Source organism: Phyllopteryx taeniolatus, chromosome 4 (assembly GCF_024500385.1).
Source record: "Phyllopteryx taeniolatus isolate TA_2022b chromosome 4, UOR_Ptae_1.2, whole genome shotgun sequence".
Lineage (NCBI taxonomy): Eukaryota > Metazoa > Chordata > Actinopteri > Syngnathiformes > Syngnathidae > Phyllopteryx > Phyllopteryx taeniolatus.
The window spans coordinates 11188386-11310281 of record NC_084505.1 but is presented as its reverse complement, the minus strand read 5'-3'; the positions used below and the strand labels follow the sequence as shown (position 1 = coordinate 11310281).

General features: G+C 42.0%; 3 protein-coding genes and 3 long non-coding RNA genes across 7 annotated transcripts in view; 4 read left to right on the top strand and 2 right to left on the bottom strand.

Annotated features, from left to right (window-relative positions):
• Window positions 1-1189: 1189 nt before the first annotated feature.
• mxi1 (max interactor 1, dimerization protein) lies at window positions 1190-49992 on the top strand. Of its 2 annotated transcripts, none has more exons than XM_061769420.1 (6): window positions 1190-1556; window positions 3665-3767; window positions 18189-18218; window positions 40556-40670; window positions 43817-44000; window positions 45314-49992. In XM_061769420.1, exons 1-6 carry the CDS (start codon window positions 1328-1330, stop codon window positions 45475-45477), a joined length of 825 nt encoding a protein of 274 aa, XP_061625404.1. In that variant the 5' UTR covers window positions 1190-1327; the 3' UTR covers window positions 45478-49992. The 2 variants fall into 2 exon arrangements, with proteins under 2 accessions (XP_061625404.1, XP_061625405.1); XM_061769421.1 differs by lacking the exon at window positions 1190-1556 and adding an exon at window positions 3005-3486.
• A 6581-nt stretch (window positions 49993-56573) lies between these two features.
• LOC133476271 (uncharacterized) lies at window positions 56574-67171 on the bottom strand. The gene is made up of 3 exons (XR_009788010.1): window positions 62117-67171; window positions 58744-58816; window positions 56574-58353 (listed from the first exon to the last, which is right to left on the bottom strand). It is a non-coding gene; the product is annotated as an uncharacterized LOC133476271 (long non-coding RNA).
• Window positions 67172-72918: 5747 nt separating this feature from the next.
• LOC133476269 (uncharacterized) lies at window positions 72919-107171 on the top strand. The gene is made up of 3 exons (XR_009788008.1): window positions 72919-73107; window positions 79787-79843; window positions 106817-107171. It is a non-coding gene; the product is annotated as an uncharacterized LOC133476269 (long non-coding RNA).
• Window positions 107172-109035: 1864 nt separating this feature from the next.
• dusp5 (dual specificity phosphatase 5) lies at window positions 109036-114331 on the top strand. The gene is made up of 4 exons (XM_061769419.1): window positions 109036-109523; window positions 110233-110366; window positions 111574-111793; window positions 113596-114331. Exons 1-4 carry the CDS (start codon window positions 109160-109162, stop codon window positions 114000-114002), a joined length of 1125 nt encoding a protein of 374 aa, XP_061625403.1. The 5' UTR covers window positions 109036-109159; the 3' UTR covers window positions 114003-114331.
• LOC133476270 (uncharacterized) lies at window positions 112421-116713 on the bottom strand. Its single transcript, XR_009788009.1, has 2 exons — window positions 116101-116713; window positions 112421-112468 (listed from the first exon to the last, which is right to left on the bottom strand). It is a non-coding gene; the product is annotated as an uncharacterized LOC133476270 (long non-coding RNA).
• smc3 (structural maintenance of chromosomes 3) overlaps window positions 115977-121896 on the top strand; it is a 41099-nt gene continuing 35179 nt past the window's right edge. The window contains exons 1-6 of the mRNA XM_061769418.1: window positions 115977-116190; window positions 116587-116662; window positions 117025-117063; window positions 117150-117217; window positions 117307-117378; window positions 121727-121806. Coding sequence (XP_061625402.1) covers window positions 116176-116190; window positions 116587-116662; window positions 117025-117063; window positions 117150-117217; window positions 117307-117378; window positions 121727-121806 — 350 coding nt within the window. The 5' untranslated portion in view covers window positions 115977-116175. The remainder of the gene's footprint in view (window positions 116191-116586; window positions 116663-117024; window positions 117064-117149; window positions 117218-117306; window positions 117379-121726; window positions 121807-121896) is intronic.

Below are 121896 nucleotides of genomic sequence, written 5' to 3'. Positions count from 1 at the left end.
TGGACTTCCACTTTTCCCCCCTGATGAAGTCCTTTGTTGTATCGGCAGTGTGTTTTGGGTCATTGTCTTGTTGCATGATGAAGCTTCTCCCAATATATATAGTTTGGATGCATTTTTCTTTAAATTGCCAGTGAAAAGTGGAAGGTCTTAGACTGGCCAAGTCAATAACCAGACCTTAACCCAATAGACTATGCATTTTACCTCCTGGAGAGGAGACTGAAGGGAGAAACCCCCAGAAACAAACAAGAACTGAAAGAGGCTGCAGCAAAGGACTGGAAAAGCATTTAAAATGAAAATGGAAGTCTGGTGAAGTCAATGGGTCACATGTTTTGATGCAGTTATTGCAAGTAAGGGTTATGCCACCAAATATTAAATGTTATTGATTTCAATTTCATGTATGTTCCAATACTTTTGGTCACTTTGAAAGTGGGTGGCTTCAAACAAAAAGGGCTCTGTCCTGAGTGGTTTAACACATCGAGAAATACCATGAAATCAAAGCTGGAATTCTGAACTTTTGTTTCATATTCATCTTTTGCCAAACCCAAATGTCTTCAGTGTACAACAAAGACAAAGAAATTGACCTTGCCGTTCCAATAAGTTTGGCGGGGACTGTATATTATTGTGCTTTAAAATTTTATCAACTTATGTAGACCAATAGCAATTATTACCATTCACTTTTTTACAAGAGCATAATAATTCTCAAAATTATCCTTAGTCCCCACCATCCCAATGTCTTTTGTATTTTTTCACTTTCAAATTCATTCTGTGGGCTGTATTGTACCTCCTCGCGGGCCGGTTTTGGCCAGCGGGCCGTATTTTTGACATCCCTGTCCCAGACGAAATGACATTGTAAATATTCAAAAGAAACCCATTGTGAATAGGAAGAAAGTAGTAGTAGTCTGAAATGTTGTTTTGTCAAGACAAAACGGAATTACAGATACCTGCAACACATATCTAGTCGACTGTTCAATGTTAAGAGGGCTTGTGGCTTTTGCCACCAGGAAGTGCGTGTGACATGGTAAAACGTCCTATTGGCCGTTATGAGAGTGTGCAGGTGAACCTACTAAGTTTAAAAAAAAAATAAAAAATGAAGCTTCGGCACAGGGACCGCGCAGAGCTCCTCGACTGGAGGGGGCGGGCTGAAGTTTCCCTATGGACCAGCATCCACTGACATTGGCTGCTGCTCCACATTAGACAGCCCGCACTCATAAAAAAAAAATAGAAAAAAGAAAAAAGACAAGAGGATCCATCTGACACGAACAGCTTCGACTGGCACAAGTCTCACAGTTTCCTCTGAGAAGCCACGCAAACCCGCAGGGGGATAAAAATGGCCAAAAGTGAGAGTCAAAGAAGAAGTTTGAAGAGCGAGGAATTCCTCTTTGATTCCGATGCGTCTGTGTTGGATCAGCAAGACTTGGAGATGTCTAGTTATCCTTTCAACGAAGTCTTCAACTCCAAAGACTCCCACATGGAGCAGATCAACACTTTTCTGAAAAATGTGCAAGTGTTGCTGGAGGCTGCTCGCTTTCTCGAGAGCGCCGAGAGGAAGGACGGAAGTGAGTTGATGTTTTGCTGCGCGGTGCCGTTATGCATTTGACGAACACACTTCATTGTGAGGGGCATAGTCAGACAACAAAGAACTGAGTTGATACAACTAAGTACCGTGTCGACTGTGAGTCTACGCTTGGTCACCAGCGCGCTCTCAAGAGTGATTTTTCACCGCAATTAAAAATAGGTTACGTCGTCGTTATAACGGGGATCTTTTATCTGCATAATATGCACGCGATCCAAAGTGCAGTGGAGTGCGTATGCACGTCTCCGCGCAGGGAGGGATCTGTCATTGATCCGCGTACAGTTCAAAATAGCAAAATGTGACATATTGATTGGATGAGCATGCTGGCTCCCACTCAACATCTGACCACATTGCAGCGCCCTCGCTGCAACTCACTTCTAGGATGATGTCATTGCGCCTCCGCCGACTGTCATAAAAAGCCTTCCAACTCGCAAGAGAAAACGTGTAGGACAATGTGAGCCGGAAAAGGTGCATTTACAAAAAAAACAAAAACATTATGTTGTTGTTATTTCATTGCGTATTATTGACGTTCCCACGAATATCTTTGAGATGTAATTCTATATGCGACCGCTTGTTCTGATGTTTTTGTACAGAAACGGGAAAAACAGGCGCGTGTGAGTTAGAAAAGGCAACGTTGAGTTGAATGACCGGAAAATTCGCTTCAACAGTTCCCGTATTTCTCCACTTGTCTCGAGTGTTTGCTTCCTGATTATTTGTAGGCGTGTCCCGCTCGGTTCCACATGGCGCAAAGTCGCTCTCTTATTGGTGAGAGACGAGCTCAGCCCTCGAGATATGTGCCAATCAGAGACGCCCTCAGTACCTACGTCATGTGTTGCTGGGCCTGGCTTTGACTGTTAACCGCGCCCCTATTTCGTGGTGTCTCAGGGGACTTGTAGGCTTTGTGAGCAGAGCGATATCTGTACTGTTAATGTCACTGTAGATTTATAATATCAACTGTGTTTATTTGTGGCCTATATAGTGGCATTTATAGTTAAATAATCAAACATATTAAATAAATTTATCAGGAAATGTATTTATTGCTGTATATATTCTAACAAAGTTTGCGCTGGTTTGCATTATTGTTATCTGAAATTAAATTGAATATTCTAGTGTCTTTGATTCATTAGACTGTTCTTTTAAAGCATACACGAGCACATTAGCACATCATCACTTTATGGCAGTTTTAACACTACATATAATGATATTTGAAGTAGCTTTACAGTTATATTCACCTGTCTCCCCTGGTTAATATACACTAGTAACTTATCGATCTTTTCGTTAACATGATCTTGTGAAGACGGACGAACACGTATGAAATCGTAAATCTTGCACGTTTGACAGTAGTACGGCCATACTGCAAAAAAGACATCATTTCCCAGAATGCCTCTCGTTGATTCGGGACCCTCCTCTTTAACGTGCCCGCCTCCGAGCTGTGCAATGGAAAACAAACGGGAGAGGAGAGGAAGCGAGCAACAGCAGGCACTTGCTGGCTCACGTCTCCTTCGGGGATATTTAAAAACATATATTTTGTAGCAAATTACAGTCATATGTATGAACATTTTTTCCCTATTTTCATACTCTGGTTTTGACTTTTTTTTTAAATCAACCTGGCAAAGGATTGGTGGTAGCTTGCTAGCTCGTCAACATTGAAAACACCATTTGTCCTCTTACAAAACCCCGAATAAGAAGCTAAACGACGTTTGTTAAAATATACATATATATTTTATTTATTGTACAGGTAACGAAGCACTTCCGCGTGTTTTATATCGTCTAATTGCTGCTGTCAATGTTAAACGCGATAGCTAGCGATAAAGTGAACGACAGCCAGGCTCAGGAGAGAATGACGGCTGTTCAGCTAATGAATATCCAGCGACTATTGGAAGCCGCGGAATATCTGGAAAGGAGAGAAAGAGGTAATTTCACCGTATGACATTGTCAACAGGAACGTATTGAAGTGTTGCCAGGAAAAGAGTGCTGGACAGGATTTACCTGCAGCATGTTTACATTCATATGATCTGAGGGATCGTTGAGGAGAGTTGTTGAAATTCGCTCATGGCTAAATGCTAACCAAATAGTTTCTTCTTCCAACAGAGTGTGAGCACGGATATGCTTCGACGTTTCCTTCAAATCAGGACACAAACTACCAGAGGCAAAGGAAATTCCGAAATAAGAAATTCAGCAGTAACCATAACAGGTAAGAGAACCCCCGTGTTTGTGACAGTCCGGGGAAAACTCTTGTTTTGTGTTTATTTAGAAACGTACTTGACGTCCATCCTCATCATTGTTGTGTGCTTGTGAGGGGAGGAGGGGGATCTCCTCTCTGCTGGCTTTTCACCATCTGACTGCGGGGCTGAGGCTAGGGATCGTGGTAAAAGTTACCACTCTTAAACGAAAACAGTTCGTTATTGTTTTGTGATTAGGAGTCACCTGGAATTGTTTTAATAGTTAACATGGTAGTTTTGGCCTAAAACAGGGCGCTCAATAGGAGGTGGTGGTCGAAGGTATTGCCCTGAGGTGTAAACTATTCTGTCTACATGACTATGTTTGAACTGACCCCAAAATCAACACCTTGAGCCCTTTTAACAATTCCTTAACCACCACATTAGTTACACCTCCCTAAACCAATGAGAACCAATACAAGACATTCATGCAGCAACAATCATTCTGCGCAACCATAATTATAATAATGTATAATTTTGATCGGCATGTGTCAACAGTAAGCAGCACACTGGACAAGTGATTAGCAAGGCTGGCTCGAAGTAGGTGAAGGGTTCAAATCTTGGCCCCGGCCATCCTGTGTGGAGTTTGCATGTTCTCCCCGTGCTTACGGAAGTTTTCTCTGGGTAAACCGACTTCCTCCCACATTCCAAGAACATGCATGTTAGGGCAATTGAACATGCATGTTAGGGCAAACTCAGCTGGGATAGGCTCCAGCTTACCCGTGACCCTAATGAGGTCAAACGGTATGGAACATTTAATGTATCAGCAGTTATTTATTCAACAATCAACTGTGCTGTATCATCCTGAGTGATGTCTCCTATTTTGCCCTTCTTCTGTTGCTAAATTATGTTATCCAAATATTAGTTGTTGTATTGCGTCTCATTTAATTGTGCAGGTGTACCTAATGAAGTGTCTGGTGTGTGCAATTAAAAAAAAAAATACACCCACTCCTAATTTTTAACCATCTTCATTCATGTCAAATATGCAGTTGCGGCATAGTCACCATTTGTTTATTGATTTTCATCCATGACACATGTAGAGGTATGTCACAGTTTTCGCTGTTGATGAAGGAAACTTGCTTTCATATTAATGTGAGAGCGAGGAACAAACAGGAACTGCACATTACTCATCATCAGCACAGAATGCTGCCTACTTCTGCATGGCAACAGTCAGGACCATAATTGGTTTGAGGCTCTCCTCATAACGCTTCTCATGAGCTGGAAATTTGTTTAAGAATGCTCATGATGTTGTACAATGTATTTGAACATATTCTAAAATTAAAGTCACCGATATGGGGATGAGCAATACAAATATATTTTAATATGCAGTTCCCCCGCGTGATGTGTTACACATTAGCGTGATCATGTTTTGACATTATGAGAGTGCCAGCCAGCGTGTTGAACCATTTCCTTGATTTTCATGTAATTTACCTTACGTGTTATACTTTTATGTATTTTGTGTACTCTAGAAATGTCTAATGCCCCCTTTTTTACTCTTATCTTATTTCTACCATCTGCATAATTCTCTCCCTGAGGGGAACTGTATCACTCCATCTACAGTATGTTTGGTATCAATTTTGCTTACCATCACATAAATTAATTTACAACTTGGTAATACTGTTCTAATTTCATCTCATTCATTTTACAGTGTGAAATACTTACATGCATATGTACATACTGTACATACATACAGTGGGAACGGAAAGTTTTCTGACCCCCTTAGATTTGTTATATTGCAGCCATTAGTTAAAATCATTTAAGTTCATTTTGACAGAAAAAAACGTAATTTTTGAAATTTTTGTTGATTTATTAAAAAAAAATATCACACAGCCAGGCGGCATGGTGGACGACTGGTTAGAGCGTCTGCCTCACAGTTCTGAGGACCGGGGTTCAATCCCCGGCCCCGCTTGTGTGAAGTTTGCATGTTCTCTCCGTGCCTGCGTGGGTTTTCTCCGGGCACTCCAGTTTCCTCCCTCATCCCAAAAACATGCATGCTAGGTTTATTGAAGTATCTAAATTGCCTGTAGGTGTGAATGTGAGTGCGGATGGTTGTTTGTTTGTATGTGCCCTGCGATTGGCTCACAACCAGTTCAGGGTGCACCCCGCCTCCTGCCCGATGATAGCTGGGATAGACTCCAGCACACCCGCGACCCTAGTGAGGAGAAGCGGCTCAGAAAATGGATGGATGGATGGATCACACAGCCATAAGTATTAAGACCCTTTGCTCTGACACTCGTATATTGAACTTTGGCGCTGTCCATTTCTTCTGATCATCCTTAAAATGGTTCTAAACAATCATTGGAGTCCAGCTGTGTTTGATTATACTGATTGGACTTGATTAGGAAAGCCACACCCCTGTCTATATGAGACCTACAGTTCACAGTGCATGTCAAAGCAAATGAGAATCATGAGGTCAAAGGAACTGCCTGAAGAGCTCAATGACAGAATTGTGGCAAGGCACAGATCTGGCCAAGGTTAAAATGTAATCCTTAAAATGGAAGACGTTTGGGACGACCAAAACCCTTCCAAGAGCTGGCCGTCCGGCCAAACTGAGCACTCAGGGGAGAAGAGCCTTGGTGAGAGATGTAAAGAAGAACCCAAAGATCACTGTGGCTGAGCTCCAGAGATGCAGTCAGGAGGAGATGGGAGAAAGTTCTAGAAAGTCAACCATCACTGCAGTCGGGGCTTTATGGCAGAGTGGCCCGACGGAAGCCTCTCCTCAGTGCAAGAAACATGAAAGCCCACATGGAGTTTGCTAAAAAACACCTGAAGGACTCCAAGATGGTGAGAAATAAGATTTTCTGTTCTGATGAGACCAAGATAGAACTTGTTGGCCTTAATTCTAAGTGGCATGTGTGGAGAAAACCAGGCACCGCTCATCACCTGTCCAATACAGTCAGAACAGTGAAGCATGGTGGTGGCAGCAGCATGCTGTGGGTTGTTTTTCATCTGTAGGGACAGGGAGACTGGTTGCAATTGAAGAAAAGATGAATGCGGCCAGGCCAAGTACAGGGATATCCTGGACGAAAACCTTCTCCAGAGTGCTCAGAACCTCAAAATGGGCCAAAGATTCACATTCAAAAAAGACAATGACCCTAAGAACACAGCTAAAATAACGAAGGAGTGGCTTCAGAACAACTCCGTGACTGTTTTTGAATGGCCCAGCCAGAGCCCTGACTTAAACCCAATTGAGCATCTCTGGAAAGACCTGAAAATTGCTGCCCACCAACGTTCACCATCCAACCTGATAGAACTGGAGAGGATTTGCAAGGAGGAATGGCAGATAACCCCAAATCCAGGTGTGAAAAACCTGTTGCATCATTCCCAAAAAGACTCATGGCTGTATCAGCTCAAAAGGGTGCTTCTACTAAATACTGATCAAAGGGTCTTAATACTTATGGCTGTGTGATATTTAAGTTTTTCTTTTTTAATAAAGCTGCAAAAATTTAAACAATTCAGTTTTTTATGTCAATATGGGGTGCTGTGTGTACATTAATGTGGAAAAAAATTAACTGAAATTATTATAGCAAATTGCTGCAATCTAAAAAAGAGTGAAAGATTTAAGGGGGTCTGAATACTTTCTGTACTCACTGTACATACTGTACATACATACATACATACATACAGTACATATACATTCATGCATGCATGCATACCTACATATTTTATCATCTCAGGTGTCAAGTCAACGTCACAATGTAAACCTTTTCAAACTATAACATGTGCTACCACATTTAGAATATGATGTAGCAGCGTGTTATCTACTCCATCTAAATGACTAAAATGATAATGAATGACATGTTGACCAGAGCACCATATGTCTACAAGCTAATTTATGCTAAGGTTTTTAGTTGGAGTCTGAGGATTTTCCAAAGTTAAATGCAAGTACATCATCAAAAAAACATAATAGAAAAGACTTTACCCAATTTACCCAAACACCGTTAAGTTTTTGGCCCTAAATTACTGCCTTCTCTGTAATGTGTTAAGGCTTAAAGTGATGGACTTACCAGACTGTCCTCACTTGCCTACCGTTTATAGCAGGGGTGCTTTATCTCATTGACCCACTCGGTCTCTGTCTACATGCACGTGGTCGCACGCACTCACGTGCACATGCGCACACGCACACACACACGTGCGGGCACAAATAATGTCCTCACGCTAACAGAAGTAAGCATACTGCAGTTGTCTATGGCCTGGAGCCAGTTCATTATCTGGTTTGTAGTGTTGTTGAGCTGGAGACACGTTGCCATCTGATTAAGAATGAAAGGGAAAGTAAAGTCTTTGTGATGATAAAGGGCTATAGGACAGCAAGCTGACATAGATTGATCTCCGTGAATGTGCGGCTATATAAAGGATGAAGAGAGTGCCCACCTCAGGGCTCAACTTTGAATAATGGTGTGCCTCTTGGAGTAATACACAGTGTAAGTAACATAAGTGTTGCTCTTATTGTTTTTTTTTTACATTTACATTTGTATTTAACACTTGGTAATTTGTACTGATCCCAATTTAGAGCTTCCATCTTTCGTTCGATTTGTCAAGTGCTTAACAAAATGGACTTTATTGCACATGACATTGAAACAATGGTATGGATATGGTGTTCAGAGCAACAAGCACAATTACTGATTACTGTGAATCTCGTGTTATGCTTCTGAATCCCAGCTACAGAGTTGAACCGCTGCCATTTGGAGGTAACAGCATTAATTCAACAGATTACAGGGTTCCTTAAAATGTTTCAACTGGACCCAAATTAGGAACGTAAGTCTTCCTTAGTACTCAAATGTAAAGAAATATTTTTTTATACAGCTATCCGCTGCCCTTCGCGGGTGATAGGCACTGAGCCTGCCTGTGAATAGCAGATATCAGTGAATAATTGCCTATAATAAAAGTTTAAAGAAGGGCTGCACAATTAAAAAATCATGTCAAAACAATCACGATTATTTTGAACAATATTGTAATCACGATTATTAATCATGATTATTCCTCGTTAGGGAAAACTATTTTTACTGCACTGCTTTTCAACAACCAATATGTAACAGTTTTTAGTGCAAAATTAATCTTTAAATAAGAATAAATGATAGATAATAATAAAAAATAAATGTACCCCCCAAAAATTCTACTTTACCAAGGGCTAACTGAATAAATATGCTTTTATAAAGTGCAATCACGAATTGCAACTTAACGGAAGCCAATACAGTAAATGTATAAAACGCAATAACATTAAGCTGTAAGCACCGACTTTTCATTTGAAAATCTACGTCAATATAGTGAATTGTCACAAACGGGTACGTCTCCGTTGTTCTACTTGACTATGGGTCAGTCGTGCACTGTCACAAACTGAAAAGAACTCGACACTTGTGATTTCCCTCTGTATTTACTCGCAGGGTTTTTTTCATTGCGGTGAGGCCAGCCAAAAAGTTGAAGTCGAGGCAGCCGCTACAACTGCCGCTAGATTGTTAATATGACAGTATGTCTTACCGTGACACGCCGCTTCTCGCCAACGTGCTGAGAGGACCAACTACAAAATAAAAGCTTCATGTATGACTACATTGGTATTTTTGACTTTTATTTTGAAATTGGCCTTCTCAGCATGTTGGCGGAGAAACGGCAGTGCTGGTGCTTAGTGAAGCCTTAACCATACAGTCGCCCTTGGTGGCTGGCTGATGTGAAAAGTGCTTCATATGCAGCAGTGCTCGCATTTTAAATGTAATAAATCGCCGACAATCTGGCTGATTTAATTGTGCCAGCCAAAATCGCGATCACGATGAAGATTTGATAACTTGTGCAGCCCTAGTTTAAACCATAAGTTTGGCACAAACTATGAATACAAAACACTTAGCTCAGACATCTTCAAATATTGCTGTACCCTTAAAAATACAGGACAGTAAAGTGCTTTCAGCTAAGCACACAGATACACAATGTACTGTACCTGTACATACACGTCAACAATTTTGATGATGATGATAATGAAGAATTAATGTAGCATTGCTGTCCGGTGTAAAACACTGAGCATTTGACTACAAAACAAAGCGCAGAAGTTACGTTGATGGTGGCGACACTCCTGGGGCGAGCTTGTGCTGGTACGAAAGTCTGCTGCTTGGTAGACCGCTGGCTCTACAATGGTTAGTGCTTCATTGTTTACTATAGACTTTACACCGATCTGATCGGCCTGATCGGTATCGGCCGATAATTAGCATTTTATGCTGATCGGATTTCGATCAATGTCGTCATTGATCGGCTCCACAAAAGACATTTACTCCACGTCGCCGTCGTGTACAGTATATTCGAATCCAAAAGCTAGTTTAGTTTTAGCCTTGTTTATATTTACAGTACTATGTCTTTTGACATAGTACTGTAAATATCTGACCACCAATAAAGTTATAAAAAAAAAAAAACATGTCAGGACAGACAACACGTCCGGCTGAATCAGACTACAAGACAAATGTAGTCTTTCACGATTGCACTATGTCAGACTACTGCAATAAAATCTTGTATTCCTATACCACCGCATCCTGTCTTTCACGATCACTGGGCTTTATCTTGTCAACTCAAACGTGACCGGATACACTCGTTACCATAATGACAACAACAATAATGGATCGCACCGTGTGTTTATAAGAACAAAATGGGGAAAAACGTATGTTGGTGGTCACCGGTGCTCGGGAGAGGACGTTCGTTTAAGGCTTGCTTGTGGTATCTTTATGTGCTTTTAATACGATACCGCTCGCAAGCAGGCAACAAAACGTTATGTAGCCTAGCAAGCTAGTGCTAGCACTAACGGTTGTAAGCGAAAATGCAGACGTTCTGTCGAATCATGCTCTAAGGTTTTGGTGTGTGTGAAGTAATTTAATTACAATGAAGCAATTTAAGTACAGTAATTTAGCACCCATTATTTCTGTCATGTAATTTTGGTTTGACCTGACTGATTAGAATACATGATCTGACTAGAGCAGTAATTTCCAACCTTTATGGAGCCAAGGCACATAGTTTACGATTTGAAAGATCTCACGGCACAACAACAAACAAAAATGTCACAAAAAGTGGATACGTTAATTACTGTATGTACTTCCTGCCATCTAATAGAAGACCATTCATTTGTTCTGTCTGTCACTATACCTCACTGGCATAAACAGATGAACAAAGATGCATTATTTATTGTAAATATAATTTTTTGAGCAATTAAGTACACCAGTATATACAGTAAATGAACAAGTCATTTAAATAGACACATTGCTCCATCTTGTCTTCGGATCGGTGATTGGTTGTCGTTTTTTTTTTTTTTAACTCTCTGATCGGCCCCAAAAATCCTGATCGTCTAAAGCTTAGTTTACTACCCTAAAAACGTTGCATCCACACAGTGAGAAATACACAAACTGGCAGTCATAGATAGGTCTAGCAATGTTCTGCTGAGCTGTTGTTACCTATTCCACTTGTTTTGATGCTGTGTTTAATCCTAGTTTGGCGAAACTATTGTAAGCCAAAGCAGCGGCAGCAAAAATGGGCGCTGCCGTCGTACTCCCACTGACTGTCAATCACAAATCTAACGTGGCTGCTGTTTGATTTATGATTAGATAAGTGAGTGGGAGGCTGGAAGCGAAGCGAGTAAGTCTGTCTGTAGGTGGAACTTGCCCGCCTTCCACTGCTGAAGTTGCTCAGAGAAATTTTAAAATAAGCGAGTTATTCTGTGGATAACAAGAGGATAAGTTCCCCCCAAAAATCAGCAAATAGGTGAATTTATGAATATGTGGTGTCCGCAGGCTACACGTTGGTCCATGTGACGTAATTATCGTCATCCACCACTGTATGTGCTGGTCCACGCGGACCCCTCTGCGGTCGACTGTGTGCAACCCATTTTTTGTGATTGCACGACTGAACGCGCACCGACCACGCATGCGGAGAGCAACCAACAACATCATCATCAATGGACGCCTTCTTCGCCTCGCGCTTGTGTCAGGAGATATGCTAGCACCTCCATCTTTATAATTCATTAAAGGAATATAAAACGATAGCCAGATGGTTAAAAACTCAAAGGGTGAACTATCCCAAACATTAAAACAAACACAGGAGCTCTGTTTCTTTTCGCTTTCACGTGGACCAATGCTTAAGCGTTGAACACATACCGACGTGAACCTGAACTGTATGAATGGAACCACGTGCCCATCTGTAGTCCTCGCACAAGTCCACAGCGGTCTGCGGACGCACAAAGTGAGAATTATGGAAGAGCCTTAATGCACTGCCAAAACGCCAAGATCTTTATACAGTACATAAACTACAACATGCCTGTGAATATTCTCATTCATCCAGGTCATTTCATTCTCAGGGCATTGAATCGATAACAACTGGAGTGTTGTGGTTGTCTGAGAAGACATTTTGCCTCTCATCCGGGCGGGCTTCATCAGTTCATGCAATAAAGGCTTAGTTAGGTAGCCTAGCCTATGATTTAGGTAAATATGAGTTAGCTGAGGGAAAACAAGTTATAGCTGACTTGCAGATTGTATGTTGATGGACAGTATGTTCATGTCAGTGACTCCTGTAGACCAACTTCCACTTGAGTCTGTTCTAATGTTATAGCAACTAGTCAATCTGGCCATTGGTGGCCTTGTCATCTAACATAATGTCCACTGCCACAGCTGACTGCACAGCCACTCTTGCATACCTAAGTATATGAAGTAATGTACTCCAATGCAGACGTATGGTGTTTTCATTTGTCAATTATTAATCTGTAATAGATAATTTCCTTTAAGGCAGTAGCATCGAACAATGGAATCCAGGTTACATTGATGATAGATGTGGGCTATCTGAGACATTGCAGGCTGTTTACATGCCTCAGGGGCAAGTTACATGTTACCCTCATTCAAAACTAACACTCTTTGAGCTGAGGTGGAGTGCAATTTAAGTGGATGAAAACCCAGCCATTGAAGCACAGGGAGGGTGTTTTGTCTCCTTTCAGTATGTTGCCCCACAAAGGCAGTGTTAGGGACCATCTCATTCACTTTACATTATTAACGGTGGACTGAACCCTGCTTGTTTCCTGCACAGGGCATGCACATGTTCCTCACATTCTCTCAGCTGCCTATACATGTATACACACACCCATCCCAAAAACACACTCGTGTGCAGTGTCAACGTAAGTAAACACAAGTCACTGTTACCTGTACTGCCCCACTGAGTAGTGTTGTGTATTATTTAGGAGGAAATGATGGTCCTCTACTGCCTGTCACATTGATGTTTGATGGTGCAAAGGCTTCAGTGAGCTTAGCTTGAACTTTGTTGGAGAGACTCATCTTAATGTTTCTACAGCAATTGCTATACAGTTATAGTTTATTGTATAGACGGGCAGAGACAACTTTTCTCAACCACAGTTACACCTAATGACAATTCACAATTCCCTCATAACCCAAGACTCGAAACACGCGGATTTGGATTGCAATTTTTGAGTCAAAATTTGCATGTTGCACCTTATAAAAACACATTGAAGAGCAATACTGCCAATCACAGATTTTTACATTTTTCCAATAATTGAACCACAGAAATGTTCCCAAAAATCTTCGCTGGGCTGGACGCATGGGTGTTAGTATGGAACAATCCGCTTACATCACCTACACGAGGGATGTAGAAGGCAGAAGCGAAGCTTTTTGGTTGACAGACTGGGAAGATGGCAGCAATGGACAGAGAAGAAAAATAAAAAAAAATAAAATGGCAAAAGTATAGTAATGATAGTATACCTTCATAACATAACATTCAATTGAATTTTCAGTCGGATACTCGGATACTAAAATATTCAATAGTTACAACCTTACATTCAACTCCCCCGTTATATTGTCATATTTTTAGTGTTTAATAGAACATTTGCTTCAGGTCCCTGTGGGATTAACCTGCAAAAAATTGCTCCTCAAATTTAGGAAGTTGCTCCTCAAATAAAGTCGTTGATTAGCAAAACTGCTCCTCAAAGAGAAAAAAATATTTTGAGCCTTGTAACCTGACTTGCTATGGGAGGGAGTCAGAGAGGATAGTAGAGGGTCCTACTATGAAGTGACAGTGCAGGGTAGTGCTGTACGATATTGATATATATTGTACTGTGATTCTAAAAAAAACTTTTACCGTATGATATAACCCTCTATGTTTACATTGTTATTTGTATTTTTGGGGTATTAGGTTAGCTTGGTTGCTACACTAACGTTGTGTCCGGGACGGTAAAACAATATCACTTGCTTTTGACACCTAACATCTATCAATAATCAAACAGCAATCCAGTCCCTTGTCAGTGCAAATGAATATCAGCTGGTTCAGTCCTAATTGATGGCCTACAAAAAGGTCTCATTACCAAGGTGAGAGTCAAGACACATCGCATGATGAGTAAGAGCAGAGAGCTGTCTCAAGACTATCGCAAACTCATTTTTGCAAAACATTACAATGGCATTGGCTATAGGCGCATATCTAAGCTTCTGAACGTTCCAGTGAGCACGGTTGGGGCCATAATACGTAAGTGGAAAGCAAATCATACCCCCATAAAGTTGCCTCGATGAGGTGCTCCTCGCAAGATTTCTGACAGAGGAGTGCAAAGAATAATCAGAAGAGTTGTCCAAGAGCCAAGGACCACCTGTGAAGAGCTTCAAAAAGACCCAGAATTAGCAGGTACTGTTGTCACAAGGAAACCCATGAGTAATGCAATCCACCGCCACCACGCAAGACCCCATTGCTGGAAAAAAAGCATGTCAAATGTCGTTTAAAGTTAGCTGAACAACATTTGGATAAGCCAGTTAAATACTGGGAGAGTATAGTTTGGTTGGATGAGAGCAAAATTGAACTGTTTGGATGCCATAATGCACACCACGTTTAGAAGAGAAACGGCACTGCACAACACCCTAAAAACACCATATTAACAGTGAAGTTCGGAGGTGGTAACATGATGGTGTGGGGCTGCTTATCAGCAAATGGTACTGGTAAACTTCACATTATTGAAGGAAGGATGAATGGGCAAATGCACCAGTGTTGTTCGTCCCATCGCTACTGCTGCCATCTACGAGGATGATGAAAATGAAACGAGGGTGGACATTTCAGCAGGGTAATGATCCAAAACATACTGTGAAGGAAACTCTCAATTGGGTTCAGAGAAAAAAAGTAAAGCTCCTAGAAATGCCCAGCCAATCACCTGACTTGAATCCAATTGAAAATCTATGGAAAGAACTGAAACTCAAGGTCCATAAAAGAAGCCCACGGAACCTTCAAGATTTGAAGACGATTTGTGTGGAGGAATGGGCCAAAATCACACCAGAGCAAATACATGCCACTAGTTTCTGCATACAGGATGTGTCATGAAGCTGTCATTGAAAACAAAGGTTTTTGTACAAAGTATTAAATAAATAGCAGTTGGCGTTTTCAATACTTTTTCCCTGTGTCATTTCACATTACTACAGCCATCTTCATTTCTCATCTTATTTGTTCTACATTCTTTGTGTGTATGGGTTACTTGGGTTGTTCCCAACATCTGGTGAAATTTTCATGTCAATATCACCTTTGGTAATACAGTGGGTACGGAAAGTATTCAGACCCCCTTAAATTTTTCACTCCTTGTTATATTGCAGCCATTTGTTAAACTCATTTAAGTAAATTTTTCCCTCATTAATGTACACATAGCACCCCACATTGACAGAAAACAAACTTTAATGTTGAGATTTTTTGCTGATTTATTAAAAAAGAAAAACTGAAATGTCACATGGCCATAAGTATTCAGACCCTTTGCTGTGACAGTCTGCACTCTGGTGCTGTCCATTTCTTCTGGTTGTCCTTGGGATGGTTCTACACCTTCATTGGAGTCCAGTTGCGTTTGATTATACTGATTGGATTTGATAAAGAAAGCCACACACCTGTCTATATAAGACCTTACAGCTCACAGTGCATGTCAGAGCAAATGAGAATCATGAGGTCAAAGGAACTGCCTGAAGAGCTCAGAGACAGAATTCTGGAAAGGCACAGATCTGGCCAACATTACAAAAAAAAATTCTGCTACTCTTAAGGTTCCTCAGAGCACAGTGGCATCCATAATCCTTAAATGGAAGACGTTTGGGACGACCAGAACCCTTCCTAGAGCTGGCCGTCCGGCCAAACTGAGCACTCAGGGGAGAAGAGCCTTGGTGAGAGATGTAAAGAGAACCCAAAGATCACTGTGGCTGAGCTCCAGAGATGCAGTCGGGAGGAGATGGGAGAAAGTTCTAGAAAGTCAACCATCACTGCAGTCGGGGCTTTATGGCTGAGTGGCCCGACGGAAGCCTCTCCTCAGTGCAAGACACATGAAAACCCGCATGGAGTTTGCTAAAAAACACCTGAAGGACTCTAAGATGGTGAGAAATAAGATTTTATGGTCTGATGAGACCAAGATAGAACTTTTTGGCCTTAATTTGGTATGTGTGGAGAAAACCAGGCATTGCTCATCACCTGTCCAATACAGTCCCAACAGTGAAGCATGGTGGTGGCAGCATCATGCTGTGGGGGTGTTTTTCAGCTGCATGGACAGGACAACTGGTTGCAATCGAAGGAAAGATGAATGCGCCCAGTACAGGGATATCCTGGATGAAAACGTTCTCCAAGGTGCTCAGGACCTCAGACTGGGGCGAAGGTTCACCTTCCAACAAGGCAGTGACCTTTAGGACACAGCTAAAATAACAAAGGAGTGGCTTCAGAACAACTCTGTGACTGAATGGCTCAGCCAGAGCCCTGACTTGAACCCAATTGAGCATCTCTGGAGAGACCTGAAAATCGTTCTCCACCAACATTCACCATCCAACCTGACACAACTGGAGAGGATCTGCAAGGAGGAATGGCAGAGGATCCCCAAATCCAGGTGTGAAAAACTCATCATTCCCAAAAATACTCATGGCTGTATTAGCTCAAAAGGGTGCTTCTACTAAACACTGAGCGAAGGGTCTGAATACTTATGACTGATATTTCAGTTTTTCTTTTTTAATCTGCAAAAATTTCAACAATTCAGATTTTTTTTCTCTGTCAATATGGGGTGTTTTGGGTACATTGAGGGGGAAAATGAACTTAAATTATTTTAGCAAATGGCTGCAATATAACAAAGAGTGAAAAGTTTAAGGGGTTCTGAATACTTTCCGTACCCACTGTATATTTAATGAGAAAAATGGTGACGTGTTAAATACTTATTTCAGCTACTGTATCGATTTGCGATCCGTCCAACTGGTAAACGAATTAAACAGTTGGATTAGCCATGGGTTGATGAGGACCGGGGTTCAATCCCAGGTCCCGCCTGTGTAGCGTTTGCATGTTCTCCCCGTGCCTGCGTGGGTTTTCTTCTGGCACTGTGATTTCCTCCAACATCCCAAAAACATGCATGGTAGATTAATTGAAGACTCTAAATAAGGTGTGAATGTGTGTGCGAATGGTTGTTTGTTTCTATGTGGCCTGCGATTGGTTGGCAACTAGTTCAGGGTGTACCCTGCCTCCTGCCCGATGATTGCTGGGATAGGCTCTAGCACTCCTGGGACACTTGTGAGGATAAGCAGCTCAGAAAATGGATGGATGGATGATATGTTATGCCTGGAGAGTGGGTGGGGCACAGGGATGATGTGCTAACTAGGTGACTGTTGTGTTACGCTGGTCACATGTAAGCCGAGTTCTATAAACGGAGTCTGAGCAGTGTGCATGCGCTCCCAAGGGAGTAGTTGGTGAGTTTTTCTGTGATAAGAGTGACTTTAGACGCCCTACCCCTCGGATGCTACATTCACTTTGTATGAACAATGAATGGATGTTAATCTAATTGCAGCAACACTACTAACTTGGGCTAGCATGTGACCATCAATACTAATTTATGACACTGCCAGAGGAGCATGGGTGTAAACAACATTGTACATTACAATGAACACAACAAAAGTGTGCATTCCTTGAAAACTGGTTGTACTAAGAGATATTTTGAATGGTATTTTTCCACTGGATAGTTGTGATTGTGTATTTTTATTGATATTTTATTGTTTTCAATATAAAATGTGTTTTATGAATACAAAATAGAAAAAGTAGGATTTTAAGAAATTACCAATAATTTCATGTAATTTTAAGGAAAATAATATACTATATCACAAAATATATTGTTAGCAGGATGTAAAATTACCTGTAACGGGATATAACATTTTGTCCATATTACACAGGACTAGTGCAGGGCATACTCCACATCAGCCACCATGATTAATCATATTTCATTATTTAGTCGTAGTGCCTTGGCTTTCTTTAATACATTACACATCTGACCATTAACCCTACTGGAACAAAGGCCTTTGAAAATACTGCACTCTATCTGCCAAGCATACTGAATATGTTTATGACGTGTATTGATTTTGTCATTAATAATATGTCTAAACGTCTGCTTGTCTTTTCTGGCCTTGCAGGTCCACACACAACGAGTTGGAGAAGAATAGGTGAGTGGAAAATGTTATCCCAACATTTCAAGTCCATGTAAAGTGAAAATAAAAATGTCTTGTAAATTTGACACACCGCAGAGAAGTTATTAACAAGCCTGCTGAATTTGAATGGATTGAAAAAATCATGTATGAACTCAGGCTTCAAAATAGTGAAGAATTGAGACATTCTCTCAGCTTTGAGATGCTGTGGACTTGTCGGCTGAATGTGCTGAAAACACGCTCCGTTCGACTATTACCTTTCACTAAAATACGTTCCTACGTCTAGCACATGCCTACACATCTCTGTGTGTTTCATCCATGAAAATATGTCTGCTTAAAACCTCAAGTGCTTGGAATAGAAAGTATGTATCCCACGGCATGTCGTTGCGGCATGGAAAAACTCTGTGACGAATTGGTGCTAGTGTCTACAGCTCGTGGGCTAACAGGCTTCCGGACCGGTGACAGTGTTGTCCAATACTTCCCCGCCTCGCTTAGTCTGGGTCGACATAACAGAGACACTTAAGAGAAAGTTAACAATGTATTAAACACAGCAGCACAATTTATTCAGCCTCTGGTTCATACTGCAGACTTTTGAGCACATAGACTTCCTGTTAGTTATAAATTCTCAATGCTTGGGAATTTAAATAATGACACAGAACTGTTCTGTAAATTGTGGCATCAAGGACAGATGCATTTTACGGGTTGTAGGCATAGCTCTCTAGCTAACTGCACCCTGTAGTGCTAGACATAGGCCTCATAATAAAAACTAAGTAACTCGCAATTGCACCAGATAGCCACTGATGGAATGAAGGCGCTCAGTACTTATATAGTACCTGAGCTTTGTTTTAGCCCCAACCCAAAAATCTGGACAACTGAGAAGGTGAAAGAGTTGAACTCTCATTCAACATTTCAGCACTACATTGTTCTCAGTATTTGCACGTTTTCAGCCCCTATCTTCAAACATATACAATTTATTTAGAAGCAAATCTCTGAATTCACTTTACAGCGTCTTTAAGTCATAACACTCGCACCTCTCAACCCAAACACTTTCTCTTTGCCTTTTTTAACTGTAAGCATTTCCTCATCATCATGTCCTTATAATCAAAAGTAAAGCTATGCCCCTCTCTTATTTATACTTTAACACAATTACAAAGCACATCAACTTTTCTGCTAATGACTGAGTAAAAACACATGCAACCGTGAAACGGGGTACACACGTAGCTGTAAAACCTCAATGACCTTTTTTTTTTTGGTCTCTTTTGTCAGGTTGTACATTATAGTATCAGCTTTATATATGAATAATGTGTCATATTCTAGCCTGAACATGCCTTTATGCATCCATTCAGGTTCTCATTTAGGATGGTGGACAGTGGGAGTGATGTAGTGGTTTCTTCTGAACATGGCAAACTCTGGTGTCTTGAAAGCCGTTACCTGATTTGAGTTTACCACCCACTAGGGTGCTTGCTGGTGTTTACGATATGATCGCAGACTTCAAGAGTCAATCTATAAAGAGCTATCTATGGCACCATAAATAACAGTGGCTAGACTTGCAGGATTTATAGTAAATAGGAAAGAAGAGCATGCCTTCCATTTCATTATCTCTGAAGATGTGGGTACAATGAAAGGATGTATCTATTCAATGTAATCATGTCACCTCGGCCTGTTGTTCTCACCATCCTCCCTGGCAGACTCCAGTAAAAAGATGGGACCAATGGATTCAGTGCGTTAAATATAGACAAACTTTTATGTGTCATCGTGATGCTCTCATGTGATGCCGCACATGGCAACGCAGTTGGCTGACTAGTAGCTCTGGCAGACTGTAGCTCCCATGGTGGTTTGCATTTAAAAAAAAAACATTTTTTATTAGGAGTATTTCACTACAAGCATGTTTAATTTTTTGTTCACACAACACAGTGTGAGTGCTGTTTTTGTGAGTCCCTCCACATTTTTTTTTTCATTCTTTGAAGTGTTTCCTTCACGTCATCCCTGTCCTGCTTGTCATTTGCTGGTCCAGGCAGTCCTGTAGACACACTAATATGCATTATCTTATTCTTCAAATCATTCTCTTAGCATTTTTTTTCTCTGTCCCAGACACGTTTGTATTTCTGTTACCAAAGAAAGTGAGTAAAATTGAAATGGTAATCCATCTTTTTTGAAAGCGCACTTGTCAGAATAATTTATAATCCCCCGTTTTTGCCAGCAGTTAATCCAATTCCCTTTCAGGACTTGCCCCATTGTAAGCTATATGTATCAGCCAAAGTTGTTCACCCGAGTGTTTCAGGCTTATACGATGATTCTTCTGAGGCAGACTTAGAAGTAGCGAAGAAAGTCCCAGTCAAGCTGAACCACAACGAAACTCAAATTGATAATACTGTATTTGAATCTGCTGGTGCCGAGATCGACACCACTGGTCTCCAGGTGACAGCAGGGACCACAAGTCGGGCAAGAAACAAAAAAGAACATTCCATTTGATATAGCATGGTGACTCTGCTGTTTCGATCATATACCTAAGCCCTTTTGCACTTTAACATGTACGTACTAAATTACATTGGGCCTGCATGTTGCAGTTTTCAACCCTTTTATCTAAGGCAGGGGATGCTCAATGCGTCGATTTTTATCTCTCGGTTTTCTCTTAAACTTAAGAAAGGGTATAAATATGAGTGGGGGAGCTGGACCAAGTAAGGAGACAAAAACTTATCACTTTCATACGGAATGGGACGAGAAGTATTTTTTCACGATGACATTTTCGAAATGCGTATGCCTCATCTGCCAGTCTGCCATCGCATTACCAAAGAATGGAAATGTGGAGCGGCATTTTAGGACTGTGCATGGTAAATACGACACTGACTACGCATCCCTGGCTGATTCACTTCAGTGCAAGTCATCGGAGTAAACTCAGGTAATGACAAAACAATTTACATTGTTAATTTTGTTGTGTTGTGCAAGATTGGCTCATGTGGTGATGCAAGGTACATCAACATACATTGGTGCTGAGCTGTGTCGGCGGCCCAGAATTTAGCTCACTGGTAGCGCTCTGCGCTCTCAAACCGGCGACATGATCGCGGCCCCCACGCCCCAAAAAAAGGTAGGTCGCGAGAGGTTGGCTGCTTGAAAAGTAGATCTTGGTGCAAAAAAGTTTGGGCACCCCTGGTCTAAGGGCTGTCCATCTATAAGTGCTACGTTGTGAGCCGATGGGGAGAATACTTCGAAGACCTCCTCAATTCCACCGACACACCTTCCCATGAGGAAGCAGGCTCTGGGGTTGAGGTCACCAAGGTGGTTAAAAAGCTCCTCGGTGGAAAGGCCCCGGTGGTGGATGATATCGCCCGGAGTTCCTAAAGCCTGTGGATATTGTAGGGCTGTCCTGGTTGACACGCCTCTGCAACACCGCATAGACATCGGGGACAGTGCCTCTGGATTGGCACACTGGGGTGGTGGTCCCCCTTTTTAAGGTGTGTGTTAAGGAGGGTGTGTTCCAACTTCAGGGGATCACACTCCTCAGCCTCCCTGGTAAGGTCTATTCAGGGGTGCTGGAGAGGAGGGTCCGCCGGGAAGTCGAATCTCTGATTCACGAAGGAGCAGTGAATTATTTTTATTGCACTACTTTTTAACAAACAGTATAGAACAGTTTTCAGTTCAAAATGAGTCTTTAAATAAGAATACATAAGAGATAATTAAAAAAATAATAATTTACCCGAAAAATTATACTTTAGCAAGGGCTAACTAAATGTTCTATTACAAAGTGCAATCACGAATTGCAACTTCATGGAAACAAATACAGTTAATGCATAGAAGGAAATAATATTAGGCTACAAGCTTTTCATTTGAAAGTCCCCGTCGTCACTGTCGTAAATTGTCAAGGATGGTACGTCTCTGTTGTTCTGTTTGACCATTGCTCAGTCGTGCACGATCACAAACTGCAAAGAACTCGGAAGTTGTGATTTCTCTCTCTATTTACTCCTGGGGTTTTTCATTGCGGTAAGGCCAGCCTAACAGTTGAAGTCAAGGCAGCCGCTACAACGATTGTTAATAGTGTCATAGCGTGACACGTCGCCTCTCCGCCAACGTGCTGAGAGGGCCAACTTCAAAATAATAGCTTCATATGTTACAACATTGGACATCAAGGCCATTTTATGCTTTTATTTTGAAGTTGCCACCGGAGCGCAGTGACGGCTCTTAATGAAGCCTTAACCATGCGGTCGCCCCCTGGTGGCTGGCTGACTAGGTGGCTTTTAATATGCAGCAGTGCCCTTATTTTAAATGAAACAAATTGCCGACAATCAGGCTCATTTAATTGTGGCAGCCAAAATCGCAATCACGATTAAAATTCAATTAATTGTGCAGCCCTAACGGGAAGTGTACTCTAAAGCACACCCCAAAATCAGTCTTTTACATTCTCACTGGTTGTGTCACCAAAGCATAGACCTTCACTGATAACCTCAATCATTCGTTCGCATTTTGCATCTCATTCTAAAACCAGTGTCACACACGATGGATCGTTTTCCTTTACTACTTCATACAATGAAATACATTCTTGTTACGTAGCTATGCCTTGACACTACAGTAGGTGTCATATTTTCTTATGGTACGTATCCTTGCTGGAGTCTTTGTTAATAGTGGAAACCGAAATAAGCTTTGTTGTGAGAGGCCTCGGGGTTGGATGAGCCGTTAAGCATGAAAAAGCCTGGGCTACATTTTCTGTGGCCGTGCTAAAGCTTTCTGTTCTCTGCGCAGTGAGTGCAGCCTATTCTCAGGTTCTGCTACAAGCCCTGGGACTTGGACCATTTGTCCTGACCAACGTGACGACTTGTAAGCTTTTCTTGGCTCAGGCAAAGCCGCTTAACGGGCTTGATCTTTGGTCTGGTGAGCCCAGCTAGAGCATGTACACGTGTTGGAGCACGTTCATCATCCCTCTAACAAACACACACACTTGCACACACACACACACACACACAGAGGCCACCCGTTGTTATTCTTTAATAGCTTTGCTTGATGCTGGCTTAGCAAACGATCGAGTCAGAGAGCAAGGAACTAATTGACAAGCTGATGGGGATGAGCAGAGGAATAGTCAAACACACCTGACTAAGGGTTACTTAAAGCTGCACGCAAGTCTAATCTATGCTCCCTTGTGTGCCAGTGTGTGCACAGTGAGCGTTTCCACCCAGTAATTAACACAGTGAATGGCTGTGACTTGAGTGCTGATTATATAAAGCTCAAGTGTTGGTGAAAATGTGTTGACAATTTGTGTTTTTATTCTTCCATAGATAATATTTAGATATTTCCTTTGAGCAAAATACAACTTCCAAAGAAAACCCTTTACCATGTGGTAGCGTTCCCCTGGTTTTATGTACAAGGGGAGTACATTATCTGAACACCTTTTTGAAAACAAGCTTTTTGTTGATTGACCATCAGTTGGCCAGTCACATTACCACAGAAGAGACTGCCTTTATCATCACAGAAATGTCAAAATCAATAGCCCTGAAAAGACACAGAGAAGTCCAATCTAGTAGGATCTTTCACTAGTCTTCCAATGGTGTAATGGTAGAGAAGTTCAGTTGGTCAGACATTTGGTATAGTTAGTACCTTATAATTATTCGAGTAAATGTTTTTTATCCCCATTACTTCTTTGACAGAATGATTGCTGAGAAAAGGTTTAAAGTGGCACTAAGTAGGCTAAAAAAATGGCATATAAATTCGACACACCACAGAGAAGCCTGCCAAATTTGAATGAATCAAAAAAAATTGCTAAGTATATAAAATCACGTTTCAAAAATTGAATAATAAGGGCCACCTCTCAGCTCTAAGACGCTTTGGGCGTGTCGAATGGATGCGCCAAAAGGAATCAAACATACTGAGGGGGGTGATAGTTTATACAATGTAAAATCACGTTAGGCGGCTCAAATTCAAAATTTAATGGTTATTGTGGACTATGATCATAAAAATAAGCACACAATCCACTTACCCTCGTTGTTGGTGACATAATGTCACAGCCGAACACGAAACCTGATGACAGTTGGACAGTAGGAGTGAGCCCAGGTAGTTAAACAGTCAGCACTGCCCCATTCACTAGTATCAAGTTACCCACAAAGCGATGTTGTCTCTGGTGAAGGTTTACAAAACTATCCGTCGTAAAATGCACACTACAGGTCGGCTGGTGGTAGCTTTGATGTTCAGCTCGCCATCCGCGTGTCTTCAAAAGGTCAATCCATCGCTTTTTTTATTCACTAGTATCAAATTACCCACAAAGCCATGTTGTCTCTGGTGAATGTTTACAAAACTATCCAACATAAAATGCGCACTGCAGAGTCTCGTTGTTCAGCTTGCTATCTGAATGTGTCTTTAAAAAGTCAATCCATCACTTTTTTTATTTCTTCATTTCTGGGATCTTAACACATGCCATTGACGGCTTTAGAAGTCAGATATTCATGTTAACTGGGAAGGCTGGCAGTGAATGAGTTACAAATACATCACCGAGCTGTTCTGTAAATTGAGGCATCCAGTGAAGATGCATTTTCGGAGTGTAGCCATCGTTAGCTTGCAAACTCCATACTAGTGTTGTAAATGGGGCTTGTTATGGAAGGTAAGCACGACTAACACTCAACTGAGCAGCCAAACGAAATGACATCACTTTGTCCGTATACAGTGGGGGAGGGAACTCGCGCTAGAAAGTATAGGCCCCAGTCTAGTGACGTCACGGGGCTGTGTTTTAGCCCCAGCCATAAAATCTGAAAAATTCATACAGTGGAAAAGATGCATAAGCTATATCTCAACAATTGAACACTATATTGTTATGTGTTTGCATGTTTTCAGCACTTATCTTCAAACATATTCAAACATGTATTTAGAAGCAAAACAGAGATATCTGCTTAGAGCCCCTTTAATTTAAAGGTCCCGTATTTTACTAAAACAACTTTTTCTATTATTTGGGATGTAATATTGGCTCTATGGTGCCTCAGTAAACATTTTAAATATTAATTAAAATCGTCCACACATTCCTGAGAACGAGACGTTTTTCTGCCGAGAGGCCTGAATCAGGTCATCCGAATTTTTCGAGCTTATCGACGTCACTAGCGAAGATCTCTGCCTACCTCTCTGCTCCCAGGCCAGCGCCGTCAACATAACGAACACGTGTGCTCTCACAAGTGGGTCTTCTACACGGAGGGAACCAGAGGAAAGGGGGCGGTCTTAGCCAAATATGGGCAAAGTGGATACAAAACTGGGTCAAACAGGAGTAGCTGTCAGAGGGTCCTTTTCTTGACACTCGTATGACAAAACCAATGTGTTTTTTGAAATGAAATTGACACTTTTATACTGTCTTATCTTAGAAAGTCACTCTATGGAGGTGTAAATAGCCAAAATGTGTGACCCTTACTCTTGTTGTATGAAACTTCTCTGTCTTCCCTGACCTTTTTAGCTTGGCTTCTCATTGTTGTGCCATTATGCCACCTAGAGTATGTGAATTCTGGCAGTATTTAGTAGAACGAGTAGTAGTAATAAAAAAAAAAAAGAACAAGGCAATAAGTGAAATGAAGTCAGTTTAAACCCAGGGGTTCTTGGTAAAACACTTTTGTTCAAATGAATCAACTCAGGAGAATGACTTTATGCCCAGCTGTACGCCAATACAGTCCATGTGCCATGGAAAACATTGTCTGCTTTATTGAAAAATTAATAAAGTTGCTGTTGGACACTGTTCCAGGAAGTAGTAAAGTGTTTCCAATCCCCCTTACTTGAGCAGGTTGTCATGTTTTCTGCTGAACTAACAGTCTGTACCTTAGGAGATGGTTGGGGGTTTGGGGTACAGAAAGTAAGACAAGGCAGAAAGGGAGAGAAATAGGATGCATACAGAAGAAACAAGATTCAATTAGACTGAATCTGACTATGTCTTCTATTTTTAGCTTTACAGCTGAGGCAACAGAGAGAAAACACCACTGCCTTTTGACCAATCACATAGGTTAGTTGTGCACCAATGAGAGCCTAGCGATGAACGAGCAGTGAAAATGGTCATCACTCCTTATTCCTATTAAACTGCCTCCACATTCTTCCACATCACATGACACAGACATGCAATTAACACTACGCTGGAAAAATGTATCATACATTTTCATACCCTAAACGGGCAAAATATTGAGAACCACTGCTTAATATTTTTATAATCCAGCATAGTACATTGGACATTTTGGCCTATTCATCCAAAGTCCCCAATTTTGTGGGAACCTTTTAGGACGCTTTTCTAAACTGAGTCTGACCACATAAAGTGGAAACTAACTCCATATTTACTTCCATTTTCACTTCTCATATGTGTAGTAGCCTGCTGTCCCAGTACATTTGTTTACTGTGTATGTGGCTGAAGTGAGGAGGGCTGCTGGTTTCTACACAGTCTCTGTGACAGATTCAATCTGCCCTGATAAACCTTGGCTCAAAACCTGGTTGATGGCACTACTGCACAAAGTTCTGTTACAAATACTGTCAGGAGTGAGATGATTAGCCATGAGGCTATCCGTGTCATGCCCAGTAGGATTCTTGGGACAGAAGATGGGTTTAAACATGAGGATGACTGGAATGGGGCAACTCTGTGCAATGTGGGCATGCCTCTGGAAGGGAAAGGTATGTGACAGAGTACAGTGTAGAACATTTTCAACACAAAAGACACAGGTTTAAATCTGTGGTTGAGGGTACTGCTCCTCAGAATTCACAACAAATGTGCTGACAAGTGAGATTAGCTGTGAGATCTGAAGGATGCTCTGGACAGGTGACCATTGATTGACTCTGAATATGGGTTTAAGTGCAGGGATGGAATGGAACATGTGAGAGACACATCATCTACATTTTCAACCCAAAATATATTTTCCTTAGAGTTCTGTGACAAGGTTTAAAACATTAATCAAAACAAAAATCCGCAAGACTCAGTATCGACCATCCCAGCCAAAGGGGACAGTGGGAAAAAACATGCCTTAACAAATGGATCTATATTTGCACTTTAGTTCTTACATTTGAATTACATACACACCCCCACCCACTGGTGAACACGATAAAACACATCCACGTGTAATATTCTACCATTCCCCAGAGCCAACATCTGGTCAAATCTCTTTTTTTTTTTTTCATCTGACTCATTTTAGAAGCCCATCCATATTAGTACTCTAATCCGAAACTCCTGCCATATACCCCTCTGGCCAGACTGGGCTAAAGGGGAAAGTCTGCGATCATCTGTGGTATTTGGTGGGCTGCATCAAATCATACTGGAAGACAAAAGGAAATGCTATATTTAATATATTGCTTATTCAAGTCAGATGTTGCATGTTTAAACACACAAATACAAGGTATGGGGATTAAGGGATGAGTGGAGATCCAATAACATGATCTGTATGTGTGCAGATGAAGGAGATTTGGGTGTTATATGCAATTGTTTTCATAATATGCTTGTTTGTTGTAGTTTTTGAGCTGAGAACTTTCTCCACCTCTTTGTCTCTGGCCTTTCCTTGTTTTTCCCCCCAATTTGTTCCACATTGGAGCAGATTAAAAGGCATTGTACACGCGTGAACTAATCCATGAGTTAGTGATGGGTTTCAGCCCCAGAGTCTCTTGGCCCTGTCATGCAGCTAGCAGATTCCCCTGCCGCCCCCTTCAGCAGTGAACTTTGCACAAGTATTTGTGTGTTTAAGCTCGTGTTTTTGCCTGCAAGGGCTGCTTGAGGAGGGCCAATTGCTGTTCTATTGTTATAGTCATAGACATATTTTTTTCTTCCACATTTTCGCTTTTGTTCAATTAGTCTTTGGTCCCTCCTGTGCTCTGTTGCTATGCTTCATGTTGCATGCTCTTTGTGGCTTGCCCTGGCCTCAGCAGGTCAACATGACAACAGCATTTTTCTGTCTAGTGGTCAACTGGGGTTTAAATGTATTTAATGCTTCTGGTCATGGCATTGGTTAGCTAGGGCGGGAAGTCCTTTTAACATTTATTTTCCAGAGTTAGTATTGTGCTGAATATACTGTATATGAATTTTGGAGCTTTAATGCTCACCCCAAATATATCCTTCCACACGGCAAATCTCCCTTTGGGGATTGAGGTCACAACTGCACGCTCACAACTATTAAAGTCCTATTCCCACCCACCCACATGCTTGCATGAATTTCACTCCTCTACAGTTCCTTCATGTTTGCTGCCATGTACTGCTGTACTGTAGGTCAGCACCCGTCACAGTTCCTGTGAAATCCCCTCACTTGTCAATATTAGTTTCCTCTGGTGAGTTTGGAATGGTGGACGACTGGTTAGCACATCTGCCTCATAGTTCTGGGGACCGGGGTTCAAATCCCGGCCCCGCCTGTGGAGTTTGCAGGTTCTCCCCGTGCCTGCGTGGGTTTTCTCCGGGTACTTCGGTTTCCTCCCACATCCCCAAAACATGCATGGTCAGTTAATTGAAAACTCTAGAATTGCCTGTAGGTGTGAATGTGAGTGCGAATGGTTGTTTGTTTCTACGTGCCCTGCGATTGGCTGGCAACCGGTTCAGGGTTTACCCTGCCTCCCGCCCAAAGATCGCTGGGATAGGCTCCAGCAGCCCACGACCCTAGTGAGGATAAGCGGTAAAGAAAATGGATGGCTGGATGGAGTCTGGCATAGCAGAGGGTGAGAGTGAGAAGAACAGACACTTGTTAGTGCTTGTAGGCTGTCAGTTTGGACCTTAGTGTATGGACCACCCATTATCACATAGTTTTCAAACTATTAATCAGTATTTATAATCAAAGTCTGATGAAAAACTTGATAGTAAGAGACTATATAAAGTTTCCTATTAACCTACAGTCCTTACATGTTTAACCATCCAAATCCCTGAATATGTTGAACTAAATTTTTTTTTTAATGGCACTCACCATTACTAAACTGGGACAAGATCTGAGGTGGACCACTTCCCCTGGAGTTGTTGCCATTCTGCTTCGACTGACCGAGCCAGGTCCTGAAGCACAACCACCAAAGGCATCTACCCTGCGGTGCCTTTTCTCTTTAAATGGACTCTTTGCCATCGTAATGAACATTGTACAGCACCAGACTATGTGATAAATGTTGCCTACTCGACATCCATGGCAGCCTGTTCATCCTGGAAGGGGGATCCTCCCCATCTGCGGTCGCTTCTCAGGGTTTCTTTTTTCCCCAAATGGGTTTTTTAGTTTTTCCTTGCCCGATTGGGGGGTTTAGATTAGGGGATGTTGTTAATCATTGCCAACTGTGGGACTATGAAGCCCTTTGAGACTCTTTTTTGATTAAGGGTTTTCCAAATAAACTTGACTTGACTAAACCCAGAATAAATCCCGACTAGCTCCCGTGTTGTGCCCATGGCTAGTTTCTGGGCAGATTACACACACACACACAAACACACACACACACACACACACACATAGCAGCCCTCTCCTCCCACACACTCTACATCTCTCACCCGCTCTATCTCGCTCCAACTCTTCCTGTATCGCTCCCATCTGTCTGGGTTTCATAAAGGAGAAGACGGACGCATCAGTCAGACCAAAGAGAAGAGTCTGCAGTGGCTGTAGGGAAATTATTCCTCTAATCTGGCACGTGCATGGAGACATGATAGACTGTTGTTTACAGAAAGCAAAATAATGTTAAGTACACTAAGATCTCTTTGCCTTAGTAGCAAGTAAGGAGGGGAGATTTTACCCTTTATAATGTCTCAGGGCTGAATTATTGAAGTCTGTGGTGTTGATAAACATCTTCCAATTTTTCCTCTCCTACCCAATGGCCAATTTAAAATAAAGCTACAGTGGAGGAAATAATTATTTGATCCCTCACTGATACTTGGTACTTGGTCGAGAACCCCTTGTTGGCCAGTACAGAGGTCATATGTTTCTTGTAGTTGATCACCAGGTTTGCACAGATCTAGGGAGGAATTTTGGACCACTACTCTTTGCAGATCCTCTCTAAATCCTTAAGGTTTCAAGGCTTGGCCATGGCAACTCAAAGCTTCAGCTCCCTTCACATATTTTTTTATGGGATTTAGTTAGGGCTGTCCCGATCCGATCACGTGATCGAAAATCGGGGTCGATCACGTGATTTTCAGCTGATCGGGTGAGAAAGATGGGTTTTATTCATTTTCTGACATTTTAAATGTCACAAAGTGACAAAATAATCCAAAGGTACAAAGATCTTGCCAAATGGAATACTAATAGCTTCATTTCATATTATACAATTTAACTTGTCAGGGAGGGGGTGGGGGGATGGTTTAGTATGTGAAAGAGACGCAGACTCCGTGTGTGTATGTGTGTGCGTGACACACACAGACATTCTGCCTTGATTCTATTGGCCAGTTGCGCCAGACTGGTTTGGAACAAGGAGACACAACATGGACTGCCCACCATGAGAGCAAGCTGAGGGATACTGTACTTCTAAATAAGTCTGCAAAGCCGCCTTGCTGAACGGCGGCGTCAACAAGTCAAGAGAACGTCAGACAGGTTAGCAATTGTGACGCATTCAAATGAGTTAAAGTCAAATACAAGTTTAACAAGTGTGAATTAATTTGTGACAAGCAAGACTGTTGCCCACTTGGTTGCATGAGCCTACACTTAAGACATTTATGTAAATGTGTTGTTTTCCAATAATACACTCAAACAGAGGAATCCCCATACCGTGATAAAGCTTTTATGGGCAATGTGTGTCCCGGTGAGTGCTGAACAATACAATGAACCAATTTACGCTGCCCAGAACCATTTAGTCACTGTCCATGTTTACCGCACGGACATTTGTTGCAGACGGACGCACTGTTGGGCCAGTAACTATTGCCAAAAACGACAGTGGAGCATCTATAAGTGATTTTTAATACACTATTAGATAGGGACGTCCCGAGTGAACTTTTTCACTTCCGATCCGATACCGATATTGCAGCCTTGGTACGGAAAGTTTTCAGACCCCCTTAAATGTTTCACTCTTGTTATATTGCAGCTATTTGTTAAAATCATTTAAGTTCATTTTTTTCCTCATTAATGTACACACAGCACCCCATATTGACAGGAAAAAAAACGTAATTGTTGAAATTTTTGCTGATTTATTAAAAAAGAAAAACTGAAATATCACACAGCCATAAGTATTCAGACCCTTTGCTGTGACACTCATATATTTAACTCGGGTGCTGTCTATTTCTTCTGATCATCCTTAAAATGGTTCTACACCTTCATTGGAGTCCAGCTGTGTTTGATTATAATTACTGGACTTGATTAGCCACACCCCTGTCTATATAAGACCTTACGGCTCACAGTGCATGTCAGAGCAAATGATAATCATGAGGTCAAAGGAACTGCCTGAAGAGCTCAGAGACAGAATTGTGGCAAGGCACAGATCTGGCCAAGGTTACAAAAAAATTTCTGCTGCACGTAAGGTTCCTAAGAGCACAGTGGCCTCCATAATCCTGAAATGGAAGACGTTTGGGACGATCAGAACTCTTCCTAGAGCTGGCCATCCGGCCAAACTGAGCAATCGGGGGAGAAGACCCTTGGTGAGAGAGGTAAAGAAGAACCCAAAGATCACTGTGGCTGAGCTCCAGAGATGCAGTCAGGAGGAGATGGGAGAAAGTTCTAGAAAGTCAACCATCACTGCAGCCCTCCACCAGTCTGGAGTTTATCGCAGAGTGGCCCGATGGAAGCCTCTCCTCAGTGCAAGACACATGAAACCCCGCATGGAGTTTGCTAAAAAAAAAAAAAAAAAAAAAACACCTGAAGGACTCCAAGATGGTGAGAAATAAGATTCTCTGGTCTGATGAGACCAAGATAAAAATTGTTGGCCTTAATTCTAATCCGCATGTGTGGAGAAAACCAGGCACTGCTCATCACCTGTCCAATACTGTTCCAACAGTGAAGAATGGTGGTGGCAGCATCATGCTGTGGGGGTGTTTTTCAGCTGCAGGGACAGGGAGACTGGTTTCAAACGAAGAAAAGATGAATGCGGCCAAGTACAGGGATATCCTGGATGAAAACCTTCTCCAGAGTGCTCAGAACCTCAGACTGGGCTGAAGGTGCATCTTCAAAAATGACAATGACCCTAAGCACACAGCTAAAATAATAAAGGAAGGGCTACAGAACAACTCCGTGACTGTTTTTGAATGACCCAGCCAGAGCCCTGACTTAAACCCAATTGAGCATCTCTAGAAAGACCTGAAAATGGCTGCCCACCAATGTTCACCATCCAACCTGACAGAATTGGAGAGGATCTGCAAGGAGGAATGGCAGAGGATCCCCAAATCCAGGTGTGATAAACGACAAAAAGACTCATGTCTGTATTAGCTCAAATGGGTGCTTCTACTAAATACTGAGCAAAGGGTCTGAATACTTATGACTGTGTGATATTTCAGTTTTTATTTTTTAATAAATCTGCAAAAATGTCAACAATTCTGTTTTTTTCTGTCAATATGGGGTGCTGTGTGTACACTAATGAGGAATAGCTGCACGAGGTATGGGTCTCATTCTAATGTTGTCCACTACAGTTGGAACCATCACATCTCCCAACACACACATGCACTTTTGAAGCCTTTTTTGAAAACACATCTGGCTTCTAGTGTTATACTTGCAGTTTTTATGTCCCAAAGAGCAATGACATTTCAGTTAAGGTTCTCTTCCTATTTGATGAGCTAGGAGCCTGGTCTCGTTAAAGGAAAATAACTGCCAGACGTGTTACCTTGCCTAAAAGCTTGCTACCAAATCCAGAGGTTTTCTAAATATAGTCGTGTCCCCATCTGTAAGAGCCATGAACTTCACATTTATGGTTCACATAATAAAGCTGTGGGTTTAAGCACATATGGCGGGCGCCAGTTTAGCGCCCAGACTGGTAGTTCTTTAATGACTGTTCCAGCACTAGTGAGTTGTAGGTTCCCCATTAACATGAACAGTCAGTCAGGTTCTACGGGTTGTATGGGGGAACATGTGACTATGTGCGCTCATGTGAGTGAGAAAGGGAGAGAAAGATCCTCCGCTCCATGAAACACAGTCACACAGAAAGACTGTGTGTGGGGGGTGTGAAACAGCAGTCAAACAACAGTCCTCACATCGGAATAAAAATGTCTTGCTTTCTTTGTGCTAATCACTCACCCATGAAGTTGCTGATTCAGCTCAAAGTACATTCTTGTGGGTTTTACTGTTTTAATAATACCAATTCCATTTCAAATCAGTCCCATTACTTAACATCATCATTGTATTTTAGAGGTCCATGTGTTAGTCCAATACATGAGGAGCGGCATGAAGTTGTCTTGGTAGAGCACTGGTCAAGGGGTGTCTTGATTATACATACTGTGGTGTGCCCTTGGCACATGGTTGAAGCTCACTGGGACCAACAGCAGTCAGTCACAGTGACAGCAAAGCATCGTGGGGGATTAATGTATGAGCTGCCACGTGAGCTGAGCCCTTGCCCTCTCCATGTATATGTCACCATCTGCACAATGGATTCATATGCCACGTTTATATGCTTTTTCTTGATGTACGATATGGGAAGAAATGTTCTTATGAAATTTGCCTTTGATGGCCAGTCTGGATTGTTTCAACAAACTTACATTTTGTCCTTACTATTTTTTAAACGATGGAGTAGAATTAGAATATGCTTAGCACAGAAAGTCATACAAACTGCGTGCAACATTGACTGGGTTTGATTTAAATTGCATTCCTCCCTACCATGAGATAATTTGACATTGACTTAATGTTGTGCCCAGTGGACATGGATTACACTACTTTAAATGAGGCCTTGCATTACTAAATACTGTAATGCATTTCTCTAATCTTTGTCATCACTGTGAATAAGGATTTCGGGCTGCTTCAAATTAGCCTTGACTCTAAAGAAGTTGTAAGAGCAACGAGGGAAAGTTAATCTCCCCTGAAAAGTTATTGTTTATTTTTTTTTCTTTTCCAGGAAGATCACCCTTTGTAATGATTATGATTTCCTTTTTAAGACAATTTAGGAGATTTATCTCTGAGTGGGACAGCGCTGATGTGTAATTAGTGTAATAACTCTGTGAAGGGTCAGATTTCCTCTCTCTAGATGTAATACAATTGGGTCAAACTGTGTGTGTGTTAAATGGGCTTGCCATGGAGAAGATTTGTATTGACTGTTATCTGGGCTGGAAATGTGACCCTTCCTTTAAGAGCACGGCCAGTAATAATGTCAGACATCTCGGGCCTAAGAAGTTATCTATTATTTATGGATTCACAGGTTTGGAATCTAGGGCAGCCTTTTTTTCCCCCTCTGTTGCCAGTACTTTAGCTTCAAGTATTGCTTTAAGACTGCTTTGACTAAGCAGAAACAAGATTTGGTTTATCAGTGCAGTTTTCAAAAAAGAATTACAATTTTGTTCATGTCTGGCCTCGGGCTTGTTTTGATTGCAACTAATATATTCAAAGCATATTAACATTTGCAGAAATAGCCTTGCAAGTAATGTAGTCTAATTTGCTTTCACATTACCTTCAATCTATCAGAAATACACAATTGAGCGACATCGATACTGACATTTGGAAAAACAAAACAAGATTACTGATATTGGATGGAATTGTGGTTTGGAAACCACATCGCTGGTGATTTTGTTTTACCAAGAGTACATTTTCAACAGAATATAAAAGCTTCTTGTTTACACTCAATTGAGCCCTCATCGGATTATTCTTAAACCAGGGAGGCATTGACTGCTCTTAGTTGTCTTAATGTTGTGGGTTTGATTATCTTTTTGCTGCCTTAGTGAGTCATGCGTTTGTTAGTGTACAGGACAGTTGCTCGTCATATGTCATGTGTGTTCAGGGACGATACCAGAGCGTGGGAAGAGGCGAGTGGTGAACCGCACTCCTTTGAACTGACTAAAAGAGATGTACATGTGATGTGCGTTGGTTCTGTAACAGTAGGTGGGAAGCTCTCAAACACCAGATGGGGAGAGAATCAAAGCACTTCTTTAAAAGTAAAACCCACACTAAAGTCTGTTTTCTCACATTTCAAAACTCAAGTGAAGCTGCTACTGAGCACACTAGTAATGGATTAAAATAAATGATTACATACATACATACATACATGCATACATACATGGTTCTGCAAATGAGTTAGTCTTGCAATGAAAAAAGGCACTGTGCTCATGTAATCTGCGGGGAATGGAGATGAGGCAGGAGAGGTGGGGTGCAGTGACCCATGGTCGCCTGGCTCCTCGCTCACATGTCAAAGCCAAAAGGCAGAGCTGCCCTCCTGTGTACCCATCTGGGGACCATCAGGAACACAAGCCACGAGAACACACTCACACCCACAAACATGGAGAGACCGGCCTAAACACACGCATTCATAAAGTAGAAGTGCCACATTCTGTGAGAGCACCAATGGTGTTACACCTGCGCAATTTAATGCAAAACAAGAACTATATCAACAAACACATCTTAGTGCTTAATTTTGATGGACACTGTATCAAATATTCACAATATTATAGTAGCTGTTGTTTGCAGTGGTGTAGAATGTCACTACATTGTACTTAGAGGTGGTAATATTTTGGTTACCCATTTTAGAACATGATGAACTATCATAATTAAAATAAACATTCATTAATAAAAATGCATACCTTTCTAACTGTGTCAGATGTAATTTTGGTAAATGTACTGTAAAGCTACATGTATGGTATACCTTTTCATTCAGTGTGTTTATAATTTGTTTCCATCAGTCACCTACAAAGATGTGGAAAAATGAAGGGAATCACTATCAAGTCAGATGATTTATTTCAAGTTTCAAGTTCAAGTTTATCTGACACAATAGCAAATAAAACCAATTCAATTCCTACAGAGTTATACAAGTAAAGAATCCAGGGCCAACTTTTCATTTATTATATTTGGTTTCATTTTAATAGCTAGTTGCATCAGATATCGATCCACGTACACAATCCACATTTTAGTGACTCAGTATCAGAAATTAGCTATATGGTAGTGCAATACATATACATAAATACATTTTAAAAAAAAAAGATACATGCATTATATATTTACAGGATTCTGCCCTACTGTGTTGTCTTGACCACAAGGACCGACCTTCATTTTTCAGGTTTAGTGATCCTGTGATGTTACAACCATTAATTTTCTATCGCACTTATTATCCTCATTAGCGTCACGGGTGAGCTGTAGCCTATACAAGTTGAGTAGGGTGAGAGGCTGGTTAGACCCTGGAGTGGTCACCAGTCAGTCGTAGGGCATATATAGACAAACAACCGTTCACACTCATATTCATACCTTTTTAGACAATTTAGAGGCTCGGTTTACCTAGCATGCATCTTTTTGGAATGTAGGAGGAAGCCAGAGTACATGGAGAAACCCCACGCAAGCATACGGAGAATATGTTAAACTCCACACAGGAAGCTGCATTACAGAGGAACGAAGGGACTCTGGCTGTACTGTGTAACTATTGCTGGTAGCAAGACACCACTCATATCGTTAATAGGAAATGGCTTAAGCTCTCTTAAACTCTGTGGGTCTACACGATAAGCTATCAATTGCAAGGGTTAGGAACCTTTCAAGAGGGCATCCCAAGTCGCCACAAGCTTTAAGAGCTTTAACCTCTGAGTGACACATTTAAAGATAGTACTGGCAGGACAAACTTGCATGATAAACCTGCATCCGCTTTCAGCTATCTTTATTCACTTAGTTGTTCCCTAACCACAAATGAAATGTTTTTTGTTCGTTTGTTTTTTTCAATGACTTTCCTGCCGGACTCAGTCGCTGTCACAATAAACAGACTGTGAGTCCACCTCCTGGTCAGACATGATGAACTGAGGAGTTCTTCAGTTATCAGTGTTCCCTACAAGAGCCTGGCCTGTGTCCAGACAGGCCACATAGACGTTTGACAATCCTGTCTATCACTGAGAGACATATTAAGGTGTTTGAAGGCAGCATGCTGCCAATGAGCCACTTGTGCTTCTAAAACAGGAGATCACATGGTTCACAAGATAGCGTAAAAAAGAATAGAACCAGAAGTCGGAGTGCTTCAACAATACAGACTGTATCAACAATTAGACAGGATGGTGCAGGTCTGCAAATTAAAGTCAGTACAGAATGGAATAGAGCCTTTCTAAGGACCAACATTTCCATCTTTTTGTTAATTACAGTCTGTAGCAGGATAAAACAAGATATGCTATGGGACTTTGCTTACTTTTGATGTGCTACCTTACCAACCTGTCAGCCTGGATAGAACGATGCATATTCATGGGATTGTGAATTGTATTTGTTGTCCTCTTAGATATGTCCTGTTTTCTTTTTCAAAATGGCAGACATTTTTAATAGCTTAAAAAATTAAATAACGCAACAGTCATAATGCCCTCCAAAAACTACTACACCTACACTAGGCTTGCTGGAATTATTGTTGGCCTATTTGACCATAGGCTTTTGGGACGCTATTCAACCCTAATGGAGCTATTGTAGGTCTTAGTTCTACAGTATGTGACAGCACAACAACATCATTGCCATGTTGATGTTAAGTGATTCTTGTGATTTTGCACCGTCTTGGTAAAAGCTGCGCAACAAGTGACACATCATAGTCACAAATAGGAATCCTGGTGCAAGGGGCCAGAACTGAATTTACCACAGCAACATTGTACTACTCTGGGTGCTGCTGCGGGTCACAGGCAAGTGAGGTCAAGGGAGAACAGGAATGGTAAGTGGGGTAGTGTTTTGGTTGTCTGTTGCGATACCATAGTGGTTTCAGTCTTGGTCAGAGTGGAGAAAAACAGAGCCGTCCAACATGGTGCGTCTCCCAGGTGGAGCCAGGCTTCTTGGAAAGAGAAATGAACTGTCAGCTGATAACATGATGGTTGAAGCGGAGCTGTGGGCGCCCATGTGGGGCAAGCACAGACTTTGCTAAGCCCCGTGAGTAGAAGACAAGGCGTAGACACAAGACCTGAGCCAGACTGATAGACATCATGCTAACAGCCAGACTAGAAGCATGCATTGTCTGTGTGTCTTGTGGCCTCCAAACTTTGAGCACCACAGATTGGATCATGGCACCTCCTCCTTCACTCAAAGAGCACTCCTCTTGCTTGTGTCAAGTTAAAGCGCACCTTCATACATACTTGCATCCTCTAATGGTTTACACTCCTGCTCTTATCATTGGCATCCATGTATATCTTAACCTCCCATTCACGCACACTGGCCAACAGATATTCAAGGCTGCACTTGTATATATTTCTCCACCAGTCTCAAATAAGAAAAGTAGTTGGCACTCTGAATCTCAGTTGTTGTCAGCTCCTGGGTATGGGTCAGTACACTGAGCCCCCAGACTCCAAATAGTCCTCCACCCATCCCATTTAGGCAGGCTGAAAGGGCAGCTCCTGTTAATGGAGCACCGATTGTGTTATAGCCATAATTATCTCTCTTTATCTCTCAACTCCGGGCCATTAGCAGGATAGATGTCACCCCGGGCCTTCTCCAGTCACCCAATAAGGCGCTGTCTACATGATGGAATGTATGGCCAGAGAGATGTCCAAGAAATGCCATTCCACCTTTCCTCCCTTCACGGCACCCATCATCGAAAACATATTTGTTATGGAGATGAGCGGGGAAACTGAAGCTGGCTGAGAAAACTGCCAGCAGAGGATCATGCATGCATCAGCCAGAGGCTTAAACCATATGTAACCTGCTGAGGCACTCGCTATAACTTTATGCTTAATGACAATGCAGGAGTCTGTTCTGTTTTGTTCCTGTTCAAGTATGTCACAATGTCATAAAATGTGCCGTACATCACATCCCAAGTTTACAGAGCACATCTTGCGTTAGGGTGCTGAAGTGCAAATCTTTCCTATCTCCTCATTAGCACTCAACTGTAAATGGATTGGTGCCACAGTGAAGTCATTAACGGTTGACATCTGTGTTTAGCCTTTCAAAACGCTCACTGACAACACTGACATGACTAACCTCATTTGCGAAGTGTAACTAACTTGAGAATTGGAACACGGTTTATTCCATGATGCTGGTTGACCTCCATATTTTTCAGATTTCAAAACAAAATACTCCATTAAGATGAATTGCTTTTGGAATTGTATCCAGACCCAAACTATCACCATAATAAAACATTTATTAACTGTACCAGCAATAATTTAAACATTTTAACATGAACTTAACATTGTCATAAACTTATATGAAGTAAAAAAAAAAACTAATAATAATACTTTGGAAACAAAAAGCGCTCTTTAACATCAACTGTCACACAGTATATAAAATCAACATGAACATGAATGTAACATGAGTTAAAACAACACACATGAAACACACAACCTTTCATCACAAGTGCCTGATGACGGCTAATCAGTTGGTGGCTAGCTAGCAGTGAAGCTCATGTAGCAGTCTTTATCTTCACTCAGTGCTCCTTGGAAACCGCACAAACAGATGGACTCAAATGCAATTAGTTTTCTTGTCTTTAGATTATATTGTTTTGTTCGTTTATGCTTTCACTTCTGTAATACGTTGATGTGTTTTTTGAAATGACAAGTGCTATTTTAATTACATTTACAATTATTATAATTATAACAAATGCAGAATTTATACTCAGTCTTCCATGTGTTTACTGGGGATCATCTCCAAATATCCTGATGGTGTAACATCCATCCATCCATTTTCCGTACTGCTTCTCCACACTAGGGTCGCAGGTGTGCTGGAGCCTAACCCAGCTATCTTTGGGCGAGAGGTGGGGTACACCCTGAACTGGTCGCTAGCCAATCGCAGGGCACATATAAACAAACAGCTGTTCACACATTCACACCTACGGGCAATTTAGAGTCTTCTACTATGCATGTTTTGGGGATGTGGGAGGAAACCGGAGTACCCAGAGAAAACCCACGCAGGCACAGGGAAAATATGCAAACTCCACACAGGCAAGGCTATATTTGAACCCCGGTCCTCAGAACTATGAGGCAGATGTGCTAACCAGTCGTGCACTGTACCGCCCGACGGCGTAACAAAGTACTTGCTGGAGACTGGTGCTCTTTAAATTAGTCTGCTTGCTTCATTGTAATGTTTGGTGGGTAATCTTTTTTTTTTTTTATTATTATTTTTTAATTTCTTTTTTATTTTATTTTAATAAAGTGTTGCAAAAAGCGAGCTAGACATGCAGTTAATCTTTTGATGCTGGTTGATATTAGGTTTAGTGAGATTCCCTTAATGCTCAGTGCTTATGTGGACTTACCACAGATGGATGTTTTTTTTTTTTTTTTTAAGTTTAATGCGTACTACAGGCAGCTGGGAATGTCTTGCTGTCAAAGGTAGCTCAAAGGCCACCGTTGCCTATGCTACACCGCATATATCAGCATGCATTGCATTTCACATTTTCTTCCCCACTGTTTAAGAATTCCGTTTTTTTTTTTCCTCCCCTCATTTTGTCTGCAGACGGGCTCACCTGCGGCTGTGTCTGGAGCGCTTGAAGGCCCTCATCCCGCTGGGACCGGACTGCAGCCGCCATACCACCCTGGGCCTCCTCAACAAAGCCAAAGCACATATTAAGGTGAGTCAGCTATGTGAAGTATATCCATTCTTTTTATCTACTGCTAGTTCTCACTATTGTCCTTGGTTAGATTGAGCCTATCCAAGCCGACTTTGGGCGAGAGGCAAGGTACACCCTATACTGGTTGCTAGGAAATCACAGGGCACATATATAAACAAATACCCATTCACACCTATGCACAATTCAAAACATCCATGTTTTTGAAACATGGGAGGAAACTGCAACACCTATTGAAATCCCATGCAATTACGAGGAGAACATGCAAACTCCATACTGAAAGGCCAGAGCCGAGATTCAAACCACAAACCTCAGATACGTAAGGCCAATGTGTAGTAATAATCCCTTGTTCCCAAAAACCTCTGCGATACATGAAATACACCAAGTAGTGACCAATTATTTATTGTATTATTGATATAAAGTTTCATTTATGCTATTAAATGTCATAAAGTGATACTTTAGAGAGGTGCCGGTATTCCATGGATTCCATGACTCTACAGGATTATAAAAAGGAAGAAGCTTCTACCACTATAACATAATGCATATTTAATTCAGTGATTCCTTCATGTATCACTAGAGGGAGGCCGCATATCACTGGTGGTACTTGTATCACACTTTAACCGCTGATCTAGGTGAATGTAATTATTTTCAGAAATTGAAGGAAAAGTTTACATATATACCCTATACACACTTTCTAATTAGTCGACAAAATTTTCGTCTACTAGAATCTTGTAGTATTTTGTCAACTAAAACTATACCAAAAGGATGACAAAATTGTGACTAAAACTAAATTACATTTTATTAAAAATACTTTGACTAAAACTAAATCAAAATTTGCTGTCAAAATTAACAGTAACTTACCAAATGTATGAGTTGACTTTCTCCAAAAGGTTTTCTTTTCTGCAAAATAAAAGAGCCCTTTTTCCTAATGTGATTTATTGCTGCCACATTATTGTCAAATAGCCAATAATGTTAACTGTACCAAAGATGTGCAGTTGAGTAACAGCACTACACTGATCAATAAAAGAAATAATCTGCGATGCACTGAATCTGCAATCAGTGAACCACAATATAGTGAGGGATGACTGTATTTTATAGATAAGTATATTATAAGCTGTTATAAGACTCCCAAAGAAGCTCATCAGTTTTCTATTTTGACAAAACATTTATAACGTGAAGATCGGCTGCCTCTTGTTGACGTGCACGCGAAACTCGACGTGAGCGCAGTGCGCATGTGTAATAAGGAGGGAGATTGAACAAAGGCCATATTGTTGCTGCCCTGTTTATCCCACAACATCCACCACCACTGGACACGTCTGCCGCTTTCAACGAGAGTCTTACCAACGATGGCCCATTGTTTTAGTCCGTCTTCGAGAGTCACACTGTCTTATGTCATCAGTGGCATAACGCTGACAAACATAAAGGGGCAAACTACAGTACAGCCATCTATTTTTTACAGCTGTGGTCCTCATTAGGTTCGCAAAGTCTATCCCAGGTCACTGGGCACAAGTTGGGATCCTGGACTGGTCGCTTGTCAATCAGTCTTCAATGAAACTAACATACATGTTTTGGGGATGTGGGAGGAAGACGGAGTATCTGGAGAAAAGCCACGGAAGCACATGCGAAAGCTACGCAGAAATGTTCCAACAGAGGAAGATAGATGGAAAGTCTAGTTTGATTTTTTTTTTTTTATACATTTATACATTTTTTTTCTATTTAATACCTTTCAATGGCTTTTTTTTTAAAAATACCTTTTAATACTTTTTCCAACCTTGCGGAGACCCTGCAAAAGGCCTGTTCTGGCATGTACCTGTATGTTTATTGCACCACTACATTCCTTACATACATGTGCATCTCAATTAATTAGAATATCATGGAAAACTTTATTTCAGTAATTTATTTCTAAAAGTCCAACCATCCATTTTCTTCCACTTTTCCGGAGTCGGGTCACGAGGGAAGCAACTTAAGCAGGGAAGCTCTTCCCCGACCCGGAGAGGGCACTCCACCCTTTTCTGACTGAGGACCATGATTTCAGATTTGGAGGTGCTTTTTATTTATTTTATTTTATTTAAAAAAAAACAATTTTTTTTTTACATTATTTATTTATTTTTTGCTGTTGCTGATTCTCATCCCGATCCATTTCACACTTGACTGTTCACTCTAAAACAATGAAACTAAAAGTGAAACTCATTATGTACTGAAGATGACTACACATTGAGTGAAATATGACATGATTTTTTTTTTTTTAATGATTTTGATAATAGCTTGCTGCTAACAAAATCCCAAATTCACCATATCAAGATATTTTAATATTACATAAACAATCAAAATTATTTTTAATTTAGAAATTGGGTCGGGATTGTGTTTAACTTCTTGAATTGAACTTCTCAAATAAATGAATTTATGTACAATATTCTATTTTAGTGCGATGCACCTGTATGTTGACAAAGGGTATTCCACCGATTCTTTGGTACACTCAGGAAGATGTGTGAAGTGGTTGCGTCTGTAATGTGACATGTTGGTTTCCCTTAAAGGTGAACATTTTTTAAGAATTTGTTTTCATAGTACCTGCTCTGTATTTTATATATAAGTATATTATAAGCTGTTACAAGACTCCCAAAGAAGCTCATCAGTTTTCTATTTTGACAAAACTTGCATTTAAACATACATGCAAATCAGCCACCTTTTGGCGAAATTCGCCATTTTGAGCTCAAAATAGGCCATTTACGTAAATCGTATAGATCTGATGAGTTTTTCCTGGGGGGGTCGCCGTCGTTGTCGTCATAGGCTGTTTCGTACTCCTTGAACGCTGGCAGTTAGATCCATTCCACACATCCACGTCCACACACACTTGTAATTTCTGAATATTACTCCGGTGCACTAATGTGAGCGCATCGGCCTGATGCCATCAGACATCTTTTAAGAATTTATTTTCATCGTACCTGCTCTCTGTGCTATCTCATCTCTTTCTTCACTGTCTTGCTAACAATCTGCACATCTCTCTGTCCCTGCCTGCTATTGTTCTCTTTTTAATCCCATCATCTATGGTCCATCTATCTTATTTAACATGCTCCCTACTCATTCAAGTGTCTGCCTCACCTGTCGATGCACTTAAATTTAACAACGTTCCCTGAATGCCCTGTCTCCAGAAACTTGAAGAAGCAGACAGGAAAAGCCAGTACCAGCTGGAGTCTCTGGAGCGTGAGCAGAGGCACCTCCAGCGCCAGCTGGAGCTGCTGAGAGGCGGCGGAGGTGTGGTCGTGGAGGGCGAGAGGATACGCATGGACAGCGTGGGCTCCACTCTCGGCTCCGAGCGCTCCGACTCCGACCAAGGTCTTTAGTTGTTGTTTTGATCTCCGGGTAAACGAAACAGAGATCCACTTCAAAGGCGAATACATGTGGATAGGTATTTTAGATTTATTTTGTTCAGACGAATTATTTTTGCCGGTTAAGCCGTCATTGCTTCCTGGTGTGACGTGTCTAAAAACAGCTGATCGAGTCGGGAACCCTTCAAGATTAAGTGACCCGACCTGACCGAATCCGCTCTCCTCCTGCCCCCAAAATTCAACGCACTGTATTACAGAAAGACCAGGCAAATACAATTTTAAATGAGATAATATTAACACTAGCCCCCAAGGTAATAGCAACAAATCTAACGGCATGCTGTGCTACAGGGTAGCTAACATCAGAAACATGAATTTTCTAACTTAACCTTCATAGTTAGTTACAAATATAATTTGACACGTACATCTTGAAGCCTTTGTCGAGCTGGCAGCTGATGTGGATGAATCTGCTTTAATGATGCAACTCACGTTCAGCGAAATCTTCAGTAGGTTTTGTCCTGAAGTGATCTTGTGAAGAATGCAGTCATTTTGATCGGTGATAGATGGAGAGGCAAAAATTGATCTGGCTGAGTCTGTATAACGGAGTTGCGTGGCATATAGTCAATTCACATGAGGTCTGCTTTGATGTTGAGTGGCATGGGTGCTGTTTCTCAGACATGGGGAGGATGTATATTTTGGGACACATCATCAATAAAGTGTTTCGGCCTTTCAACACTCAAAACCCTCATCAAAGGTGTCCTCATCAAAGGTGTCCAGCTACACGGTGATCAAACCTGAGCCCATGCCCGATCATTAAAGTTGCCTGATTGTTTAAATGGTGCTGGTGGTTCTTGGAAGGTTCGGACCTGAGTTCTCAAGTGGGTGGTGGGGAAGGGGTCATTTTGGTGTTCTTTGAGCCCAGCAGAGGTCCTTCCACCTGGTCCATATCCACTGGCTGCTTCTAAAATGAAGCAAAAAAAAACAAAACTTGTTTTGAGTAATGTCATTGTCATTAACTTCTTCAATAAGCATCGGGGGAAAATCGACAAAAAAATGGGGAGGAAAAAATAGAGTGCACCAGCACATGGACCCCAAGCCAGACATCAAATGAGACAATAGAAAACCTGATGTCAATGATTCATTTTAAATATTATATGAGTATGAATAGATGATTAACTTGAATCAGAGATTTTTTTTTCAAGCCATATTGCCCAGCCATACAGTGAACCATGTCTGAATGTCAATACAGTAAACAATACTCCCTTTCCTCATAGTGTCAATCAAATAGTTGACGTTCCTCTCTTGCGCTGTTCTCTGCCACAGAAGAGATCGAGGTGGACGTGGAGAGCACAGAGTTCTCCCACGGAGAGCTGGACAGCCTGAGCACGGCAAGCACCAGCGACCTGGACGACCACAGCAGCCTGCAGAGCATGGCCAGCGACGAGGGATACTCCTCCTGCAGTGTCAAACTTGCCTTCTCCTCCTAGAAGCGACCCACCAACACCTTCCTCCTCCTCCTCCTGCTTCCCTTCCATCTGGTGTATCCGTGCACCCATCCAGCCATGCCCACAGGCATCTGTTCACCTGCTTACAGCGTTCCCATCACCATGCAGCTGGAGACCCTGTTCGAGTTTCATCTAATATCTAGGACAGAGGCTTTCAAACTTGTTGGGTCCGGGGACCACCTACAGGGGAGACCTCATAATCCTTATGACAACTAAACTTATTGTAACTACCATGTCTACACCAAATGCCATAGGAATTATTTTCTAAACATTTTAACCTAAATACAGTGTTTCTCCCCCATAGTGAAAAGTAATTGACGAACCCTTTCAAATTAGTTATAATAGCTAACAAATGCTACAAGAAGGCGAACGCACTACCTTTATCTAAATGAAGCTCCTCAGCTCACTTAGCATCAAGATGCCGCAAGATGGCGCCAAAACAATACTTTTATTGCTCTGGCTTGAGCACAAAAACAGCCAAAAGGTGAGTTTTTCAGCAAATAATCGAGAATAGGTCCCCCCTCCCAAAAAAAAAAAAATAAAAAATAAAAAAAAAAACAGTGAATGACAAATATGCGGGAGAACACTGTATTCATATGTTCTCAATGTAGCCGGTTTGGGTTTAGAGCCATTTGACATAGTGAAATCTTTATCAATCGCCGGTATCTAGAAATGCTGTGCGCCAAGGAGTAAAGTGACTCCTGAAATGCAGGACGACAGATTTACGTGATGCATCACAGTCATATCGGAGCTTTTATTTGGGCCAACGCTAAAGTAGGAGGGAGTAATTGGATAGTATGTGTGTTCTATTGGGAAGCCGGTCCCTTTATGAACTTTAAAAAACAAAAAAGGAAATGATTTTTAAATGACACGACATCATAATTTAATGCAAATTATTTTGCGGCTCACGGACCCCAGTTTGAGGACCCCTGATATTAAAAAAAAACATGCAATTTGGTGGCAAAATACTCCCGATATTTAAAACCCACACATACAACCGCAAATGTGACCCAAAATGCACTTAAACTCTATTTGATATTTAAGTCGCTCTAAGCTGATGGGTGCTTCAGCGTTGGGCCAGGCCAATGGAAAGCACACGGCGCGGTGACATCACCCGATGCCGCCAAAGACGCCAACTCTTGTCTCATCTTATCTTGGACACTTGAATCGGTGCTATTGCGCAACTCCTCCATCAGCTTCGAAAGCAAAAGCGTCTGCTTTCACACGCTAGCACGGACCAAGACGACAACGACACAAAAGTCATTCCTGTTGAATGTGGGTGCTCGGCGTGCTCTCACACGCTCTCTTTCCCTCTCGACAAGCGACGAGCTATCCTGCACTTAAATACTTTCCAGCTGACGCGGCACAAACAGCAACAAGAAACTTTGGGAATAGACGTCCACCTTCACTCCAGCAGTAACAAGCAATAAATCTTCATCTTATCTCCCTTTGTGACCGTCCAAAAAGAAGAAAAGTCATGTTTTATTTTTTTTCTTTGTACATACAAATAGCTTAATAAATTAATGTGAAAGATGAAAAAAAAAAAGGTAGAGCTCATGGATAGAACTTCTCCTCTGTTGCTGAATTGTGTTTATTGTGCATTTGATAGTCCATATTTGGAAGCGCGGTGGGTGTAGCTTGGACAATGTTACTTTTTGCTGGTTGACATCCTACAAGTTATTTATTGTGTTGCTGTCTTGTGCTGCGCTAGGTTATGGGATGGAGGCTGCAGAGTTTAAATTATTATACGTGATATACTCGTGGCGTGTGTGTGTGTGCGTGTGTGGTGTGTGTATGGCATTCTACTGGTGGTCAGGTGATCCCAAGTTTCGGGGTAAAGAAAACGGGTTGTCAAATTTAGCCATCCCAACTCCACTGGCATTAAGAATTGCACTTCGCCCACTGTTTTTTTTTCTTTTCCGCCCTTTTGATTTTTCACCTAATTTTGAATATTTATTTCTCCATCCCTCCAAGAACAGACTTAATGAGGGAAAAGTAACTTATTGTTGTCCTGTTTTACTTTGACTTCACTTTCAATTCCTCATTCCTTATTTTAAGAATTATGTGTTTTATGTTTTATTGGTCTTTTGGGGGAATTGGGGTATAACATAATGTAGCCATTTTCTTTTGCTTTTGAAGTTTATTCAATGGACACTTGAAATGTAAACGGCCCCAAAGCTGCTCCTAGTTGCTGAGCCTGTTTCGAGTCACCTGTCTTGTTTGGAGGTTGACCCCCACCCTGCAGCCCCACACTACATACCGTAATTTATCGCGTATAATGCGCACCCATGTATAATACACACACCCACAACACTCAAAATTCTGGAAAACCCTTCTACCTATGTATAATGCATTTTTACTATGCATGATTTTGCTTCTACCCATATGATCAAAACCTGAAGTATTATCTGTATTTTGTTAGTTTTTTCAAATAATTATTCTGAAGTTAAGCACTTGATTTGAACACTTAATCCTTTTTTTAATTTACTTGCTCTTATTTTGAAATTCACAGCCCTACTTTTATTTAATAAATAAAAAGCACACAGTTGTGCTCATGTTTAATTACCCAGGCAGAATTTGTAAGATGGGTACAATTCTTTAAATAAAACATGAAGGACCAGGCGAAACACATTTAATTTTATTTTAATGGGATTCAAATTAAACGGTCAAGAATTTCAGAAAAGCATTATCGTTAAACAAAACGTAACCATAAAGAAATTAATGATGGGTGTTGTTCAATCATCAGTCATATTTAAAAAATAAATAAGTTAAAAAAGATGATTTCACAAATTCTGCCAGGCTATGTAAACTTATGAGCACAACTGTACATATATGCAGTCATACATACCCCTGTCATATTGGAATGAAAGTGTAGGCTACACTTTTTTTATAACCACTCGGTGGCGGTAGCATTTTGGAATGAAAGTGTCCATCTTTTTCATAACCACTAGATGGCGGCATACATTTATAAAATGTGACTTTTTTTTTTCCATTTGCCCCTATAACTATGTATAATGTGCACTATTGACTTTTGACAGTTTTTGGGGGGGAAATACAGTGCGCATTATACACGAGAAATTACGGTACTCACATCCACGTTATACAACTGGACTGGCTTCCCTCCAAATCCAGCCTGCCAATCCAGTGGAGAATATTGTGTGTGTGTTTGTGAGGAGGTAAAGCTGAGGGAGGCGGGTCATCGCCACAGGCATATGTTGAGCCAGCTTCTACCCAAACTGGGGTCTTCATAATGCCACTTTCCTCTTACAAGAGGATTGTATTATTGACTAGGCTTGTCTTTTTAGTTGATAACACGTGTCTTACACTTACTGCACCTCCATAAAGGGATTCAACAGAAAAAAACAAGTAGAGTTTGAGCTTGTTGGACTTGTTGGCACTTAATCAGAGTGACCACTGGTGTTGGATCCGACTCACAAAAATGCCAAAACCACGTCAGAACACCTCAGTGTCCTCGCTCTCTCTTTCTATCTCGCTTTCTTTCGGTGTCTGTCTGAAGGACAGTTTAGATTAATTCTGGCCCTCTGTGACTTTTTAGCCATCTCTGTTTCCATGTCCTCCTCACGTTGCTTTGACAAACCTGTGCTGTCACATCTTGTAAGTTGACTGTCTGAAAGTTCAAGGTGTGTCAGAACGTTTTCAGGACTGGTGTCACAAAAGTTGCCTTTCCCTTTCAATGTGGATCAGTTTATCAACCAGCACATCTACAAAGACATCCTCCGGTGTTTGCGGCGTCCAGTTCCCCAAAAGAGGCGAGAGTTGCGGCAGGATAACTCGACAATGCGCCCACTCACGATGGCCTGAGCATCCGATAGTTCCTGGCTGAGATGAACATCACCTTGCTGAAGTAACCCCCCAACTCACATGACCTGGCTCTGAGTGATTTTGTATTCGTTTCCCCTTCCCAAGCTCAAGGAGGTCATCAAGGCTACCGGTTACGAAGAGGGCTGTGACGAAAGCTGCAGAGGATGCCAAAAGAATCCTTTCAGAAAGAAGTACATGAAGGCAGGGAAAGTGTTTTGGACTCCAGGGGGATTACGACGAAAGAGAGAGATTTTAGATTGGATTTGAAATTACGTATTTTGTGACATTCGTCCTGGAACCTTTCTGACAGACCTTGTATATTTTTTACATCTGTGCTGAGAGTTTGAGAGTTTGGTTCCAAACAAGCAACTTTGAGTGTGAGGTAACTTTGCAGTTGGGCTCTGCTGTGCTTTTAATATTCTAGGCAGCCCCAAAGAAAGTGGATGTTGCAGTGTTTTTTGCTTTTGTTTTGGGAAACCACAATCCATTCCAGTGTCGGTGAGGAAAACGGGTCCATGAGGTGAAGTTAAGGCAACGAAACGAGTCCCTTGTGGGGAGTCGTCGTGTTCTGAACCTGTGACCATCCTTTGTAAAACATGCACTCTGATGAACGTGTTTTTCTTGCAAAGTTGGAAATGCAATACTTAGAATAAAAACAAGATTTTCAAACCTGAACCACTGACTTGACCTTTACATGACCTGGACATCCCTGTGGTTGATGTTTAGAGTGCTTTAAGTTTAGGAAGTATTTTAAAATTACACCCTTTTTATGCTCAGTACCTATTTATTAACCTCCAAATTTAACTATTGTTTTTAATGCTTAGGTGAAAATAATTTACAGTCAAAGAGTGCCTGAGGTTCTGAGCACACGGACATCACCAAATTGTGAGTTTCCTCACTGGAGATGTTTCGGCCTTTATTGCAGCCACCTTCACTTGCTACAGTTGCATGCTTCAGTTTGCATGTTCTCCCCGTGCCTGCGTGGGTTTTCTCCGGGTACTCAGGTTTCCTCCCACATCCCAAAAACAAGCATGGTAGGTGAATTGAAAACTAAATTGTCCCTAGGTGTGAATGTGAGTGCGAATGGTTGTTTGTTTCTATGGGCACTGCGATTGGCTGGCGACCAGTTCAGGGTGTACCCCGCCTCCTTCCCGCTGTTAGCTGGCATAGGCTCCAGCACGCCCGCTACCATAGTGAGGTGAAGCAGTACGGGAAATGAATGAATGACTGTTGAGCTGTTGTGAGACAGCTGCAGAGTGTTCTTTTCTCAATACTTGGGTAAAAGTGTGGCACGTCTACTCAAGTCAATGGGCTCGACCTTTTGATTTTCTTCCTGAACACACTGCAGCAACGTGCAGCACAGCATGTAATGTTTTTCTCCAGTGTTCACAGCTTTTGTAGAGGCTGCTTTTGTAGAGGCTGGACCTCCTGTGTTGAAAAATGTCACCATGACAGTGCAGGGAGAGCGTCTTTTTTCGAAGATGATGTCAGTGTCAACAAGTTCCTCAAGTGAATCCACTTTGGAGTGCAAGTGCAAAAGGTCACTCTAAGCCTCCAAACCAATGCCAACCACTAAAGGCAGTATTTAAAAAATTCATCGACATTGCCAGTTGCCACAATGTTTCTTGTTAATGTGGGTGTGGTGTGCGGCGTTGGAGAAATGCAAAGCATCATCATCAGACCTGTATCTAAAAAAATTTACCCTCCCTTGTTGCTACTGGTAAATATAAAGCCTTCAGTATGATGCAATTAATGCAGTCCATACCGTACAAATGCAAAGTTGGTATTAATATCTTTGTAAAGGCAGAATCTTCCATACAGCTTATCCATCCATCCAGCCATCCATTTTCTGAGCCGCTTCTCCTCCATACAGCTTATATAAGACGGATATACACGGATTCAAGGCCCGTTCATTTCATTTCACTCAGTCGTAAATCGAAGACCTCCTGAAGTTTTTTTTTTTTTTTTTTTTTTTACATTTGAGTGGGCGGGACTGGGCCCCCCCATCTCGTCTCGGACTGAGTGCACAGTCGTGCACGTCAATGCCGACTGTGCATCGCGCATTCTAAACGGTAACATTGAGTCACCTAGTGGACTAAATGACCCATTACGCCTGATTCATGTGCCTGCGTCTACTCCGCGACTAGAATTGGCCCGCGGGACACATAAAGACCGCTCCTTTTTAAAATGCGGCCCACAAGCTTTCACATCAAGTCCTGTAATATTTGTTGCATTCATTCTGCTGTGTTTTCCCTGTGTCAATTCAAATTTCTTTTATCTTTCTTTTTCATTTATCTGCATTCATTTATCTTATTAAATAACCAGTGAATTTATTTATTGTCAATAATAACATGAACAATTATATATATATATATATATATATATATATATATTATAGTATTTAGTAAATGATTGTTAAAATTGCCCAACCTGGCTCTTGCCCAAAGTCAGCTGGGACAGGCACACCCACTACCCTAAGGAGGATAACCAGTGAAGGAAATGGATGGATGGACAATTAAAATAAAATATTTTTGTTATGAAACTATTTTACAAACATTTTTTATTTTATTTGTATTTTTTTACCACATGATATGACCCACCCCGCGACCCTAGTGGAGAAAATTGGTACGGAAAATGGATGGATGGATCTGCCCCACCTGTCCGTTTAAAAATAAATAAATAAATAAATAAAATCTGGCCCTTGAGCACTAAAGTTTGCCCAACCCTGCTCCAATCATTTTTCTTAGTTTTTTTTACACGCACACAAATACACACACGCACACACAAAATGGGTTACATGTATCTGATTTTGCCAGATTTTCAGTTCTTGAGTAGGCCTACATTATGTCATCCATAGACGCAAAAAGCTTCTAATTATTTATCCGTGAAGCACAATTGTATTTTTTATCGTAGGGTTGGAGCCACCTCTTATCTAAACCACAAAGTCAAATCACAACTACTAAAATAAACACTGCGGATTTAGAGGTAAAAGTTCTGTTTATAATCGGTGGAATAATTTAAAAATATGTATTACAATAGCAGAAATCCTCACATATATTAATGTTCCTCAAGCAGATGCTAATGTAAATAGCAAGTAGCCAAAAGCATATTTTTACTGCGTTTATTTATTTATTTTATTTTATTTTATTTTTTCGTTTTACCACCACTATTGTTGGCGTTTATAATTCCAGTAATACGCAAAACGCCACTAGGGGGCAATATCGCTCTGCAAACAGCTCACCGTTCTGTCTGTTAGCCTTCAAAATAGAATTCAGGGGCGTCCAAACTTTTTCTTCCAAGGACCCCGTGCAGAAAAATCGGAAGGAGGCAAGGGCCACTTTGACGTCTTTTATTTTATTGAACATTTATTGTTATTAAAACAACCTATCAAAGAGACAGCCAAGGTTAGATGTTTTGGAGACATATAGAGACCAGACTTAATGTAGATGGTTTTGGGCACATCCACAGGAGTTTTGACATTTTTTAATTCAATTTGAATGTAAAAAAAAAAAAAAAGAAGCAAATCAGACAATGTTTTCCTGATATGCAGCCACCTTACATCCTATCAATTTTTCATATGGAACACCAGTGAGCAAATGGCTAGTTTCCCCTGCAAACAGGGTTGGCACGTTGTAACGTCGTTCTCCCCTGCCTTCACTCCAATCGTGACTCATCCTCCGGAGCTCATCTTGTAGTTGTTTTCTAACCCCGTCCTCTTGCCTCACTGGAGCCCATGCCACCAATTACGGTGCTGAGAGTCCTTCGTGGAGTCCAAGGGGGATTGCGGAAAGGTAAAATGAAGGAGGTCAGCAGGGCAGTGTGATACAAAGGAGGAGGGGGGTGTGGTTCCTCCAATGATGTGTGTGAGTCATTGTCCCCAAGGCAACAAGTCCTTTGACATTGGAGCTCAGTGGTGACCGGTGGGGGGCAAATATAAAAGATATATATGTATTCATTCATGTAGAAAAAATAAACACATAAATAAAAAGAACAACACAGTTTAGTAGTTTGATCATAAAATATCTTGTCTTTTTAGTGTACACAGTTGAATGTAGAGTCAAAAAGGAGTTGCAATATTCTGGTTTTATTTCCATTCTACACAAGGTCTCAATTTATTAGAATTGAGGTTTGTAAAATCTCAATGTTTGTTTTCAAATGTATGGAGTAAAAGTAAAAAGTGGTCAAATAACATCAATACTCAAGTAAGGTAAAGACGCCTTTACGAATGGAAACAAAGCTTTTTCTTTTTTTATGTAATTTTTTTTTAAACTTCGTTACATCCCACCACTGCTGACTGAGCTCCAGGGCAGCCAGTCGTGACAAGCTGAGGGAACATTCATGCTCAGAGGAAGTGGGCACCCGGCAGACCCGTACTCTGGGCCTCCAACAACAGGACGGACAGGAAGTGGCATCAGGTTTCATGCCAGGGCTCTGGACAAAGCTTTGTTGGCCAGTTGCACTTTACAGCTTCACATTAGTTGAATGACAGGAGGCTTTGAGGCTTTGTGTTTGAATTAAGATTGTCGTATCATTTCGCATTTCAGTTCCAACGCATGTCTCTTGCGCATGTATTTTCCAGCCGTTGTCGCTGTGATCCCTTAACAGTATTTCACTTGTCATTTGAGCATGTTAGAATACTTTATGAGCACAACAACTGTTTCCTGTGTGCCGTAAATATCTCTTTTCATTGTTGGTGAACAGGTGAAAGAGCGGGCAAACTGTGAGTATATGTAGGAAAACAAAGGAACTGTCGATCATAACCACAGCCAGGAGAAGAGTAATGACAATCCTATGGGCCCATGACCAACAGCCAGGGGCAATAGAAAATTGTATTTTTAATATGCATTATGCATTAACGTAGAGGGGCCACAAATCCGTGGCGTTACTCCTGATCGTAGTGATGCTATTTTTCTTTCCCAGTGTGTTCACATTCCTGATTTAAGATAAGCACCAAATTGATCACAAACCAGTTTATTGTATCATCAATCCAATCATCAATTTGTTGGGTTTATGACAAAGATTGATGAATTTAGAACAGTAATTCATTCATCTATCTATGTCACTTAGCGAAAGGCAGAATGACTAAATGCTTTTCCATTCGATGGCAGAAGGTGCTTGTACAATCCACCTGTGTATCCACCTGCTGCCAATTCATACAAGAAGATTCCTCCAAGTATATTATAGTTTTATGTTCAATTAAATAGGGCCAGATTTCACACTAAATGAGACGAGATCTTCATTGTTTTAGTATTCATACTTTTTGTGCCATTTTTGTTTGGTGACGTGCCGGCTGAGAGATTTTTCTTACATTATTTAAAATGAGTGCCCTGGCTCAATAAAGGTTGGAAAACACTGCACGAGGGTCACGCATGAGCTGGAGCCCATCTGATTCCCAACTGACTTTGGGTGAGAGGTGGGGTACACCGGGGACTGATTGCCAGCCAATAAAAGATACACATTTTGGCATATTTTCGATACTGTTTCGCTTAATTTGTTTTCCTTAAGAGAACTAAAATGAGAAAGAAAGTCATTCGATTGGGGCACACTTACTGGGAGATTACAAAAGCCCCTTTGTATGAACTGAGAAAAATAAACTACAACAGTATTTTTTTCCCCCTTTTGTCCACAGAAATAAGTCATTTCGGTGAGTGTCATCGGTTTTTATATTATTTTATGATCTTTTTGAAAATCTAGTTATTATGGTTGAGTCTGCTGGAAGTGATGTGTATAGCAATGTTTGTAGACTTTGGGATTTTATGGCATTGCTTTTGTAAGGCCACATAGTCGGTCTAAATGAGGTGCAGTCTCTTATCCTTATTGTAAATATTGTTGATGGTAATCTCAATAGGTCGAGGGAGGCCACCAGTAGAGGCCGAGGTGAGCAGTGCATTTTCCCAAAATCCATTTTCAGTGGCCTAAATACAGTCACAAAAGCCTTACATTGAAACAAATACACCATCCACAGAATTTCCCAGTAAAGCATTTTGAACACACGAAGTACAGTATGTTCCTTCCTTCAAATGTATTCCTTCAAACACATTTTTGACATTTTCTTAACACTCTGTCATGATACTGCCAGGTCATAGCTATGCTCATCGTCAGGAAAGTGAATTTCTTTATCTAAAATATTTTCCCACAAGGCTGTGAATTTAAAAAACAAAACAAAACAAAAAACACCATACCCGTCTTGTGTAAGTCACTCCAGGACATTCCAGTGTACAGACCTAAAGACGGTCACTCCGTACAGTGCTGAGCTGGAGCAAGAACATTGTCCAACACGTAGTTACTCATGTCTATAAATAGACAACACTCTCTCCCCCATTTTTAAAGGAAATCTGGTGCAAGAGGAATTAATTTACCAAAGGCTTGAATAAGTCAAGTTTAACATGTAAAACAACGCCAGTGAAATGGATGACAAGACCTACTTTAACTGGCTAAAACAGGGTAAATGAAGATTTTTCAGAGCAGATTAGCGAGGGAAAAAGCTCGGGTCCTCTACCAGAGAACTGGGAGCTTGTGGGTTCTGTGCAGGATCTTAGCTGTTCTCAGTAATCTGCTCTTCTGGACAGCGAGGTCAGATATTGTTCCTGGTATCTGCTGGAGCCATCCTCCGATCTTAGGGTGCTCCAATCAGTATCACTACTGTATTGCCTTCACCCTCTACATTTTCTCTAAGTGCTTCCTTCAGTCCTTGGTATTTCTCCAGCTTTTTCTAGTTGTTGCTATCACTCGGTATTGCTACATCTATCACAACCGCTGTCTTCTTATGTAAGGCTGGTTGGCCATCACCGGTCTGGATCTGGAAGTCCCACAGAATCTTGGGCCAAATGTTTTCAACCACCTTCGGTGCTGTCTGCCATCTAACCCATATTTGCTCTCGAGGTTCCGGCACAGCCTTTTCCAGTCACTTGTATGTTTTCTCACCACTTCTTCAATTTGTCGGTGGTACATGCCATGCAGCAGCAACTGTGGTTGCCAGCCAATCGCAGGGCACATATAAACAAACAACCATTCATACTCACATTCACCAGACAATTTAGAGTCTTCAATTAACATACCATGTATGTTTTTGGAATGTGGGAGGAAAGTACCTGGAGAAAACCCACACAGGCATGGGGAATCAGGCAAATTCCACACAGGGGAGGCCGGATTTGAACCCAGGTCATACAGCGGCTGAAATAACTATTTAACACGTCACGATTTTTCTCATTAAATATATTTCCAAAGGTGCTATTGACCTGAAAAATTCACTAGATGTTGGGAACAACCCAAGTAATCCATACATCCAACACACCAACTGGTATTTATTTACTACTTTGTACAAAACCCTTTGTTTGCAATAACAGCTTCAAGACGCCTCCTGTATGGAGAAACTAGTCGCATGCATTGTTCTGGCATGATTTTGGCCCATTCCTCCACACAAGCAGTCTTCAAATCTGGTGTGAATGAGAGTTTTTGAGTAGTCTTTATGAGAGCAAGACTCGTGGGTATGAGAATGTTTGAGTTGTGTTTATGAGAGCCTTTCAGTAGTTTGTGTGTGTGTAAAAGCATTTGAATAGTAAGTGTGAGAGCTAATCCTGAATAATGTCCCAAACGGCCCCTCACAGTTTAGAGCTAACCAGTCCCGATTGATAACGATCTTAAAGACTTTTCAAAGGTAAATTCTTTAATGGCAATGTCAGTGCAGTGGTCTCAACCTAACAGAGCATGCTTATAAATTATTGAATACAAAACTAGACCTACAAAAAAGCAGCAACTTAAGGTGGCTTCAGTGAAGGCTCCTTGTGTGGAGCAATCCACCGCCTACACTACCTTCCTGTGTGCCATGCATTGTGACAGCTGGCGAGTCATGCGTGGTTCAGTAACACGGTCTCTATCTGCTTCATACACTCAACCCCCCTGTTTTGCTGTCCTTCAGCGGGGTTGTTGCTGAATGGGAAGTAGCACTTTGCTGATGGAGTGATATGTTATTTCTCTCTCACGCATGCACGCACACACACACACACACACACACATACACACACACACACACACACACACACAGTAAAACAAAGGTGACAAACAAACACATCATCATACTTCCACTAAGCTGATTCAGTCACCATGTCACATGCTGACCTTGTTAAACACTCAAGGTGAATGTTCTGTGAAGCTTTGCTCTTCCTCTACGCTATATCATTTGAGCATTGTGGGCTCTTTCTCACTCATTACTCGTCATCTCTGAGCAGGGTGAGAACCTGAGGCTGCTTCGCAGTCTCTGAAGAGGTGACGACAACTCAGCTGTGAGAGAAGGGCCTCGGGCATCCTTCATTCTCAACGCTGCATTTATCCTCAAATATGTCTTCTTTTGCACTCGTTGCTCCCGCACTGTTCACACTATGTGGCTCTCTGACAGTTAAGCGTGAGTCATTTCTGCGCATAACAATTCCAATGGGTGTCCACCTTATGTGTTGAAGTAATGTGTTTTAAACTCAAAAACGGAAATACAAGTATCAATAGGATTAACGGAGTGTTCCACACATGGGTTTATTGGTAGCTTGAACAGCAGAACCTCTAATTTCTTTGTAATACAATTTTGCTCCAGAAGATGTTGGAGGTTCTAGGGTCAAACTTCATAAAACCATCATAAAAGACTCCCAGGGGTGCATGCAACACAGTTTGAGAATGAGTGGCTTGGGCTTCGACGGGATAACATGATGACAGTAATTTTGAGTTTATGTGTGACATTTTCCTGGTTTGAATTTTGAGGTTCTCCAGTATTGTATTGCCTCCTGCTTGATTGAACTTTAGTTTGTGTATCTTGGATCTTTTTGATGTTCTCTAATGATATGTCTGACTTCCCGTTTTTCTCCATTGGAGCTTGCACATTTTGTTTCCGAGAGAGTTGTCAGTGCAGAAAAAAACGTGAAGGACGGGCACGGCCATTGCAGCAGCTGCCCTGGTGATGTCTCAGATGATACTCATCCACACTCATGTTGTTGACTCACCCTTGCAGGCCTTGGCAGGTGATGTGTGCTGCCACAAGATGAGCACGATCTGTCAAAGATTGCAGATCGCAGTAGAATGCTCATGACTGAACCTTGTGATCTCATTTAAAAACAAATCAAGAATAATTTACAACAAGAAAATAGAGATAACATGGATTTATAGATTTAGATATTGTTTTCAATTTTGGAACAGTAATCTTATTGCGTTTGCGTTTACGCCATGTTGTTTTGTAGGCAGGATGTTGATAGCTGCGTGACATATATTAAGTGGGGTACACAGATGTCGACAATCTGGAAAGAATTTAGCAATTTTCCTCCCTTGCAATCAAAGTCAGCAAAGGTCATATTCTCGTTTGTCACAGACAGATTATCCAGAGTGATTATCATGTGGTGTGAGGTGGGTGCAGAGTGATTTTTTTTCTTTCTTATTAAGACACACCTTTTAAAGTATTCCTTAGAGCCTGTTCTTAGTCCCTCCTTGTCAAGAAATGGAACGGTATTGTAGAACATCACTTTGAGGAAACGAAAAGAAGAAACAACGAACGTCTGTTAGCTTGGTGCTAACATTTAATGGGAAAAGCCATAGACAGGCTGATGGAATCAGTATAAATGTTATGGTAATTATAAACCTTTAAACAACTTTAACACATACACAGAAAAGCAAAACATACAAATATTGGTGGTGCAACCTCACAGTCCAGGAAATCATACAAGGAAAAAGGGTAGCTAAGAAGAAGTGGGACACTGAGAGGACAGAGGAGAGGTGAAAGGAATACATTGAGATGCGACATAGGGCAAAGGTAGAGGTGGCAAAGGCCAAACAAGAGGCATATGATGACATGTATGCAAGGTTGGAGACTAAAGAAGGAGAAAAGGATCTATACAGGTTGCCCAGACAGAGGGATAGCGATGGGACGGATGTGCAGCAGGTTAGGGTGATTAAGGATAGAGATGGAAATATATTGACTGGTGCCAGTAGTGTGCTAGATAGATGGAAAGAATACTTCGAGGAGTTGATTAATGAGGAAAATGAAAGAGAAGGGAGAGTAGAAGAGGCAAGTGTGATGGACCAGGAAGTGGCAATGATTAGTAAGGGGAAAGTTAGAAAGGCATTAAAGAGGATGAAAAATGGAAAGGCAGTTGGTCCTGATGACATTCCTGTGGAGGTATGGAAGCATCTCGGAGAGGTGGCTGTGGAGTTTTTGACCAGCTTGTTCAATAGAATTCTAGTGTGTCAGAAGATGCCTGAGGAATAGATGAAAAGTGTGCTGGTGCCCATATTTAAGAACAAGGGTGATGTGCAGAGCTGTGGGAACTATAGAGGAATAAAGTTGATGAGCCACACAATGAAGTTATGGGAAAGAGTAGTGGAGGCTGGACTCAGGACATAAGTGAGTATTTGCTAGCAACAGTATGGTTTCATGCCTAGAAAGAGTACCACAGATGCATTATTGGCCTTGAGGATGTTGATGGAAAAGTACAGAGAAGGCCAGAAGGAGCTACATTGGGTCTTTGTAGATCTAGAGAAAGCCTATGACAGAGTACCCAGAGAGGAACTGTGGTACTGCATGCAGAAGTCTGGAGTGGCAGAGAAGAATGTTAGAATGATACAGGACATGTACGAGGGCAGCGGAACAGTGGTGAGGTGTGCTGTTGGTGTGCCAGAGGAATTTAAGATGGAGGTGGGACTGCATCAGGGATCAGCCCTGAGGCCCTTCCTGTTTGCAGTGCTGATGGATAGGCTGACAGATGAGGTTAGACTGGAATCCCCGTGGACCATGATGTTTGCAGATGACATTGTGATCTGCAGTGAAAGCAGGGAGCAGGTGTCGGAACACTTGGAAAGATGGAGGCATGCACTGGAAAGAAGAGGAATGAAGATTAGCCGAAGTAAGACAGAATATATGTGCATGAATGAGAGGGATGGTGGGGGAAGAGTGAGGCTAGAGGGAGAAGAGATAGCAAGGGTGGAGGACTTTAAATACTTGGGGTCAACCGTCCAGAGCAATGGTGTGTTTGGTCAGGAAGTGAAGAAACAGGTCCAAGCAGGTTGGAACGGGTGGAGGAAGGTGCCAGGTGTGTTATGTGACAGAAGAGTCTCTGCTAGGATGAAGGGAAAAGTTTCTAAAACAGTGGTGAGGCCAGCCATGATGTACGGATTAGAGACAGTGGCACTGAAGAGACGACAGGAAGCAGAGCTGGAGGTGGCGCAAATGAAGATGGGGAGGTTCGCTCTCGGAGTGACCAGGTTGGATAAAATTAGAAATGAGCTCATCAGAGGGACAGCCAAGGTTCGATGTTTTGGAGACAAAGTTAGAGAGAGCGGACTTTGAGGGTTTGGACACGTCCAGAGGAGAAATAGTGAGTCTATTGGTAGAAAGATGATGAGGATGGAGCTGCCAGGCAAGAGAGCTTGAGAAAGACCAAAAAGAAGGTTGATGGATGTCGTGAGGGAAGACATGAGGGCAGTTGGTGTTCGAGAGGAGGATGCAGGAGATAGGCCTACATGGAAAAGGATGACACGCTGTGGCGACCCCTAAAGGGACAAGCAGAAAGGAAAAGAAGAAGATACAATACTCACGAGCATACAGTATATTCTCTCTACTCTGTTGGAACAATGAATATTATAACGGTAAAATGTGTTACTCTATGTACACTGAAGAGGTGTCCAATTGTTTTTGCTGGGAAGCACTTTGCATTTGTTCCAGTACTAGAGCTCAGTGCTGAACAGCATGTTGCAGCACAATGTAGTACTACACTACTGGCGTGCAACTCTAAATTCGGAGTTGGCACCATTAAAAAACACAAAAAATGGTCGCCTAAAAGTTTTGCTGTGGTGTGAACGTTGAAGCAAGATATAGTGGCAGTTCACTGTATTTTCTTTTTATAACTGTCTTTTAGTTAAAGCGGAGCAGCTGGAATCTTTTAAATCTGTGTTGTAGACACCTCAGACCTGGTTAAATTGAGGTTGATTCACTGTGCAGAGGAGCAGTTGGTCTGTTTTTATGAATGTAGCAGTGTGTCTGTGATAGAATGGTGGCATAACCACAACGACAAATGTGTCAGTGATGAGACGTGGGTGCATCATGGAGTAAATCAACCACAAGTATGTGACTTGAGGCTATCTTTGTGAAGACTAGTATGTCAGAGATGTGTTCACTGGGATCACATAGCTCAGATAAAACAGCTGTATGTTTAAAGTACAAATGTGGAAATGTATTGGTGGTGAGAAAGGAGAGGTGGGGGCTGGCTGATGAGTCACCCGTGTTACTGGTGTGTATGTCACAACACACAGCATCAGCCTCAGTATTTCTCAAGTTCGCCCAGCTTCATGTGTCTGTGTTTTAGTCCATTGTTCTAAATAAATGTCTTGCATAACATCAAGTGTCTGAATCACACACAACCAGAACAATGTTTTACAAAATGCATGGACATTTTTACAGTTATAAGGATTTGCAGTCATTGCATTACCACATGAGGATGTGTAGTTTTTTGCTTAAAACTGGCAGGTTTGAGCGCAAGCAGAACAAAGCACGTGGGTCGGATCGGAAACCACAAAATGGAGACTCGCAATGTTTTAACAGACTGGGTTGATGTTTGCAGTAGTAGTTATGAGTTACTGAATGTTAAGTCAGTTTATGACGCTGCCACTGTTTGCATGTATGGGTGAGAGAGTGGCAGGTAGACGCACGAGGACCATGACAAGACACGTGTAATTAATAACAAGATACATGGGCAAGCACTGTGAAGTGATACAACAGGAAAAGCATCAACCAAAATCCATCCATCCATCAATTTTCTACATCGCTTACCGTGTTCCGGGTCACAGGGAGCGCGAGCCTTACTCAGCTGACTTTGAGCGAAAGGTGGACATATAGAGACAGACAACCTTTCACCCTCGCGTTCCCACTGAACCAACCACCGCTGTGCACTAATGAGGCACTTGCTTCGCACAAATCCCACAGCAAGCTAGTTCCAGCCTGAATGGTGAGTTTCTCAGAGCAAACAGCAGGCAGAGGTAACACTTGAGCACGGATAACAACTCTTCTTCTGTGCACTTAACCCTCCAGGATAGGGTCGTAGTACTTGAATACGAGAATGATTACACTGGGGAACAATTTGAAAAAAAAAATTCTGTTGAGTTAGATTTTTATGCTGATTAAAACTAAAATTGCCATTGTGATTCCAAAATTGCAGTCGTTTTTTTCCTAGCACATCAAGTTTTTTCTTCACAGCTTACCCTCCAGATAAGCAAAATTCCACTGATTAGCTATAGTAAGACTTGCCAGCTGATTACGATTGGCAACTTGTTTGTGCAGTCACAATTGAGACACTGCAGTGAGAGGTGTGTGCAGCTCCCAATAGGTCAGTCCTATCAATATCTGCAAACAGAAAGAGAACATAGTAGCAATTAAGAGGATTTGTGCCATAGCCTATATAAAACATAACATACATAATATAAAACATAATAGTGTTAAGTAAACATTGCAGTCATGCCTGTTTATTTCATATTTCATCGCATGTCAATATTTGAAAAGTGTTATAAAATAAGCACATATCTGTTAAGTACAATAGTTTTCATAGTAAAAAAAAAAAAAAAAAAACGGGGATTTATAGTTGAAAAATGTGACGTGATAGAGAAAAACAAAGATCAGTTTTGGATTCCGCACCCAAAAATTTGTTAAAAACAGGTGTCAGACCTAACTCAACAAAAATTGTGTTCCCCAGTGTTATAACTACATCAACACCACCAGGAGCTCACTACGTCCTCTCTAAAGTGGAGAATGTGAGTGAAATTCAAATGCTCACAGTGAATGCGTGTGTGTGCCTTAGTGCATTCCTAATACCTCCGAGAGTGCATGTGCATACTGTAGCTGTTTTGAACAGCCAGCTAGATAGTCGTCTCAGACATTCATTTCTTGTTTCATGCGTCCTTGTCTCCGAGCAGCCATCAAGCAGTCGCAGCACCCTCAACAACAACAATAACATAATTCAAGTTAGCACCAGCCCAATTAGACGTGAGACTGTGGTAATGTGAGATCTGGTTTGCCCGATGCGTGACGTCATTCACACCTAATCATACAGGCATACAGCCGCTAATGAGAGCTCGCTGGTGTGACACAGTGACATGTTGTTTCGAGAGTCAGGTTGTCTCTGCACGTAACTCTGATCTGCGCTGGTCTGCTCTGTCCCTCTCTCATCTTTATGTGGTCCACAGGAAATGACGCGGTTTGAATCACGCCACATGCATCTTATTAATGCCCAGCTGAATTTGACTATCCGAAATCGACATTGTCAACAATGTCTATCTGATGAGACGTAATTACATTTTGAATAGTTGGAATTTTCATTTAAACTGTCAGTTTTAGATTTGTGTCATTCAGTTTTCCCAAGTCAAAAACTGTCAAAGACCAAGTTTTGCCAAGTCCAAACTGAAGTACAGATATGTGCAACGTAATTTTGCCTACAGGACAAATGGCGTAGCTTTTGCCATTCATGTGTATCAGGTTTCTCATAACGGATATGCACTATTCAGTTGCAGATATCTGTAACACAGTAGAGTATTTCTGCAACTGAATTGTAGATATCTATAATTCCTGTTGGTTTTCTCTGGGTGCTCCGGTTTCCTCCCACCTCCCAAAAACATGCATGGTCGGTTAATTGGAAACTCTAGGTGTTAAGGTGAGTCCGAATGGTTGTTTTTTTATATGTACCCTGCGATTGGCTGGCGACCAGTTCAGGGTGTACCTCGCCTCTCGCCCGAAGATAGCTGGGACGAGCTATAGCACGGATAAGCGGTACGGAAATTGAATGAATGAATGAATGCATTTAACATTTTATTTCAAGGGCCTTTCAAGAAACCCAGGGGCACCGAACAATAAAATCCATCCATCCATCCATTTTCTTTACCGCTTCTCCTCACTATGGTCGTGGGTTGATGGAGCCTATCCCAGCTATCTTCGGGCAGGAGGCGGCACGGGGTACTGTCCAGGCCAAGTATGTAACATATGTTATTTGTGTTATTTATTTATTATTGTTGTCTTTGCGTGGTCAGTTCACTGTGGACACTTGCGTGTCATTTACAGGATGTGCAGTTTGGGCATCTGCGTATGCAGGTTGTTTCCTGTGTTCCGTCAATGTAAACACACTTAAATCAGATATATGGGACTTGAAATGTACAGCCGGACATCTCTATTTAGGAAGTGTGTCTGTGACATGCATGTTGATGTTTTGACAAAACATGAGTCACCACTTCATTACAGTATATATATAAAGGCTTGCTGAACATGTGTGCTTCTTCCCTGTTTGACTTTTGGCTTTTCTTCCCCTCTTAAATTATCGCTTTGTCTTGGTATATGCGTGTGCCCCCAGGCCCTGCTTGCTTCAGCAAAACCAATCACTTCCAATATTTGTCGTCTCCACAAATATAGTACATTAGCCTTGACTGTTTCAAAAAATATCACCGCCTTCATAGAAATGATCATAGGCTGAATTTGCCCCAAAGCAGAAACAATATAGCCTCATTTCGCCATTTCTACCTATCCTCATACATGCAATATTCATAACCTGTTGAAGAAATCAATTCATCAGTGTGCAGTGCACATGGATACACACACGTGCGCTCGGAACAAAAACGTCACGCTGCCTGACGTCAGGCAATTTTGGGGGGGAACACAATTAGCAGATAAAATGTCTCAAAATTGGAATTGAGAGGCTGGGTTTTTCATCCATATGAGTGTGGCTACATGTGACACCAGCATGAAGGTGGCTCACTTTGCGCCCTGTCATGATGACACTCATACGTGTGCATCAGACAGACAAAGCAAAGCAGACAAAGAGAAGGCGTTACGCTCTCAAATGTGATATGACGGTGGTTGTTTGGGAGCCTGCAGGGTTGTTTATTTACAAAATATTATTTATATATTCATGGGTAGTCAAAAATGTACTTAATCAATCATCTGGAGAAAGAAGTGTTGGATTAGAAAATGTTCCTAATTTTTGGTACTTGTCCTCATTAGGGTCGCAGGTGAGCTGGAACCCATTCTAAAAACTGACCACGGGCGAGAGGGTGGGCACACCCCAGACTGGTTGCCAGTCAATCTCAGGGCATTTTTTTTTTTTCAATATCATTTTACATCAGAGGTGGAACAGTGGACGACTAGTTGGAGCGTCTGCCTCATGATTCTGAGGACCGGGGTTCGGTCCCCGGCCCCGCCTGTGTGGAGTTTGCATGTTCTCCCCGTGTCTGCGTGGGTTTTCCCCGGTCACTCCGGTTTCCTCCCACATCCCAAAAACATGCATGGTAGGTTGATTGAGGACTCTGAATTGCCCGTGGGTGTGAATGTGAGTGTGAATGGTTGTTTGTTTATATGTGCCCTGCCATTGGCTAGCGACCAGTTCAGGGTGTACCCTGCCTCCTGCCCGATGAAGGCTGTGATAGGCTCCAGCGCTCACGTGACCCTTGTGGGGATAAGCGTCTCAGATAATGGATGGATGGATGGATTTTACATCAGAGGTCAGCAACTAGCGGCCCGCAGGCCATAATTGGCCCGCCGCTAGCTGACGTTCGTCAAGGCACGATAATGAGCCAGGCTGCTACAGCGCAATGGCAGGGGAAAAAAGGCTGCTATAGCGGTCACTTCACTTCCTTGTTACAGTATTTAAGCACCTGATTGGCCGCATAACCCATGTGACAAGCTTTTTGTTTCATGTTCGCTGTCATGAAATCATGTCTGTTGTGGTCTTTTTATGTACAGTTAAGATTCAAATTATTCATATCCTTGCCAATTTTAAAGACGACATATTGTAGAAATAGCACTTTTTAATTGCGTGAACACAAATAGTTGAGTGTCTCACCAACCAGCAGGTGTGAAATTAAACAACCAAGTCAATTTTGTTATCTGCCTGTTTTTGATGTGGCTCTGAGTGAGCCGTTCTGAATGTCCTCACTACATTTTGAAGCAGTCTGTCTTGTAAATGTTTAATTGTAGTATTTACAGTGATCATGTTTTTTAAAATTATTGTAAAACAGCCTGTGCATATCATTGGCCTTTCGCATGAAAAAATAAAACTAAAAAATGGCAGCCAAGCATTTCTTCATCACAGTATTCATTTCAGCAATTATCGGAAATATGTCTATGCATTTTAGTGACAATACAAGATCAGAATTTACATTTCACTGTTTCTGCTTTTTCTAATTAAACGAAACAGTCTTTTCAGAAATAATATATTGTATTTAGACAGTAAATGTGTCTTATTTAACTCTCGCATTACAGTAATGTTGCACTTTTTCTTCATGAAACCCTGACTGTGGGTTGTGTGCGATAGAGTGGCATCCCGGTCAATTCAGCTGTATACCAAGTGAAGCTAAAATAACTGTTACCTGTTGACATCAACTGCATTAGATACAAGTGAGAACTTCCTTGTAATTACTCAATTTCACCTACTTCTTCTGCAAGCCAAAAGAGCTCCCATTTTCCTTGTGTGACTCATCAGCACCACAATAAATAAAAACATAGATTAAAAAAAAATAACTCTGTACTTATAGTGTGTGATGTCAACCAAAATCTCATGATGCAGAACGTTACAATATTTTACTTCATGCTACGTGTTAAATAACTGTAGAATTTACAGCAATGTCTAAGTGCACTGTCATATATGCTCCCAGCATGCATTGTAATATTCATGGCTCGGCAGTGTTTAAGCATTTCAGTGTAAATAACAAGAAGCGTACATAACAAGAGATAGTGTTGAACCTGAACGAGTTTAATAAACGAAAGTTCATGAATGAGTTCATATTTTGGGCAAACGTGAACTGAACCTAGTTAATTTCTGACTGATGAACGTAACGCTCATTCTGGCGTCAAAGAACGCTTTTCAAACGAATTTTCAATTTCATTCAAGAGTGCCAGGTTTTGTTAGCTCTACACCCTCAGCAGGGTCCTTGAAGGTGCATGGAAGTTCGCCCAACCTGTCCCTCGGGAAGTCCTGTTTGGGTTCTCTGGGTGTATGAGGTACCGGACCCCCAGATATGGGCTGTTCGGACCCTGTACGAACGATGTCAGAGTTTGGTCCACATTCCCAGCAAAAAGTCGAATACCTTTCTAATGAGGGTTGTACTCCTCCAAGACTGCCCTTTGTCACCAACTCTGTTCACTACCTTCGTGGACAGAATTTCTAGGCACATCCGAGGGGTTGAGGGGGTCTGGTTTGACAACGTCAGCAATGTGTCTCATTGCATCGCTTTTGCAGACGATGTGGCTCTGATGTCTTCATCAAGCCGCGATCTTCAGCTCTCACTGGAGTGGTCCGCAGCCGTGTGTGAAGCTGGCCTGGAAATGCCTCCGGGTCCCACCGGAAGAGCTGGACAAAGCGGCTGGGGAGAGGGAAATCTGGGCTTCCCTGCTTAAGCTGCTGCCCCTGCGATCTGACCCCGAGGACCGCGAATCTATCTATCTATCTATATTTTTGTTACAGTAACTAGTAAGTTACTGTAAAAACCCTATGAAATGTCCCACAATGTGTACATGATAACGACCAAATAACTTTTCTCTTTGCATTTTTGAAACGTTCTAGTTCTAAATATGGCCGACACGTCCATGATGCAATGTGGTGCGATGACACATTCCCAAGCCCTATTGATAACTTGCGTGAAGATTTAGACTGTCAGCTAGTGTTAGTGGATGCCTTTTAAAATGGGCATCCAGAGCACTTGTGGTTTTGTCATATTAGAGAAAAGATTTGCATATTTTGCAAGTGACCGCGCTACCGGTGTCATTTATAGGAAAATATTTTCACATGCGTGAGGCACAGCTGCTAGTTTGCTGCGCAGACACAGTGTCATGTGTGTGTGTGTGTTCCGGGTTTTGTCTTCCCCCCTGTTTCACACACACCTGCTCCTGTGAGCATCTTCACCACCTGTGCCTCGTTCACCCTAATTACCCCTTGTATTTAACCTCGTGTCTCATTCCCTCTCGTTGCCAGTTCGTTGTACCTTGTCGTCGCGTTCCAGCATTCCTTGTTTCCACGTCACAGACTCACAGTAAGACTTGACCCTGTTCCGATTATCGACCTTGCCTCTTTGCCTCATGTTTTTGGATACTGTTGCCTTTCTTGGATTGCCTGCCTGTGTACCGACCTATGCCCGTCTATTAAACCTCTCTTTTTGGAAACTGCCCATTTGTTTTGGAGTCGTGCATTTTTGGGTCCTATCCTCTGTTCCGTTCATGAGAGAACGAACTGGCCATAACATGGACCCAGCAGACTCAGACCCGGTGCGCAAAGCCCTTCAAGCGCAGGGTCAACACGGGTTCTTCCTAAAGTGACACTATGCTCTCCTGATCAAGAAATTCATACACTTGTATTAATTTACTCTGGTTCTGACGCAAACTTACTCAACTCCATCCTTGTTAGACGTATGCACCTTAGAACCTTTGGAATAAAACGCCACCTATGCTGCAGATGGCAGTTTTATGGACAAGATCACTCACCGCACCCAAACACTCACATTGACATTTCCTGATTCTCACTCGGAACGCATTAGTTTTCATGTAGGGAACCCATAGGGAACCCATGGTTGAAATTACATAACCCCCACATTGACTGGTCCTCTGGGCAGGTTATGTCATGGGGCAGCTATTGTGCCCGGAACTGTTTCAAGCCGCCATGTGATGTTCAAGGTCATGTTTCTAAGGACAATCCACAGACCCCATCTGGGGAGCCTGATTTATCTCAAGTGCCCACCTGTTACCAGGATATTAAAGATGTTTTTTCCAAGTCCAAGGCCAAATTCCTTCCACCCCACAGACCTTATCACTGTGCTGTTGACTTGCTGCCTGGAACCACACCCCCACGAGGGAGGTTGTTCTCTCTTTCAGGGCCGGAACACAAGGCCATGAAGGAGTACGTGGAAGAATCACTGGCAGCCGGGATCATTCGCCCATATTCATCCCCTGCGGGAGCAGGATTTTTCTTCGTGGACAAGAAAGACAAGACCCTGCGACCCTGTATCGATTACCGGGGTCGCAACGAGATCACGGTAAAAAACAGGTACCCTCTTCCTCTCATCTCCACCGCCTTTGAGTTCCTGGAGGGAGCCAAGATTTTCACCAAACTGGACTTAAGAAATGCATATCATCTAGTCAGGATAAGGGAGGGGGATGAATGGAAAACAGCATTCAACACACCAACGGGACATTATGAATATTTGGTAATGCCTTTTGGGCTTACTAACGCTCCAGCTGTTTTCCAGAACCTTGTCAACGATGTCCTGCGTGACATGTTGAATGTTTGTTTTTGTTTATTTAGATGACATCTTGATATTCTTCCCGGATGAGGAGACTCACATTATTCATGTCCGCTCTGTTTTGCAGCAGTTACTGCAGAATCAACTATATGTCAAGGCTGAGAAATGTGAGTTCCACAAGGCGTCCGTTTCTTTTCTGGGTTTCGTCCTGGCTCAAGGTGAAGTCAAGATGGACCCTTGCAAAGTCGATGCAGTTATTAATTGGCCTACTCCCACGTCACGCAAAGATGTACAAAGGTTCTTAGGGTTCGCAAACTTCTACAGAAAATTCATCAGAAATTTCAGTTCTATAGCCTCTCCTTTGCATGATCTTACCTCGCCACACAAACCTTTTGTATGGAACCCGCTTTGTCAGGCAGCTTTTCAAAAACTTAAGTCGAGCTTTACCTCCGCTCCCATCCTTACTTTGCCAGATCTCAAACAGCAGTTTGTGGTAGAAGTCGATGCGTCTGATGCCGGAATAGGAGCAGTGCTCTCCCAGAAATCTCTCAAGGATGATAAATTACATCCTTGTGCTTTTCTCTCCAAAAAACTGACCCCTGCTAAGAAAAATTATGACATTGGTGACCGTGAACTGTTGGCAGTCAAGGTGGCTTTGATGGAGTGGAGGCACTGGCTAGAGGGGGCACATACTCCGTTTTTAGTATGGACAGATCACAAGAACCTTGAGTATATTAAAACTGCTAAAAGATTAAATGCGAGGCAGGCTAGATGGGCTCTGTTCTTCACTAGATTTAATTTTACGTTATCCTACCGACCTGGTTCTAAAAATGGTAAGCCAGATGCTTTGTCACGCATTTTTTCTGAAGAGAATTCTTTGCCCGACCCTAAGACTATTTTGCCTAAGTCATGTTTCATTTCCGCTTTTGTTTGGGACATTGAAACTGCGGTTAAAGGGGCTCTGAAAGACACTCCTAGCCCTGAAGATTGCCCTGAAAACAGGCTTTATGTGGTTCCGACCTTAAGGGGAAGAGTCATCCACTGGGCTCACACAAACCGAACTGTATGTCACCCAGGCATTGCCAAGACGCAATCAGTGGTCGAACAGCGCTTTTGGTGGCCTAATGTTAGGAGGGATGTTATCGATTACGTCAATGCTTGCCAGGTATGTGCTGCTAACAAGCCCTCTCATCAACGTCCTCCTGGGGAGTTGCGACCCCTGCCAATACCACAACGTCCTTGGTCAGACATTTCCATAGACTTTGTGACAGGATTACCGGCCTCTAAAGGCAATACCACCATTCTTACAGTTGTTGACAGGTTCTCTAAGATGGCACACTTCATTGCACTTCCAAAACTCCCCTCAGCTTAAGACACTGCCGAGCTAATGATTAATCAGGTTTTTAAGTTCCATGGTTTCCCCAAGAATGTGGTGTCTGATAGGGGTCCCCAATTCATTTCGCAATTTTGGAAGGAGTTTTGCAATCTCATAGGTGCTACCGTCAGTCTGTCATCTGAGTTTCATCCTGAAACCAACGGCCAAACCGAGAGGCTGAACCAGGACCTGGAGACGGGGCTCCGATGTCTCGCTTCACAGGAGCCGCGATCCTGGTCTCAGAAACTGGTTTGGGTCGAATTCTCCCACAATTCCCTCCCCTCTGCATCCACTGGTCTATCGCCTTTTCACGTTGTGCATGGTTACCAACCATCTGTTTCCTGCCATAGCCCCAGAATCCACAGTTCCAGCGGCATTAACCTTGGTGAGACGCTGCAGGAGGACCTGGGAGCGAGCCCGCCAGATGCTGCTGCGCCAGGGACGGTCCTACAAAGCCGCTGCTGACCGTCTGAGGACACCGGCCCCGAACTACAAAGTGGGTCAGCGAGTTTGGCTCTCGACCAAACATATTCCACTCCGGGTGGAGTCCAAGAAGCTCGCTCCCAGGTTCGTTAGGCCCTTCCCCATCACAAAGATCATCAACCCTGTCACCGTGAAGCTGAGGCTCCCGAGGTCGATGCGGGTCCACTCTACTTTTCACGTCAGCCTACTCAAGCCAGCCCGGGAGTCCCCTCTGGTCCCGCCTTCCAGGCCCCCTCCTCCCCCCCGGTTTGTGGATGGGGGCCCTGTCTTCTCTGTGAAGCGGCTGTTGTTGTCTCGTCGGAGGGGCAGGGGGTTTCAATATCTGGTGGACTGGGAGGGCTATGGGCCCGAGGAACGTTCATGGGTACTGTCTGCGTTTATCATGGATGATTCGCTCATTCGGGACTTCCACGTTGCGCATCCAGGGGCCCTGGGGCCGGCCGTTAAGGGGGGGGGGTACTGTCTGTGTGTGTGTGTGTGTGTGTGTGTGTTCCGGGTTTTGTCTTCCCCCCTGTTTCACACACACCTGCTCCTGTGAGCATGTTCACCCTAATTACCCCTTGTATTTAACCTCGTGTCTCATTCCCTCTCGTTGCCAGTTCGTTGTACCTTGTCGTCGCGTTCCAGCATTCCTTGTTTCCACGTCACAGACTCACAGTAAGACTTGACCCTGTTCCGATTATCGACCTTGCCTCTTTGCCTCATGTTTTTGGATACTGTTGCCTTTCTTGGATTGCCTTCCTGTGTACCGACCTTTGCCCGTCTATTAAACCTCTCTTTTTGGAAACTGTCCATTTGTTTTGGAATCGTGCATTTTTGGGTCCTATCCTCTGTTACGTTCATGACACACAGCACCTATTGCTTTCAAAACACATGGGACTGGGAATTAATCGACTTCAAGCTCAACTAGTTGACTAGTCAGTTCGACCCCTAGCATACACACAGAAACAACCACTCATGTACTCTCCTCTCATACCTCACCATGCACACATTTGATATATTTTTGTTCACGGGCACATGTGCAGGCTCTCACAGTATTGTCGTCATTCTCCAATACATCGGAGACTACGTATGTATATGATATGATTCAGTGTTCATCTCAACTCACACCGCCAACTTAAATCTAAAATAAACATACACCCCCATACATACAGTATGTAAGAAAACAAAACAACATCCTTCTCTTTCCAAATGCTTCGCAAGCATCACACTTCGCCTACCCGTGAGAGTTTAAGATTATCGATGATAGACGTAACCTCGCAGCGCCGAGGGGACGAGGCTGCGTTGGAACCAATCCCTTTGGGATTTGAGTCATCAAAAGGGCTAAGGGAGAAGGCTGGTGCCTGCAGACGTCAAGGCAGGTATTCAGCCTAGCCCAAAATTGCTCCCTTCTGGAACAGAAATAGCATCAATGTGAGTGTGAATGTGTGACACATAATGGTTGGTGTTTAGGTGTTATTCTTTGAGCATAGTCATATGACTAAGACTACTTCGGAGACACAGATTCTCTTGCTTGCTCTATGAAAAAGAAGAGACAGCTATTCAACTAATATTGAAAATTTGACACCACATTTTTAGATATTGTAGTTCTATCCGTCCCTTCATTTTCTATCACGCTGGTCCTCATTAGGGTTGTGGCTGAGCTGGAGGCTGCTTTTGGGAGAGACCCAACACCCTGGAGTCGTTGCCAGCCAATCACGGTATTGTACAGATTTAAAAATATATATTTAATCGACTACAATGATATCCGTATTAGATGAGTAGATTGTCTCTATACTGTACAATTTCTTTTTTTATTCTTTATAGCAGGTAAATGTGGCACCCTTTTTTTCCTTTTTACCGAGGGGAGACATGTTCACACTTGACAGTTGCTCACATGATCTGTCTTGAAACAGTTTGATCACTCTCAAGGGAATGTCATGTGACACATGGCAAATATATGCAAAACAACACAAACAGGTGATTCACATGGAAGGCATGTACATACACAACACCAGGGGCGTGTTAGTTTTTCTGTGTACAAACACGAATGATACATGGAAATGAAGATGAAACTCATTTCTGATTATGTAGGTAAAGCCTTGTATTTCCTACAAAGATGTGTCATCATGTTAATGGTATCACTGGAAGGGTTGCTGGTTTACTATTAAACTGAAAATCTTGTTTGAGGTTGAGTCAACCTCTGCCACGCCTGTGTTTGTAATAGTGGTGTCACTTCCACCCATGTAAACCTAAAGTTGCACACTTCCACCACCTACGTCCAAAATGTAGCGAGATGAGAAGTACCATGAGATTTATTACAGGAACTCTAGGAAATACCCTAATTTATCATCTGGCAAACAATTAGAAAAGAGGATCAATACACTTATTTAAATGTTCTTATTTAAATGTGCAGCTGTCTACTTTGTATGAGGCATTGTGTGATGAGAAGTGATACTTCTGCAATAGAAACATGATCTGCCCACAAACTTTAATGATAAGCATGTATTTCTTTGACAAGAGGAGAACTAAGGTGGTTTTAGGTGGAACTACACCTACAGGGAAACAACACAAGAGAGACAATAATGTGAATATAGAGGCATTCTCTGTGTACGCAGATAAAGGCACACGTACCATTTTGGTTGAGTCGTGAACAAAGTCTTCCTCTTTGAAGTAGGGATCTAAGCCTAATATGATGACTCACACCCAGCCTGTGTCTTAAATTCTGAGCACTGACCCTCACTCGTCTCTCATTTAACTTTAGACATTTCACCAATGTATGTTATTTTAGCGTCGATTACCAGCAGAGACAGCATGATAGTGAAGGCAAAAGAAAGAAGACTTTGGTAGTTAGATTGGCAATTGGAAGCAATAACAAAACATTTCTGGAACAAAATACTAGAAATTGGTCATTGACTAAGAATCAATTCCATGCCAGTTGCACGATAATCATCAAAGTAAACCATCCATCCATCCATCCATTTTCTGAGCCGCTTCTCCTCACTAGGGTCGCGGGCGTGCTGGAGCCTATCCCAGCTGTCTTCGGGCAGGAGGCGGGGTACACCCTGAACTGGTTGCCAGCCAATCGCAGGGCACATAGAAACTAACAACCATTCGCACTCACAGTCATGCCTACGGGCAATTTAGAGTCTCCAATTAATGCATGTTTTTGGGATGTGGGAGGAAACCGGAGTGCCCGGAGAAAACCCACGCAGGCACGGGGAGAACATGCAAACTCCACACAGGCGGGGACGGGGATTGAACCCCGCACCTCAGAACTGTGAGGCTAACGCTCTAACAAAGTAAACCAATACATTATATTGTATATGGTCTCTGTTAGATACCTCAAAAGGTATATCAGCCATGTCATGACATCAATTCTACTCTTTTCTGTCAATAATCTCCATCCTTCCATTCTCTGAGCCGCTTTATACTCACAAGGGTCGCGGGCGTGCTGGAGCCTATGACAGCTATCAGCGGGCAGGAGGTGGGGTACACCCTGAACTGGTTGCCAGCCAATCGCAGGGCACATACAAACAAACAACCATTTGCACTCACATTCACACCTACGGGCAATTTAGAGTCTTCAATTAACCTACCATACATGTTTTTGGGATGTGGGAGGAAACCGGAGTGCCCGAAGAAAACCCACGCAGGGAAGGGGAGAAAATGCAAACTCCACACAGGCGGGGCCGGGAATTGAACCCCCGTCCTCTGAACTGTGAGGCAGATGCTCTAACCAGTCGTCCACCGTGCCGCCTGTCAATAATCTGGGTCTGCAATTTTGAGAGATGGCAGAGAATAAATCACCTGGATTTTCTTTTTTTGTTGCTGTCACGGTATTTTAAAATTTTTTTTTAAACGATATATTTTCCCAAAACTATCATGATACATAATATCGTTGTTTTTTTATCCCTCTGAAATCATAAAAAATGAGGCCCGCCGTTGGTCCGCTGAAGACGAGCCAGTTGATCTCTATGCCAATTGACTGAATTACTGACAGTTCACTCAAGGCACACCGAAAATTTCGCAAAACGAGTTGTCATATCATTAAAGCATATTCATCAATACTTGAGTTCAATATGGACCGATCGTCTAATGCGTAGCTAGCATAGGTATTAATGTTAGCTCACTAGAGCCGACTCATTCTTTAGTCAAAGCTACAAGAGACAACACAATCATTGAGCTTTTACTAGCGTCTTTAAGCAAACCAAACTACATCAAAACAACATTGTCTTTTTTTTTTCCTCCTTTTGTTGTGATTTCAAGTAGCAAGCCATTTTTTTTTACCTGTGAGACCGGCCACTTGATACAAGAAACATTCTGAACTCATACCCCGTATTTAAAAAAAGGGTTTTGCACTTTGTTGTGGGAGGCTAACAAATGGAATACTGATGAACGTAAAATAAAATGAAAATTGATCATTTGGGGGAAGCCAGCAACCAAGTCATTGTTTGTTTTTTTGTTTTTTAACTCGCCCTGAGAGCGTAGCAATATTATGTGCCCATTCTGTATAACATTGCATTAAAACTCGGGACAGTACGTACATCTGAAAAAGCACGGAAATGCAGAGTTGAAATGTCGTTACAGTGACTGGGAGATAGTGTAAAAAGTGTGAAAATCTAACCCTGATGCCGTGGCGACAATAACATTTTGCCAGAAGTCCCGCCCCATCCATGAGCCCGGTAGCGGCTAATGACACCGCTGTCCATATCTGTGTGATCCGTGCATCAGCTCACCTCAACAAGGACGATTTATCGAGTCTGGATAAATAATTTTATTTATCAAACAATAGATCGATATAGTCATTATCGTTACAGGCCTAGTTTTTGTTAAACCCTGTTGCAAAATGTCAATGTTTAGGAAGATGGCGCGCCACTGAAACAAATGGCAAAATGTTTTTGAGCGTAGAATCTCTTTTCTTGACAAAACTGAAAACATTCACACAGTTAAACTTACTATAAAATAGCAACAATCTCAGCAGTTGATGGAGCATTGCAAGTTTAGCCATCCTACAAGCCCCCGACAAAAGCAGGTCCACTTCCTGTTGAGGAAACGCATGGCTGGTCCTTTGTCGTTCTGGAGTGTGGTGACAGGAAGTGTACCCTGGCCAACAGGAACCCATTTCTTTCAGCATGCCAAACATTGTGAAGCCCCGTTGTTTGCATGACCTTTCTAATCAGTTGTGGTAGTGCTGAATCTACAGTTTTGTTTACCCACACAGGAAGTCCACAACTTGTCAAGCCTGTTTCAAGATAATGGGAGACAATCATAAAAGTCACAATACATCAGCAGGGACTAATTTAAAAGACTATAAAGGGGCACTGTAGCGTAATCACTGCGCATGTATGAGTTTAATTTAAATGCAAATTGAAATGAAAGTTACTGTCTATGATGAAATGAAAATGAACAAGCAGTTAGAACTGTCATTTTCATAGCAATAACCCATGATGAAATTTACACTGTGTAACTAGATTATTAGTACATCAAAACAATGTTTAATTTAAAATCTGAGTCGAAAACATCAAACGTGAAATTCATCGTGATGTCATAGGTTATATTGCAAGTTCCACTCTTTCCGTAATTACAATGTGGTTAATGTCTGGGAAAGAGCTTTCATTGCGATTGAAACAGGAAGTCTACCTTATTTGTCTTATTCACCTTCCTCATTTTCTTTGTGTCTAAAACAGCATCAAATCGCTTCGTCTTTTGTGATGTGTGGTGTTCTGAATTCAACATAACTAGAATTTTTTTTTTTTCACGTGGTGAAAGTGATGATGGTAAATGGTAAATGGAGCGCTTTATCTACACTATCGCAGTGCCCAAAGTGCTTTACAAAGCCTCACAGCGACTGCTGCTAGGAACTGCCAGGCCCACTGGGCGCAAATTAGGGTACAGTGTCTTGCCCAATGACACTGACATGCGAACAGTCGGAGCCGGGATTGGAACCAGATAACCTACGGTCACTGGACGACCCGCTCTACCTTTGCCTACCCACCCTTTGTTCTTTCAGGACAATCTATGTTTATACAGGTACATATGTACGTACATACGTATGCACGCATTCACACACACATACACACACACACACACACATGCACATTCAATTTTGTGGGAAAAATACATCTCTAAAGCCAAGCTAAAACCTTGGGGTTCGAGCTGGGTCACGTATTACACATTATCGACATTTTTCATTCTCAGTTTACCTCACAAGACATCCTAAAGTTTCATAAATCATCAAACAATTTACTCTGGGTTTATTTACTCTTTTGGTTGAATTTTAGCAACACTTATTCCAAAAAAAGGACCAGCCACAACAAGTGGTAGTAAGAGGAAAACCGAGGATTAGGAATATACAGTGACTTGAAAAAAAATATTTTCCCCTTCCTCAGTTCATCTTTTATTTTTTCATTTTTTTCATATTTATCCCATTTAAACATTTTGGATCATCAAAAAAACTCTAATATCTCACAAGCACGACCAAAGTGAATGAAAAAGTAGTTTCTATATGAAAAAAAATTTATTTATTTAAAGCAAAGTGCATTTATTAACCACAGTTTTAGACAGGTGAGTTTTAATTTCAATGGCCAAACCCAGGCCTGATTACAGTCATTTGTTGAATCAATAATATTAAAATAGTACCAATCAGGGGCGGCACTATGGACAACTGGTTAGCACATCTGCCTCACAGTTCTGAAGACCCGGGTTCAAATCCAGCCATACCTGTGTGGAATTTGCATGTTCACCCCATGGCTGCAAGGGTTTTCTCCAGGTAGTACAGTTTCCTGCCACATTCCAAAAACATGCATGGTAGGTTAATTGAAGAGTCTAAATTGCCCGTAGGATGTGAGTGTAAATGGTTGTTTGTTTATATGTGTCCTGCAATTGGCTGGCGACCTGTTCAGGGTGTACCACGCCTCTCAACCAGAACGATATCCATAGAACTGCAGGCCTCACTGGTCACTCAATCATAAGAAAGACACTGGGGAAAAAATGACATCCATAGGAAAATCACTGGTGACAAAAACGAACACACAGGCTCGTCCCAGATTTACTCCACAACATCTTGATCATCCCCAAGACTTTTGGAGAACTACTCTGTGGACCGAAGAGCACTCTTGGGTTATGGAGCAGGACAACAAATAATAATAATAATTTAAAAAAAGGTTTGGAGTGACTAATTCAAAGCCTGGACTAAAAGCAGGCAGTAGTATGACCTAAAAAAAAAAAAAATCCTCTGAACAATTGAGCAATTGCAGACTCATCACCAGTTAGCGCAGATACAAAATTGCAGTTATCGCTCTTAAGGTTGACACACCTTGTTATTAGGTTCAAGGGGCAAATACTTTTTCATAAAGGGAAAAATTATCGTTAATAAATAAAATCATCGTCTAAAAACTGCTTTTACTAGGGCTGTCTTTGTGAGATATTTAAATTGGTGTGATGAGCCGGAACATTTAGGTGTGATAAATACACACAAAAAAAGAAAATCAGAAAGGGGCTGCAATACCACTCAAATTCCCACCGATCAGGTCAGAGCTGAGATTTGAACACGGAACAGCGCTAAGCCACTGTGTTGATGCATGTTGCAGCAGTGAACACAGAAACAGTTCTCTAGGTTTATAACGTTTGGCCCTCCCCCTCCATAATTACTGAATGCAGTGCAACCATGGCTCCAGCACACCTGTCTCCACTGAAAATCAGACTGGTGGGAGGGGCAACACGTTTGCAGATAAAACACATCAGTATAGAGCAGCCAACATATGGAAAAAAAAAAAAAGTAATAATCAGCCAATATACAGAAAGTTTATGTTTTGATTAAGGACGAATGCAGTATCTCTTAATTTGAAGGACAACTCTGATTTATACTAAGGCTCCATTCACATCTATAGTTTGTCTTCTCTGATTACTTTCTCTGGTCTGTTTCTTCAAGCAAACATTATTACAACAAACCACGTGACAGCTCCCTCTTCTCTTATTGATCGCATGAATGTAAACAGGAATAAGGTTTTTAATGACTTTAACAATCTACCAGGATGCACTTTGGAGGAATGTATTGCAAATTATCCTTCTAGTAAGTCACTTGTTTCATGTTTACTACTAGTTATGTCATTATGTTGCCACGATTTGTCAGTTTGCCAGTTGGATCACATCAAAATTGTAGAGTGTTCTCACCCCAGGCAAAATGAATCCCAGTTTAAGGGAAAATAGATAGGAGTTTGTAACCAGGTAGGTAATTGCGTTCGTGAGTGCAGTTACTTCAGTGGGTTAATGGATCCTAGTGACTGATATGATCCTATAAATTAGATGAGTACGAGCACACATCAGGTGGAGATGACTTTGGGAGATGAGAAGGATTGTGAGTAAAGACTGAAAGCTATTTGACTTGACATTTATCAGGTTTTCGGTGGTGGGTGAAAACAAAGTGGAAGATGGCAGTATGAGTCAAGAGCGAAGGTAAGTGCCATGAAACGGGATAAAAAAAAGAGTGGTAAAGACACATTTTCTGAGTGTTGGTGAGGCGGGGGTGGTCATTCCTGTGACTCATTCTATGCATTTATAAGCATTATCCCTTTGGCACCTTCTGTTAGATACATTTATCACATGATAGCAACAATACACAGGGAAATTATAAGCCCCTTACACATGACCATACTGTATAAGAAGTCTTTTTTACCTACCTTTTTGCCAGCTCGCTGTCCTGTGTGTAAGGGCTGATGCAGGATGGGAGTTTGAAGTTGACCCAGGTAAAAAAAAATTCTTCAGTCTTATGTTAGACAATATACTAGAAAAAAATGGATGTTTGTACTTCCATAGGGATGCACCTGTGGATGCAAGGATATTGTTGGAAACATAATCATTATCTTCCACCCCCTCACCCACCTAAAGTATAACGATCAGCAACCCATTAATCAATATGTCACGGTTGATCAGTATGTTGATAATTCATTATGATAGCATAAATGGTCAATACACCAGTTGTTCTAGGGAATGGATAATGTAATGACTTTTTGGATGCAGTTTGTGTGTTTATTTGAATTTAATCTACAACCCCAATTCCAATGAAGTTGGGACGTTGCATTAAACATAAATAAAAACAGAATACAATGATTTGCAAATTATGTTCAACCTACATTTAATTGAATAAACTACAAAGACAAGATATTTAATGTTCAAACTGATCAACTTTATTGTTTTTAGCAAATAATCATTAACTTGGAATTTTATGGCTGCAACACGTTCCAAAAAAGCTGGGAAAGTTGAGGAAAGCTCATCAAACACCTGTTGGGACCATCCCACAGGTGAACAGGCTAATTGGGAACAGGTGGGTGCCATGATTGGGTATAAAAGGAGCTTCATTCACAAGCAAAGATGGGGCGAGGTTCACCTCTTTGGGAACAAGTGCGTGAGAAAATAGTTGAAACGTTTAAGGACAATATTCCTCAACGTACAATTTAGGGATTTCATCATCTACGGTCCATAATATCATCAAAAGGTTCAGAGAATCTGGAGGAATCACTGCATATAAGCGGCAAGGCCAAAAACCAACATTGAATGCCCGTGACCTTCGATCCCTCAGGCGGCACTGCATCAAAAACCGACATCAATGTGTAACGGATATCACCACGTGGGCTCAGGAAGACTTCAGAAAACCAAGGTCAGTAAATAGAGTTCGGCGCTACATCAGTAAGTGCAACTTGAAACTCGACTATGAAAAGCAAAAGCCATTTATCAATAACACCCAGAAATGCCTGCCGGCTTCTCTGGGCCCGAGCTCATCTAAGATGGACTGATTCAAAGTGGAAAAGTGTTCTGTGGTCCGACGAGTCCTCATTTCAAATTGTTTTTAGAAATTGTGGACGTCGTATCCTCCGGGCCAAAGAGGAAAAGAACCATCCGGACTGTTATGGGCGCAAAGTTCAAAAGCCAGCAACTGTGATGGTATGGGGCTGTGTTAGTGCCAATGGCATGGGTAACTTATACATCTGTGAAGGCACCATTAATGCTGAAAGGTACATACAGGTTTTGGAGAAACATATGCCGGCATCCAAGCAACGTCTTTTTCATGGACGCCCCTGCTTATTTCAGCAAGACAATGCCAAACCACATTCTGCACCTGTCACAACAATGAGAATGGGAAAGTATTCCAACTACACAGCTTCAACAATTAGTGTCCTCAGTTCCCAAACGTTTATTGAAAGTTGTTAAAAGAAAAGGTGATGTAACACAGTGGTAAACATGACCCTGTCCCAGCTTTTTTGGAACGTGTGGCAGCCTTAAAATTCTAAGTTAACGATTATTTGCTAAAAACAATCAAGTTTATCAGTTTGAACATTAAATAGCTTGTCTTTGTGGTGTATTCAATTAAATATAGGTTGAACATGATTTGCAAATCATTGTATTCTTTTTTTATTTATGTTTAACACAACGTTCCAACTTCATTGGAATTGGGGTTGTATAAAAGGGCAAGTAATTGTACCATTGTACCTCTAATTTCTGTACTTAACGGGTGAAATTGTAGCCCCAGAGCTACACTAAGAAAAGACACATTCTATAACACAAATTGTAAGGAGTCAAGGGGCTACAAACTTAAACTTGTGAATAAATAGGATACTTCAATATTTCTAAATAATCCATCCATTTTCTGAGCCGCTTCTCCTCACTAGGGTCGCAGGCGTGCTGGAGCCTATCCCAGCTGTCATCGGGCAGAAGGCGGGGTACACCCTGAACTGGTTGCCAGCCAATTGCAAGGCACATACAAACAAACAACCATTTGCACTCACATTCACACCTACCGGCAATTTAGAGTTGTCAATTAACCTACCATGCATGTTTTGGGAATGTGGGAGGAAACCGGAGTGCCTGGAGAAAATCCACGCAGGCACGTGGAGAACATGCAAACTCCACACAGGCGGGGCCGGGGATTGAACCCGGGTCCTCAGAACTGTGAGGCAGACGCTCTAACCAGTCGTCCACCGTGCCGCCTATTTTTAAATAATAATAAACATTCATAATGTTTTTCTGTTTTTTATTGAAAAAATTTGTTTCTCGATGTCCAAAATAAATTACAGTTTATTGTTTGGGGGAGTCACCGATAGTGTAGTGGTACAGTCGTCTGACTTTGTTGTGGGCAGTGTGGATTCCGTTCCCACTCAGTAACGGTGTGAATGTGAGTCCCAATGATTGTCATTCTATATGTGCCCTGCGACTGACTGGCGACCAGTTCAGGGTGTAGTCCGCCTTTCGCCCAAAGTCAGCTGGGATAGGCTCCAGCACGCCTGTGATCCTAGTGAGGAGAAGCGGTATGGAAAATGGATAGATGGATGGATAGATGGATGTTTGGGGTTTAAGGTGTAGAAAGTAGGTTCGTATTCACTAGGCTGCAAAACGCCAATACTCACTCTACTTATTACTTCTATATTTTTATAGATGCACTTTTTTCAGGACTAAGTACATAAAAACATAAACATAAAAATGTTTTGGTCCAAGAGGCAAATACATGAAAAGAGAGCTGCATTAGCCAAAGCCTTTCAAATTGGAACAGTGTTTGCATGGCATCACCTTATTGGTCTTCAAATGCAGCCAAATGTCTAGGCCAACTTCTTCAATCAGCTGTTTAGTCCACCCCTCTCACTACCAACTCCCACCCCCCAAATCATAATGCTTCAGCATACCAAGACATTTTGGAAGGTGTAAGAACCCTCCAGTGTACTTGTTTAATATCAACATTCACAATCCACATCCAACATTCTGTTCCTCTCTTGGAATTCTACTGATCGAGCAAATTCCTTCCTATGCGCCGAACCCCACCCGACTCCTGTTCCCTGGGGGACGTCTGCCTGCCTTGTCCCCTTTCATCAGACCGAGAAAGAGCTCATGATAACAGGCTTGAGCTGCATCCCTGATTAGATTCAGGTAGAAGGCCTCATTTGTTGCCATTGATCGCTTCCTCAGTGAGCAGACGCCTCGGAGCCTTTCACATTAAGTCAAGTCCATTGTATTTATATAGTACAAAATCAGACCAGAAGTTATCTCTGGGACACGTTTTCAAGACTCGAGTGTTACATATATGACAGTAAAACTCAGATAAACAAAGACGAGAGATATCCAGGTTTACTCGCATATCGGGGGAAGGAGTGTTGCAAAACGTTTCGTCAGTCTATGTCACTGCCTTGCCGTACAGGAGACAGGAAATTACCTCAAATCACTTTCTTTTACCTTTTTTTAGAAGTCCGATTGAAATTTGAAAACACTCACAAAATGATGATTGGCTTGTAGCTACAGGGGACATTGATGCAGCACATAAAAAACACAGCAATCACAAGCAACTCAGTACAGAAAATGAGACTTGATTGATATTGCGGCACGGTGGAGGCACGGTCGCCGACTAGTTAGAGCGTGGTTTTCTCCGGGCACTCCGGTTTCCATCCCAAATACATGCATGGTAAGTTGATTGAAGACTCTACATTGCCCGTAGGTGTGAATGTGAGTGCAAATGGTTATTTGTTTCTATGTGCCCTGCGATTGGCTGGCAACCAGTTCAGGGTGTACCCCGCCTCCTGTCCGATGATAGCTGGGATGGGTTCCAGCACGCCCGCGACCCTTGTGAGGATAAGCGGCTCAGAAAATGGATGGATGATATTGCATGTATTGTGCACTGGAAGTGTTGTAAGGTCAGAGGTAGAAATGTGGACAAACAGCGGAAACAGAGAATAAGCTGTGAGTAAAAAAACGAAAGACAAAATAGCATCCATTTTTCAGCGGAGCAAGGTTTCACACTTTTTGTCATCAGCGTTTGAGAGCCGAGACAGTGGGTTGATTTTTCACAATTTTGAAGCCACATTTTACATACTTTGCAATTTTTTTTATTGTTCAAATTTGGAATGGTTGTCAACAACACTCTTCTCTGTGGTGTGTCAAACGTAGAAGACATATTATTTCACTATACAAAGACTTAAGAGAGAACATGTCTGAACTTGTGGATCTTAAGGTGGAACAAGAAGTAACATTAGCAGCTGCTATGCAAAGTCATGTCTGTATTTAAATTTTATAAATGGGAATGAAAAACGGGCAGCACGGTGGACGACTGGTTAGCACATCTGCCTCACAGTCCTGAGGATTGGGGTTCAAATCCCAGCCCCGCCTGTGTGGTGTTTGGATGTTCTCCCCGTACCTGCGTGAGTTTTCTCCGGGTACACCGGTTTCCTCCCACATCCCAAAAACATGCATTAATTGAAGACTCTCACTTGCCCGTAGGTGTGAATATGAGTGAGAATGGTTGTTTGTTTCTATGTGCCCTGCGATTGCCTGGCGACCAGTTCAGGGTCAGTTCAGCACGCCCCCAAGACCCCAGTGAGGAGAAGTGGTACAGAAAATGGATGGATGGAATGAAAAACACTATCAATTTTTGCTTTTTCTTTACTAGTTCATCTTAAATTGGCTCTTGACAGTAGGCGATTGGTGTTAAATCCTCTGTGAATTCTAAATGAAAATAACATGACGAAGAGATTGTTGCGGTATCATCAATGCTTGTTCACATGGACTTTCCTGTCACTGTAGCTCCTCTTGCTTGTTGTCTCACTTGTGAGGGGAAGTGCTCAGGCCACTGCCCTCCTTCCCCACGATGACTGTACGGTGCGTTCCCTCAAGGGCCTGATGTCTTCTGTTCTATATACAGTATTTTAGCTTGACCACTAACACTAAACTGGAGTTGTTGTTTTTTTGCATGGCGTATCTTTCATAGGTGACTCAAGAGTGAGATTCGTTTTCTCCCACGCTGAGTCATTGAGTGCCTTTTGAATGTCATCTTAATAACCTTAAAAAAATTGGTCATAAAAAAACTACTTGTGTATTTTAGATACTTGGGGTGAGTTTTCAGATGCAAATATCTCTTTAACTGCCTATTCAGCTTGTCATTTAATTGACATTAATTCCTTCTGCCAGTCAAACTGATGAGTATGACTCATGACAATGGTGGGTGGCAGTGGACAAGTGGTTAAGAATGCCCAGAGTGTCATTGGGATAATTGCAGGGAGGGCTGAAAATAATAGTAGCCTTGCAATAATAGTAGTCACTACTCATACAGTCATTGGCCGGACAACATGTCAATCATTACAGGCAACACCACTGATTAGTCTGTTTTGTCACCCAGTTTTCACTGGCAGAGCTTCATGTCAATCATTACAAGTAGCATTATTGATTAGTCAGATATGTCACTGAGTTTTCGTGTAGTTATGGTTAGTCTCCAACCGTTTTATGTATCGCCACTGATTGACCTCAGCTGAAGTAGACCTTTTAACAGTTTTTCGCAATATTTTAGGTGCACACATTGAAAGGAAATAATTACGAAAATTTGGTCATAAGCAACATTCTGGATGTAGGATGGAAAATTAAATATTTTTTTTTTCCTTTGCCTTTAATTCTGTCAGCCATGTGTACACAAGTATGACAAATAGTCAGTGTTAACAGTGACTCATTCACTTCTGGTTTCAAAACAGTCAATGTCACTAACATTTCAAGGCACTCTCTACATAAAGTATGTGTCATTGAGATATCTGATCATGGATATCTGAGGATCTGTCATGGAGTCCATGATGCTCTATGTCAAGGTTGTTAGAGATCGGCCTGAAGGTGGTTTAATTTGGACATTGTGCCCTGCCAGCTGTATCACTCATGTTGCAGTCATTCATGCTTCTGACATGTTGACCCCGTTTCACAGTCAAGGCCGTATGTGGTAAAAGCAGTTGGATATTTTCTTTTACATAATTATCCTGAATATTCTTTGAACGCGTCCATAAAATGAACCACCATGAAGTGATGTGCTTTGATAATGGTAAAAATGTGTGTACTTGAGCAAGTTCCATGGGTTTGTGGACACATAGACATCTACATGTTACAAAATAATAGCAAGGTCTACTCCAAAATATTGCAGAAATGGAAAGTGAAAACACTACACAAGATTTTGATAGCTAAAATGTTCCAATGTTCATGTAACCACCAATATTGATTTTATAAAAAGCCTTCCTTTTTAGATAGACCCAAAAATGTGCCAATTTTGTTGGGCTACTTACACAGCCTTTCTCTTTGTAATAAATCTTTATATATCCGTGAAAGCATAGCTGACCAGAACCAGCCAAACAGGTGTTCACATTTTCTCTCTCTCATTCATCTGACTTCCCAGGAATCCATTTTATTTTTTGAAAGGGATGCTGCCACTTGATCACTTGGTTGCCCACCCCCACCACCACCACCCCTGAAAAAAAAAAAAAAAAAAAAAAAAGCACCCACTGAACTGCTTTATCAAGATGCAGCGGTTCCTTGTAATCAAGGCTGTGGGTTAAGATAATTTCCGTCTCTTGTTCCATCTGATAGCTCTGTGGGAAGAAGGAAGGCTTGGCAAAGGAGGTGGGCTTGCTTCCAAAATAAGAAAAGTATAACCTTTCTGTCCTTTCAATCAAACAAGCCTTCCCCCTAGACTCAGCGGGTTGAAGTGGTTGCCTGGGGAGCCACAACCAACAGGAAATTTAGAGTCAAAACCACCTACTCCCTTTACTCCCTCCCCCTCCACTAATTGAGTTGTATGCATCATCAGTTTGTCCCCCTACCTCAGGTCCTCTGAGACACATCTTAGTAGATGGTGTGCAGAGAAGAAATGTCAAAACTCAGCCAGCATACCACCTAAAGAACCTACGTTCATCCTTACTGTTATACTCTCACATCCAGTGTTGATAGCTTGAAGCATGGGCCACGTAAGATGTAGTCGAGCTTAGCAACTATAGTCCTGCTATAGATGCTGTTAAAGACATGTTTTCCTAACTCCCATTATTTATTTGGCTCATTTATTTCTAAACCCTGGCATTTATCCTGGCTTGAGACTGGCACTAGAGAGATCCATTGAGAGATCCATAGCCTGGATCTGAGCCCGCTCTGGCTGCATGGTGGTAGTCAGTGATGTTTATCACTACACTACCACCTACTACAGAATGAAATTGGAAATTGGGACTGGTTGTTGAAACACTGCAGATATACCCTTGAGCCACAGACACGTCACCCCTGTGTGACTTCTTTGTCCATCATCTGGAAAAATACTAGATTCAGACATAGCCTGATTCACTAAGATCCCAAACAGCGGTCGTTAAACTGCATGACCACTCTAAGAGATTGTGCACGCTGTTGGTGGGCCTGTTGAACATGATCTACTAAGATTGTAATATTTTACAGTCAAACAATTGTTCCCTGGCTTTCACTCATTCTAACAGAGTGAACGGGTATAAAAGTGGTGGAGACCGCCGGATTTAAAATACAGTTTTGGGTTTTAGATAGTTCTGATGGTTTAGGCCATGGAAAAGTTTGGGAGAGCAAAGTAAGCACAGAAAGAAGTTATAAGTGATGGAACTGGAAGTGTCAGTGAAAGAGAAACTGTTGTACTGAGTTGCAGAAAAGATGTTGATCACTCCAAAAATGTTGGGAAATGCAGTCATGTTTTGTTTCATTTAACTTGTTTCATTGAACTTGTCCCAAGTGTGCAGCAGGTGGATGTATGTTCTAATACTGCGTAAAATTGAAGTTAAAACTAGGGACAGGACACGCCAAAACTACTCTAGGAGAGGCGAGCGTCAACTGTTGCCATGTGCTGAAATGACCCAGATGTACGGAAATGCAGAGTTGAAAGGAGTTTTGTCACATTTGGTATGGCATGACTCCTTCTCGTGAACAGCTCCAAGTCTGAGATCAATCATTTTTGTTTGTGGCATTTAAAAAATGTTGACATGAGCAGAAAAGTTATCCTCGTCTCCTCTTATTTTGCCTACGTTATACTGGCACTGCTTTGCATACTGGTTTGCACCTGCCTTTCAGAATTGACCACCTACCACAACTATTTAACAATAATATTTGTATGACACGTGATAACAGGTGGAAACTTCCTTCCATACAATAAATTAAAAGCAGCAATTTAAAAAAAGAATACCAACACTTCAGGGCACCCTTGAACCGCTGGGGTTTGTTTAGCAAATAGTGAAGCTTCTCCCACAAAGGAAAAAAAAAAGTTTATAAATTAATCTCATGCTCTAAATCAATGAAAGACCTTTCTATGTCTGCTGACCGCAATTACTGGATACAGATATGTAATAATACGTTTAGGAGGACAAAAAAATACAAATTTACATCTTATACAATATAAAGTGCTCCATGGAACACACTTTACTCAATACACTAGGCATAAAATGGGCTTCTCTTCATCTAATATATGCAAGGAAAGCTCTAAAAATATCCCAGACACCTATTTTCATCCTGTACTGTAAGTCAGGGAATGCACACCAATTCAATGCTTTTGGACTTTGGTTACGCAGAAACTCTTGTATATTTTGAACTGCAGGTTTCCACTTTCCCCAAGATTGTGCATAGTTGGCGACTTAAGCATAATCGACCTCCCAAATAAATATTCACAATCACTACATGTTGGGGGCGGCACGGTGGAAGACTGGTTAGAGCGTCTGCCTCACAGTTCTGAGGACCGTGGTTCAATCCCCGGCACCGCTAGTGTGGAGTTTGCATGTTCTCCCCATGCCTGTGTGGGTTTTCTCCAGGCACTCCGGTTTCCTCTCACATCCCAAAAAAAAAACATGCGTGGTAGGTTAATTGACAACTTTAAATTGCCCGTAGGTGTGAATGTGAGTGCGAATGGTTGTTTGTTTGTATGTGCCCTGCGATTGGCTGGCAACCAGTTCAGGGTGGACCCCGCCTCCTGCCCGCTGATAGCTGGGATAGGCTCCAGCACGCCCGTGACCCTAGTGAGGAGAAGCGGCTCAGAAAATGGATGGATGGACTACTTGTTTTGTTCGCTGCCGCTAAGAAAACAATTTTATTAAACTGGAAAATAAACAATTTATTAATATTAATCACTGGTTAAATCTCATCATAGAGTATATTGGATTATAAAAAAAATATCTGTGGAGCGAAAAAAGCAACGACATAATTACACAGATAGCTGGTCACCCTTCTTTAACATTCATTCCATACATTCCTCTGCCTGGGTGCCATCTGACAATAGCAAAACTATATTGTAAATATAAAAGTAAACTATTGCCTTCTGTATTCTTTGTTGGTCAGGTTGTTGTTGTAGCTGTATTTTTATTGATTATTTTTTCTTATTTATTTATTTACTTTTTCTTTTTCTAACACTACACTGAATTGCATGATGAAAAGACATGCATGGATTAGGGATCTTCTCTTCTTGACCCTGTCCTTGCGGTCCCGGCGTCTGTGGGGGCGGGACTTTCTTTATTCCTTCCCAACCTCTGGGTGGGGGAGATTACCTGATGGGACTCCCGGCGTGCATTGGTGGTGGATTCGGCCATGTTCCGCGGAGCCAGCTGCCACTTGAAAAAGATCGCAGCCTGCCAAAAGCGAGCCCAAGTTAAGCGCCCGTCACGAGAAATGATGGGGGAGGACGTGAGGAGAGGAGAGAGGAAGGCAAGACCCCCATCTCGCAGGCCAGGCTCCAGGAGTCAAGCCAAGAGAAATGTGAATACCCACCACCCACCCTATTACTATGGTTACCAGATCCTCGACTGGCAACCATTATACCTGTACTGTGAGACTGGTACTACCCAGTTCATTCAACAGCACTTCTGGTGGCCCAGCCTCATCACAGACACACGAGAGTTCGTTCAAGCCTGCTCTGTCTGCGCCTGAGGGAAGTCTTCTCACTGACCTCCAGTTGGCCTGCCAGTTCCCAGCCACCCTTGGTCTCACATCGCTGTGGATTTCGTTACCGGCCTGCCCCCTTCTGAAGGTAACACAGTTATTCTCACAATCATTGATCGTTTTTCCAAGTGTGTCCATTATGTGCCCCTCCCCAAACTCCCGTCCGCCCTGGAAACTGCGAATCTCCTTGTCTTACATGTCTTCAAACTCCATGATATCCCCATCAACATAGTCTCAATTGAGGTCCCCAGTTTTCCACTCGGGTCTGGAAGGAATTCTGCAAGGCGGTGGGCGCAGCAGCCAGCTTATCCTCGGGGTATCACCCGCAGACCAACGGCCAGACAGAGCGGACCAACCAAACCCTGGAATCGGCACTCCGCTGTGTGGCCGCCCGCAACCTCTCCTCATGGAGTTCCTTCCTCCCATGGATTGAATACGCTCATAATTCCCTCACCAGCTCCACTACCGGTATCTCCCCATTCATGGCTTGCTACGGTTTCCAACCTCCACTGTTCGACCTACAGGAGCAGGCGGTGGCAGTCCCCTCTGTACAAGATCACCTGCAGAGAGTCCAGGCGGTTTGGAAAGACGTCCGGGCAGCGCTGAACCGGTCCGCGGCACGCAATAAGCAGCTCGCGGACCGTCAACGCTCCCCAACACCCGAATACAAGGTGGGTCAATCCATCTGGCTCTCTTCACATGATCTTCCCCTTCAAACAGAGTCCCGTAAACTCGCTCCACGCTTCATTGGTCCTTTTCCCATCACCAAAATCATTAATCCCACTTCCGTCCAGTTAAACTGCCACAGTCCCTAAAGATTCATCCCACATTCCACGTCGTGTTGCTCAAGCCTGTCTCCACCTGCACCATAAGCCCTCCGGCCGAACCCCCTCCACCCCCCCGGATTATTGACGACCATCCGGCCTTCATGGTGTCGCGCATCCTCAACGTGAGGCCTCGGGGGAGGGGGTTCCAGTACCTGGTCGACTGGGAAGGGTACGGGCCGGAGGAGCGGTCTTGGATTTCCCGGGAGCTTATACTCGATCATATCCTTTTGGACGACTTCTACGCGGCTCACCCGGGGAAGCCTGGCAGGACACCAGGAGGCCTCCGTTGAGAGGGGGGTACTGTCATATACTGCCCTGCAGTTCCATTATAGTAGCCTGGAGGGCTCTTTGCGTCCTCTCTCTCCATTTTGCGATTGGTAAGTGTATTGAATTAGTACTTGAGATTAATTTCTATATTTTTGAAAGGAGTTTTTTTGTTTTGTGGGAGCATGTAGTTCTAAGGTATTCACATGGGTTGAGAATCTTTGTAAGTGATAGTATGTTAGTTAGATAGTATGTATAGAATGTTCCTTTCAACTTTCAACTGTGATGTTTCAGATCTACAGCTCTCACCAGCAGCAGCAGGCCCGTGTGTGTGCTAACCGTTCCTTTCTCTGACACGCTGGCACCTGCTTCCAATGATAACAGTGTGTGCCTACACAGTGTGCGGTGTGCGTACTTGTGACAGTCGTGTCCACTTCCTGTGACGTGTGCTACTTCCCCCATTGCATCGCCACCCTCTCCCAGCGCTCCTATCTATTACATCTTTCCATTCCTGCCTCTGCACATCCTTCCATCTATTGAGTGGGAGCACTTCTGTGTCATTGTGAGAACATTGTGTTAATGTACCTGTGTGTGTGTGTGTGTGTGTGCGTGTGTGTGTGTGTGTGTGTGTAAAGCAGATCAGCACAATCTGTAAAGTCCCAGTGAGTTTAATCTCAGCTGAGTGAATTGGGTTTTGTGCCGCCCACACCGGTGAGGAGAGGGGATGCCCGCTGGACATCAGAGGGTGAGCGAGCAGTGTAGAGGGAGAAAAATGACAGGCAGGGGGAAGGTGGAGGAGGGACTTTACAATATTGTGTTATGAAAGTTGTTATGAAAAAAAGAAATATCATGTCATCAATATTTGAGTAAGAGGACATTTGTGACATTTCCTTTCATTATTATAACATACTCCAGTGTTTATTTACACAGTGGTTGTGTTCAGAATCTCTACCTATCCATTATATGGGATTCTGCAGCAAGTTTGCCATTTTGTTGTGCTGCTCGAATGTGTAGTGAGTATAGGTGTCACCAACCGTTCTGAAACTGAGAGCTACTGATTAATGAGAAGGTCTACCAGTTTGATACATACATCTGAAAAAACTAATTTGCTTAAATTAACTTTAATTATGTTATGTTGTTATTAATCATTAATTATATTCCTTTATGTTATGTTACTTATCACGTTAATGATTTCTATCAAAAATTAGGAAACATAAATATCAATATGCAACATTTTATTTCTATAAATCTCTACAAGTGTTTACAATTTCAAATGATCCCTTCTACATTTCTAGAAAATCACAATGTCCAATCACTGGTGAGCTAATTTTAGAACAGGCCCGTGGGCTACTCATGTGGTCCTTGGGAGATACCTGGTGCTCACCCACCAAGATGGTGTCCCCTGATATAGGTTATCCCCGACATATGCCCTCAATGTATTCAACAATGCATTTTGAAAAATAGTGACCAACCGATGGTCACAAGAAAAGCTATATATAAAATATTTTCAATTTCTGGGGTATTGTTTTATTTTGTGCATGAGACAAATTGTTTTAGTTTCCTTAGTTGACACAGGTAGAGTAACACATGACAACACGAATGGGTATGAAATGCTTTTTTTTGTATAAATTTATGTAGTGAATGATTCCAAACACAGCCAATGACACGCTTACTATATTTCAACATTAATTGTCAGACTAATACAGATTTATATTACTTCAGTTTTCTACCTATAATGCTTTTAAAACAATAAAAATAACAACAATATTAATTGTCACACACGTAAAACAAGAAAAGTTAACCAGCATTAACAGAAAAACAACAAAACAAACAAACAACAAAACTGAGCAAAGATCCACCACTTTCAAACCACGGCAGACTACGCTGTCTATAACATTTTCAAACCCAAATGGTAAGGAGAGCTGCATTTAGTTTTGTTGGGCAAATTACCATTGGCCTACAATAAATGGTATGGGGTGGTGGTTGTGCTTTACGATGCGTCCGCTGCATGCGTCACATGCATGGATCCGCACACTAATTGAAAAGTGAAATTCAGCAGCTTGGTGATGAAGTGGTATCTCTACAAGGGAGAATACAATCCATGCTGTCTTTATGAGGGCTTGTGTATGCTTCTCTTATGGTCATATTTATTCCATTCTTAAAGCATAATTCCTGCTCGGTTTCTTTTGTGTATATGTATTCTCTGACTTCCTTCCTCATTCTTGACTGTGAACCACAACTTGGCAGATAAGCATGCAGTGACATACATATGCATTTATTTTTTGCAGAAGACTGAACTTTACACAAGTGTTGCAACGCAGTTTGCTTAGGAAATGTCAAGGTAGTGCATGACTTGTGTACAGTGTTCATGAGATGCTTGTCAATGCTCCTCTCACCTTTTAATGTTCTAATCACACATCTTGTCGGAACAGGAAGAGGCTGTGTGAACGGATTCCAGGTCAGAGGTCCGAACAATTTTAATGAAATGGCACAGCAGGTGATGGCGAGACATACGCAACTAAAGGAACTCACATCCAGAGAGAATCGAAAACAGATAACGCAGGGAGACACGACAAACGGTCCGTGTGGTATAATCGTATTGAGCCTAAATTTGGACAGCGGTCAGAACGGCGGCAAACACGGGGCAAAAACAAGTGAATATTCCGACGCCCACACACCGTCACGGTGCCCCCTAAAAAGGCTGATGATTAAAATGCATGACAGGTGCGTCACCGATGTCCACGCCCACCTTCGCTCACCCAGACACTGCAACACAAAGAAAAACAACTTGAAACACAGGGCCATGACATTTATAAATTAGATGACAAAACCCCAATGCTGCTAAAGTGGCTGGTGAGACACTGAGTTTGTGGGTGTGTGTGTGTGTGTTTGTGTGTGTGTGTGTATTGTGCGGCGTCAGAGTTCAGGTGGGCAGAGGACAGAAGGTTAGAGGGGGCAGAGCGGGCAGAGAGTTCAGATTCTTGAGAGCCTGATGAATAACTCTGTTTGAGTCGGCAAGTCCTGGCCCGCAGACTTCGAAGTCTGCTATGCGGAGGGCTTTGCAGGTGAGGTGGGTGCTGTAAATGTTCTGCAGGTAGGGAAGAGAGGTTCCGATGATCTTCTCAGCTGCCCTCACTATGCGATGGAGAGTCTTGCGGCAGGATGCGGTGCAGGCTCCGTACCACACAGTAATGCAGTTGGTCAAGATGTTCTCTATGGTCCCTCTGGAGAACGAGCACATGATGGGGGTCGGGACTTTGGCTCTTCTTAGCTTGCGCAGGAAGTAGAGACGCTGGTGAGCTTTCTTGGCCAGTGATGAGGTGTTGCTAGTCCAGGAGAGGTCCTTGGTGATGTGCACTCCCAGGAACTTGGTGCTGTGCACCCTCTCCACCGCAGCAACGTTGATGTTCAGGAGAGCATGCTGGGAGTGCCCTCTCCTGAAGTCCACAACAATCTCCTTGTTTTTTTTCAACGTTCTGGTAGAGATTGTTCTCCATGTACCACCCGGCTAGGCGGCTCACCTCACTCCTGTAGTCTGTCTCGTCCCCGTTGCTGATGAGACCCACCACTGTAGTGTTGTCTAATCACATTATACATAACACCCTCAATTTCAAGTTTCAGCCTCATCACTCGATCTGATACTTTTTTTCTTTTTCATTCTTAGCCAACTCTTCTTTTAAAATAACCCCGACTCAATTTCTCTTCCCATCTACACCATGGTAAAATAATTTAAATCCTTCCCCTAAACTTCTAGCCTTACTGCCTTTCCACCTGGTCTCCTGGACATACAATATATCAACCTTTCTCCTAATCATCATGTCAACCAACTCCTGAGATTTTCCCTGTCATAGTCCCAACATTCAAAGTCCCCACATTCAGTTCTAGGCTCTATGCTTTCCTCTTCTCTTTCTGTCGAAGAACCTGCTTTGCCTCTTCGACTTTGACCCACAGTAGCTGAATTTCCACCGGCGGCCTGCAGGTTGACGGTGCCAGTGGTGGACGTTGTTAACCCGGCCCACGAGCGAATTCTTTGGATGAACAGTCATATTTGTTTGGCAAAGTTTTAAGCCGGATGCCCTTCCTGACGCAACCCTCTCCATTTATCCGGACTCGGGACCGGCCTACAGGTTGCACTGGCTTGTGTCCCTCGGGAGGGACAGCATTTGTGTCAAGTCAAGCCTAAAGTCACCAAATGTGCATGGTAGGTTGATTGGAAACTCTAAATTGGCCTTAGGTTTGAATGTGTGCGCGAATGGTTGTTTGTTTATATGTGCCCTGCGATTGGCTGGCGACCAGTGCAGGGTGTACTACACCTCTCACCCAAAGATAGCTGGGATAGGCTCCAGCACGCCCGTGACCCTTGTGAGGATAAGCGGTACGGATAATGGATGGATGGATGGATGGATGATTACGATGCATTATAACCCTGTGGTGACCAGACCAGACGATGCTTTTTCCTCTAGCCATGTCGCCTTTAGTGATGTATATTACACCTACCTTTGGAATATTTAAATCATCACAATTCTATTCACTTGATTGTGGGCCTGGATTACACCTCTCTGTGACTTGGGTTGCTACTTAAGTCCCGCCTTCCTATATACCCACATAGGCTGGCTTTTCAGTGACTATTAATCTATCAATGGACAAAATTGATTTCACTATAGCAGCACTACTGGTTAGTTGTGATGTCACTCACTGCGTGAAAATAAATGTTAATTCATGTAAATACCTCATAAATACATCTTCTGGACGAAGGCCATGGTGATGTTTTTTTTTTTAATAACTAACTTTGAACTATTAAACCCAAATTGTTCATTTTGGTATGAATTATTCTGGGACCCACTTTGAAAATAGACATAAGCAAAACATATGTGCACCACTGCAGTAATGCCATTTCTCGTAGAAATTTCAGTGAAGTGTCTCCTCCAAGAACAGGATTAAAGCCTCACCTGGTTTATGGGCGGTTATACATACTGTAGCACTCAGTTTTGAATGTAAGTGTGAGCGTGCAAGATTACCATACGTGGTTATTTTCACAGATCTAGATTCGTACATCTGATATGTAAAAATTATACACTATGGAACTACCCATGCAATTACAACGAACACTAATAATGTGTGTATGGAACAATTATCAAGTGGGAGAATACAACAACAGTGCTTGGAATTCCTCAGTGAAATCCCACAACACTCTTTCCTCTGGAGCAGAAACAACCAAAATGTGGCACATCCCTAGGCCATAACTATTTTTATCTTGTGAGATTTCACTTGGAGTCACATTTTGTGAGACAATAGTCAAGTTCAGCCAGAGGGTGAGCTCACTTCTACTGCATTTGCTTGTATTTATTTAATTTCTCTGGCCTCGTCTGTCTTGTCAAATGATTGGCTCGTATCAAGGAGTCATATTAAGGAGCAGAGTGGGTGGGACTGAGGAGTGACTCAAGCCTTTGAAGCATGTGCGTATGTGGCTGAGTGTTTTTGTGTGCAGAATGTGTCATATGTGCCATCAGATCATGACTTGAACTCATGAAAGCCAAACATTCCTGTTGTATTCCGAATCTGGCAACTGACTGAAATTAGATTACATTAGATATTCTTTTTAAAATAAAATTTTGAACATCTTTCTGCTCAACCGAAAGTATAATAAATGTTCCACAGCTACTTTCGCCTTCACTATAAAACATTTTTTCAACTAACAATGACAATCTGCTTAGCTTTTCATTTGTGAGAGAATCAAACATTTTATGTAGTATTTTACAGACATATAGTGCATATTAAGTACTGTACGTATTCTTTAGATGAGCACTAGCATCATAATAATCTCATAAATCGGCAAATTGCCGTGATGACTTTGTACTGTGATATTAGTGTGAACTAATCACACAGTGGTTTTACCTCATGAATCTATTATTGCATATTGATCAGTTTGATTATATTTCCTTGTATACGCTGTAGCGGAAGTAACCAGTAGCAGTAGCCAGATAGCAGCTGCTCATCTGTGTCTGATAAAAGTTTTGAAACTATCATATTTTGAAGCTTGTGTTTTGGGTGTAATCTGTGGTCAGGTCATGTGACTGGAGTTAGTCACACAACCTTATTGGGGCATGTCAGCAAACCAGGAAACACCTGTACCGCTGAGGAGGGGGTGGGCCTATTGTGTTTGGGTGCTTTTTATAAGTCACATGGAAAAACGGACTATCTGGACAGGAAGTGACATGACGCTTTCACATACCATACAATTTAAGCCTCGAGCCAGCATTATTGTCAGTTATAAAAATGAAAAGTCTGACAGCATTTGCGTAAAGAACATTTGGCTAGAACACTTTGTACCTTTCTAGCAAAAACACCCCTACTCAGGTGAACATACTGGATTGTACAGTGTGTTAGAGAAGAGTGAAAAAAAACTTTATGTAGAACACATTAACGCTGCGCTGGATTGTGTTCCACAGGATTAATAGTAAATTGGTTGCATTTATTCAGCACTTCCATTATTTTAGGTACGCAAAGCTCTTTGACTTTCACCTCACCAGGAGCAAAGTTTTGACAATGTTGTCGAAATTATCCCTGTTCAAAATGAGCTGCAAAAATGACTGACAATCCACCAATATACATATATATAACTATACGTACAGTATGAACACTAACTACTTGTCTGTCTGGGTCTTATCCAAATCAGTCTTTTGAATAGTGGTTGTCATAGCTGTTTAGAATCTAACATGTATGTACACAGTATGTACTGGATGTTGTAAATCATACCATAAAAAACTCAATACAAATGTGGCACTTAAAATGCAAGAATGTTTTGTAACAAAAATTTGTGAACCCTGATAATGAAAGTCTCAAAAACGAAGCTAAATTTTAGACAAAAAAAATTCAACCAATGAGAATCTAATAATTCTCATAATTCTGGATATTTTTCCTGTGTTTACTGAGAAATGTCTGAAAAAAAACTTTTTTTAAAACAGGTATATTCATTTCTGTTGAGAACTGTATTGACATGGAATACACACGCAAGATGCATGTTTTGACAAACAACCATTTTCATTTTCAACCATTTTTTTTTGTTTACACTAAAAGTCACTGTAAATTTCAAAAACGTCCACTTGAAACCAATTTTCAATATACAAAATGGCATTGGCATGTAAACAAGATGCCTAACAGACATAGTTTTGATCTGTTTTCAGTTGAAAAAAGTGCCATTGTCTAAGCAGTTTTATGCCACGTCCAGCTGCAGTTTACTGTCAAACTAAACATGAAACAAAGAGAATCACAAGTTGTATATAAAAAACACCCAAAACAATTTGCCTAAGAATGCCCTTCCTAGCTTAATGCTAAAATATAATAGAAATCGCCATTGACAGGCTAACGATTAGCATCGATTGTGGCAGTGTTGTAAGCCATTAAGCAACGGATATTTGAACACAAACGTTGGAGCAACACATGTAGACAGACAATTCTTTATCCTCTGCAAAAAAAAAATGGCTAATATTGCAGTTGACTGAATCCCTTTGGGTCTCTAAGACTGTATTGTAGAGCAGGCACACCAGAAGGAGCATCACAATTAATTGAAACGACACCTTAAATCATGATCGATAAACTAATTAATTCATTACATTCTATTTAATTTTGTTATTACTCTATGTTTTATAAAGTACAACATACTAGATTTCAATTTTTATTATTAAAAAGCACATTGTAAACAAGTCTTTTTTTTTTAGGCAGGCTGGAATGAATTAATGGCATTTCCGTTCATTTCAACTGGCAAAGATGATTTGCAAAACAAGTGTTTTGCGTTTCAAGCGTGGTCAGTGAACATATCTTACGTACTGTTTTCAACCGACTAGTCTAATTGATGCGTCAGCTTTGCAACTCCGCAATAATGGTTACACCTTTAGGCCGACTAATTGCGCATTTTGGATACAGACGCCTCGCTGAAATCAACGTGTTTGGTCGGCGCAACAAAGTATGGCAGTGCATCAAGCATGTGGAAATATTTTACTAAAAGTGAGACTGGTAGCACAATCATTTAGTAAAATATGCAAATCTATTAATAAATACGGCACGGTGTTGATCGGTTAGCACATCTGCCTCACAGTTCTGAGGAGCCGGGTTCAAATCCGGCCTCGCCTGTGTGGCGTTTGCATGTTCTCCCCCTCTCTGCGTGGGTTTTCTCCGGTTACTGCAGTTTCCTCCCATATCCCAAAGACATGCATGGTAGGTTAATTGAAGACTCTAAATTGCGCGTAGGTATGTATGTGCGTGCGAATGGTTGTTTGTTTATCCAGTATGTGCCCTGCGATGACCTGACGACCAGTTCAGTGTGTGTCCCGCCTCTCGCCCAAAGACACCTAGGATAGGTTCCAGCACGCCCGTGACCCGAGTGAGAATAAGCAGCGCGGAAAATTAATGAATATTAATAATCATAACAAAAGCACAAGTGCTACAAACGCCCATCTGAAAAGGCTAACGCTAACACTAGCTAATGAGCAACCTTAAATCCCTACATCAGTCATCAATAAATTCACCAAATGCCCTCTTTTAAAAGTAAAAAGACGAACAATATACTGTAGCATCTGCTCACACAATAAGAAATAAGAAAGTTCCGACTTATTTTCAATGTCCGAGCATTGCCTTTTATGGGAACGTCGACTTCCCCAACATGGCCGCCATGTAGGAACATCGGTTAGTCGGGCTGATACAGCATGCTGGTGTATCTAGGGTACGTTCGGAAATTCATTCTGATGCCCTACTCTGAGAGTGGAGCGTCCTTAGAGGCAGAGCGTGCTCCCTTTCTTTGAATTTACGAACGACCGCCTTGCTTGAACGACTTTCTTGAACAGCTTCCGTGCTGGTCCTCCCTAACGGCCCCGATGCTCTGTCTCCCGAGTCAGCGCTCAGGCACTCCCAGAATGTGGCGCTCTGAATAACCGAACGGCAAACTACAACAACACTCTGACTTTCTGAACAGTCTAGAGCACAGGCGTCAAACTGGTGGCCTGGGGACCAGACAGCGCTCACTTCACTTCCTTGTTACAGTATTTAAGCACCCGATTGGCCCTGTGATATGTGACAACATGACAAGAAATACACTGATTGACTGACTTGCCCACGTGACTGAAATGCTGAAGTAATGTCTACAAAGCGGCTGTAACTGTTTACATAAGGGGTGTACGTTAATCGGCCAATAATAATAATTTAAAAAAAAAACAGTGGTGACAACTAATGTGAATTGCAGCACACATCATCGTCACTTCGAACGCACCTTGCCTGCCTGAGCGTCGCTTTGCAATCGATCAGGCGAGAGGTACATCTTGCGCTGATTTTCTTCTCCCCAAGTATAATACAGCCTGGCAGACCTCCGGCAGCCACGTTGGATCTCCGCTTCACGCAGCCAACGTCCCGGGACAAGTTGGTTTGGTATTTATAAACGCAGGTAGGATGAACGCATACCTTTCTGTACTCTCTTCTTTATACTTCTTACATTCGCGGTCAACTTTTCTTTTCATCAGCTTTGCCAGCTTGCTAGCTAGCGATATATAGCTAATGTCTCACACGTGTTCCCAACATAAAGAAACAATAGCATCAAGATGTCATGCGAGAATGGCAGCGTTACTAATGCATAGCCAAATCATTATAGTAGGCCTAAATGTCATGTTATGTTAATTAGGCTCAGGGAAGTGTTTATTATTTAAAATGGTTATTATTTTACCATTAAGTCTTAATAGACAGTGTGTGTAAGTGATTAAAGACATCTGCCTCATTATTGCCACATTACTATCTGTTTCACGAAACCATGAGAAGCCGTAGCAGTAACACAGTAATACCAGCCTGTAGCAAATTCATTTATTTTAAATGAATAAGTTCATTAAATTACATTTTTGTACACAATATAATAGTAATAATGAGGGGGAAATTATTTTTTTTTTCGTCTGAAAAGCAGGGTTTGCCTGATGAAAATGTAATATCGGCCCGTGATTGAATTGACAGAAAAAAATTACTTGCTGTAGCAACCATGTACTTGAATTGGTGTTAGAGTTGTACAAATTCTGACTGTACATTGAAGGTATCCAAATGTAATTGGATGAGCAAGTGTCTGAATTTGATTGGCTGAAAGAGTCGGGCGGTGGGGTCTGTGCAACTGAGGACAGCAGGGTGAGTGAGTGAGTGAGTGAGTTAACAAGCTTGTGTTTGGAGGTGCACACAGTGATCAGTGATGAGACTGAAAAAAAATAATGATGTCATCGACTAGTCGACGTCGACCCTTAGGATCGACAACAAAAAATACAAAAAGCCATTTAACCCCTAATCTCAAGGCACCCGTGAATATTGGCAGTATGGTGGCCACTTAAGGCCCAGTGACATACTGTACTTGAGAAAATCCTGGAAATCTTTCCAAAAGCTCTCTCATTTTATGGGTATAACAAAATATGCAATGACTTCCATTCCACCTTAATTACTCCTTACATCAGTGTATAAGCACAGGAAATTCATGAAATATGGAGGAAATGATCTGAGAAGAAAATATGACATATCCTGAATGAAGTCCTGTTCAGGTGTAGGACCTCACACTGCTCACGTGGAAACCAGTTGAGAGGCAGCTAAACAGAGAAGGCTCTCATAAAGGCAAGTAGAAGACACTGTGTGTCCCAAGGCTCCATCCATCCATTTTCTGACCCACTTCTCCTCTCTAGGGTCGCGGGCATGCTGGAGCCTATCCCAGCTATCATTGGGCAGGAGGCAGGGTACACCCTGAACTGGTTGCCAGCCAATCGCAGGGCACATGCAAACAAACAACCATTCCCACTCACATTCACACCAACGGGCAATTTAGAGTTGCAAAAACACCCCTACTCAGGTGAACATTAACCTACCATGCATGTTTTTAGGATGTGGGAGGAAACCGGAGTGCCCGGAGAAAACCCACGCAGGCACGGGGAGAACATGCAAACTCCACACAGGCGGTGCCGGGGATTGAACCCCGGTCCTCAGAACTGTGAGGCAGACGCTCTAACCAGTCGTCCACCATGCGGCCTCCTAAGGCTCCACTGTTGTTATTTACAGCTGACACCAGAAAACACCATAATGAAATGAGGGCTTAGAAACGGATGGTGGGCCTTGGCACACTAATTAGCTGTGATGTCACAAGCCCAGATTAGCCTGGACCATATGGCACGGTGCCTGCTGGCCCGCTAAGCCTCAACCTCTTCCCCCATCCAACCCCACACCAAACCTCCACAAAACCACCACACATTCACTCACTCATTCATTCATTCGGGTCCACTCACTGCTCTGTGATGTTTTGATGACCAGGATTTTCGCCTGGTGCCTTTCACAACGTCTGGAGTTGTGCAACATGTCAGTGCAAATACAACACAGTATCCCACATTCAGTGCTGTACCTGTATATGGTAGAATCCATTTGTGCAGCAGTCCAATTGCTTTCTGTTATATATACTTTTCACTACCCTCTATTAAGTATTTTCATTAATTTGTATTTCTCCAGCACATTATTTTAAAAACATATTTACCTTTTATTCATGTTTATGGTGTACACGTGTGTTGAACAGACTATGTTAAATGTTTGAATGGCAATTATCCTTGATCTATTTTTCTATATATTTTATGTAACCTTAATTTATTCAGGTAAAGCAATTGAGAATAGATTATCTTTTGCAATTCTGACATGACTGCAGACAAAAGCAAGGCAAACACAAAACCAAATACAAATAAATACATATACCACAAACTGTACAATGTGATGTGCACAAAACAAAATTTAAAGCATGTACACAAAACATAAAATAATACTACAATCATAAATACACCACAGCCCATAACATCACCACCACACCATTGGTTCAAAATTCCTTGTCCTATCTAGTCTTCTCTCACACTTCACTTTACTTTTTTTTAGCGCCGGGTCTCTTTAGTCGCCATTTCTCCTCCCGAATGCATTTGGCTCCATGTTGGGGGGTGAAGCTCCTCACGGTTCCGCTTCTTGCAGCAGCACCATCGCAAATATCGCCAACATTCTCAAAAATTAAAAAACAAAAACAACAAACAAAAACAAAAACAGTGCTGATTGCAAAAATGATGCCCATAAAGGCACAAAATAGCGAGCGCCCCATGGCTGTACCATCGCAGTGAAGTGGCGACAGCCCAAAACCGACAATATTCTCTGCTTTCATTCTCAGCAATTGCTGCGTGAAGGCGCAAAACAAGCTGGTGTGGACTTGAGTTACATGACTTGGACTCAGATCAGACTCAAGTCATGAATTTGGTGACTTTAGGCTTGACTTGACACAAATGCTGTCCCTCCCAGGGGACACAAGCCAGTGCAACCTGTAGGCCGGTCCCAAGCCCGGATAAATGCAGAGGGTTGCATCAGGAAGGGCATCCAGTTTAAAACTTTGCCAAACAAATATGAGCGTTCATCCAAAACATTCCATACCGGATCGGTTGTGGCCCGGGTTAACAACGTCCGCGACCACCGCCGTTAACCTACAGGGCACCGGTGGCAATTCAGTTACTGTGCATCGAATACAAACAAGGGATGGAAAGCGGGTTCTTAGGCAGAAAGGAAGAGGAAAGCACAGAGCATAAAACTGAATATGGGGACTTTGAATGTTGGGACTATGACAGGAAAAGCTAGGGAGTTGGTTGACATGATGATTAGGAGAATGGTAGATACAGTATATTGTGTGTCCAGGAGAGCAGGTGGAAAGGCAGTCAGGCGAGAAGCATAGGGGCAGGGTTCAAATTATTTTTACCATGGTGTAGATGGGAAGAGAAATGGAGTAGGGTTTATTTTAAGGAAGAGTTGGCTAAGAATGTCTTGGAGGTGAAAACCGAGGGTATTATGTATAATGTAATTAGTGTTTACCCACAGGTAGGATGCGAACTGAAGGTGAAAGAGAAATTCTGGAAGGAGCTGGATGAGTAGTTCTGAGCATCCCAGACACAGAGAGAGAGTTTTTTTTCCAAATAGTAAAGGACATGTACTGTATGAGGGCAGCAGAACAGTGGCGAGGTGTGCTGTAGGTGTGAGGAATTTAAGGTGGAGGTGGGACTGCATCAGGGATCAGCCCTTAGCCTCTTCCTGTTTGCAGTGGTGATTAATAGGCTGACAGATGAGGTTAGGCTGGAATCCCCATGGACCATGATGTTCGCAGATGACATTGTGATCTGCAGTGAAAGTAGGGAGCAGGTGGAGTAACAGTTTGAAAGGTGGAGGCATGCACTGGAAAGGAGAGGAATGAAGATTAGCTGAAGTAAGACAGAATATATGTGCATGAATGAGAGGAGTGGATGGGGGGAAAGTGAGGCTACAAGGAGAAGAGATAGTGAGGGTGGAGGACTTTGAAAACTTGGGGTTAACAATGGTGAGTGTGGTAAGGAAGTGAAGAAATGAGTCAAAGCAGGTTGGAACTGGTGGAGGAATGTGTCAGGTGTGTTATGTGACAGAAGAGTCTCTGCTAGGATGAAGGGAAAAGTTTATAACACAGTGGTGAGGCCAGCCATGATGTATGGATTAGAGATATTGGCACTGAAAAGACACTAGGAAGCAGAGCTGGAGGTGGCGGACATGAAGATGTTGAGGTTCTTTCTAGCAGTGACCAGGTTGGATAGGATCAGAAATTAGCTCATCAGAGGGACAGCCGAGGTCAGATGTTTTGGAGGCAAAGTTAGAGAGCGCACACTTCGATGGGTTGGACACATCCAGAGGAGAGATAGTGAGTATAATGGTAGAAGGATGATGAGGATGGAGCTGCCTGGCAAGAGAGCTAGAGAAAGACCAAAGAGAACGTTGATAAATGTCGTGAGGGAAGACATGAGGGCAGTTGGTATTAAAGCGAAGGATCCATGAGATAGGCTTACATTGAAAAGGATTACGCACTGTTGCGACTCCTAACGGGACAAACCGAAAGGAAAAGAAGAAGACTTGACATGAGAAAATGTTCCAAGACTTCAACAGCAATGACTTATGATTTCACTTGGATTTGGGCCCTTAGACTGGAAGTGACTTGCTACTTTTACCAAAGCACAGAGAAACAAACACTGTCTCTCTCTCTCTCCACCTCTGCATACCACATATTTATTTAATACAAGAAATCATGAATGATATACTCAATCAGTATCATTCAGGTGGAATTGTTCCACAGAATAAGTACTAACGCTGTTTTGACGCTCGTTTTCTTTTAACATTTAACCCACTGATGGACTCGTCTATTTAGAGGAATTGACCAAGAGGTCACTCTGTCACACACTACCCAAGTAATAATTTAACTAAAAAAAAAAACAGTGCAACATAAATCTACAATAAATGTGACAGTTACATAAGGTACGCATTCCATGAACAACTGGTAACATACACAGAAACGACCGTTAACGTAACAATAAGGGGCACAACAGTTGCAATATAAGTAATAATACCAACTTTCAAGAGTCAAATAAACTCTAGTCAAGTAAGATGGTCAAATAAATGAGTCAAGTAAGATGGTCTTTTTTTTTTTCTTCTGAAAAATAGTGGCTTGGAGATATAAGGATCTGCCCGACAATGACTATTATATTAATTAATTCAAAGGGTTTTGTTTAGTTTAGCTGTATTATACCATGTTTAGCTTCTCTTTATATGTGCATGAAAGTTAAGAATGTTTAATAAATGTTAAACTTACAAGTTAACTAATATCACCAACAAATTGCATTTGACTTTGGAGGTGTGACTGTACTTAATCAATACATGTACCCATCTTATAGTGACATGAAAAAAAGCATTCAATATTAAAAGAAAGAAAAGTAGTGTGACCTAAATGTAAAAAGTTCAGTGTTACTTCTATACTGTGTTTAAAGTCAAACAGACAGCATTCAGACATGACCCAAACATAGGCAGCCTTGAGCCCCGGGATTGATTGCATGTCATGTGAGTGCACGCAGTGCGACATTTAAACCTGTTAATTCATTTGACGACTTAGGCTTACGAGCCAAAGGATATAAGGCAGGTTCATTCGGCTATACATGGGACTGAACGGAAGTTAGTGTTTGCCTCTGTCAGCGACATGTCCAGTCTACAAAGTCTGCTACACCACAACATGGCTGATTATAAAAAAAAACAAAAAAAACAAGAGTATTGACTGAAAATTAAACAGTATCTTTTGTTCTGTTAAAGAAACAAGCTGTGTGACTAGTCAATAATATTAGCCAGTATATGTAAATGATATGTAATTCAACTTTTTGGTGCAGTTTTTCCTCATTTTATTTTTTTATTATATTTACACAAGTCACAACATTGTGATATCCAGTACAAGCGCTTTATCAAATATTCTGCCTTTACAAAGATAATATGCTCAATTTTAGTGGTATTCATTTGACAGCATGTTTGTTATCGTGGCTGCCGTTTGCTGTGGTGTATAATTGAACTGCATCATACTGTTTCTGATGGAGGTTACCAAAATGTCAGACACAGCTCTCATTACGATGCTGTCGCTAGCTACATTTCTATAACCACAGTAATGATCATAGGCAGTCGCCGGAGTATTAACGCTCTCTTGCGGTACCACGACTCCTCAGTCTCCACGTGAGCTTACTCAATTCCTCGTGTCCTCTCTGACCTCTGTGTCTCTCCTTGCCCTCAGTGTTCCATCCGTGTTCCTCGCACCCACGGCGTCAAGCCAGCCGCCTGTCCTCGCCACTGTTTGCCACACGTTCCATGCCTTAACAACCCGCCAGCATATCTCAAGGACCATCTCCATTCCCCTTTGTTCAATAATACTTTTCATCACAACCTTTCAGCCTCCGCCTGTTCTTGGTGTCACAGGTGTGTGTTCCGGTTGTTGTTTCCCCCCTGTCTCGTACACACCTGCTCCTGAGAGCATCTTCACCACCTGTGCCTCGTTCACCCCAATTACCCCTTGCATTTAACCTCGTGTCTCATTCTTTCTAGTCGCCAGTTCGTTGTACCTTGTCGTCGCGTTCCAGCGTTCCTTGTTTCCACATCAAAGACTCACAGTAAGACTAGACCCTGTTCCGATTATCGACCTCGCCTTTTTGCCTCACGTTTTTGGATACTGTTGCCTTTTTTGGATTGCCTGCCTGTGTACCGACCTCTGCCCGTATATTAAACCTCTCTTTTTGGAAACTGTCCATTTGTTTTGGAGTCGTGCATTTTTGGGTCTTCTCCTCTGTTCCGTTCATGACACTTGGGTCCCGTCTGGATCAACTGGTGACAGCAGTTTTGGTATTTTAGCAAAAAATATTACGTTGACATACATGATTTGCTTTCGCGGGCCACATAAAATGATGTGGCGGGCCGGATCTGGCCTCCAGGCCTAGAGTGTGACACCTGTACTCTACACGGTACAATTAAAACACCCTTTGGACCACGTTTTCATTTTCTCCCCGGTTTAGCACTTTGGCTATGTCCTGAGGAAAGGTGGATTTAAAAAAAAAAAAAAAAAAAAAAGAGTTTTTGTGCTGTGCTAAAGTAGTTTGAGTTGTTGCTATAAAAGGTAGTTTTAAAATACATTTTTTCATGCACCAATTCAGGTCAGAGCTTGAAGAAACATGTTTTTCATATATTCATGATACACTTCTTGAGCCCAGTATGCATAAAGGTCTCCACTGCGTTTTAGTGACAGGGAATAAGGATAGTATTTGTTTTTAGTGTTTGTTAAAGATATCTTTCTTTCCAAAATAATTGAAAAGCATTTTGGAACGAGTGATGTCTCCTCTCTTGCAGCCAGAATCTCGCCTACTTTTAATCACGGTCAGACTGTCACAATGATGTGTCAAATGTCAGACTGCCTCACTCTTTCAGTATTAACCTGACAATACAAGACACAATTGTTTTCCTAACACTCAACATATACTGAAATGAAGCAAAAACTGTGATATGAACTGAACTGTGGATTGTTTTTTAACTGTTCCACCCCTAATTTTTTATTTTATTTTATTAAGTTTATGGACAGTGTGCACATACATTAATCAATATCAATGGACGTGAAAAGATGCTTGCACCAGATTTAGAAGACCGCTAATTTCCATCTGTAGTCTTGTCTAGTCCAGCCAACTAGTCTGTAGGGATGTGCACACATTAAAACTTATAATCAACATATGAGTAGGATCTATTTTATTGAAATGTTTTGTTTTTGTTACTAGAAAAATATTGATTCTGAAGTGCTGCGATTGGCTGGTGAACAGTTCAGGGTGTGCCCGGCCTCTCGATCTGAAGTCAGCTGGGATAGGCTCAACCTCGAACACACCAAGTACTATAGGAAATGGAGGGATGGATGGATGAATGATTCTTAAGTTCTCCAGATAATGTAAGTGGCGCAGTTGCGTGCTGTTATACGCTGTTTTCATATAGTATTGACTGTGACGCAATAATGGTGGTATTAAGAGGTGAATTTATTCCATACTGAAGGCCCAGGGACTTGACTCTTTTACTATGTCTAAAATGTCTTGCACGTGTATTTTGAGTATACTACTGCAAATTACAGATCGTGCTAGGGTGACACCAACAGCTGGAAACAAATTCCATGTGTGTTCCTGCATGCTTTGCATTGAAATATGATTCCCATTTAAATTGTGAACGGTTTGTGCTTAATTGTTTGTCTTTCAACGTTGTCTATTTTGTTGAGTTTATATCACGGCCACGTTTCTCGAAAGTTCACAATGAAAGCTGGAAATAAAAGGACGTGAGGATGAGTAAGAGTTAATCAAGCGCTGTGTGACGTCACGCAGAGGGCGGGATTACGCAGCAGCCGTCATCCTTGTGGGCGGGTCTGTGGCTTCGACCACGCCTCGCCGCTGTCCATATATGGTTCGCGGCGTCACGCACATCAAAGTCCCATTCACTAGAAAAAGACTCGGCCGGAATCCCCTTAGAGGCAATGTAGGCACTGAGGCGCGCTGGGCTCATCGTTCGCCCGCAGCCACTCTTCATTCAGGAATCCACACGCATTCTTTGGGCAATAAAAATGAAAGTGTCCAGCATCGACTGCCGCCACTTGCGGAGGATCATCAGGAAGGAGCGCGGGAGCTGCCTTATCGTGGACTGTCGACCTTACTTGTCATTTACGAACTCCAACATCAGAGGCTCCGTCAACGTCAATCTCAACTCCGTGGTGGTCCGGAGGTCGCGGGGAGGACCGGTGCCTCTGCAGTTCGTCATCCCGGACGAGAGAGCCCTCGCCCGGCTTCGTGAGGGGAGCATATCGGCGGTGGTGGCTCTGGACGACCGGACGTCCCACTGGCAGAAGCTGAAGAAGGAAAGCGTAGCACAAATAGTCATAAACACCCTGACGCATGTGGCCAACGGGACCAACATCTGCTTCTTAAAAGGTAACGAAAAACGTTTTTAAAAAGGTGAAAAAAAGAAAAGCAAAAATGGTTTACTTTCTTTGGCACATATTAAGCGACTGACTAGGAAAACACTCATAAGCAGGGCGATGACTTATTAATGCCAATATCTTGACCGCCAATAAGTCATCGACACGTAACTGTTTTCCTTTGAAAATGAAAATGATTTTACTGTGGAAAAAAAGTACAATTTATTATTATTTTTCTTAAACGAAATTTATTTTAATGTGTCTTTTGTGGCCTATTCAAACAATTATTACACATTCCGTTCTCCACCAAGAAACTCTTCTATGTACGTTCGTGTTGTAAGCAGACTGCATTAAATGTGCGTCACGGGAGCCGATGAGTCAGTACTGACAAATATGAACAAATTGTGAAACCGACTTTCGGTAGCAAAAAAAACAAATGGAGGGTAATTGGTGAAAAAAAGCTAGAATGTAATCTAAATAATTGGCTGTGTTTGTGATCATGTGTTAAAACACCCCAATTTCCGTCTGTCGCCTTTACATCCTGTGGAAGTGAAAAGGATTAGCGGACTCCAGTAATTAATGAGGCTCTTATAATCAGGTTATAATCCGGCGCTAAATCGGTTTCATAAACTGTGGTTTCACAAGGCGTGTATTCGTGTGGTGTTTATTCTAAACTCAATACATGTCTTCATGCCCCCTCCGACAATCGCCCCTTCTCACAGGAGGATATGAGAACTTCCACTCCCAATACCCAGAACTTTGCACTGAAGGTGAAAGCATCGAGCAGAGCGGAACTGAAAGCGAGAAAAGAGCCAGCAGTGAGAAGCTTGCTCACCACAAACCACTTTATGATCAGGTAAGGGCAGCCCATCATCATCATCCAGCCAAAACCCACATCCATGTTTTTCTAGGATGACATAAAACACGCACGAGTGGTTTGTATTTAGCATAGTCGCTGTACACAAACATAGACTACTGTGATATTGTGTGACCCCATGGGGCCGAGATAGGGAGCAGGCCAGATGGAGAAAAACACCCTTTGGTCCATGACCTTTTCTCAAAATACTTACATCTCAACTATCAATCTATTGTGTGATACCAAAAGACAAGCAGTTGAACTGATGATTTGAAAATACAAATTTTAATTGTATTCTGTCATTTGCTGGCAACAATTCCAGGGTGTAACCCGTCTCTTGCCGAAAGTCAACTGTGATACATGCTACAGCTCACCGGCAACAAACGCTATACAAAATTAAGGGATGGATCTAGTAATACTTTTTAAAATAGCAGTTGAATGATTTTTAAATCCATCCATGCATCCCACAGCCAATTCAAACTCAATGAGAAAAAAAAAAAGGAAAGGATAAATGCCCCCCTGCCCAGCATAGAATTTATTGGCATTTTCAGCAATACAATCAAAGGCCAGGTGACCCTATGTTTTTCACAATTTTTTATGGTGTTAACATCATCATGCATCTAATTACTATGGCATACCGCCTCGCTATGCAAAAATGCGCAGTTGCATCTGTTGCTAAAACAGGCTTGTGACATCATGGCATTGCCTACTGATGTCCCCTTTTCACCAAACGATACAGTTCTTTCATTAATTCATATGCTGTCTCGCTGCTATGATATCACACGTACCACCATTCCCACTTGACACCCCATGCTGGAAAGCCTGATCAGGATTCCCTGTACTGACGTTGACCAAACTTCATTGTACCAGTTAAATCATCCAGTGAGGTTACTTTGATATCGCCCATATCCTACTGACAAATTTACATAGCGATGCCAGTGTTATATACTTACGTCTTTACTCGTTTCCTTCTTTGATGTTCTGACTCAGTGACGGCATCATGTTATTGGAAGTGCAATATCTACCTCCACATAGTAGTGGAATCATTTAGATGCCAGAGAAGGATAATGGTTTGCTCCAGGTTGACAAGTTCTTAATTAGATGCATGCGGTCATCAATTAAGAGCCAACATCACACCTTGTTGTATATTAGACCCCCTTATCTTGACTCCTATCTGGTGTTCCCTCCGCCCATCTCTCACTTTCAGGGTAAACCTGTGGAGATCCTGCCTTTCCTCTACCTCGGTAGTGCCTACCATGCCTCCAGGCAGGACTATCTCACCGACCTTCACATCACTGCCTTGCTCAACGTGTCACGCAGGGACATGCACTCGGCCAAGGGCCACTACAACTACAAGTGGATCCCAGTGGAGGACAGCCACGTGGCAGACATCAGCTCCCACTTCCAAGAGGCAATAGAATTTATCGGTGAGTTAAACCTTTTAGCTGGGTGTGCGGTGTTAAATAGGTTTTCTAAGGGCTTTCACCTGGAGGTTTATTTCTGAATCATCATTCCACGTTTATTTTTTGTCTCTTCTCCCTGCTTAAAATAGTGCGCTTGCAGACTATTTGGCAAGGGAAATATACGTACCTTCCCCAGGATAGAGCTTTACCCAAAATAACAACTTGTGTCTGTACATTTATAGTTTTAGATTGCGTGCAGGAAGTCTTGGAAATATTCCGTTTGAATTAGGCGACATAGACAAAGACTCCTATCCATAGGTGTTTATTTTTAAAAGGAGTTCGTCTGCCTCTAATAAACCCTCACTGTGCTTGCCAGTGCTGCCGTTCACAAATAGAGGACTATAAGAAACCCAGTGCTAATCAGTTTAACGTGATCGCCTGACCTCGAGCCTACGCCAACGCATCCAACCGGTCCCTTCCAATCAGGATTTGCTGAGGAGTTGACTCCTGTGTCTTAGCTTGAAAAAGCCCTTCTCATGTTGTCATCGCCTACTAGGCCTAATCTCCAGTGGGTGAGGCCGTGTAGTCAGTGTGACAAGTGGCTGAGCAGTAATGCGTAGGCAAAGGAGGTTGAAAAGAGGGGCGACACACCTCAACAGTGGTCAGTTGCTCACAGGTGGGCCTGAGGGCAGCAGCAGCCTGTGGAGAATAGAGTGTGTGGGAGAGCAATGATAGATTATAAAAGCAGCAGCAAACGATGCACACAATGAGTTGGTGGTTATTTATAGACAGGCATAAGCAAGGACAAAGCTCAGCCAGGAGCGACTGGACTGACCAGTACTGTTTGGGGGCTATTGTTGCTATTGTGTATTGTTTGAGGATGCAGCCTACATTGAGTCCTCATTACATAAGACAACTAATTGTACCAGGAACAGGTTTAGCCTACATTGAGCCAAGAGCTCTAAAATTCATCTACTAAGCTGCCGAGTTATTTCAATTAAGTGGGGATGATTGACAGTTTAGGGCACGGGTGGGTAACCTTGTTTTTATTTGGGGCTATTTCTGGCCATACTGAATGTATGGAACAATAGATGCTTATTATTAAATGTTATGAGCATCTTAGGGTTAGTTGTTGTACGGTAGACTGTATCAAATGTTCTTTGGGCTGTAGGTCCCCCACCCGTAGTTTAGGGGTTAAAAATAAATATCATTGACCTTATGACTGAAAATAGTAGGCAAAGCCCACCACGACACCATGGTCATTAAAACATCCATCAAGGCAAGGGGCTCACTGGGGCTGATTGAAATGACCTTTTAGGAAAGGAATTCTGTTAAATTGCATGCACGTGCCTAAAAAGAGAACATGTTCTCGGAATGAACACGAACAGTCATGTCAGTCGGAGTGCATGCTTCGCTGTGTCACAAAAGGCAGCACCCATTGCCCCACAATGGTTCAGGAGGACTTAAGTTCCATGCAGCTGTGTTACAGAACCACCACAAGTGTGTACGAATTACACGGATTTAAGATCATAAAAATATACAAAGCCTGTGGCCCCTGCAAAGTTTCTCTGTGGGTGGTGCTTATGTAGCTGTGGTATATGATTAGTGAGTGGGAGTAAATGGCAGGTTATTTCTTCAAAGTTCATTCAAATGTGATTTATTATTTTCTATATGCTGTCACAGTATTCATAGTAGCTGTCCATTTAAATTTCCCATTGTGATTGTACTGTTAAAGTTTTTCTTTTTAAATATTATGTAACCATTTTGAAGAAAATTGCACATCCATGTCCAATGATTGACTTGTTGGCCTTTTGTCCCGTGTCCAGATCACATAAAGCAATCTGGGGGAAAGGTCCTCGTGCACTGTGAAGCGGGCATCTCTCGTTCCCCCACCATCTGCATGGCCTACATCATGAGAACCCAGCAGCTGAGACTGGATGCAGCATTCGATATCATCAAGCAGCGCCGGGCCGTTATCTCACCCAACTTTAGTTTCATGGGTCAGCTGCTGCAGTTTGAGTCAGAAGTCCTTTCGACGGCGCCCACTCATGCCGCCACACCTGAACCCGCCACTCCCTGTGCCCCAGAGTCTGCTTCTTTTTTTGCCAATGACATCAGCACCTCCTTCAACACCAAAAACTTTGAGCCATCTGTATTCACCCTCCCTACCTCTTGCCTGAAGTCCCCAGTCCATCATCAGTTCAAGCTGAGCCCAATAACTGCACTGCCTTAAAAAAAAAAGAAAGAAATGTGACTGCTTTTAGTCTTACTTGAAAATGAATCAAATGTAAAAGCTCCCTGTGTGCCTGGTGTTGAAACCAGCAGACCAGACTAGAGAAAAGAAAGTCTAAATTGGTAGTAATACACATTTCATGGGATGACGCTGATGCTGCAGGCAGTGACAACAGCACAGTGATAAACCTGCAATATACATGCCTTAGGTTGATATTGTGATTTCTGTGTTTATTCACAAAGTCAGTCAGGCGTTTAAATTTATTTAAAATTGTAATCTTTTTTTCCAGTAATGTTGATGTTGATGTGTTTAATAAAAGTTGAAAAAGAGTTGTCTTAATGCAATCACTGAATAAATATCAGAGGTGGCAAAAGTACTCACACACTGTACTTTAGTAGAAATACAGCTAAAATACACCGGTAAACGTAGAATGACTGATTCAACTCCTTAAGGTAAAAGTAAAGAAAAACAATAGACTCTGAAATGTACTTATAAGTACAATGGTATACAAATGACTGTCAATTCTATATAAGATTTTGATAACCAAGCTGCACAAAAATCAGTTCCACTCTTTTATTAACTTCCATAATGCTAATGAGTACAAAAAAAAAAGAATCACTGGACACACTACTAAAACAAGTTGATGCAACTGCACAAAATAAGCTTATGATAACAAATAGGGGGAAAAAAAAGAAAAAAAACCACTAATGTGCATACAGTATGTGTTGATTCAAATTAGACAGAATTTTTGAGCGGCAGAAGGTGGTGGTTTTTATGCTGGCACAAGACAAAGTCAACGTATTTACCACAAATCATTTTTGGAGCATCTAACCATTCTATTAAATTTTTTTCTATCTGTTGCGTCATCATCGTTAATGCTCCCTGGGTCATGTTCTTCCATGTCACTGCCGTGGCTCTTTTTTCTGTCTGGCTATACTTAACCTCTCTCTATTTACATCGTGTTATCATTCACTGGGGTTGACAAAAGTAATCCACCAATTTTGACAAAGTAAGAAGAAAGTACAGATATATTAAATGATTCATGTTATTATCAATTATTTTTTTAGATATGAATTTTAAGGACTTTATCTAGTTCAGGAAATAGGAGAATGTTCTCAAATTCACACTTTTTAGTTGATGATCAACATTAATATTCAAAATATATATAACATGGATGTAGAGTGCCCCAAACTGGTTTGCCTTGGACCCCCAAATGACTAACTATTCCCCTGAATACAAGCAATACATAATCAATCAATAATACATACTCAAGGATGCATTTAAAAAATCCACTCAGGTACAGCAACAAAGTATTTGTTACTTCCCACTACTGATAAATATGCAGCTAACGGCATAATACTCATGTCTCCTATCATGTGGCTAAATCCACAAGGCACAGGATAACATCTTTGTACATAAAAAGGCAACAGTGACACCTGCAGTGGCTCAGAGTTGGCCAATCAGGTTTAGATGAAGAGTGCTTTATTATTATTATTATTATTTTTTTTTACAATCGATAATAATACAATCTGCAGTCTTTGTCAACGAACTTGACACGAACACGTGATTCAGTGAGTTTGTTCCAAAAAACATCCCACAAGTAATTAGTTACCTATCGATAAGAAAGCGTATTCGTAGTAACCAGCAGACCAGACTACAGTCTGCTGTACTGTATATAAAATAAAATTTCGCTTTAACATTCGCGCATCTACGTCGCTATGTTTCTCTCATTCCTTCCTTTGGCGCCCAGATAGTCTGTACCAAAGTTGCAAATAGGGACGCATCGACACCACGAAACAGTTAAGATGATTATTTATTGGCACGAACACAATAATAAAACATTCAGCTTGTTTCTTCAGAATTTAAAACTTAGAATTGTTGCTAGATTTGATCCAATACGGATTATTGTTCCGCGTTACCATGTGGATGTTTATTTCGTAGTCACTGTGTTTTTACATTGTGGTATGAGCCAATTCGTCCCGCCCCCGCCGCCATTTTCCGTGTTTTCCTCCACTGCGGAATGGCTCACCGGTTTTAAATGCGAAAAAAAACAAACAAACCCGATAAAATATTCGAACAAGTGTGGGCTTTTACTTACCCGCTATCTCCATTTACCTGGAGCTGATCGGTTAGCTCCTGATTCAGACAAGGAGACGCCCGAAATAGACTTCAGATGTACATCAAACAGGTAAGCTAAGGACACCAGTGTGTCCCTGTTGCTTCCTTACTGGGCCGAGTGGGCTAGCAGCACTGTTACTTGCTTGAATGAAGGCAGATCATAAGTCGCAGTTTTAGTGCAAAGCCTTGTTTCGTTTAAGATAACGGAGTTCAGACAGTCCGCATTGAGCATGTTGTGAATGGCCGTCACGTTAAGGTTAACGAGAGCGCCATAGAAAATGCTGCTTTGAATTGCCCGCCCCCTTTTGAAGCTGTTTGGCTAAAGTTAGCTGAAGCGTCAAGCCATAACTATTATAGTCTACTCACTCGAGTAAATAGTTATTGTCCGGCGCATTTACACGGTAAACGCAATGCATTTGAAAGTTTGGTGCCCTCTTATAAAGATACATTGACGGTTCTTGTGCAGGTTATCATCCAGGGGTTCCGAAGTTACAGGGACCAGACTGTGGTAGACCCGTTTAGTCCCAAGCACAATGTCATCGGTGGGTACTGGGTCACTTGAACCACCTCCTCCTGCTTTATGCTGTATGTTTTGTTATTTGGATGAAGACACCCACATTCGTTTACTAGAACAGTCTTTCCCAACATTAGACAAATCTTGAATAATCTCAAATACTCATGAATGTATTACTCAGTTTGAAATCTGTATCTATTTGTTTGAACATTATATACTGCTATATCATTGTTCTGCCTGTCGCTATACGTCACTGGCATAGATAGATGAACAGTTATGTGATTTGTAGGAAATGGATAATAATGTTCAGACCAATTAAGTTAAATTAAGCACACCTGATGATTTCTCATGACACATTGATTTTATTAAATTGTTTCCTCTCTTTCACAGTTGGGCGAAATGGATCAGGAAAAAGTAACTTTTTCTATGGTAAGTGGGCCGGTTAGAATAGCAGCATACATCCATGATTTTGTTAAAAACGAGGTAAGGGTGATTGTTTATTTCCTCCTCCCCAGCCATTCAGTTTGTGCTCAGTGATGAGTTTAGCCACCTCCGACCTGAGCAGCGCCTGGCCTTGCTCCATGTAAGTACCTTCAAGGGTAGCATCAGTTGCAAGTAAGACTTATTTTTTGTCATCATGCAAACATAAATTTTCCCCTTCTGTTTTTGTAGGAGGGAACTGGTCCTCGTGTTATTTCTGCATTTGTGGAGATTATATTTGACAATTCTGACAACCGGCTGCCGGTAAGACTGACACCGATATTTTATTTATCACAAAGTTGAACACGCTTGGTAATTTTTACTAGACTTTATACCAATCTGATAAGATCAATTGATAATTTGGTCGTAACGTCTAAGTTTGCAAATCCGGGAATTAAGACATTATTGCTGACACAATCTTGTTTGCACCGAAGACATTGCGCGCTGCTGTCTTGTACTGTATGTTTGAATCCAAAAGCTAGTTTATTTTTTTAGAACTTTCGCGTTTTGTGACTATGTAGCTCAGGGCCTCGGGCCTTCCCGTGGCTGCGGCTAGTGTGGCTATACAGCGGTGCTTATAAAATGCATTTTGAAATTCAACCTGATGCTCTAACTCGACTCTGAGAGTGCGCATTCCAATAGTGCTCTGAGTTTCCGAACGGTGTGAGGTCTAGCAGCATTTAAATGTAGCATTTAAATTTAAATAGATTGTGGTGGTGTTCAGAGCCAAAAAGGTGAGAATAGTGTCCATGTCACATGAATGAAGAAATGAAAGTTTATGTAGTGACCTTTAGGTAGGAGCTGAGCTCATTCGTGTATGATTATCATCAGGTAGATAATGTAATCACTCCTCTACCGCTGTTGGATGTGAATTATGAAACGTTAGTCTATGTGCATTATGTAAGACTTATTTAATAACTTGAGCTTTTATTTAGGAGAGTAATAATGTTTAGATCTGTGCTTTCCAACCTATGTTGAGCCAAGGCAGCCGTTTTACATTACAAGAACCACACGGTAAACCACCAAACAGAAATGTCATTAAGTGTCAAAGTTGTTTAATTGAATTAAATGTGGCCAAGTACAAGGATAACCTGGATGAAAACCTTCTCCAGAGTGCTCATGACCTCAGACTGGGCCGAAGGTTCACCTTCCAACAAGACCATGACTCTTAAGCACACAGCTAAAATAACGGAGTGGCTTCAGAACAACTCCGTGACTGTTGCGTGAATGGCCCAGCCAGAGCCCTGACTTAAACCCAATTACGCATCTCTGGAAAGACCTGAAAATGGCTGTTCACCAATGTTCACCATCCAACCTGACAGAACTGGAGAGGATCTGCAAGGAGGAATGGCAGATGATCCCCAAATCCATCCATCCATCCATTTTCTACCGCTTATCCGAGGTCGGGTCGCGGGGGCAGTAGCTATAGCAGGGACGCCCAGACTTCCCTCTCCCCAGCCACTTCATTCAGCTCTTCCGGGGGGGATCCTGAGGCGTTCCCAGGCCAGCCGAAAGACGTAGTCTCTCCAGCGTGTCCTGGGTCGTCCCTGGAGTCTCCTCCTGGTGGGACGTGCCCGGAACACCTCACCAGTGAGGCGTCCGGGAGGCATCCAAATCAAATCCCCCAGCCACCTCATCTGGCTCCTCTCGATGTGGAGGAGCAGCGGCTCTACTCTGAGATCCTCCCGCATGACCAAGGTTCTCACCCTATCTCTAAGGGAGAGTCCGGACTCCCTGCGGAGGAAACTCATTTCGGCCGCTTGTATCAAGGATCTTGTTCTTTCGGTCACGACCCACAGCTCGTTACCATATGTGAGTGTAGGAACATAGATTGACGGGTAAATTGAAAGCTTTGCCTTTCGGCTTAGCTCCTTCTTTACCACAATGGACCGATACAAAGTCAGCATCACTGCAGACGCTGCACCGATCCGCCTGTCGATCTCCCGTTCCATTCTTCCCTCACTTGTGAACAAGACCCCAAGATACTTGAACTCCTCCACTTGGGGCAGGATCTCATCCCCGACCTGGAGAGGGCACGCCACCCTTTTCCGACTGAGCACCATGGTCTCAGATTTGGAGGTGCTGATTCTCATCCCAGCCGCTTCACACTCGGCTGCAAACTGCTCCAGTGAGAGTTGAAGATCACGGCTTGATGAAGCCAACTGAACCCCAAATCCAGGTGTGAAAAACTAAATACTGGACAAAGGGTCTGAATACTTATGGCTGTGTGATATTTCATTTTTTCTTTTTTAATAAATCTTCAAAAACTTGAACAATTCTGTTTTGTCTGTCAATATTGGGTGTTGTGTGTACATTAATGAGGTAAAACATGAACTTAAATTATTTTAGCAAATGGCTGCAGTATAAAAAAAAAAAGAGTGAAATATTTAAGGGGTCTGCATACTTTCAGTACCCACTGTATCTATCCGGCTAAGAAATAGTTTTTTTTTATTGAAATACTTTAATTTATTATAAAATATTCGGTAAGTGTTCGTTTAACTTTAATCCCTCCCTACCCCAAAACCCCTGGCCAGCCACCGGATACCCACTACCACAAATAGATTCCGGTCTTGTGGGAAAACTGTTCATTGTCTGGCTTATTAACAAGACTCTTCTCTGTGATGTGTCAAATTTACAAGACATTCTCTCTCTCTCTCTCTCTCTCTCGCTCTCTCTATCTATCTCTCCCCCCCTCCATCTATCTCTATGCAGTACCGTATTTTCCGTACCATAAGGCGCACCGTATTGTAAGGCGCAGTCTCAATTACGGGGTCTATATCTGTACTTAAGCCACACATAAGGCGCACCGTATTATATTCAAATAACATGAAACAGATTATACTTACCAGAAGATGTATTTTTTTTTCAAGTTGTGGGCATAGTTTCATGGCCCATTGCACACTACTATATACTGGTAGAACTAGTTGAATTCTGCGGAAAGGCCACTGCATGGCATAAGGGTGCTTGGTGTTTATATAGTGGCTGTAGCATATATTGGTTTTGGATAAGAGTGTAATTAATTTTGGAAAAGATACGCCAGAAGCGAACGCCTGCGTTTACTTCCGGTGTCGTTTGACGTACGTTTTAACGTTACAATAAAACAATCTTTGTCTCCAAAAGGGGCACCACGTCTCTTTTTATATGTGTAAACCTTAGGAAAAGGGATGAAAAACCTCGATCAATCTCAGTAATTTAGAAGGTTGCTACTCTTCATTTGAATACCATGCCTTTTTCTTTAGTAGCCTGCTGATCCTCTGTCTCACAATTTAGACCACCCCAACATTCCACCTTTTTTATCAGTGTGTTTTCAGAATTACTATCAGTCATCCACACCACCTATTATAGGGTTTTAATAACTGGTGATTTTAATGTCCACATCGATAACACATTGTATAAATTGTCCAAAGATGATTATTTTTTCAACCTTTTAAGCTGGATGGATTTTAACCAGCACGGAGGTGGTTTAAAAAATAAATAAATTAATTAATTAAAAAAAAAACGCCGCTGCCTGGGAGCTCCGTGACCAGACGTGCATGAGTCATTTTTATGCTGAGACAAGCTTTATCGCGATTGGCCGGTTAAGTCCATATGTGTACCTTCGTCCAAATGTATACCTTCTACTGTTTATACCGCGCGCACTGATGTCACATCACTTTTTTTTTTTTTTTTTTAATAATAAAACATCTGAAAATAAGTTATTTGTAAATCTGGAGTACAAAAGTAAAAAATATGGCAGTTGTGTATAAACACTGAAAAGGTAAATTGCATGTAAATTTCTTTCTTAAAAATTGCAATTTAAAAAAAGTGACAATTGTGTTCATATGGAGAACAAAAGTTAAAACATGATAGCTCTTTATTGAAAAAGTTAAATGCATGTATACTTAAACAATATTTCTTTACTTATTAGAGTTACTATTATTATTTGCAGGGTATTTAAGTATTACCTAATTCATTAGCATGTTTGTGAGAGAAGCCAGTACCGGTATTTTCTTTGTCAAACCCCATTCATTTATTGCGTCTGTCAACAAGTTCACTATATTGCTCCTCCCCGTGTGGCTTCTGTGGAGGGGTCTCTAGTCTGCAGAACATTTGACACAAATTTGCACTCGTTAGAAATTAAATGAGAAGTGATGGTTAGGTAGGGATCAGTCGCTCTTTCTGCCGACTTCAATGATTCCAAAACGGCTGTCTTAACTCCGTGTACGGTTATGGGATTGCGACTTCTGGTGTGTTTTCGTGTTGGAATTGTGTATTGTGGTAGGAGTGTCTTTTGCCCATTTCTGTGTTCTGAATTTACAGGGGAATCCAAAATGACCCCAAACGTCACATTTTAAAGTAGAAATTGCTTGCTTTACACTGCTGCTGCTGCAGCCGATTGTTTGCTTGAGTAGCCATTGTTTTTGGCTTCTCTCCATACAACGCTAACCACACACACAGCGCCTCACAGTAGCCAGGAGGTGAATCGAATTGCGCTAAGAAGAATTGCAATGCATTGCTGAATCGATATTTTTACCCACCCGTACAAGATACGGGTACAAAATTTTATTGCAGTAGTCTGACAAATTTGTCTTGTAGTCTGGTCCAGCATAAGTGTGATTGTGTGTCCCTCCAGATTGACAAAGAGGAAGTCTCCCTTCGTCGTGTGATCGGTGCAAAGAAGGACCAGTATTTCTTGGACAAGAAAATGGTGACGTAAGTGTTTCTGTCCTTGTAATCACAGGAAATATTGGCCCCACTGAATTCATGTGATCACATGTTTGGTGGTGTTTGTAATTGGTGCAG

Excerpts from the sequence above, each read along its gene's own strand:
- dusp5 (XM_061769419.1), top strand. The coding sequence starts at position 109,160 with ATGAAAGTGTCCAGCATCGACTGCCGCCACTTGCGGAGGATCATCAGG. Across the intron at positions 109,524-110,232 it reads CAACATCTGCTTCTTAAAAG|GAGGATATGAGAACTTCCAC; the intron begins GTAACGAAAAAC and ends CCCTTCTCACAG. Across the intron at positions 110,367-111,573 it reads ACAAACCACTTTATGATCAG|GGTAAACCTGTGGAGATCCT; the intron begins GTAAGGGCAGCC and ends TCTCACTTTCAG.
- mxi1 (XM_061769420.1), top strand. The coding sequence starts at position 1,328 with ATGGCCAAAAGTGAGAGTCAAAGAAGAAGTTTGAAGAGCGAGGAATTC. Across the intron at positions 18,219-40,555 it reads AACGAGTTGGAGAAGAATAG|ACGGGCTCACCTGCGGCTGT; the intron begins GTGAGTGGAAAA and ends TTTTGTCTGCAG. Across the intron at positions 44,001-45,313 it reads GCGCTCCGACTCCGACCAAG|AAGAGATCGAGGTGGACGTG; the intron begins GTCTTTAGTTGT and ends TCTCTGCCACAG.